This window comes from Eucalyptus grandis, chromosome 11, assembly GCF_016545825.1.
Source record: "Eucalyptus grandis isolate ANBG69807.140 chromosome 11, ASM1654582v1, whole genome shotgun sequence".
Lineage (NCBI taxonomy): Eukaryota > Viridiplantae > Streptophyta > Magnoliopsida > Myrtales > Myrtaceae > Eucalyptus > Eucalyptus grandis.
The window spans coordinates 34,161,839-34,280,126 of NC_052622.1; the positions used below are offsets into that span (position 1 = coordinate 34,161,839).

At 40.2% G+C, this 118,288-nt stretch overlaps 11 protein-coding genes, 1 long non-coding RNA gene and 2 pseudogenes across 13 annotated transcripts; 5 read left to right on the forward strand and 9 right to left on the reverse strand.

Annotated features, from left to right (window-relative positions):
- Positions 1–2,461: 2,461 nt before the first annotated feature.
- LOC104426218 (ethylene-responsive transcription factor ERF110) lies at positions 2,462–3,679 on the reverse strand. Its single transcript, XM_010039198.3, has 2 exons — positions 3,274–3,679; positions 2,462–3,062 (listed from the first exon to the last, which is right to left on the reverse strand). The coding sequence occupies exons 1-2, from the start codon at positions 3,542–3,544 to the stop codon at positions 2,530–2,532; spliced, it is 804 nt and encodes a 267-aa protein (XP_010037500.2). The 5' UTR covers positions 3,545–3,679; the 3' UTR covers positions 2,462–2,529.
- Positions 3,680–9,505: 5,826 nt separating this feature from the next.
- LOC104427807 lies at positions 9,506–11,637 on the reverse strand (annotated as a pseudogene).
- A 9,450-nt stretch (positions 11,638–21,087) lies between these two features.
- Positions 21,088–24,314, forward strand: LOC104427808. Of its 2 annotated transcripts, XM_039304141.1 has the most exons (6): positions 21,088–21,283; positions 21,754–21,797; positions 21,937–21,985; positions 22,063–22,159; positions 22,354–22,389; positions 22,555–24,314. In XM_039304141.1, exons 2-6 carry the CDS (start codon positions 21,765–21,767, stop codon positions 22,670–22,672), a joined length of 333 nt encoding a protein of 110 aa, XP_039160075.1. In that variant the 5' UTR covers positions 21,088–21,283; positions 21,754–21,764; the 3' UTR covers positions 22,673–24,314. The 2 variants fall into 2 exon arrangements, with proteins under 2 accessions (XP_039160075.1, XP_039160076.1); XM_039304142.1 differs by lacking the exon at positions 21,088–21,283 and having other exon boundaries at positions 21,711–21,797.
- Positions 24,315–48,889: 24,575 nt separating this feature from the next.
- LOC104426219 (quinolinate synthase, chloroplastic) lies at positions 48,890–54,210 on the forward strand (the record flags this gene model as incomplete). Its single annotated transcript, XM_010039200.3, has 8 exons — positions 48,890–49,516; positions 50,011–50,358; positions 51,007–51,291; positions 51,536–51,754; positions 51,831–52,010; positions 52,396–52,908; positions 53,718–53,879; positions 53,960–54,210. Coding segments are annotated over 8 exons (2,409 nt in total), but the record flags the coding sequence as incomplete, so codon positions are not given.
- A 5,780-nt stretch (positions 54,211–59,990) lies between these two features.
- LOC104427809 lies at positions 59,991–63,667 on the forward strand. The gene is made up of 8 exons (XM_018864957.2): positions 59,991–60,689; positions 61,215–61,420; positions 61,902–61,982; positions 62,108–62,194; positions 62,280–62,412; positions 62,493–62,564; positions 62,676–62,825; positions 62,970–63,667. Exons 2-8 carry the CDS (start codon positions 61,226–61,228, stop codon positions 63,074–63,076), a joined length of 825 nt encoding a protein of 274 aa, XP_018720502.2. The 5' UTR covers positions 59,991–60,689; positions 61,215–61,225; the 3' UTR covers positions 63,077–63,667.
- A 4,152-nt stretch (positions 63,668–67,819) lies between these two features.
- Positions 67,820–69,773, reverse strand: LOC104427810. The gene is made up of 2 exons (XM_010040840.3): positions 69,423–69,773; positions 67,820–69,294 (listed from the first exon to the last, which is right to left on the reverse strand). Exon 2 carries the CDS (start codon positions 69,223–69,225, stop codon positions 68,269–68,271), a length of 957 nt encoding a protein of 318 aa, XP_010039142.2. The 5' UTR covers positions 69,226–69,294; positions 69,423–69,773; the 3' UTR covers positions 67,820–68,268.
- A 5,779-nt stretch (positions 69,774–75,552) lies between these two features.
- On the forward strand, positions 75,553–77,908 carry LOC104426220 (elongation factor Tu, chloroplastic). Its single transcript, XM_010039201.3, has 2 exons — positions 75,553–76,123; positions 76,661–77,908. Exons 1-2 carry the CDS (start codon positions 75,685–75,687, stop codon positions 77,710–77,712), a joined length of 1,491 nt encoding a protein of 496 aa, XP_010037503.1. The 5' UTR covers positions 75,553–75,684; the 3' UTR covers positions 77,713–77,908.
- Positions 77,909–78,538: 630 nt separating this feature from the next.
- On the reverse strand, positions 78,539–81,985 carry LOC104426221 (protein DEHYDRATION-INDUCED 19 homolog 6). The gene is made up of 5 exons (XM_010039202.2): positions 81,500–81,985; positions 80,446–80,588; positions 80,163–80,240; positions 79,807–80,045; positions 78,539–78,870 (listed from the first exon to the last, which is right to left on the reverse strand). Exons 1-5 carry the CDS (start codon positions 81,579–81,581, stop codon positions 78,777–78,779), a joined length of 636 nt encoding a protein of 211 aa, XP_010037504.1. The 5' UTR covers positions 81,582–81,985; the 3' UTR covers positions 78,539–78,776.
- Positions 81,986–86,676: 4,691 nt separating this feature from the next.
- Positions 86,677–87,747, reverse strand: LOC108956065. The gene is made up of 2 exons (XR_005547911.1): positions 87,596–87,747; positions 86,677–87,442 (listed from the first exon to the last, which is right to left on the reverse strand). It is a non-coding gene; the product is annotated as an uncharacterized LOC108956065 (long non-coding RNA).
- Positions 87,748–93,632: 5,885 nt separating this feature from the next.
- Positions 93,633–95,789, forward strand: LOC104426222 (pentatricopeptide repeat-containing protein At3g48250, chloroplastic; the record flags this gene model as incomplete). Its single annotated transcript, XM_010039203.3, has 1 exon — positions 93,633–95,789. A coding segment is annotated over one exon (1,812 nt), but the record flags the coding sequence as incomplete, so codon positions are not given.
- Positions 95,790–98,049: 2,260 nt separating this feature from the next.
- On the reverse strand, positions 98,050–101,242 carry LOC104427812 (annotated as a pseudogene).
- Positions 101,243–105,683: 4,441 nt separating this feature from the next.
- On the reverse strand, positions 105,684–106,743 carry LOC120289902 (metalloendoproteinase 3-MMP-like). Its single transcript, XM_039305291.1, has 2 exons — positions 106,630–106,743; positions 105,684–105,983 (listed from the first exon to the last, which is right to left on the reverse strand). The coding sequence occupies exons 1-2, from the start codon at positions 106,741–106,743 to the stop codon at positions 105,684–105,686; spliced, it is 414 nt and encodes a 137-aa protein (XP_039161225.1).
- Positions 106,744–110,358: 3,615 nt separating this feature from the next.
- Positions 110,359–111,358, reverse strand: LOC104426223 (metalloendoproteinase 3-MMP; the record flags this gene model as incomplete). The annotated part of the gene is made up of 1 exon (XM_010039204.3): positions 110,359–111,358. A coding segment is annotated over one exon (831 nt), but the record flags the coding sequence as incomplete, so codon positions are not given.
- A 4,779-nt stretch (positions 111,359–116,137) lies between these two features.
- Positions 116,138–117,286, reverse strand: LOC104427813 (metalloendoproteinase 3-MMP-like). Its single transcript, XM_039304237.1, has one exon. The coding sequence runs from the start codon at positions 117,264–117,266 to the stop codon at positions 116,319–116,321; it is 948 nt and encodes a 315-aa protein (XP_039160171.1). The 5' UTR covers positions 117,267–117,286; the 3' UTR covers positions 116,138–116,318.
- Between the last annotated feature and the right edge of the window lie 1,002 nt (positions 117,287–118,288).

Consider the following 118,288-nt stretch of genomic DNA (forward strand, 5'->3'; position numbering starts at 1 on the left):
ATCAAGGTTCGGATCTCCAAAAATTTCTTTTGTGCGTGTTTGGTTCCTTCATAGCCTGCATTCACGTGGAGTTCAGCTCATGATATCCTCTTAGGGGAGTCGAATTGCAAGCATATAAGGGTCACCTTTTGACTTTTAAGGTCATTTTTGCGATTAAAACCTAATAAGAACTAAGAGAGTAAAGGGAATAAAGGAAAAAGAAAATATTAGAAAAGGAAAAAAAAAACTAATCGCGCGCGTCCTCCTCTTTTTGCACTTTCGTTTTGCGCCCATCTCCTTTTAATTTTGCAATCAAAATATTCCCGAGTAATGTTCTAAATCAGACGAAGAGACTCGAATGCGATTGAAACTGCATCAACTTAGCTTTTGATGCATTCTCGCTTGGGGGTTATTGCATTCGTGGGTGTGATATTCATCTTGCTTGGAACTAATCGATGGCCTGCAACTACAAATGTTGACTTTGCGGCATGTAAATTGAAAGGTTGTTCGCAAGCGCAAGCTTTTATTTCGTTTTCCCTATCTCTAAATTCTACCGGAAATATAGAACCAGAAATATTCTAGAAGATCTGCGTGCCACGCAGAACGCAAATCACATGGACGACCCAGCTGCGCAGTACACGCTAAAATACAACAACTCTTGTCGGTTGTTGACCTTTGGTGATACGACTTGCTAGAATTACTTGCTAGAGCAAGTCAGAAAGTTCATGAAAATTCATCAAATAATGACGTGGAAAGTTTGAATTTGTAAATTTTCACGCCAATGGTGGGTTTGCTTGTATGAATATAAAGATATATCTATGCATACATATACATATATGTATAGTTGAGTGGGTGGTTCATTTTAAGAATGTAATTCATCGATCAAAGAGGGGTACTTTCTTGCGGATGAGATATGATCAGAAGAAAACAGTTACATAAAACTATCGGGAACACTGATTTGGGGAGGACAGACAAAGTTGACTTGCGTACCTCCTCAACCAAGATGTGGAAGGGCGGCGATCCAACGAAGCCGAATTCTATGCCGAATTCTATGACCATTTTCTAGAATTCATGTCCTTTAGTTAAGGTAGATATGCGAATGAATGATGTGGGAATGAAGTTGGTAGATGCAAGTGGGACTTGGATCGGCTATAAAAATTCGAATTCCAGTTGGCCGTGTCCCTAGAAACCACCTTGTTCCACCCTAATCGAACTCACGATTCCATTCACAACTACGACAACAACAAAGGCATCTCCATCGTCATTTTTACAGCCGCCTATATTTCGTCCTCAGCATCGTCGTCTAAAACGAGGTCTTCCTCAAACAAGCTATCATTTCGTTCCCTACAAGGTGCTTTTTCGGTGTCAGTTGACTCTCTTTGCGGCCTCTTCGCTTTCGTATTTGTTTTCCTATGGCCGATGCCTACTCTAGCAATCCACCACACAAGGTGATCATGCTTTTCTGAGGGTACGCATTCACACATTCTTGCGCGGATCCCACTTCCCCATGGTTTTTGCTTCTCCTTTCTTTCTATCTGAACAAGTGATGGTAACTTCGATCGTGTTTGAAATCACTCTTCTTCCCATTGTTTTTGCTCATTTTCCATACTCATCCACCGCTTCTTCTTCTCCATTTCTTTTTCTGAACATCTACAATCAACTTCTATAGCAACGACTTCTCACGGTGATTGCACTATCTTTGTGAATGTTCTTCTTGAGTTTCACGTGTTATCTATGTCTAAGAAAACTTTAGATAGACTTTATTCTACTTAAGATGCATTCAACAAAATCAATCATAATGCAAGAAACTTATAGGAACTTGTATATTTCAGTAGGACCGAGTGTGAGTCTTACAAATTCTTCAGATGTGATCAGCTTGATCTAACAAAATGAGTTTATACCATGGTTGCTTCACAACTAGCTAGGAAAATGATTTTGTGGAGCAATAACCAAATCAGGTGCTAACGGCGAAGCCGCAAGGGGCAATCAATGCTCCATTAGTATATCCTAATGAACACTTGTCTGTTGAGCTACCTGGATTTACACATACTCTTTTGCTGGGAGGGTATCATTAAACTTTCCAGTACAATGGAAACCACAAACACGATAGTTTGTATATCCACTGAGGCACCCAATAGATGCACTCTCATGTGTCATTATATGGCAGTAAAGGAGTCTTTGTAAAGTTTCTTAGAGACTTACATCTATAATTGCAAAATTTGGGGGTGACTATGGAGCATTTACCATGCCAATCCAATTTTATATGGTGGTTGTAAGCTAGGATACACCCTTACTATTCCATTTCGTACTAAAAGAACCCTAAAACCCCATCTGACCACTTCTCTTTCACGAGATTATTATTTAACTTAACATTTCACATCTCAAGACAAAGGAAACAAGAATGGATTGGAGGAAGAACGCTGCATAAATGATTTATACGTGAAATCCTTAAATTAAGAGAGAGTTTATAAGGTGATGAAGCTTAATGAAGTAAGTGAGAGCAAACACTTTCTTAAGGTCTGGATGCAACATTTACTGGCTGATGATGTCCTATTCTTGGGAGGATCTCCAAGAAGAAGAAAAGCCATCGAAGCTATGTTGGGGATCGTGTTGATGGAAAGGGGACGGCATGGAAGAAGACGACGACAACGAAGGAGTAGGCTGGAGTGACTGAAAATAATCACTGGCGGAAGCTGAAGAAGTAGGGCCTTGTCCGCGGACATAGCTGGGACGTGGAGGTGGCATGGCACAACCATCCATCAGTTGAGCCCCAACATGATTGTCACATGAGCTGAAAGCTGGAGGGAGCAGCTGAGATTGAGGCTGAGAAGCATTGCAAGCGGGACCATAGGGTGGAGGCAAAGAGTGAACTCTTTCAGGGAAGTTGAGCTTGGCTTTGTTGCCTTTGAACCTGAGGGCGGCCTCATCGTAAGCCAGCGCGGCTCCCTCCGCAGTGTCGAATGTTCCGAGCCACACTCGAGCTGCCTTCTTCGGATCCCGAATCTCAGCTGCATACTTACCCCACGGCCTTTGCCTCACCCCTCTATAGTTCCTACTCACCTCCAGCTTCTTGTTCTTCCCTACTTCCAAACATAATTAAGCATGCCCTCGTCAAAATACACACATACTTCTCTACATCGCTCACTGCTCTTCTACAATATGCGGTGAATGAAACCCTAAGTGTACCTATATAATAGCGGTAGCGTTCGTGTGCTTGTGCAAACGCTTATTAGCAATATAGAAACTGAAGGCATTCAATCCTACTTAGTAGTGCTATTAGCGTTGTAGCTGTACCTTGTGCATCTGGAGCCTGATGATCATGAAACGAACTTTGAGATAAAGATGCGGATGAACTGAGGGATGCATGATGAGATGCGGCGGCAGCAGGGTTTGCAATGACTTGAGCGAGGGCGGATACGATGGCGGATGTGTCTTGTTGAGATCGGGCCGTTTCCATCAAGCTTGAGGGATATGCATAATTGTTTCTCTTCCGATCACCATCCTCTGTCTCCTCCGATACATGGCCTGCCTGGGACTTGGATCTCTTCCAATTTCTCCCCTCCATCAGCAGCTAATCCCCTCTCTCCTCTTTCGGTTAAGATGCCCCCTCTTTATCTACACGGTCTCTCTCTTTCTCTTCCCTCTGTGAGTCCATGTTGTAGATCTATTCTCGATTGACTTGGAATAACGTCAGAGAAGAGGATAAGACTAGACTCCGAAAGAATTGCCGACGCCAAGCGAGGATCATAAATTCATCGGCACTAAACCAAAATATCTTAGGGTTTACTTTATTTGTGGATCTCCCTTTTTTTTTGTCCTTAATTACTATTCAAATGGCATGTCCAATGAATTAACCGAGAGATAAAATATGTATCTTATTTTGTTAATTATAGGAAGTCAACTTATCATTTTCCATATATCACTTACTTTTATGTATAATAAAACCGTTTATACGTACTCTCTTTTCGTATTAGCTCTATCATCAACAAAGCTTTGTGAATGAAGATAGGGAAAACTACAAAAAAATGTCATGAATTTATTCAGTCTTAAACTTTTTAATTGGATTAATTTAGTCTTAAACATTTGTACATTGATATCAATTTAAAAAATTCCTCCAATTTCCAATTTAAGTTGAAAAGCTTTGACAAGGACGCCAATTGTCTTATGTGGCACATCTAGCTAATGTGAACCTTTTTATTATAACTTTTAATTTTTTTTTGAATGTTTTGAATTTTTGATTTTTTTTTTGTTGGTGGCTAGTTGCCGGCCACCAACCATAGGCCATGGCCAGCAAGGGATGGCCTAGGTTACCCGCCACTAGCCACAGGCCATGGTCAATAAGGGATGGCCTTGCTTGGGTGACTAGTCACCCTCGCTGGCCATGGGTGAATGTTGGCTTTGCTGGATTGCACCTAAGCAAGGGCAATTATTGTTGAGGCTTGAAGTCGAGGCCCTCTCACCGAGGGCCTAGGTGAGGGCCGTCACCTCGCCCAATGTCATGCATCCTTAGCGACCCTTGCTTGGGATCACATAACCTCTATCGAGGGTCTTCACTTGGTTCATCTTCTTTGGTGTTGCTATTGCTCAAATTGTTAGATGAGATTTGGAGGTCAAGTGGTGATGATAGTTGAGCGTCATTGGTCTCATTCCTCTCCCCGGCGCCCTCCTTGCTCTACTCATCAACATCTCTGTAGCTGACCCTTGCCCTCACCCAAGTGAGGCTTGGTAAGGCCAACCCTCACTCATGCAAGGCCCAATGGTTACTCATTCATGCAAAAAAATATGATAGATGACTTCGAGTGAGAGGAAAAAATTGTCTAAAAGTCTTAAACTTATTGAATTTTTGTTAATTAAGTTCATTCGGTTAATTTTGATTAGAAATTGTTGATGTGAGCACAACCATCCTACATGACATAACTAACATTGATGTGAACAAGTTTTGATAAGGGAAAAGTAAAGAAGGAAAAGAGAAGAATTTTTTTTTTAATAACAATTCAAAAAATATTAAAAATTATTAAATTGTCCATGTCGGCGTCGGTTTTGCCATGTAGGATGGTCGACGTCCATGTTTTTTAGTCCAAAATTGATAGGATTGACTCAATTGACAAAATATAAAAATATTTAGAACTTAATTGGTATAATTAAAAAGTTTAAGATAAAATAGGCAAAAGTTCAATAGGTTTAAAATTTTTCGGACAATTTTCCCGTGAAAGAGAATAAAAACTGGTATAGGGTGTTACAAATTCTTATTTCTACACGTCTTATTTCACTGTGAGATGAAATAAAGTAATAACTATTCCATTTACTAAATCGAACAAAATAATTGTTATTCCCCCCCTCCATTAATTAAGTTAAAATCGAGTAGTTATGGCATTATAGCCTTATCTTTTCACTGCAAAAAGCGCTCACATAATGTACATTTCAAATAATACTTTGACCAAAAAATCTAGAGACAAACTTCGATATACTAGCTTAAGTTTCTCTTTTTCCCATAGATATTAAATATTTTGGGTTCATCATCATTGAGATTTGAATATAGGCGCAGAAGCCTTTGAAATCATTAACCCGCGTTGGAATTATGCCAAACTCAGCCTCCAATACAACAGGAGAAGACGCCACTTTTGAATCATATGACATAAGTGAACGTACCAAGTGCCAGAGCCCTCAAGTAACAAAACTTAACACTTCGAGAGAACTCAAGTAACAAAACTTAATACGAGTGAATACTTAAATGTCAAAACTTCTAAAATGTATAATTAAGTACTAAAATTGGAGAAAAAATGAACACTTAAATGCCAATAGTGAAACTTTTCGGCTAAATTGCTGGTGTGGTAATTCTTTTAAAAAAATTATCTACGTGGCACTGTTGTAACTAGCTTGTCCCAAAATGAAGTTGGTTTTCCCCCAAAATAGATTTTTAATATAAATATTAATTAAATTAAATTTAAAAAGCTAGATTAAAAAGGGTGTAGCAAGGCCCTCATACTGCTGTTACCTTGTGTTCCTCTCCTAAATCTAGCAAGGGCCAGTGACTCTACCCGACCTTTGCCCCACCATTGCCAATCCTTTTCGGCGATGGTGGGGTGGCGATAGTGGTGCGCCGCTGCATTCATTTTTCTTTTTTATTTAATTTAATTAATATTTATATTAAAAATCAATTTTAGGGGCAAAATGATGCCGTTTTGTGTATTGATTGTTGAGTAGACAACTCCAATGAGTCACATAGACTATATTTATTCTGAAAATAACGTCACATCGGATTTTCGGCTATTTTTGTTTGACACTTAAAAATTCAAATTTTTTTTTTTTAAAGTGGCATCTCAGTATACTTTTTGGAAGTTTTGGCACTTGAACGTCCACTCGTATTTAATTTTGGCACTCGTGATGAACTTTTGCCCGAACATATAAGTTTAATAATAATCAATACCAAATTCTTCTGCATAAATGAGGAGTATAGATAACCTTTAGGATGCACACTGACTAAGGACGGTTACGAAAAATCCGTCTTGATTGTCAAGCTGAACACAAATTGCGGCTAACGTTGATTGTGGAGAATGTTGCAGCGTAAGGAGATGAATTGAGTGCCTAATTTTTTTTTTTTTAAATGACTACATGTTAGTCTTTAATGTATTGCGAGAATAATAGTCTATTTTCGATCATATAAAATTAAATTATAAATAATTTTAAAGTATCGTAGGACTTAATTCTTCAAGAATTTATAATTCATAATAGATTATTATCCTTACGGTATTTCAAAAATTTATTACATTAAAAAAGCCCTTCTTTATTCGCCTTAATACTCACGGCTGAGAAATTTAAATTGTTATCCAAAATGCGAAAAGAGAAGTTTTCAACCCTAGTAGTTGTCATCATCGATGGTGCCCCTGGCAACGCACGTCACCATATAACGTCCAAGCAGTTCCATTCTAGAAATGTCAAAAAGACTTCGTCGTCTAGGAACGGGATCGCATCCCGGCATAGGGTGGCCAGTAAATTCCAATCCCGCATTACGCGTTTCTAGCCCCTATCTTTGAAATCGGAAGAGGAAAAAGAATGAGCTCCGGTCAAAGTCAACCTTTAGGCCTGGCTTTTCTCTATTCCGAACCCAATAGTCAAAACGTCATTATATTGGATCGTGATAGGGACGAGATGTTCTCGAAACTCAATCAATGACAAAAGCAAATGGTTGACTATAAGGGCTCTCCTCCTGGAGTGGTCTTTTGTCTTGTACCTGAGTCGTCGCTCCCGCAGCACAGAGTAGCTAATCACGCCAATCTCAGTCACGCTCATATACCAAAATTCACGATTGTATGCATCGTTTTAGATGAGTTGAGTAATAGTGGGTAAGAAATGAGTACCGATTCAGAGTAGACTCAAGAACTGGACTAAACTAGCACCGTGCGCTCCGTTTCCAAGGTCAAGGTGTTGAAATAAGACAAGCAACCCCAAGCCAAAAACCATTTTAATTGTATTTGTTGTCTATTTTCTTTTCATCTGATAGAATTTAAAGCAATCATTTATGGATGGATGAGTAATGGAGTTTTTATAATTCATGGTTTATATCATGCGTTTTGAACTGCTTATTATTTATTTTATTTTACATATTCATCTTTTATGGGTGATTGCTTTTGGCAAGTGGAAGGGATGAGTTGGATAATTCCATGTTGTTTTAGATTTATTGGTGTCTCGCCGATTTATTGCTAGCTATCACAATTCTAAATATTGCATATTGATGGATATGTACTTTGTAAGAGTAAATTTGTCGTTTAAGGGAATACAACAAAATGAAACAAAAAAGAAAAAAAAAAAAAAAAAAAGGAGTTGGCTAGTTCCCTGGATAGATCTTGTAGTCAGATCAAACCAAAAAGGCTAGTCCAGGTGCCATAATTAGGAACTGATCTTATGTGGATAGGTTCCGGATTCTATGGTTGGACTTGCCCAACCCTAAAACCCTTTACCTCTAATAGTGAGATCTCGGTTAAGTGGACGGTGTCTCAATATCTATCACTTTGAATCCATTAAATATTTAAATGATAATCTAGATGCTTGGGCCAAAAGAAAAAAGAAAGAATGATATGGCAAAATCATACATGAAGTTGGGTATCAATATTTACATTTCATGAAAGTTTCATGCGCTCTAGTACGTAAAAAGGCCAAATTGAGCGACTCACAAGATTATGGTCTAGCAAAAACTTGGAAAAAGAAAAGTTTATTCAAACAGAATTTGATGTTGTATTAAGTTAGCTCTTGAATTGGCCCATTAATTAGATGATGAAAGCCGGTGTGCATAAGATGCTCTGTCCGATTTCTCAAACCACTTAACAAAAATAATCTCGTATTTGAAACAGCCACTTCAATTTAGATTGCGTGGCTTCCTCCCGGATCAATGAGATTAATTTTCATGAAATTGAAGGTTACCATTCTTGTCATTTAAGTAAAAATAATTTGAGTAGTACTCTTCCTTAATTTGTATCCATCTCGTTATATATTGATAATACTTTTCTTGTTTTTCATTTTATATCAAGAAGGTACAAAAATCTACTCAAGAGTCGAGACTTTAAAAACTACCCAACCTTAACGACGCAGTTACATTAAATTACGTCCTAAAATTGACTTAGGGGATGAAAGAAATGACAATATGTATGCTGGTGAGGTGAACACTTCCGGGTCTATTTCTTGAATTACTGAATACAACGATTACATAGTTGACCTACCCACTTTAGTTTAAGATAAGCGTCGTTATCATTTAAGAATAAACGACTTAATGTAAAGTCGTAACATTGCCTGTTTGCATCCATCTCAGTTAAATTGATAATACTAATCTAAGCATCTCCCCAGTGAATGTGCCGTCATAGCATAAACCGAGCCACTTTGTACATAAAACATGCTCCAACATCGTGCTCTTTTTCGAAGTTTTGCTCGACCATCGATGGACTTGCATTTTTGGTGAACTAGGACAGCGAGGTGCGACCAGCATTACCCTTGAGCGTCATTGTCATTACGTACACCAGCTCCTTGCAATCACGGATGGAATGCTTCGATATAATTCATAGCTATAACACCCGCTTGAGTGAGATCGTGACCCCAGCACAACAAGATGCAAGTTCAATTGAAAAGGCTAAGTTATTGACATATTTGCACCCGTGATCAAGGAGGTCCCAATTCACACGAGAGTAAGCCTTAATTGACTTGAAAAACCACCTCGGTGGTACCCTCGACTTGTATGTTTGGGTAATGCTTGGATAAACGAAAGAACCATCCTTATGAGTGAACGAATGGTGTCATCGAAAAAGTAAATGTGAAGAGTCATTAATTTTGAATTTAATAACAAGGTCATATCCATTTGCATGATTTTTCATCACTTCAATGTGAGAAGAGAAACGAAATTGGCTAGAAACAATTGTAACTAACAACGACTGGATTTAGAGTATTAGAGCAGGAACAGAAACTCAGTGAAGAGAACATGATAGTCAGGTCAGGTCAGGTCAGGTCAGCTCAGCTACACTTTGAAATTCAATTAATACTCTCATTGCAGTAGAAATAGACCACAGCACAGTACTTTCATCTCGAGAATGAGGAACAGGCACGAACTAGTAAGAGGGAGCTCGAGATGGTGAGCGGTGGGGGCGAAGGTGGAGGTGGAAGCGGAGGAAGCAGCAGAGGCGGAGGAGTGGCGGTGAGCATGGCAGAGCTGGCGGAGCTTGGTGGGGATGTACCAGATGCAGAGGCGGGGGTGGGCATTGAAGATGGCATCGATGTCCCTGCCGGCCCTGCGGCCGGCGATGGTGACCAGGGGGTGGTAACAGGCTTGCCACCAGGCGCCGATGTTCTCCCCGCGCTCCTTGAAGCTCTTGCGAAGGGCGTTGGAGGCGTGCTCGTCCAGGCAGTGCAGGGCGTAGCAGTGGACGTAGTGCCTCATCTTCGGCTTGTTTATGTAGCTTGCTCCCGCCTTCTTCGCGTAACTGAACACCTGGTTCGTCACCTGCATCGTCTTCTTGTTAATGATCCGTGCTTGGGTACGTTCGAAGAAGTTTGATTGTATCGAAATACTATAAAAAGAAGAGAGGCGGAGGACCTTGGTGGGGCATTTCTCGCCCCGCTCCTTGGCCAGGGATTGGACTTGGAGGAGGAAGTCGCGGCACTGGTCGTAGAGATGGAAGAGGTAGTCCAGGCCGTTCTTCTTCCCACGCGCCACCTCCCCGGGCTCCGTCACTATGAAGGGGTGCTCCCTCTGCCTCCTCATCTCCTCCACTTCCGCCTCGTCCTCCTCCTCCTCTTCAGTGGCCGCTCCTTTCATCGCGGTGATGCGGTGACGATGACGATGCTTCTTTCTCTGTTGTTGGGCGCCCCACGTCGTGCCCGCCGTGTCCCCGCTTCCCGCCCTGCCCAGCTGATCCTTCTCTGAGTGCTGCACCAATTGTTCCTCCGACAGCCCTGCGTGGGAATAATCATAATGACCCAAAACGTCAAAAATCAAAGAGGCCGAGTAAGGTACCTTGGTGGGAGAGAGCATCGAGGAGGGCATGGTTGGTGGAGTGGAGGTGGTGGCGGCGGTCATTGGCTTCGAGGAGGCGTCCGCGCTCGGCGCGGATGGCGGCTTTGATGCCGTAGCACTCACCGATGAGGAGGTCCCAGTGGAAGATGTGGGAGAGGGAGTTCATCATGTCGTCGAGCTCCTCCTCCTTCATGTCGAGGAGGGTGTTGGCCGTAAACCCCATTTCCGCTATCCTGGAGGCCGTGAGGTACCTTATGCCATAAGCCTCGAACAGCTACTCCTGTCCCCCCATCGTTCGCAACCCCACAACCGCTGTCAGAAACTGAAGCAAGAAACGGACGAGGAAAGGAAGAGGAAGACGAATTTTGGGGAGAAGTTTGTTTCTGTGTATTTCTGACTTGTAATCAATGTACAAGACTTTAGCAGTTATATTACAAGATGTACACATAGAAAAGGCAATGTAATATTTTACAAATCAATCTAACATTTGTAAAAGGCAATGTACACATTTAGATTGATTCTCTATAATAAAAAATGGATCAATCAATTTCCCGGTATATTTCCAGGATCTTCTACATATCTTCCAACACTCCTCCTCAAGCTAGTGGCTTGTAAATGTCAAAGACGCCTAGTTTGTTCAGTAGATATGCATGTTGTCTCTGACATAGGACTTTGATGAACACATTTGCAGGTTGTTAGGCAGTTCCAATCCCTCTTGTCTCGATTGTCCCTTCTTAAATCTTCTCTCGAGTGAAATGGCAATCCACTTCTATGTGATTGGTCCTTTCGTGCATTACAGGATTCACCGCAAGCTTCAAAGCCGATTTGTTGTCACAGAATAACTTCATCGGACCTTTCAGCCGTACTCCGAGGTCACCAAGTAAACCTTGTATCCACGCAATCTCACATGTGGTTTTTGCCATGGCCCGATATTCTACTTCAGCTGAGGATAGAGAAATTGTTGCTTGCTTCTTGGTTTTCCATGAAAAAAGAGAATCTCCCAGCTTAATGCAAAAACTAGTTATGGATCTTTGACTCATAGGGCACGTTGCATAATCTGCATCGCAGTATGCTGTCATTTCCATGTTGCATCTTCTAGATAGAAGTATCTCGAGTCCTGGACATCCATTCAAATACTTCATGACCTTTAGAGCGGCATTCATGTGGGATTCCTTCGGTTTGTGCATAAATTGACTGAGGTTCTGCACTGCATATGATATATCGGGTCTGGTCATAGTCAGGTACATAAGTTTTCCAATAAGCTTCTGATAACTCGTCGGATCTTGTAATATAGGATCATCCTGAGATGTTCCTTCAGTATGGTCTATTGTAGTCAATCTGGTATTCTGCTCGATCGGAATGACCGCTGGCTTGCATCCTGATAAACCGGCCTCTGATATAATCTCCAATACAAATTTCCTCTAACTGAGGGAAATTCATTGGTGAGATTAAGCGATCTCAATCCCAAGAAAATATTTTGGTGCTCCCAGATCTTTTATATGAAATGTGGTATGCAAATATTTTTTAAGGCTCTCTATTGCAGCTTCATCATTTCCCATGATAAGAATGTTGTCTACATAAATCATCAAGTAAATAGATGACGTACATTTGGTCTATGTAAACAAGGCATAATCATACTTGGATTGTTTGAAGTTTGCATTGTTGAGAGCGTTAGCAAATTTAACATATCATTGTCTGGAAGCTTGTTTCAGCCCATAAAAGGGATTTGCGGAGACGACATACTTTATTCTCCCCATGTCTCTGTAAGCCCTGATGAATATCCACATAAATTTCTTCATCCAAATCACTATGAAGAAAAGTGTTGTGGACGTCCATTTGGTGTAACGGTCAATCATGGATTGCTGCAACTGATAAGAATGAGCGGACAGTGACATCTTTAGCAACTGGAGAAAAAAGTTTCGTGATAGTCGAAACCTTCTTGTTGTGTATATCCCTTCGCCACCAATTAAGTTTTGTATTGTTCAATGGATCCATCAGCTCTATATTTTACTTATAGACCCATTTGCATCCTATGGATTTCCTATTTGGGGGCAGATGAACTATCTCCCATGTGTGATTATTAGTCAATGTCTGTAATTCTGCTTCCATGGCCTTTTGCCACCGTGGGTCTTTGGATGCCTCATCATAACTAGACGGTTCTTTCTCATCTGATATACAACTAATGCAACATCTATGTTCCGACGAAAGCTTTTCAAAGGAGACATAATAAGATATTGGATAGTTAATACCTGGTCCGTTAAGTGAGGCACAAACATAGTCTTTAGTCCACGTTGGTGGTCTTGTAGCTCACCCCGAACGTCGTGGATGATTCGTTGACGGTGGAGGAGGAGATATCTCCACAGCATTGTTTTATGTCTGTTCACCAGAATCATTCTCAATATTTAATGAACAGCAGGTACACTTTCCAATGTTGTCATCTGAGGTGGCCAATCAAATGAGGAGGATGGAATGACCTGTCTTGGTGATGCCGCGAGAAAATATTCAAGAGATATATTTTCCTCAATTGAGGAGCAATGAGAATTGTTTGAGATATCCAAATTCTCTATAGACTCATGAAAGGGAAAGACAGTTTCGTGAAAAATGACATCCCTACTCATGAAAAATTCTCCTGTTGATGGATTGAGAACATAATAGCCCTTTTGTAGGTTAGGGTAACCCATGAAAATGCACCTCCTGGCACGTGGACTCATTTTGTCTTGAGGTCCCATAATTGCAGTATAACATAGACAACCGAAAACTCGTAGATGATCTACTGCTGGTTTTTTTCCATAAAGTAATTCAAAGGGTGATTTACCAGCTAATATCCGAGTAGGCATGCGGTTGATGAGATAGGCTGCAGTAAGGACACAATCTCCCCAATATATTGCTGGAATGGATCCTTGAAACTTCAAAGCTCGTGCGACTTCCAGCAAGTGACGATGTTTACGTTCCATTACTCCATTTTTTGTGGAGTATATATACATGAGCTTTCATGTAGAATGCCATGAGACAAGAAAAGTGATCTGCAGTCATGACTAAAAAATTACTTCCCATTGTCAATTCGTATTCGTTGGATTGATTTCCCAAACTGATTTTTAGTCAGGGTGATGAATGTTTTAAAATGAAATGGAACTTGAGCTTTTGACTGCATCAGGAATACCCATGTGGCCCGAGAGTGATCATCCACAATTGTGAGAAAATATCGTGAACCATCACGATGTGCTGTATGATACGGTCCCCAGACATCCACATGAATTAAAAAAAGGATAGCAGTGGAACGTTTTGCATTCGAAGGGAAAGGTGTGCTAGACTGTTTGCGAGAGGAAAAATATGACATTTAAAGTATGGAAAGAAGGTACTATGTCCCATTCTTGAATGTAAAAGAAAATCTTTATCATTGGCAATGACATTACACAATGACAACTTATTGAAGGAATTGAATTCAAATCAAAATGACTTGGAGTACTGGTCTAGAAATATAAACCTTCAGAAAAACTATCCAAGTCCATCAGTTTTCCAATCGAAAGAGTCTGAAAAAAAATGTGTCAGCATCGAAGAGTATTTGACAAGAATTTTCCTTGTAGACTTTGGACACGGAAATGAGATTGAACTGAAATTGTGGGACATAAAGGACATTTTGTAGGACAATTTGAGAGCTTAGTTGAACAGTCCCTGTTAATGTGACATGAGAATGTTTCCATTTGGAAGTTGCACAGAAATAGGTTTTTCCAATTTCCTATGCATTTTTGAAAAAAAAAACTTACATCACAAATGATATGATCACTTGCTCTTGAGTCAACTATCCATGCCCCTTTTGAAATAGAATTGATCAGGCAGTGGGATATACCTGAGAAACTTCCTCCTTTATTTCCAATGTCTGCTTTCTGTAGTGCATGCATCAATTGCTGATATTGCCCATAAGTAATTGGTTGGTCACTACTTGGTCCAATAGGTCCAGTCACTTGGTAAGCTGCAGAATACTCTTTCTTTTTTCATTTTTCTCTTGGCTTTCCATGTAATTTCCAGCAATTATCTATGGTATGATGTGAACGTTTGCAATATTCATAGTATAATTTACCTCTCCCCCTTGAATTTTGGCCGAAATTCCTTATTGATGCGGAAAAAATCTGACCGTCGGATGCTTTAATTGTGGAATTATCTCCACCGTTCGATGCAACGGACAGATTGACTCCCTGCGGACCGTCAGATCATTGGAGGAAATCAGGGCCGTCGGATCTCTACAAGAAATCTGAGCCGTCAGATCGCCGGATTAAATCTGGGCCATAGCCTCCTTCCCTTTTTAGGGTTTTGTCGCCTATCGCGAACCCTAGCCCCTGCGATTTTCTCTCTCCCGGGCTAGGGTTTTCGCCCCCGATTCTCTCCCGCAGCGTTCTCCGCAAATAGCGAGAGTGACGGCATCGCCTCCTCGTGTCTGCTCCGGAGTTGTGAGCCACTGGCTCTCTTCTTGGACGACCAGCTGGAAAATTCGGCTGAGGGGCGGCACGGGATCCATCGCTAGGATCTGCGAATGAAATGTTAGGTATGTTTTGTTCAAAATTAAAAGAAATCGAGTGGATTTCTCCCTCTCCTTCATGGATTTGTACTGCCTGAGAGTTTCTAGAGGTCCCTCGAGTTTTTCTTCCTCGGCCTCAAGCTCGTTCCAGAGCGATGAGAGTTTGTTGTAAACCGCTGTGACGGACATATTCCCCTACTTGAGATTTGTGAGTTTCTGCATGAGACAAAAGATTTTTGCTCGGTCTAATTTCCCATACATTTCTTTGATGTTGTCCCACATGATTTTGAATCTTCCGTCAGTGGGAGGCTTGTTGTGACGTCTGGAGAGACGCAATTGCCAATCTAGGTGCGGATCAGGTGATTGCACTTTCTCCAGTGCCTAGCCAGCCTTTCGTCCGACGGAATTGGTACGGTTTCGTCAAGGAAACCATCTTTATCCTTTGTCATGAGAGCCTATCGGAAGTCTTGTGACCATTTGTTTTAGTTTTTCGGCCCGGTCAATTGCAGACTGATCAGTTGCAATTTTGGATTGTCGGCGGTTGACACATGCAAGGGGTCGCCTGGCTTTGGTTGGCCGGTGATGGCCGCAATCGGAAATAGTAAAAATCCGGGTGAAAGGTTCGGGTAGGGGTTCATCCTTATACCCGACCCATTAAACTTGATTCCATGACCCGCATTGAAGAGTCCCGTGTGAGGGTTTGTTCCCGAACCCGCTTCTCCAGACCTGCTTACTTGTTCTGTCTCGGTAGCTAAGCTTGCCTCGCTTGCAGCTAGTAGGCTCCCGTCGGGCTGAACATTACTCTGGTAACTTATTACCCTCGGCAATGATGGATTCAGGCCTTGCTCGACGTACCATGGATAGGGTACCCATTGGTAAGGATGGCCTGGAATTGGCTGCCCCATATTTGCTTGAGTCAGGAATAACTGCCATTGAGTCTAAATTTGTTGCTAGGTTGTGGGAATTGCAGGTATCGTGCCGGTGCTGTGGCCTTGTGTCTCTCCCATCGGTGTGACGTTGCTTGTGGAAGGAACGCCAGCAGTGGTAGGGAGCAAATTCTCTGGATTCATGGTAAAAAAATCCTTTCCGTTTCTTTTTCCTTCTTACAGAATTTGATTCTTTTGTAACAAGACGTTGATCTGTCTTGCAGCTTCAATAACATACGAAAGCAATCAGGTGCGGAAGTTGGAGCTTAGAGCCAAGACTCTGATACCATGTCGGAAACCAAAGCAAGAAATGGACGAGGAAAGGAAGAGGAAGACGGATTTTGGGGAGAAGTTTTTTTCTGTGTATTTCTGACTTATAGTCAATGTACAGGACTTTAGTAGTTATATTACAAGATGTACACATAGAAAAGGCAATGTAATATTTTACAAATCAATCTAATATTTAGATTGGTTCTCTATAATAAAAAACGGATCAATCAATTTCCCAGTATATTTCCAGGATCTTCTGAATATCTTCCAACAACTGCAAATGCTTCTGGATCCATTCTCGCGCTTCAAATGGCTTCAGTGTGTGTATTATCTTTCTATACAAAATCGAATTACGCATGTCTTAACCCTCATACATTACTTATTGTAATATTTCTACAATTGATTATTGAGGAACACCCACAGGCATATATCTTTTGAAAAATGTATCACGTGCAAAAGTGCGTTAGACGTTACAAAGCATGGTGAGCTCGCTATATGACTAACTGAGCAATCTCATGGCTTTGAAAGGCAAACAATTTCAATTAACATTTTAGGTGACTTACATTATTTTAAATCTGATTCACATAAAATTTAAGGCAGCATGAAATTCTATTACGTGTAGTTAAAGTCTAAGCAGAGAGAATATCTACTCTTATATTCGTCATGTCAGAATTTGAAAACCAATATTCAAATCTCTTAAATTATTATGATGTTGTGAAAAGGGGAAAAAACTTTTGAGGGATTGCAAAAGAAGTATCACAGGTTAAAAATCTTCCAGGTGATACAAACTAGGGAGATATCAAGCGGAGATATTCATGTTTTGAATGCTATATCCTAGACAAAACATTTGTGGTGCAATTAGCTGAGGATATTTTGGAAAAGAAAGTGATTATCATCCATAAAAAGTCAATGGACCTTGTTTATGTTATATTATAGTATAGATACATGTCTCAATGCTCCATTTATTTCTCGCGGGAAATGAATTAAATGTCTTTTTCTTGGATAAATGCAACAAGTGTGCATCTTTGTGGCTATATTTTAAAAAACATCGGGAAGCTCACGTTAAGTAAAAATCATTTCATAGATAGAATTATTCAAAAGAAAAAACTGGAAAGACAAAAAAGTAGAAGTCATTTTAAGTATATATAGGTCTAAATTATTAAGGAAAAATATATATATTTTTCTTTTTCTATATCTGTTATCATAATTTATTTATTTATTTTGGTCAGAAGTTATCATAGAATTAACACAATGCTCTTTGAAGTTTCTCAAAGTGTGAGGATCACGCTTAGTCGTTGAATTGAATCTAGGCCAAACCCAATTATTCAAGTACTCTCTCTCTCTCTCTCTCTCTCTCTCTCTCTCTACATCTTCCATTGCTCAGTTGCGTCTGCTAATGATGAAGTATTAAATTCCATCGTTTATCAATCGTCCAATCTTAAATCTTTGGTAAACTCTGGAACAATGTCACTTCATGTTGAAACTTACAATTCATATTCGAAGTGTCTGTGTTAATGGTTAAATTTATCTACTGGGTTTGCTCTTTTTCAGTTTGAAAAATGATTCTTTCAACTCTTTTTGCATAATAGTAGTTAGAATATGTTGGTGACTGAACTATGTGCTTTTGCTATAGCCAATTAAAGGCTTTGAATTTGTGATTGTGATCAGTCACCTAGGAGGTGCTCAATACTTTATAGATTTTTCAATTATGTGTCAGCAAAAATTTCGGACCTTTTCATGTTGATGCTCCCCATTGCAATTGTGTAGATGTTTCTATCTTATTTATTGGTTCGAGCGGTATCAATCAACAATTCCGGTATATGGTGGCTTGAGGACATTTACAGGAATTAAATGATGATTTCGTGGTGGAAATTAGCAAACTGATTACACTTTCCCTTTTTGGGCCAGTCGCTCCTTGGCTAAAAAGAAGCCTCAGTTTGTTCGTGATGTAGGTTGGGCAATGCCATGGCATAAGATAATCCTGGGTCTACTCCCACTAGCACCGTGCTAAGGAGATGGTGACAAGCTTGCTTAAAATGAGCATTAGGCTCATTTTGTAATGGGTGTGGACCTCCTCTAGCAACGCTCCAAGCGTCCACAATTTTATTTGCCCTTTCCATTACTTTTTATGATAAAAAATATTGGAGTTTTGAGCAAGACAATATCAAGGTCATCCATGAATGGAGGGAGAACTTGCCAATTCATCATGTCAATCGTCATGTGTCTTCAATTGTTCTTAAATTTTTATTATGTTTCTTTGCCTCTCGTAATTATTTCATTTTGGTATCTTAATTATAACATTGCTATTTGTATTTGCTTCTTCAGTCATAGTGACTGGTAGTTTTTTATTCTTTTCCATCTCCATTGTCTCAACAACTTTCCACCAAACCTATGTGCTTGCCAGAAACTTCATACACCCTTGGAAATTCATTTTTCTGAATGGCTTAGTGAAGTCCTAGCTTTTAGTATTTGCTTATTGCTTGCAATTTTGGTAATCTTGTGAACAGCACATACCACGATAGAAGGTCTTTATGTGTAATTGTTTGGAATATAAATAAGTCATTAATGAAATGGCTAGACAAGCAGCACACATGTTTGGTAGAGCAAGGGCCGGTACAAACGATAGTTGTTACAAAAAATCTATTAGTTTTTGTGTTTAGTAGAAAAGAAATCAGGGCGATGTTGCAGCACAAGAATGATTTTATTTTGTAACGCAATTAAATCGGAAAATCATTTTAATGTCATTATTTTTTCTTAGTCAAAGAATGTCCACTGAATTTTCACTGATATTAAAATTTTCCTTTTATATTATGTGTTTGATTACAATTTCAAAGCATTGTCAATCTTTGCAATTAATATATTTAGAATAAATAATATAATTTACATATAGTTGGATCCAATTCCAATTTTAAAAACTATTAATAAGGGAAAAGATAAACTCATCTACATTAATAAGGAAAATTCCATATAAGGACCTAAAGTGCCTACATTTTTTCAAATAAGAGTCTAAAGTGCCCACATTTTCTCAAATAAGGGTATAAAGTGAACATTATTTCAAATTATGCTTTGAGAATCAACTTTGAGAGAAATGTTGTTTGGTAGAAAATACATTTGAAAATCCCTTTGGGTGATTAGTATTCATTTTTTAAATTTTATTTATTTAAAATTGAAAAAATAATGTATGCAACTTTTTAAATATATTTTTGACAATAATACTAAAAAAATGAAATACATATATATATTTAAAAAGACCAAACCCTTCATCAGAATTTTTTAAAATTTTTAATTACTTAAAATTGAAAAAAATGATGTATGCAACTTTTAAATATAAATTTTAACAATTTTAAATATAAATTTTAACAATAATACCATAAAAATCAAATCCTTCGTCGAAATTTTTTAATTTTATTTGTTTAAAATTGAAAAAATAATGTATGCAACTTTTTAAATAGAAATTTGAAAATAATGCTAAAAAATCAAATACATATATATATATATATATATATTTTTTTTTTTAAAAAGAAAAAAAGAAGACCAAACCCTTCATCGGATTTTTTTAAAATTTTTATATATTTAAAATTGAAAAAAAATAATATATGCAACTTTTTAAATATAAATTTTGATAATAATGCTAAAAAATAAATACATATATGTAATTTTTTTTTAAAAAAGACCAAATCCTTTTTCAAAAATTTCTAATTTTTATTTTTTTAAATTGAAAAAATAATGTATGTAACTTTTTAAATATAAATTTGAAAATAATTCTAAAAAATCAAATACATATATATAATTTTCTTAAAAAAAAAAGATCTAACCCTTCGTCGGAATTTTTATATTTTTATTTTTTAAAAATTGAAAAAAAAAAAAAATAATACATACTACTTTTTAAACATAAATTTTGACAATAATGCTAAAAAATCAAATATATGTGCTAAAAAATCAAATATATAAATATATTTTAAAAAAATACCAAAATATATTTAATTTATTTTAGCATTTATATATTTGATTTTTTAGCATTATTTTGGCAATTAAAAAAGTAATAACGAGGGCCAAATAAAAAATGTAAAGAATAAATGAGGATAGTTTTGCAAGAAAAAAATAATTTTCAGCATTTAACCAAATCTTTGAAAGCTCAAAGCTAGTTCCTATTAGCATTGGGCTTTCATTCTTTTCAATGTTGACTTTCACTTGAAAATTATTTCAAAATGGTTCTAAACAGTTTAACATTTCCCCAAGGGTCTTTGGAGACTGAAAGTCTCTTGGGAATACTGAACCAAACGCACCCAATGTCCTCTTAGTACATCCCTAATTACTAAGGAAAAAGTGTTGACACCCAAATTTTTGTTGGCATTTTATGTATCAATCCATTTTACAAAAATATATATGAAGAAAAAAAAAAGAAAGAGGATGAAAAGATAAAAACAAAACAAGATATATAAAATAGGAGGAAATAAAAAAAGGCAATAAATTCGGAGCCCAATCTTCCTTAGCAAATTTGGGGCCTGCCAAACCCGCGTAGTCAGCCTATTTCTGTTATTTCGTTTGTCTCTTTTGGCCCATGCGTCCAACCCACTTTCCTTGGGCCCATTTATTTCATTCTTCCTTGATTTTTATTAAGCCCATGAGAGCTTGGACAAGGCCCTGGCCCGACCCCAACTCTTCTCCTGCCCTTTCCCATGCGCTGCCCCCTTCCCATCAAAGCAGGTGGTCTGTCTGTGACGTAAGAAGAGGGAAGGCCGAAGAGGAAAAGCCCGTGAGCGAGAGAGGAGCGACGGGTGGGTGATGGGAGCGAGTCCGCACCTTCTAGAAGGCGTGAGGGATAACGACGCGTAACCGAAAAGATTCGCATGGGGTAGAGAAGCGGATTCTCGCTGAAGAAAAGAGCAGGGCTTGGCGAACAGAGGAACGAGATCACAGAGGGAGAGAAAGAGAGAAAGAGGGATCGCCGGAGTTTGGCTCCGATCCTGGTTGAGTCGCCGTCGGCCGCCTCCTTCACCCGTAGCAGAGTATAGCCCGCTGCTTCGCCGGAGGAAAAGGAGAGCACCGTCCAGGCTTTAGACACGTCCCTTGTGGAATTACGACTATTAGGGAATGTTGGTGAGTCTCTTTTCGTTTTAGACACGTCCAGGTTTTTATTTTATGATGGATTGTGTGGTATCTAGGACTGGTTGCTTGCGGGTCATGTCATTGTTTGAACTGGTAGACTTTGAGTCGAGGAGGCTATATCGGCTGGTTAGCGTCCATGTAGTTGAACCGCCCAGGCTGCGAGACGCCATGACATTCATTGCACTAGAAACTTTGCATTCATCATTAATTCCTTGGTCTTTTCGAAATTTCTATGAGGTTACATGTCAAACCTTTTATCATAATTTCATATCGGAAGCTGCCTATGACCATTGTTGTGAGAGTACTAGGCAATTCGGATTTAATCATTAAGGGCTTGTGGTAGGCATGGTAATTTGCCGCTGGAGAGCCTTTTTACAACTATTTTACTTCAAGGAGTTGTTTTGGTTGTTCTAGCAATAATGTTTTTTGTGTTATGTAGTTTGTCTTCTTCGTTCTTGCAGAAAAGGCATCAATGACAGCGAACGAAGGTGTCAATGGGACCACCGTAAGTGATGCAAGGAGGATTGCTTTCTCTTGCGTAGTCGAACTTTTACATGAGTCTCCTTTCATTCTTTTGGTGTTCAAGTTACTTCTTATGAACTTAATCCATATACACATTTAATATATAGTCATTTCACTTGCAGGTTGGTTTTGAGAACCAAAAGACCAGCACTAGTGAAAATGATGCTTCTGGTACGATTAAACTAGGCTGAGATAGAAAGCTTTCTCGAGACTTTCTATTCATCTGATTATTAATTTGTTTTCTTTAGGTAGAGCAAATATAAGAAGAAAAGCTTTGGGTGATGCTAGCAATGTTCGAAAAAGTGACGTTTCCGATGAAGTTGTATGCATTGGGTCCAAGCCAATGTGAGTATTGCTATATTTTGATAGGGAGTTTTCTTTCTTCCTTTATCTTATTTATGTTTTTACCCTATTCGTTTCCGGTATGTTATGTGAAGATTTCATGGTTCTTGACAATTGACATGTGGAATTTTGTGGTTCTCCTTTAGCTTCCTAATTATGCGAGTAGCTCTAACCACATTAAATACAATGAATTGCAGGAAGTACCAAAGTGAGGGCTTCACATCTTTGCAGCGGTATGCTTAGAGCTCTTTTCCACTTCACATATTTGAGGGGGTTATATCTAGTAGTAAAAGTTGGAAGTTTTTGTTTTGGATGCCTACAGTGAAATGCATTCAGCGCTTCTACTTTTCCTTTGGCTTTGTTTTTGGTAAAGCACTCAACACTTTTCTTTGCCACAGTGTTTTGGTGGATCCAAGGATTAGGAAAGCAGGAGTTGCAAAAGAGAAATCTTTTGTGGTGGTAAGTTGCATTTCTGCTTCCTATTTTTCCCCTTCTTTTGCTCTCGGCTATATCTAATATACAAGTGATAGTATTTTTTCTTGTCCTGCAGCAGCCTAGCATTTTGTTTCTGAACTTATCAGATTAATCGATTCTTAAAATTTGAAATTTGGTGAGTAGCAATAAATAGGTTGGGGGTATGGTTTATTTATGCCTTCGTATATCATATTTCTAAGACTTGGTAAGAGGACGGAAAACTGAAGTGTTTGTTATTGCTGTCCAGACTTTATTGTCATGTTGAAATAGATAGTAATGTCGTCACTCTTGACACAATGAGTAGTTGTATTTAAAGCCCTAGTGATTACCCAGTAATAGCTCAAATGGGAATTCACGAAATAGAGACATAGGAAAGTGGTCACGATTTGATGGTGTTGGTGAAGAAAAGAGCAACTGAAGCACCTAAAGGAGGAATAGATTTTCATCTGAAGCGATAAAACTGGAAAAGAAAAAGGGCAACAGAAAGGAACTTGTATTAAAATCCGAACTCGCTTTTGTCATGTTGAATTGGTCGGGTCTGACAATTCATTTCTAGGATAAAATCTTTTCCGTGTACCACAAAATATGGGGTAATTGAAGTGCCTTGGACCAGTTGAAAAGAGCGACTGAAGCACCTAAAGGAGGAATAGATTTTCATCTGAAGCGATAAAACTGGAAAAGAAAAAGGGCAACAGAAAGGAACTTGTATTAAAATCCGAACTCACTTTTGTCATGTTGAATTGGTCGGGTCTGACAATTCATTTCTAGGATAAAATCTTTTCCGTGTACCACAAAATATGGGGTAATTGAAGTGCCTTGGACCAGTTTTGAACTTCCTTAGACAAGGATAGAATAGCACCTTAAGCTGTACTACACAAGGAGTAGCACTAGTCTTAACTACCAACGAGGCCTTTTGGTAGTAGTTTCTGTTGTGCTAGGGACAAAATTTTTCGAGGGATGGTATTGTGGTTGTGCCTTAGAAAGGACAATATTGGGTCAGGCCGAGGGATGGCAGTGCGGTTGTGCCTGTATCTTAAATAAGCCTTTTCTGGGCAGGTGAGTCCTCAACCTAAAGTGGACAATGTTGTTGACAAGGAGGTTGGCCCTTACAAATAAGATTTGTTATGTGTATGTGTTTTTTCATTGAATTTTGGTAGAATTAGGATTAATGATCGAGATGGCAGCATAGTACCATAAGATAATCAATGACCATGCTTTGAGACCAAATAAATCCGTTCGTCAATTTCATCCCAATCATCAGATTTCCCGGAATTTTCAGCTAACATATTGGTTGTGGCTCGCCCTTTGACGGACTTTTGTGCCATGCTTTGAATGTCAAACTCAGAGTAATATTTGTCATTTAGTGAGCCTTCCAACCAATGCGGACTTCTCCAAAAGATATTTGATTGGGTCATTCTCAGTCACCAGAAGGATGCAGTGATGCAGGGTGTATTGCCTCAATCGGTGTAAAACCTAAATCAAGGCTACACAGGTCTTTTCCACTTCAGGATATCGGATCTCGAAAGTAGTAGACTTCTTACTGAGCTAATATATGGCATGTTCTATTCCATCCTTTGGTTCTAAAGACTCTTCGTGAATGGCGAGATACAAGATTAAAGGCACGCCTATCCACAATTCAAAGACATCATAAAGAAAAAGCTGAATCAAATTCAGCTTTACTTGTTGAGCCATTAATATTCCAATAATATCTTCACTTTAAAAAAGAAGGAATAAAGAAACAATGTTAATAACGGAAACCAAAACCTACATACAAAAACTTATTTGAGAATAGTCAACATATTTGGAAGTCAAGAAAATATTAAGTGATTTGCTAGTTTCACGTCACCAGTTGACGTGGCGTGCATTGATTTGAGTTGTTGCTATAGAAAGTTGACATATACATTGATTAAAAAAAATCGAAAATACATGTTTTCTCTCTCCTCATCTCCATCATAGCCACCGTCTCTCCAGCCACTTAAGAATCCACCGCCCAACTTCGACGAGGGAAACAAAGATGAGAAAAAGCATTGAAATGACACAAGCAGAGAAAAGAAGCACCTGTGAACTCCAGGTGATGCTTTTGATATAATTTGAAAACAGAAGCCCGGGTCGAGAACAAATCCAATATGCATAATTTAAGTTATGAGAAGTTAAAAACTTAGTGTAACATTTGTCAATGACATTCTCCTCTCAACTGTTATAGTCAACTTTCCAAAAACCATGCCAATCATCATTCACATCTTCTGCCTAGACACGGTCGAGCGGTGGAAGTTAGTGTCGGGGGATGATTGCATCTCCTGCCATCTTTAGTACATGTCTCACCGGCATTGACCACAATGGCACGAGCAACACGCAGCCTAAATGGGCAGTAGCCTAATGCATTTCATTGTTGATTTATGTGGCATTGTTCTCAATTGACATAGGTCTAATTGCGTCGGTCTATTGTTTAGAAGTGTTTCCAATCAAGGTTGCATGCCCTTAAAGTCTCTGTGAACCAAGTGCTAAGTGTAATCTCGATGTTATTGTTCATTTCGCTATACAAGGCGATCACCCTCAATGGGGTCATCTTCATGTTCATGGCAACGTCGTGCTTAAGGAGATTTGCGTTGTTATGCCGTAGACAAGGGTAAAACCCTAGAGAAAATGAGGTGGTTCTTCGAGAAATGCTTTGTGTGGAGGTTGAAGGTGAGGGAAACAGAGACAAGAAGGAACATAGGCATCGAGAAAAGCAGCACCTATGGACTCTAGGTGTTGCTTTTGATATCTTTTGAAAATAGTCAATATCCGAATCTCGGGTCAATACCTAGCTCAAGTATAAATCCCATATGCACGATTTAATTAATAAGAAGTTAAAAACTTAGTATGACATCTGCCAATGAAAATCTCCTCTTAACCGTCATAGTCCACTTTGCAAAGACCGTACCTGTTAAAGAAAGTTAACTAGAGAAGCATATGGCCAAAAGTAAAAAAAAAACATAATAAAATAAAAGCAAAACCAAATGATTGCAATGAAAGAAGACATGAGGATGAAAGAAATAGAGAAGGCGAAGAGTTATATGCTATGACATAAAAATAATTATGTCCCTATCCAGAAGAGATGGTTACCGTACAAAGGTGATGGCATTGTGTTGTTTTGATGTTTGTGGAAGCATCACAAGCCTCCATTTCTCCCAACCCAAGCTAAGTTTATTAAATTCTCATAAATTAAATCATGCATATTGGATTTGTTCTCGGCCTCAGGCTTGTTGTGATTGTTAGTATTAGTATAAGATTTGGATATGGATTATTTTCAAAAGATATCAAAAGCAGCACCTCGATGTTGGTATTAGTCCTAGGTGCTGCTTTTCTTGATGCTTATGTAATTTTGATGCTTCTTCCCGACTCTGCTTTCCTCACCCTAACCTCCACAAGAATTCCCTAATGAACTACTACATCTCCTCCAAGGTCTTCCCCCTTGTCTCCAATATAACAATGTAGACGATCACGCTCCTTAAGCACGACATTACCATGGACATGAAAGCAACCCCGCGAAGGGTGATCGCCTTATATATTGAAATGAATAATAATGTCAAGATTACATTCAATACTTAGTTCAGGACGACTCTGATTGCGTCTCCTTGGGAACACAACCTCAATGGGAACACTTTCAAACTATAAACCGATGCGATTAGGCCTTTGCCAATTGCGAATGATGCTACATAAAACAATAAGGGGATATGCATATGGCTACTACCAATTTTGGTTTCGTGTCGCTCATGCCACTCTGGTCGATGCTAGTTAGGCATGTACTGAGGATGGCAAGTGACACAATCATCCGCTGAGGCTAATTAGTAACAACTTTTGTCACCCGACCACGTCTAAGAAGTAGATGAGGACGAGAATTTGCATGATCTTTGCAAAGTGGATTTTGACAATCAAGAGGAGATTTCCATCGGCAAAAGTCACATTGATTTTTTAACTTCGCATCAATTAAATCATGCGGATTTGTTCTCAACTTAGGGCTCGTTCTGATTGTTAGTATTTACCTAAGATTCGGATATAGGTTATTGTCAAATTATATAAAAAGCAGCACACACCTAAAGTCCACAAGTGTTGCTTTTCTCATTGCCTCTGTGATTATAATATTCATTCTCGTTTTTGTTTCCCTCACCTGAACCTCCACACGAAGAACTCTCCGAAGAACTGCCACATCTCCTCCAAGGTCTTCCCTCTTGTTTCCAGCATGACAAAGTAGACAAACATGATCCCTAAACAGGACATTTCCATAAGCACGAAGGCGACCCCGTCAATGGTGATTGCATGTATAGCACAATGAATAATGAATAATAATGTCAAGATTACACTCAGTAATTAATTCGTGATGACTCGATTGTTTTCCCTTGGGCATGTAACATCAATGGGAACACTTCTTAACTATATATTGATGCGATTAGGGCCTATGTCGATTGCGAATGATGGTACATATGACAATAACCGGGGATGTGTAGAATTACTGCTCATTTGGGTTTCATGTTGCTTGGGCTACTGCGGTCGATGCCCGTGAGGCGTGTGCTAAGAATGGCGAGAGATGCAAGCATCTCCCAAGGCTAATTAGTAGTAACTTTCACCGCCCAACCACGTCTAGGCAGAAGAAGGATGAGGATTGGCATGGTCTTTGCAAAGTGGATTATGACGGTCAAGGAAAAAATTCTCATTAGCAAATGTTATACTAAGTTTTTAATTTCTAAGGCCAAGCATGAAAAGCCCAAGCATTAAAATTTTAAAAACTTATTATAACATCTGCCAATGAGAATGTTCTCTTGACTGTCATAGTCCACTTTGCAAAGACCATGCCAATCCTCATTCTTGTCTTCTGCCTAGACATGGTTGTGCGGTGGAAGTTGTTGCTAATCAGCCTCGGGGAGATGCTTGCGTCTCTTGCCGTTCTTAGTACACACCTTATCGGCATCGTCAGTAGTGGCATGAGCAACATGAAACCCAAATGGGTAGTAGCCCTATACACCCCCGGTTATTGTCTTATGTACCATTATTCGCAATCGGCATAGGCCTAATTGCATCAATCTATAGTTAAGAAGTGTTCCCATTGATGCTACATGCCCAAGGGAACACAATTGAAGTCATCACGAATTAATTATTAAGTGTAATCTTGACGTTATTATTCATTTCGCTATACGGACGATCACCCTTGGCGGGGTTGCCTTCGTGCTTATGGCAATGTCTTGTTTAGAGAGCATGTTTGTCTACATTGTTATGCTGGAAACAAGAGGGAAGACCTTGGATGAGATGTGACGGTTTTTTGGAGAATTCTTTGTGTGGAGGTTCAGGTGAGGGAAACAAAGATAAGAAGGAATATCACAATCACATAAGAATCGAGAAAAGCAACACTTGTGGACTCTAGGTGTTGCTTTTTATATAATTTGACAATAATAGGCAAGTACCAACAATAAGAATGAGCCCTAGTTGAGAACAAATCCGCATGATTTAATTGATGTGAAGTTAAAAAATCAATGTGACTTTTGCCAATGAGAATATTCTCTTGACCGTCAAAATCCACTTTGCAAAGATCGTGAAATTCTCATCCCCGTCTACTTCTTAAACGTGGTCGGGCGACGAAAGTTGTTGCTAATTAGCCTCGCGATGATGATTGTGTCACTTGCCAAATCAACCGGAGCGGCATGAGCGATACGAAACCAAAATTGATAGTAGCCATATGCATCCCCTTATTGTTTTATGTAGCATCATTTGCAATTAGCAAATGCATAATTGCATTGGTTTATAATTCGAAAGTGTTCCCATTGAGGTTGTGTTCCAGGGAGACGCAATCGGAGTTGTCGCGATCACCCTTCGCATTGGTTTATAATATTGACATTATTGTTTATTCCAATATACAAGGCGATCACCCTTCCTGGGGTTGCTTTCGTGTTCATGGTAATGTCGTGCTTAAGGAGCATATTCATCTACATTGTTATGCCGAAGACAAGGGGTTGCTTTTGTGTTCATGGTAATGTCATGCTTAAGGAGTGTGTTCATCTACATTGTTATGCCAAAGACAAGGGGGAAGACCTTGGATGAGATGTAGCGGTTCATTGGGGAATTCTTGTGGAGGTCAGGGTGAGGAAAATAGAGACGGGAAGAAGCACCTAGGACTAATACCAACATTGAGGTGCTGCTTTTGATATCTTTTAAAAGTAATCCATATCCGAATCTTGGACTAATAATAACAATCACAACAAGCCTGAAGTTGAGAACAAATCCCATATGCATGATTTAATTGATGAGAAGCAATAAACTTAGAGCTTGGGTTGGGGGAAATGGGAGGCTTGTGGTGCTTTCACAAACAGCAATGTAGTGCAATACCATCACCTTTGTACGATAACCATCTCTTCTAGCTAGGGACAAAATTATTTGTTACGTCATAGCGTATAGCTCTTTGCCTTATCTATTTCTTTCATTCTCTTGTCTTCTTTTCACTACAATCATTTGGTTTTGCTTTTGTTTTATTCTGTTTTTTACTTTTGGCCATATGCTTCTCTAGTTAACTTTTTTAAAGAGGTACGAGAGCTTCTTCAGTGATGTTGTTCTGTTGTGTGATGCTCATACTTTTGTCACTCGGCATTTGGTTCACAAGGACTCCGATTGCCTGCCCTTAGGCACACAATCTCAATGAGAACACTTCGGAACTATAGATCGACACGATTGAGCCTATTTTGATTGCGAACAATGCTATATAAAATAATAAGGGGATGCATAAGGTTGCTGCCCATTTGGGGTTCGTGTTGCTTGTGCCGTTGCAGTTGAGTTAGGTGAGTCATGTACCTAGATGGCAAGCGATGCAATCATCCCTCCAAGGATGATTAGTAGTAACTTTCGCCACTCGACCACGTTTAGGTAGAAGATAGAGATGAGGATTGGCTCGATCTTTACAAAGTAGACCATGATGGTCAAGAGAAGATTCTTATTAGCGAGATCATACTAAGCTTTTAAATTCTCATCAATAAAATCATAATATGGGATTTGTTCTCAGCCAAGGGCTCATTATGATTTGTTGATATTGACTTGAGATTCAAATATTGACTATTTTCAAAGCTAATGTCTACAATTTTGTTGATTTGTTTGAAAATGGTTTGATTAACACTATTGGTGAAGATAAAGAGCCTATAATTCCCACTGTGTAAAGGATGTTTCTAGTTCTTGCATTTCATTTTCAGTCATATTCCATTCATTTCTTCTTGTGAGGGAATTCCATTCATTTCATTCGTTTACGCTTGTAATAATCCGGATCATAAACTCTCTATGGATCCAGGATGATATATGTTGTAATACAATTTTTGCATATCAATAAAATTCACATTTTGTTAATAGACGTGTGAGGTTTCCCAAATCAGTCTTATGATGATGCTTTGAGGCATAAGCATCCACATGGTCTATAGTTTCAAAATATTTTAGTGGAACGAAGATGTCCAATGACATGAGGGCTAGTTCCCAATAAATTTTTTTGAAAACAAAATTTTCATGACATTTACATACATTGCATTCATTTTTTTTTTTTTTGATGACCCAGGGAACCCGCGCACCGTACCAACACGTACAGCCCGACAATCTCGGGGTAACGGGAATAAACCCTGGGGCGACGTTAGCGGATGACCCATCATTCCAACGTCGCACTTAAGATCCCGTGTGGCCAGCGGGATTCAAACTCCTCTCCTCTGGCAAAGGATCATGGGAACACTTATCTAACTGGGCCACTGCAGGCGGTGGTTACATTGCATTCATTTATATGTATATAGGGGTGAGCGAGGTTCCTTACGCGGTTCCAGGTTCCTTACAGGTTCCGCCTGGAACCTGGAACCTACTATCGGGTACAGGTTCTTCAGTTTTTGGAACCGGAACCTACCCATCAGAACCAAGAACCTAGAACCTACCCTGTCACAGGTTCCGGGGCTGGTTCTAGGTTCCAACAGGTTTTTTTTTTTTTTTTTTTTTTTGTAATTTCATTTTTAGTTTTAAAAAACAGAAATGAACGTAACAATAATAAACAAACTTGTCATTCATCAAAGAGTATACAAAATGAAGAGAACTATCAACAAAGGAAAAGCAATTCTTGACAAGGAATTCAACTAGATAAAAGAGAATACTTGCATCAATTGGTTATCTTTCTTGACCTAGAAAAGAAGAATTATGATCTGACGGAACAAATAATCAATCAATGCATTTGAAGTTTCAGCGGACCCACGCTTTTTGGTTGTAAGGATGCCAGGCAAAGTCACAGAGCCACAACCATTCCAATTATTTGACCCTTTCTTCTACACTGCAACATCAGAATTTGAAAACAATCAAGCAACAATCAGGCCTTTTAACACTTTGTCTAGCATGACATGTATAGATTCACGCCTATTCTCATCTACGTACATAATTCTCTTCCCCAGAAGTATCATTAGCTCATTTTCGATGACTCATTCCAGCTTCATGATTGCTAATTTGTTGACAAGACGAATTAGACACGGATCTAAAGCTATGTAACTTTCAGGTCAATTGGCTTGTATTTGCCTGAATCATTTTCATGAAGTATGCCATTTGGAGACAGTAGGCATTGGAGAGCAAGGAAAAACTGAGCCTGACATCATCACATGAATAAGCTGAGTCCCAATAAGGACACATTCCACAATAAAATTCAACCTCCAAGCAAGTGACTAATGTTGGAAAAAGAAGCTAACGACAAATAATTTAGCCATACCCATTGAAATCCAACAAGTGCGCACCAGCAACCTGGTAATCCATACCCTTTACTGCTCAAGAGCTACAAGAAAGGATAACGAACAATGTTAGGGCAATCAGATAGCCAAAAAGTTTGAAGACATCATGCAATTTGATGGTAGGAATGTAAGCTCTAGACCCCTACCAAGAGCAACAAAGCACCCAATGAAAAGCATCCACTCATTGAAAGACTTATGAATTTGAGATTTCATCCAGCCTGCATTGTGCAAACAAACACAGATCTGTCAGGAGCTCAATCTGTGAAGAAGTTAGCTCATTTGATGACAAATAGAGCAATTCAGCATGTAATTGGATATGAGAACTACTTAGTTTCCTTTTCTTTCTCTATCTTTTAATCCTATTGTTTTTTCCTCAAATCTTAGTGGCGTGATATGATATTAATGCACGTAATTTCAGGAGTTTACTAACGTCTGGAAGTAGATGTACAGACGACTAATGCAAAACTAGAGTTGCAAGTGCAACTGCTAATGATCGTAATCCATTCTATATTGTCAGTTATTCAAAAGTATCAGCTCAAATATGGATTTGCCGAGAGTAAGGGGCGATAGAATGTGGAATTAGTAAGTTGGGACTAAAATGAATGTTTAGAAAAGTGAGATATTGTACTTATTTCCCTTTATTTGAGGGAGAAGGACAAACTATAAACGTACATAAAAGCATATGATAATACATGCATCTGCATCCAAAAAAAATCTCTATGATTCGTTGGTGTTCCCACAGAGCCCATCTGAAAAAACAAGGAATAAAAGTGTTTGGACAATGATAAGAGAAGTTTGGATCACTCATAGGTCAAACGTATTATGCTAATAGAACTCACATTAGTTACTGCTTGTACATTTTCAAGAAATAATAACTAAAAATAAATATGATAAGAGAATGTGAGTTGACGAGAATAGAATGCAATACATGCATTCTAGTCTTTGACTATCATACCTTCAACTTCAGGATACAAAAAAAATCATAGAAAGCACCATAAACATCAACCATAGTTCTTGTGCGATCAAAAACTTTAGCAACAAGACCTGAAACGTATAGGTAGACAAATGGAATCACAGAGCAACCATTATGGGAGTACCAGATCTATTCAGTGTCTGCACTCGCATCAACAACACCAACAGACTTCACAAGAGCACATTTTCTCATCTGCAAATCACAACAAGCATTGTAACTGTTTGGTACCAATTTGGCAGCAAATTTTACATCTTCGGCTTGGATTTATCAAGCAAGTTTGATTACTTTTACCAAAACATTCAGTCTATTAAGAGAAGCAATTTATGTAATGCGACAACATAAACACGGGCAAGTATGCTGACTATGCTTTTTACCGGAAGAGGCATCTTTTAATTCTGATCAAGTAAAAAACCCTTCAAGTACTATAGAAACATAAGAGACACGTGAGAACAACGAAAGAACAAAGCAGAAGGCTTACACATACCTTGGACTCAGCAACATCCTGAAACATTTTAATACCTGAAATCACAAAGAAATCAACATTATAGAGATTGGATGATACTTACAAAATAGCATGTTATTTGACAATACTTAAAAATTAGCGAGCGGCGTCAGGGGCGACTGGGCTAGTGGTGAGCGGCGTCGGGGGCGGTTGGGCAAGCGGCGAGCGGCGTCGGGGGCGGCTGGGCTAGCGGCGAGTGGCATCGGGGGCAACTAGGCGAGCGTCGAGCGACGTCCAACGGCGGCATCGAGGGCGAGCGGCGTCCAATGGCGGCATCGAGGGCGAGCGGCGTCCAACGGCGGCATCGAGGGTGAGCGGCGTCCAACGGCGGCATCGAGGGCGAGCGGCGTCCAGCGGCTGAGCAGCGAGGCGAGCAGGGGGCGACGGTGTCGAGGGAGCAAGAGGGGTGTCCAATGGCGAGACGAGCGACGTCCGACGGCGGCGTCGAGGATAAGCGGCGTTCGGCGGTGGCGTCGAGGGCGAGCGGCGTCCGGCATTGGCGTTGAGGGCGAGCGACGTTGGGTACAGGGCAGAAGCAGAGAACGAGTCACGAGAGAGAGGAGAACTGAACTAAGCGTAAGCGAAAAATTGAATTAGGGTTTTTAGGAATAGGTTCCGATTCCGGTTTAACATAGGAACCGGAATCGGAACCGGGAACCGCTGGTTCCTAGAAATAGGGAACCGGGAACCGGAACCGGCCTCTCCAGAACCGGGAACCGAACCGGAACCTCCGGTTCAGTTCTCCGGTTCCCGGTTCTACCCGGGAACCACGCTCACCCCTATATGTATATATACTAACAATTTTTTTATTGCATCTTAGACATGACATTTCACATCATGATAGTTATTTGCATGGCTTAAATTCAAATTTAAAAGAATTTGACGAACCAAATTGTTCCAACTCAAAGAATGAAGATGATCATTGAATTATTGAAAAGGAATGGCTCAGATATGAAGTGTCCAAACCTCCTACCACCTAACAACCAATCACCATGAATTTAGGAGATTCAGATAACCATAAAGAAACCAAAATTGGGGCAGGTCTCTCTCAAGCGGATGCCAATAGATTAATTGGACTTTGGAAAGAGTACCAAGATGTTTTTGCATTCATTTATATGTATATATGGTCTGTTGCTCCCGAATATACAATCCACAAAGGTTTCACTACATGGTATGTTGATGTCCATATGGTGATCCTCTTTGTGATGTTGCTCGTTGGATTGATAAAGGTAGGGTGGACCGATTTGGTTGCTGCCGGACAATTATCTTGGTGCATTCTTCATTTTCTTCTTTGGAGCTCTCTCAATAAAGTTCGTTCCCAACAACTTCTTTGTCTTGTTGGACCAATTCACTGTTCACATAAGAGTCCGCTACACCCTCATGATTCGCTCCACCTATATGATTGAAATCTCCTCTAACTTCTCCTATGGCTTCTTCACTTTCTTATTTGTGGCACTTATCAATTTCTATTTTTAGAAAAATTCCGTAGCATCTTTTCAATTTTTTTATATGTTATAAATTTTCCTTTTTCGTTATGAGGAACGAAAATATAAAAATAAAAATAAAAAATTGCTGACCGTCATAAATCCTTTTTTTTTTCCTTTGGCGTCATAAAAATTCATAATGAAATTAGCTAGAAATATAATAAATATCTTGGTATGTGGCCTCTCATCTCCTATCTCGGGCAAACCCTCCAAAAGTTGGAGCTATCTGCCAGAATAGTATAAAAAGAAGAAAGAAGAAAGCATTCTCTCCGAAAGAGAGGAACCGAAATCGAAGTAGAAGAAAGAGGAATGATTGAATGATTCAGAATGGGCATCCAAAAGTTGTGACTCGTTGTTGGTCCGACGACTTAGATTGAAGCTGTGCAGCTCGAGGGTGGGGTTATTACATAGAAAGGAATTGAGGCGTCGTGTGTAGTATTGGTCTTCTGTTTATTTGATTTTCGTTGTTTTGATATGTAAAATTGATTATCAGCCTTTTCTTGCTATAATTATCCAAGCAATGAGCGTTGTATAGAAGTTGAAGTCATAGTTAGTTGCCGGTTATTCCAACGCTTCAAGTCCTTTCAATGATTCTAACCTCAATGAGAAGTGTAAGTTTTCATTTCTAATTCGAGGACTGTCTTCGAAGTGATTGTCAGTTCAAGCTTAGTAACTTTGAGATAATGCTTTTATTGCGAGTAGAAAATCATGTCCCGATTCCATTTCCATCATTATATCAAACGGGGCAGGAATTATGTGGCTGGTGCTTTTGAAAGTGAATGCTGATTTTGCCCTTTTCAAGAACGGCATGAGCCTTTAATTTCTGGCATTTTAAATAGAGAAAAACATAATTTTTTGATTTATCTTTAGCATTGTTGGGAATTATCTTCACTCTGTGGACAAGAGGAATAGGTTTTAGAGGCATAATTAAGGAAATCCGTTCCCAAGGCCCATGAAACTGGATTTTGCTAGTGAACGATTAACACCCGCACTAATGGCGAGTCAAGGCGAAAATCAATGTAATTGAGGATCCAATTATGGAGAGAGGACCCACTTCTTGACTGTTTAGGGTTTCAAAAGCTTATTGTGAATTGAAAAAAATGTTTGAAAGTGGTTGGCGATCAACTGAAGATTATAAACTTCAGGAATCAAAGCCACTGAAATTGGTGTCGTTAGTCTAAAGACAAACAAGGCTTCGGCTTTCAACCACACACCATACGCATTCTCATTGCTTTTTAATCACCGTTTGGGGAACAAAGTTGATGGGCTTCTGAACACGGAATATCCCATAAGGGCTGTGTGGTTTTATGCAACCGATAAGAAGGGAGAGCTTGAAGATGTTAGCCCACTTTTGATTCGTGAAGACACAGTGGGCCATCTGATCATGACTGAACTGGGCCGAACAATTCTTGTTTTCACCGATCAGAGCTCAAATGTCCCAGGGAGGCTGATTTGCGCCCGACATGTCCTCGAAAAGTGATGAGCTATCAGTTTCAACTGTCAGCTTCAGAACAGTTCGTGGTTGCGGGTAGTTGAGGGACTCCAGTGGCGCCAGGATTTCCACGCAAATTGCAGACGTAGCTCTTTGGGTTCATTTTACGAGGTTCTTGTTCGTGGCAAGGGCCGTGTCGACAATTAGGCTCAACTCTGGTTGTTGGAGCCGAAAGACGAAGGCATTTCGGGCTTTCCAGAAATGCCACAGGATTCCAACGAGCTTGATCAGCGACGGTAAGTCGACGTTTAGGTCATTAAATTGCAGCAATCATTTTATCCGTCTAGTGATTTCCTAGTATGAGATCTAAATATTTCGCCTTAGATTTGACCAAATTTCCTATCTCCCACTAGATAGGAGGAAGAGATGCTCAATAGTTTTTGGAGATTTTTGACACAGAGTAGAGTGGGTCCAGCAAGGCCTTTCTCTTGAACAAATTTTCTCATGTGGACAATGCATTCTGACATATACTCCACATTAAAATACATATTTTTGGACAGGAATTCAGTTTTCCAAATCTTCATCCATAGAGTCCTAGGAGTCCTAGAGGAAGATGATTCTTGATTTGAATTTTGCCGATGGTCTATCATTCGCAATAGATTTTACAACAAGGATTTGGCTTTGTCTTTCACTTAAATCTAACATTTTCCATCCGATTCACCTCGACATAGGAACTCTCAAAATAAGGTCACATGCTAGTTGTATAACTCATGTATCCTCCAGTTCCTTTATGTATGATTTAAGTTTTGACATGATTAAAACGGCAACATAGTGCTACGAATGTCAATAGTTGTTTACAATCCTAAATAGATTGTCATATCAGAAAACGATTCCATCGATGTGAGTTAGAAAATGTCCCTTTGGCTTAGACAAGGACTTATTCCCTTGGACAATTACAATGTCCAATAACATCCGCTAAGAGAGAATAAAATGGATGCCTTTCACAGGAAGTCCACGTGGAAATGCCACTGTATTTTGATTATCCCCACGTGTCACTATCTGGCTAGAGAACAAAATTGGGAGTTGAATTTCGATCTCACTAAGGGTGCTGCATTATCCCCTCCCGCCGCATCCACGACTTTGATGCTTGGAAGCACCATCATCGCAAATTTGAAATCCACAATTCACAATCCACCTTTAAAAGCCAACCATTCTTTCTTTTTTTTTGACGAGAAACAAAGTTGATATTATTAGATACTAGGTAAAGATAATACAGCATGAGCATCAGTACAAAGAAGATCCAAAAGAGCAGAGGGGGACTAGACACCCAGTTGTTAGGAAGGAAATCAAACACCAGGGCTTTAAAGAACGGGGTCAAGAACCCGATTAGAATTCCTATTGCAGTGGGCTAAAGAGAGACCCAAAATAGACTCCAATTTGTGCTTTGCCCGGTCCACAAGGGGTTGCACTGACCAATTAAAAGTAGAGGACGACAATAGACTATCCACTAGCAACCGACAATCAGATAGAATAAGAAATTCTTTTTCTGGGGAATTAGGGATAAGGGTTGAAGAGATAAAATCTAGGGTTTCAACCAAAGCGACGGCCTCCGCTTGCTCAGCCGAACCTACCTCAATATGCTTTGCAAACCCATTTTGAATCCTCCCAAAAGAATCTCTGCAGACACAAGCAATAGCAGCCCGAGGTCTTGCGCTTGGATGGTGAGGACGAAACGGAGCAGATCTGGTCTGCGAAGAGTCGAAGAGAACTGACGTCTTCTCTCTGGTCGTCTCTCTGGGTGAGGCGTGGCCTAATGCCAAAGGTAGAAGTCTGCTAGTAGATTGATGGGTAAGCTGAGGTCCTGGATGTGGGGCTTCACTTGCTTCAACAGCACAGGTGCGTGGGTTATTCGTGCCGTCTTCCTCCTCTTCCGGTTCATACCGCTTTCCATGGTGTGCGTCGGCAATCCGTTATGATTTTTTTTGTGGTGGGTATTCAGATCTGGTAGATCTGAGATTTCCTTCTTCAGATGCAGAGGCAGCAGACATAGCTTCGATTATACCGGTGCCGAGACGCAGAGGAAGGTTTTCTGTTTCTTCTGAACCGCGAGACTTGCCATGGGCGTCATCCCTGGGTCTTCTGAGCTGCGATCTGGGTCTTCCAAGCTGCGATCTTGTTAGATGTGCAGATTCGGTGGCTTTGAGAGGCTGGGCGTCAGTTGCAGGGGTGAGATCGACGGCAGCAATTGTTCCGCCGGGTCGTGGGGAGTGACCGGTGGGGTCCGGGTCCGAGTCGCGGGCGTTCTTCCACAAAGACACGTGGTGAGTTTGTTCAATACTTCTTCTTCCCTTTCATCCGGTTCGTAATGCGAGCCATTTGAGCCGCGACATTCACTCGAGCCGCCGTGGTGATGAATAATCACATCCAAGAAATCGAGGATGATTCCTTGATTGCGAGGCGGCGGGGAACGTCTTTCTACAATCCCGAAGCACGAAGCATGCTATATTGAGCATCTTTCACTGGTCTTTTATCTCGCAATGGTGCTGGTAGTCTGGGTGCTGGTAGTCTGGGTTCTTGATCTTCGGTTATAAACGAGGAACTCTCGAGTGGATGATCTTCGGTTGCAAAGGTGTTGGGTTCGGAAGCGATGATTCCACGGGTCTCTTCCACATCGGGATCAATCAGTATTTCCGCTTCAATTCTATGTCTGCATATCCCGAGAGGGCTGATGTCTTCATGAGGCTGTACAGACGATAAGGGAGCCACTATATTTAGGCTTCTACATAGAGATTGACTATTGTCTTGCATCACTTTGTATCTGTTCTGCATCGTGGGTGCTCCTGCGGGGGTAATACTTGGACGCGGGATGGCCTGATCTGGACTTGTAATTCTGTTCTGAATAGGTGCGCACTGTGTCGAGGCTGGACTTCTTGACTCTGAACAAGATGATATCGGCTGGACTTGTACCTCCGGCGACCTGTTGGTCTCGCCAATGATATTAAATGAGGCATCGATATTAACTATAAGAGTTCCAGGTGGTGGAGGATGCCATTTTTCATATTCCCCTTGGCATTGATTCTTTTTTGGGGCTTTTCTATTCCAAGCAGAGAAACAATCCTTTGATGTGGTGGCGTTGAACAAGGTTCGGTGCGGATTTAAGGTATGATGGTTAAAGATAAATTGGTTGCGATCCTTCCATATGCACCAAAGAACTGTGGCAACCATTTCAAACTTATTTGAGTCACCTTGCCTCACAAAATATCGAGACAACCAATCATCAAATCTTGTTAAGCCAACTCGATCTGTGCATGTTTGTAGGGATGAGTCGTTCCACACTTGGGTCGTCCAGGGGCAGAGCAGTAAAGTGTGCTCAATCGTCTCGGGTTCCGACTTGCATATTGGGCATAACGGTTCAGGTACCATCTTTCTCCTATAAAGATTATCCAAGGTAGGAAGCGCATTCGGCATGCACTCCATAGAAAGAATTTAATTTTCGGTTGTACCACAGAGTTCCAAATAAGCTTCCAAATGAGTGGGTCAAAATGGTGTGATGATGTTGGTATATATTTGCTAGAAATGTCTGGCTTCCTATTTGAAAAGTAGTCTCTTTACTGTATAGGTTCCTGATTTATTATTTGGCCAAACCAACTTGTCTTCGGTAGTTGGGAGTCCGAAGGGTGTTTCCTTAATTGTTGTTGCTAGGGGTTCATCAAATAAGGATAGCAAAAGTAGATCTTCCTTCCAAATTCCAGCTTCAAAATCTATCAAATCAGCAACTTTGGGCGGTTCATTCGGGCTTGCCATTCCTCCAATTCTTCCTAATTTCAGCCACTGATCCTCTCTAATGGAGATTTTCTGTCCATTACCCACAGCCCAAATAAGTTGGGGAGCAATTGCATTTCTTCCAGCCAATAAACTCGCCATCCCCACGACGGATAAGAGTCTTTTCCGCTTGCCAAAAGTTACAATTTGGGAAATAAAGGCCTTTCATGAATTGGGATAATAGTGTATTCGGACTCTGAGACATCCTCCAGGCTTGTTTCCCTAACATGGCCGTGTTAAAAGCTTGTAGATCCTTAAAGCCAAGGCCGCCTTCATCCTTTCGTAGTTTTAGAGTCTCCCATTTACGCCAATGTGGAGCAGAATTCTTGTTAGAGCTTTGCCACCAGAAATTAGAGATTTTCCTCTCAATTGCTTTGATAATGGAAGTTGGGATTCTGAAAATTGACATAGCATATTGAGGTATCGCCTGAACCACTGCTTTGAGAAGAATCTCCTTTCCAGCTCTTGAAAGTAAGTTATCCTTCCAACTTTCCAATTTCGAGTTGACCCTGGCCAATATCCATGTGAACATATCTTTTTTTGAGGATCCCCATTCTGAAGGAATTCCTAAGTATTTCCCAGTTTTTGTAATTTCGGAATCTGCAGACCGATACCATGTTACTTCTAAGGCTATCTGGACACCCTTTGCTGAAAAACATTCATGATTTGTTGAGGTTTATGGCTTGACCAGATGCGTAACAGTAGTGGTGGAGTACAGTTGACAAGTTCTGACATTCCCGTATTGTGCCATCTAGGAAGAAAATAGAGTCATCAGCAAATAATAGGTGGGACAAGGTTGGACAAGTCCGGTTTAGCTTGATGCCATGAATATTATCCTCTGCTATTGCTTTCTTCATCATATAAGATAGGACGTTAGCAACAATAATGAACAGGTATGGTGATAACGGATCCCCCTGTCGAATACCTCTAGATGGCTTGAAATAGGGTAAAGATTCACCATTGAGATTGATGCTATATGATACAGTGGTAACGCATTGCATAACCCACTTCACCCAATCAGCACTAAATCCCATTTTATGTAAGCATGCCTGCAGGAAGTCCCATTCGATTCTATCATAAGCTTTCTACATGTCGAGTTTAAGAATAGCCTGAAATTTTTTCCTCCTGTCTCGAGTTCGTAACCAGTGGATAACTTCTTGAACAATTAGGATGTTGTCTTGAATTTGCCGACTCCCGACGAAAGCGCTCTGCTCCTCAGCAATGATATCTGGTAAGAAAGGTTGGTTTGAGTCTATTTGCGAGTTATTTAGAAATGATTTTGTAGATAAAGTTACACAGACTTATGGGCCGAAATTGATCTAACCTTTCTGGGTTTGAATTTTTAGGAATAAGAGTAATTCGGGTTCTATTGATGTCTGGGTTTATGATTCCAGACTTAAAGAAACGTTGTACCTCTCTGAAAACCGCACCTATGTCTTGCCAATGGTGATGGAAAAATAGGCCATTCAGACCATTCAGTCCAGGAGCTTTGGAAGCCCCCATTTGGTGAGTAGCTGCATATACTTCTTCCATTGTCACTGCTTCTTTTAGTTTCGAGTTCATAGTCAAAGAATCGGTGTTGGGATATGGTCAAGAATAGGCTGGAAATTTCACGGTCCGACCGAAGTATATAAGTTATTGAAATACTCCACCATCATATTTGTAAGGTTCTCAGAATTTCTCACCCAATCTCCTTCAGCATTCAGTAGCATCGAGATACGGTTCTTGTTTCTTCGTTGTATAGTGGCCGCATGAAAAAATTTGCTATTCCGATCCCCCCATTTCAGCCACTTAACCCGAGATCTGATACCCCAAAACATTTCTTCCTGACGCCATAGTGAGTCAATTTCTTTATGAATATGCCGAATTCTGCTCTGATCATACTCCAAATTAGGGTTATTCATGTGGAACATAAGTTCATTTTTCAGCCCCTCAATTTGTTTGGAAGCATTAGGAAAACGCTTTTTGCTCCAGGCCGTTAGACGCATCGCTACATTAGATAATTTGACAACCATGTTCTTCCTATGGGACGCCTCCCATGTCTGCTTTACAATTTCCTTACATTCGTCATCCTCCGCCCAAAATGGTTCGTATCTAAACTGTCGCTTCTTGCGTGTTAGGGCAGGTAGAGTTGACAAGATAAGAGGACTGTGGTCTGAACTAATGGCTGGTAAAGCTGTAACTTCAGCATTCGGGTAAGTTATTCTCCATTCCATGGTACATAATGCTCTGTCCAGCCTTTCTTTGACATTTTCTTCACCCTCTCTTCTGTTCGTCCAGGTAAAAGCGCACCCTTTGGCTTCCAAGTCCATCAGTGAACATGCATATAAGAAGTCCCTGAATGCGGTAAGTCGACAATGTTCACCTCTTTCCTACCTTTTCCCAATGGTATAATATTTCATTAAAGTCCCCAATGCATATCCAAGGACAGTGATTGGAGAGACTGATTCTTTGTAGATCATCCCATAGGATAAGGCGTTCATGAAATACATTAGGAGCATGGAGGAAGGTAATTTGCATATTCTGGTTATTTTCATGCAGAAAACAGTGCACATGTATATAGAAGTTAGAGTGAGATTCGATTGAAAGAGAAACCTGGTCATCCCAAAAGAGAGCCAAACCCCCCGATAAACCTTCTGGATTCACAATAAAGTTGTGTGTAGTCTTAAGCTTTCTTTTCAAACGCTGAACTTTCTACTCTTGATTATTTGTTTCCATAAGAAAAATAATGCTTGGTCTTTCTTAAGTCGCAAGGACTCTAAGAGCTTGAATTGTCAGGGGAGACCCCAATCCCTGACAATTCCAACTCAGGAGTTTCATGGCTGCACCGGTGGCTTATTAGGGCCAGCCACCAAAGCCCATTGAATAGATTTCTCTTCCTCCGTGATCGGGATTTTTATGAGTTGTGAGTTGTCGCATCAATTGATTTTGTGGACCGAGCACCATAGGGCAGAATCTTTTTCCTTTCTTGGATGTAGGACGTTTAGTAGATTTTGCTTTACCTTTCGCCGAGTTTCTTATTGTTGGTAAAATGGCTGCTTCTCTCTTTTAGCTTCTTTGAGGTTTTCATCATGAAGGGTGAGCATAGATTCAGCATCCAAGCAGCTGCTATCACGTTTTTGAGGAGATTTGCCTTCCATAATAGTCAAGGCTCGGGAAGATACAAGTTGTGCAGCTTGCTGTTCTTCCTCATAAGAGTGCTGTGATCGGGGAGGCAAAAGGGCTTGCTTTCCTGCATTTGATGGTTCTTGAGTTTCATGGATTTCCGCTTGAAGAGGAGTCTCCGGCACCATTTCTTCTTCTTCAATGAGCTGGGATTGTTTTCCATAGAAGATTTTGCCATATGGGCTTAGTATCCGTGCTTCCGCTCGCAACCAATTCCCAAAATTACCCGGTATGTCTTCTTCCAATCTTGTAGATTCATAAGGAATTTCCTTGCAAGCCGAGGCATAGTGGCCAATTCTACCACAAGAGTAGCAATAGTGTGGTAGCCTCTCGTACTTGAACTCGATCCACAGCTTTTTGCATCCTAAATTAACCACTATCCCCGTCTTGAGAGGAGTAGCTAGGTTGAGCTTAATCCTAGCCTTCCCAATCTTATATATGCCGTTTCCTTTTGCTTCTAGCTTCACCTCAAGAACTTCGTCGATCCTTGAAGCAATTTCTCTAACTACCTCCGATGTAACTCTGCCAAAAGGGAGGCCAAATAGATGCACCCAAAATGGGCATTGGGAGAAATCATAGCAAATATCAGGAATATCCGGGTCACACTGTTGAAGCACAAGGAGGTTACTGGAAAAAGACCAAGGGACAGCATCAAGGATTCTCTGTTTTTCAGCTTCCGATTTAAATGTGAATGAGAAAAATCCAGGTTCTAAAGTGGTACAGGAAACATTATCTGTCTTCCAAGCCCATGTCATAGTCTTAATAAATGCCGGGAAATTAACATTTGGACGGGAATAAAGCTTTCCAAATAAGGTACGTCTACCTTCCGCAAGTTTTTCAGCCGATATTCCTTGTGTAATATTTATCACATCATCCTCAGACCATAAGTTACCAAGGCTTTGACAGAGCGCCTCTAATCGGCTTGATTCTGTACTAGAATCAACCATCTGCTCGACTATAATAGCACAAGGAGACCTGGGGAAAGCTTAAGAAGCGACAGGGACCTCCAAGAGAACCTGTGCATACTTAACTTATCTGTTCGGGGTGCAAGCGAACATCTTCCAGCCTTTGACCAGCAACTAAACAACAGAGGAAGCCCACTTCCGAGCAAGACATGGAAAGCATCCGTCGCAAGGGAGATAGTGGGGTTGAGGCTTGGGTAAATGGGCGATGGTGCTAGGCCGAAGGAAATGGAAGGGAAGGGAAATGAAAAGCGAAGGGAAACCCGAGAAAAGAGAAATGAGGAAACCCAGAAGAAAAACGGACGGAGAGACCAAATTAGGGTTCCCGAATGGAGGATCGGAAACCAGAGGACATATTGGGCGGACGGTGGATGTCGATCATAGAAATAAAAGATGGAGGACTTCACCGCGAAGGAGCTGGGTCAATTAAACGGAATAAACTCAATCGAAGACCTCCATGCGGGGAGATTGAAGCTACCGGACGGTAGAGGAAAACCCAGATATTTTGGGAGCTTTTTGGGGTGTTCAACAGTGGCTATACTGTAAGGTGCTATTAACTCCTCCCAAGCCAACCATTCTTTCATAGACACCTTTTTTGTTCTTGTTCTTTTCTTCTTCCGTTTTCTCTTTTTTTGGTGCGGCAATGATTTAAAATGAAGAATTGCCAACGTCCAACTCTTCTTTAGTGTGAAATCATTGGTATTCCTTGATTAATAGGAAAGAAAAATATTTACAACTAATTGAGGTGTGTGAGGTGTGCAGGCACCGGCATGTTAAAATAATAAATGCAGTTGTATTGGACGTCCCATTAGGAGAGGGGATAGCTCTCACAGGCAACTTGCTACCCCTTGGATGCATCTCACGAGAAGTCCATATGGAAATGCCATTGTTTATTATCCCCACGTTTCACTGTCTAGCTAGAGAACAAAATTGGCAGTTGAATTTCGATCTTGTCGAGGGTGATGGATTATCCCTTCTCGCCACATCCACGACTTTGATGCTTGGAAGCACCATTATTGCAAATTTGAAGTCCACACTTTGCATTCCACCATTAAAAACCAACCATTCTTTCATAAACTCTCTTTTGTTCTTGTTTACTAGCTATGCTATACCAGTCATAAACTCTTCCATATTATAATTTTCACCTAAGAAACATGCATGTTCGATCCCTAAATTCACACAATATTCTCAGCATAATTTTGAATTTGTGAGTTTTTTCAATCAAGTTTAGTCCTTAAACTAATAGGGATTTTTGCCAATCAAAGTCCTAAGTCAAAATTTATTTCTAGATCGTCGACTCCGGACGGTGTTTTCTCTTTTTTGAAAAATCAAGTCAGAAGGGGAACTTGATTGGAAAAATTCTTTGAATTCAAGGACCAGTTGGAGAATTCCAAGTTTATGATCTAATATTGATGTGATGTTTATAAATTTATTTATGATCAAGGTTAAATAAGCCTGTTGGCCATCCAAGAAAAGAATGGCCCCTCTCTCTCTTATCTCTGTTCCATATCTTTTTCTTTGCATCCTTTTCTCTTACGTGATGCCTTTTATTTTGTCATTGATAAAATGGGTTTAGCCACCTCATTAGAATCTTTGCCCCGGGAGCAACGTGCTACAATTGTCATTTCCTTTTCGTCAGAGCAACATGCTACAATCATATAGGCCAAATCTTTTTCTTCTCTCATATTATATTATATTATATGGTGACCAATGCCAACTTGCACTATCCGACCCGAGAGGTCAAAAGCAAGACACCTAAATTTTTTTATTGGCAACTAGGCGCATTCCGTCTCCAGCAGCCAATAAAAAGCAACATAATTGGCCTTTTTGATAAATAAAAAAAAAGTTTGGCCGTGGAGAGAGAGAGAAAGTGAGAGAGAGAGAGAAGATTTTGTGACCATTTATTGGCTCATTGGCCTCCATTCATATTGCTCCTAATCATTGGAAAGCGTAAAGCGTCAAGATGTGCGGATCCGCTCGATCTTCCTACTTTGCAGTTTGTAGACCCAAAAGATCAAATAATCATACCTTCATCTTCGCATGACCCGCCAATAAGTTTGCCCATTATGTCTAGACTCTACACACATATACACACATATATATGTCAAAACTAAACATGGTAAAACAACGGGAGAATTACCAAAAAAGTCCTAAACCTATTGTAATTGTGCCAATTCAGTTCTAAACTTTTTTTTTGGCTAATTTAGTCCTAAACCTTTTACAATTGTGCCAATTTAGTCCATCCGGCCAAAATTGGCCAACCGGCGAATGATTTTTTAATAATTTTTTTTTATTTTTTTCGATTTTTAAAATTTTTTAAATTTTAAAAAAAAAAATTTCTTCTTTTTTTTTTCTTCCTATCTTCTTCTTCCTCGGCCGCCGCTGGTCGGCCGGCCGGCGAGGCGAGGGCCGGCGAGGTCGGCCTCGCTGCCACCGGCGAAGGCGAGCCTCGCCCGGCCGACGGCGAGGCCACCGTCGCCAGATCCGGCGAGGCTCGACTCGCCATGGCCGGGTGAGGCCTCGCCGTCGCCGGGCGAGCCTCGCTTCGCCTGTGGTCTGGCGGGCGAGCCTCGCCGGCCCTCACCTCAGCCGGCCGGCCGGCGCCGCCGCCGCAGGAAGAAGAAGATAGGAAGAAAAAAAAAAAGAAGAAAAAAATTTTAAAAATTTAAAAATCAAAAAAATTATTAAAAAATCGTTCGCGGCCAGCCGGCGTCCACATGGCGCCGGCCGGCCAATTTTGGCCGGATGGACTGAATTGGCACAATTGTAAAAGGTTTAAGACTAAGTTGGCCAAAAAAAAAGTTTATGACTAAATTAGCACAATTGCAATAGGTTTAGAACTTTTTTGGTAATTCTCCCGTAAAACAACATCAATTCATTTTTCACATTTGCCAGGACAAACTTGGGACGTTGTGGTTCCTAACACCAATATAAAAAGGCCACAATGTTACATACGAAAAATGAAATGTAGATATGCTTCTCCCATGAAGGTTAGCAAATATATCGATATGTTAATATAACAAAAAAGAAGAAGAAGAAGAAGAATTAGGAAGTCCTAATATGTACTAAACTAGATGGATGATTCCGTTCCTTGGAAATTAAAGAAAAAAGGGATGTAACAAGAAATAAAATTGAGTGTTCTTTCCTTCGTATGGAACATTACTTTTAGCATAAATTTGAACTAAAGTTACGATACATGCACAAAAGTATGATTGAAACCATGATTAAAGAGAGATTCGAAATAAATGTTAAGATAACATTTAGATGAAGTGAAAATCCACCTATATAATGTTATGAATGCTAAAGGAATATTTAATTGAAATGTGTAAAGATAAGCTAAAATTACAGCTAATTTAAATTGGAAATCCTGTGTAGTGTACTTAATATGTGGGGAAATCGTTTTAAAGAAATGAGAAGCTCCATCACATTCTTAATAACTTGCAAAACCAAATGTAATTTGATACATCAATGTTAACATTGACTTGCTTTGGTCGCTTTCGATTCCTCAACATGATCCATGAGGTTAGATTAAGACTTCTGATTTCTCTTGATGACTGATGAGGATTGATTAAAACGTGTGCGGTTTCAAAAAAAAAAAAAAAAAAAACGATTGTAGGCTTATCGTCATCGGTTACGTTCTATAAAAAGAAAGCCTTATAAAAGAAACACGCACACGCATGCATTTGGAGGTCATAGAGATGGGAGCCTGCATGAGCTGTGAATCGATAAAGTCAGTAGTTATAACCCTTGTTTGGACCACACTAATCACTAAATTAAGTAGCCAAAAAACTGTTAATTGTAATAAGTTGGACAACTCTATCAGGAGCTATGTTTCTTGTTTCTTTGTTTTTATTTTTATTTTTAGTGATATTTCGTCCAATTTCACAAGAATACTAAAGAGAAACATCGTAATGTAACTATAAACAAAGGCCAATCCCAAATAATTTCAAAACAAAACAAGTTTCAAATAACAAGATAAATTATCTAAACAAGATTAGGAGTCATCTGCTTAAAGAGCAAATAAACTAACATTGGTGGTCGACCATTGAATCCATTTTTAGTGATGAGCATATATTGAAATTTTCATATATTATTATGGCTTTATCTTTCGGTGGGGTGCACCTAAGTTTGGGGCTCTCATTATCATTGCCGTCTAGAGAAACAAGTTGAATGAGCACATATTCAATACTGTGAGAGTGGGACATTCACAAAACTCTTTTGATGTTCTTTAAAATTGGATCTATACACCAATGAAACACGAGGTAGTGAAAGTCCAAAATCATAGACGCAAAAATCTCCACATCTAGACTGTGAGAGTTGGACCTTCACGAAACTCTTTTGATGTTCTTTAAAATTGGATCTATACACCAATGAAACACGAGGTAGTGAAAGTCCAAAATCATAGACGCAAAAATCTCCACATCTAGACTGTGAGAGTTGGACCTTCACGGAACTCTTTTGATATTCTTTAAAATTGGATCTATACACCAACAAACACGAGGTAGTGAAAGTCCAAAATCATAGACGCCAAAATCTCCACATCTAGACTGTGAGAGTTGGACCTTCACGAAACTCTTTTGATATTCTTTAAAATTGGATCTATACACCAACGAAACACGAGGTAGTGAAAGTCCAAAATCATAGATGCAAAAATCTTCACATCTAGACTAGAACGGGATATAAATCTCTCCGAAATGAGAGAGAAGTTTTCATATTTTGACTGGATGAGAAGAGAAAAGCTTCACAAAGCGGGAGGAAATTAAGAGAAAAGAGAAAAGAGAATCGAATCAACCAAAGAAAAAGGAAAAATAAAAGGGAGGAAAGGGAGGAAAGGGAGGAATCTACCCCAAATCACCTCTCTTAAGTTTTTGATTTTTTTGGGTCTATGTCTCTAGAGAGTTGGAAGAACAAAGTCATGTGGAAATTAAAGGTGGAGGAGCCTATGTTTCTTGTTCTTGGGTCAACAAAGTCACGTGGAAAAGAGGAGCCATGTTTCCTGTGTCCTTGGGCGTAAGTCATGGGAAAAATCATGGGAAAAATCGAGCTGTTTCGCGCGTAGTTTCGTTGGGGGGGCAGTTGGGGGGAACTAAACTTGCATTTTCTCTCTCTCTCTCTCTCTCTCTCTCTCTCTCTGTCTGCTGCTGTCTTTCTTGGCCTCTCCCTTAATTAAAGGCTCCGCTTCCTCTTCTCTTCCTCTCCTGCATCACCCACCACCTCTCCCCCCTCTCTCTCTCTCTCTCTCTCTCTCTGCCCTTCCCACACTTCAATCTCAATTCCTCACTTCTCTCCCTCTCCCTCTCCCTCTGCCCAGTTCCTCACTTCTCTCTCTCTCTCTCTCTCTCTGTTTCTCTCTCTGTGTGTGCATCCCTCTGCCTCTGCAAATGGACTCTGCCGCCGCCATGGCCACCGGAATGGCTTCCTCCTCCTACGTGTCCTTCCCTCCCCACCCCAGCCCTAACCCTAGCGCCAAATCCCTCCCCCAACGCCTTCTCCCTCGCGTCCCGCAAAATCAAGAGGCGCCTCGTCTCCAGACCCCCCCTTTGCGTCCAGTCCCTGAATCCCGACGCCGACAGGACCCCCGCTTCCTCCTTCTCCTGCTCCGCCGTCGCCTTCTCGCCCTCGCACACCGCCGACCTCGTGCCCTGCAAGCTCCAGTCCCTGGTCTCCGAGTTCCGGTCCCTGTCGGAGCCGATTGATAGAGTGAAGCGGTTGCTGCACTACGCCACCCTCCTTCCGAAGCTCCCCGACACGGCCCGGGTGGACTCCAACCGAGTCATGGGCTGTACCGCTCAGGTTTGGTTCATTGGCCTTTTCCCTTCACGTCCTATTTCTGTCGTGATGCCTTCTTGAACCCGTCGCCGAGAGATTACGCAGAAGGACTCAGTTTTCTGTTATCTACCTGACTCTGCGATCTATCTATGGAATTAATTTTGGCTGATTGTCGCGGTTCGTTGGAAATTCATCTGTAGCTTGGCGACTGCAAGGAGGCATGCCAATTTGTTGTCAAAATTGAAATGAAGATAGGATGTTCGCGACTTTTAGCATAGACATACTGCAGAGTTTAGCTGGGTGGTCTGTGATATTGTAAAAAGTTGGGTTATGGAAGTTGGAGGATGACAAGAGAAAAGGGTCTTCTTTTTCTTTTTTTTCGGTAGGTTTTCTGTTACTAAGCCTAAAAAATATTGAGGGGGATGCCCAGTTTTTGCATCATCGTATATATCAAGAGTTATTGTTTTCTAATCCGATTTTCCCTATACCATTTACATCATACCATAATAACTGCGCAGGTGTGGTTGGAGGTGAATATGGAAGAAGACGGTAGAATGAGATTTGCGGCTGATAGTGATTCCGAGATCACGAGAGGATTTTGCTCGTGTTTGATCTCATTATTAGATGGGGCAGCAGCTGAGGAGGTTTTGAAGGTGAAAACGGAGGATTTGGCAGCACTGAATGTAGGGATCATAGGGGCTGGACGCTCCCGTGTTAATACGTGGCATAATGTGCTGATTAGCATGCACAAGAGGACTAAGGCCTTAATTGCAGAGCGGGAGGGGAAGGCACCATTCGATCCATTCCCATCTTTGGTCGTGAATGCAGACGGTATTCAAGCAAAGGGAAGCTATGCTGAAGCTCAGGTTAGCAATATGCTTGGTGGACAGTCTCGTGTTTATTCGGAGCTTTTATTTGAAAAATTAACAATCACAATTCCCATGTTATTGTATGAGCTTTGGCTTGCCTCAATATCTTCCACTGCTGCTAAGCTAGGAGATTCCATCTGATGCTTGCGGAGTCGAGCTGAGCTTTTTGGATTGTCTGTAAACCTAGCTGGTTAAGGGATTTGTGTTGGGCATATATGAAAAGCAGAGTGTTTTCTTTTCATGTTTCCTTTCTTATCTTTAATATGTTGAGAATTTAAAGAAAATGTTGAAATGCCTAGGCCCCTTGTTTGCTAGACAAGTCTTTGCACTTAGGAAAATATTTCCTTGAGCCTTTTATTCTATCTCCAACACGAATTTTGGAGTGAACTCATTGATTTGGTGACTACTCCATCAAACTTGTTCAGTAAATCAAGGAAAGCACCTTATGCATATGGTTTTTTGAATGGAGCATGTAAAAGCAAGGATAAAATGGGTTTGTTCCGCGTGTATTCTTCTATTGTTCTACTTATTACCTTCATGAAGGTCATGTAATCCCATCTAAAAGTCTATGCTGGTGGTGTTGGCATGATATGTTACCTGGCAGCGACGAATAACAACCTAAGCTTCCTAATAGTTTAATTGCAGGCAAGATATTTGTCTCCTGATGAGTTTAAGGTGAAAGAACTTGTCAATGTGCTTAAGGAGAAGAAAATTGGTGTTGTTGCACATTTTTACATGGACCCTGAAGTCCAAGGCATCCTAACAGCTGCACAGAAGCAGTGGCCTCATATCCATATATCTGATTCCTTGGTGATGGCAGATTCTGCAGTGAAGATGGCAAATTCTGGATGCCAGTTCATAACTGTTCTGGGAGTAGATTTCATGTCAGAAAATGTTCGTGCCATACTTGATCAAGCTGGTTTTGCAGAGGTAAACTCTAAGCATAAACAATTGTTTTTTGTTTATCATGTCAGAATTATACTCGATCAAGCCAGCTTTGCGGAGGTAACTCGATCAAGCAGGTCTAAGGATGGCTTATCAGAAGGAAAAGTTAAAAGTCAGAAGTGCAAACTTTTTGTCTGAATCAATCAAGTGAATGAACTTATGATTAAATTTTTCAAAGTTTACCTGACAGATGATTCATGCATTTTTCTTTTTATATATAAATATGCAGGTCGGTGTGTACAGGATGTCAGATGAACGTATCGGCTGTTCATTAGCAGATGCTGCTTCCTCTCCTGCTTACACAAATTATTTGGAGGGAGCTTCTCAGTCTCCACCATCTTTGCATGTTGTCTACATCAATACTTCCCTGGAAACAAAAGCTTTTGCCCATGAGCTTGTGCCCACAATTACATGTACTTCCTCAAATGTTGTTCAAACTATTCTGCAGGTTTGTTGCAAAAGGAGTTTTCTGCATTTAGCCTCACTGGACTCTGCATTTTCTCATTCCAAACTTTTTCTCCCAGGCTTTTGCTCAAGTGCCAGATTTGACTGTTTGGTATGGACCCGATTCTTATATGGGTGCAAATATTAAGGAGTTGTTCCAGCAGATGACTATGATGACTGATGAGGAAATTCATGAAATCCACCCTGGACACAGTAGATCATCAATTAGGTCGTTGCTGCCTCGCCTGCACTATTTCCAGGTCCTCTTCCTTATGAATCTTATAACTCGTCCAACTCTATGAATTTTTCAGCCTATATTAGTGCCATGCCTTGCTGTGGGGCATAAACTTTTCATCTCTTTTTGGTTTTCCTCATGTGAATAAAAGTTTTAAGTGCCCACAGAACCCAGTTTTCACTTGGTACTGGCACGTACTTTTTGCAAGTTTTCTCTTTGATCAAAGGTTAATTTACTTGTGGTCTGGATGGATGGTATGATTGGGAACAATATTTTGAAAGCACTTGATTTACTGAAGAATATGTCTATTGTAGTAAAGATTTTGGTTAGTATCTGCATTAATACATCTCGATGGTCATGGTCTCTATGCATATATATATATGTAACTCTTCAAGTCTTTTCCCTAACAGGAGGGAACATGCATTGTACATCACCTTTTTGGGCATGAAGTTGTTGAGAAGATAAATGAAATGTATTGTGATGCTTTCCTGACTGCTCATTTTGAGGTCCCTGGGGAAATGTTCTCTCTTGCAATGGAAGCTAAGAGAAGAGGAATGGGGGTAGTTGGTTCCACCCAAAATATATTGGATTTCATTAAACAGAGGGTTCAAGAGGCCTTGGATAGAAAGGTCAATGACCACCTTCAATTTGTCTTGGGAACAGAATCGGGAATGGTGACTTCAATTGTTGCAGCTGTTCGGAATCTCTTGGCTTCTGTAGAGTCTTCTGCAGGTGGACCAAAGATTAACGTGGAGATTGTTTTTCCAGTATCTTCAGAATCAATCACTGGAACATCAACAAATGGATCCCCTCCCATGAGTTCAGTCAAAATGGGTGATGTCGTGTTACCTGTCATTCCTGGAGTTGCAAGTGGTGAAGGCTGTTCTATACATGGTGGCTGTGCATCTTGTCCGTATATGAAGGTCCGTTTTATCTTCTATGGTAATTGTCATAGTTTTTATGATGAAGTCCTCCCCGATTTACTATTGTGAGCAGCTTGTTGGCCTGTGCATGCTGTGCATTGTATTGAAAACTAGGTTCATGCAGATCTGAGATGTTACCTGCAACACCATGTCCATATAGGACCCGCAATAGAATTATAGATGGAGGAGAAAATAATGATTCAGTTTGTTCTAAGGGTCCAAAATGGAGCTTTTTGGGAGGGATCACCGATTTTTATGTGATAAGCTAGTGATTTAAGGAAACACTTGATTGTGAGTGGGTAATTTATGTTACGTGCTAGATTTAGTTTAGTGACAGTCTCTCAGTTTGCATCCACTTTTCTATTAGGGTAATCTTTAACTTTGTCGCTATTTTCATTGCTTGGGCATTCGCATGTGCGTGATTTTTCCTTCCCATGCCAGTATACTATATCATTTCTACATGCTTATTAGAGTCACTGGGCTTTTGATGATCCTTTCTGTTATTTTGGTTATCGAGTTGGGCCTGTATTTTGGTCATACTGGGGAGCACTGGAGCTGCCATCATCTAGAGTTATCCTTTTTAGATATGAACATAGTTTGATATGGACGAGCAATTAGCTTAGTGGCTTAGATGCCCGGAATTTAGTTATGTACATGTATTCTGCTCACCTTGACTTGACTTTAATTTTTATTGTACTCACTTTGATAAATTAGTAAGTTGTTTGTTTGATTTGGTGCTTCAATAGGTTCAGAGCTGATGTTCTGCAAGATTTATGACTGGAATTTGCATGACTTGTTTTGTCCTGCAGATGAATTCTCTGACCTCACTTTTGAATGTTTGCCACAACTTGCCCGATGATAAGAATGCCCTTTCAGCCTTTAGGGCTGAGCGATTCAAGTCACGAACACCTAATGGGAAGGCCATTGCAGAAGTTGGATGCGAGCCGATTTTGCACATGAGACATTTCCAGGTTAATATTCTGTCCGGGTAGATCAACCTTTCGGTTTAGCTGTCTCAAAACATACTGACTCGAGTACTCTCGATACACAGGCTACAAAGAAACTGCCCGAGGAGCTTGTCCATCAAATACTTGATCCTGAGAGTAATGGGATGGTAGCATCGTGAGATTAGGGAAGGCCATGATTGGAGAATTCTGGTGTCCCTGCCCAGTGGATGTCTCGGAACGGGATGGTATCTTGAAAAGCGGTTAGAAATGGGTACTGGATTAGAGCCGGTGGCTTTTTCAGTTGGAAGTTTTGTCTAATCTCTATGCTGGGGAAGATCCTGCTAGAATTTTGGTATCTCTTGAACCACAGAAAGCTCTCTCTCAGTCTGTCTCTCTCTCTCTCTCTCTCTCTCTCGCCCTTGTGCGTTCTCGACACAGTATAGGTTAGGGTGTTAGGATTAGTGACGGCCGTGATTAATTGTCACGCGATTCGTGAATTATTACAGTTTGTAACAAAACAGGATAATAAAATAGAGAAAACGGCCTTTGCTTCAAGCTGTGGGCTTTGGGCCTTTTGACGTCTGTCTGTTCCCTCATCTAAAAATAAACGAAATAGAATAACATCAGGTAGCGCTCAAAATTGACATAATCCATTTCACGCACGTGGAGTTTTTATTAAAAAAGTTTCGAGTCTTCACATCACTATTATTCTGTTACCATTGCATTGATTGTTATCATTAGTTAATGATCGTCGAAAGTTCTTATACCCGTGCTGTTTGTTGTCTGGCTATATGATTCGTAGAATGGATTTATATGATACTTGAATTCTTGGTGAAATTTTTTTCCTGGTTTATTTGGTTCGAAAGCTTGATGTAGGCTTCATAAAATACTAAGACTGTGCTTAGTTCGGGGAAGATAAATAATCTGGGAAACATATTTTCAAAAAAGATGCGCTTGAAATAATTAGTTAATGAAAAATATTTTCATCATCCACGAAAATATTTTGTTGTTAATAATGAAAATATTCCCATTGACTAATTATTTTAAGTGATATAAGTGATCATTTTTTAGAGAATATTTTCCAAGTCACACATCTTCAATGAAATAAATGGAGCTTAATGCTACATTTGATAGTTTGGATTTGAGTTGTCATATGTGGTGTTTAGCAACGTCCTCTAGACCAAATATACCTCGATAAAATGTTGGATAAAAAATTTGGGCTAGAGGGTGGTATAAACTTGGATTGAATAATTTATTTAAAAAAAATAACTTAATGATGAAGTGATGAAGCGGTGCATATGGCTTCGCTGGCCACTGTGCAAGGATCACCTCCATGATAGCCGATCATTGTCACTTCCGACCACTGAGCAATTGTGATCTCATTCGATCACCATTCATCATCATTCCAGTTCCATGCTCTGATGACTAAGAGTGAAAATGAGTAATTATAAGTCACATGGTTATCACTATTGAATAATTCAAATCCTTTAGTGAGTGCATCTGATCTTTTGAGGTCGCTGTCCACAGTAGCAGTATGTTTGCCCTTGTCACTCGTTGTCCCAATGCCGTCCACTGGTGGATCTTCGTCCACCTCCTCTCCGTCCCTCACCACCCCCAAATCATTGCTTCGACGTCAAGTGGCACCTGAGCTTTGCTGCGCGCCATGTCCACCACTTCGTCACCACCCTTCATCTCTACATTGATGGTTGCCGCCTCGTCTACTAGATCACCATGGCGACTACCTATCCCGGTCACTTTGTGATGCCGTTGGCGACGCGAGGCTCATCTTCGCTAGTGTCTAAATCGTCTTTGATACGGGGAAGTTGAGCAAACATTACGATTTTAAGGTAGAGATGACGACGGATTTGGCTAAACTAGCAATGAAAGTGACAAACTGCAAGAAGCTGAAGAGAGCATATTTGAGATGCTGGTGAGGGAGCTCAAGTGGCGAGATCTGGATATCATGGGAAATTGTGCTGGCCAGTGAGATTGTCAAATGTTTGTCTTTTATCTTGGAATGCATCAATCATGTGATGGGATTTTGTATGATTTGGAAGATATTTGGAGGAATTCTAATCTCATCTTATTTTATCCGATCCCGTCATAATTCAAATCTAGATGACCAAATGCAAACTAAGAAAAAGGTAAATTGAAAGCAGATTATTTAAAATGTAGGTAGATTATGGAAGAGTTATTGAAAGGGAAAGTGACTTAACAAGGAAACAAAACATGCATAAAAATGGAAAGCATCTGCACAATAATTTGTAAATCCATATAATAGTTAGCAAATTTAGGGTGTTTGTAAAATAGGTAAACAAAAGTTGGCTAAAAATAAATAAAATAGTGTTTTTTTATCAGAGATAGGAGAATTTTTTTTAAGTTGAAAAAAACACCAAATTAGAATTAGTAATAAACTCGAACAGGAGTTCATAACAAAAAATTAATAGGTAACTTAAATGTAAGAAAATGATTGGTAAGTAGGTGAGCGACACAAATGAATTTCATGAATAAGAAATAGCTAGCAAGTAACATAATCGAAGAAAAATTACTTAGTCATACGATAAAGGTTGTTAATTTCAAAAAATAATTGGTAATATTAGGCATCAATAGAAAACGATAACTAGAAGTTGGTAAGATAATATAAGTTTCTTTGTTAGAGAGAAAACAAAGTTGGTTATTAAAAAGAAAAGGATGATTAGACGTCAACAACAAACTCAATAGGAGTTGGTGATGCAAAAATGGTTATCAACTTAATCGGAATTTTTCTTGATAATTACTTTGATTGAAGTTGGTAATTTTCAATAATAGTTGGTAAATTAATAAAGCTGATAACAAGTAAGGCAAATAAAAAATGGTAAATCAATTAAAAGTTAGTAAGTTTAACAACAAGAAAAAAGTTTGATAATTAACTGAAATGAGACTTGGTAACCCTTCACTAGTATATAACTTAATTGGAGAAAAATTGATAGGTCACGTAGATAAAGGTTGGTAATTTCCTATAAGAGTTGGATAAATTAAGCCACGTTAAGTTGGTAACTAGAATGTAATGAATGATAAAAGAAGGTTTTTTTTTTTCTTTTTTTGGCCATAGATAAAGGAGTTGATGGTTTGAAAAAAATAACCAAATGAACATTGATAATCAACTCAAATAAGAGTTGACAACGCAAAACTAGTTGGTAATTAAATCAAAAGAAATGTTGGTAATCACCATAATCAAGACCAGTAAACTTTTATGGAGAAAAATAGGTGATTAAACAATGATATAGATAGTTTCTCACTGAGAAATAGATTACCATGTTAGACACACATGCATAATTTGCAATTAGAATAAGTCTACATGTTAAATGTTACTGTAAATTGCTGCAACAAAGCAGCTTATATCTACTATACAAAACTGAAGAATAGTACAAGTGCCTTCCGAGTACATCCGCAGAGAAGACGCCGTCCCTAAATCTAAAATGAGCCGGCCATTATCGCCTTTCATCACGCGGTCTCTTTCTTCTGCTCTGTCCCTTGCTTGATATTACCAATGTTCCGTGCCCCTTTAACCCCATTACCTCTCGTATCCTCAGCCAAAACACAATGCCTCTCTCTCCTTCTCTGTGGGTTTGTGTTTGTCTGTGAAGTCCTTTTCTTGATCATGATGGAGAGAAAAGTAACGAGCAGAGAAATTGCAAGAGATCAGAACAAACTAAGCTCGTCCATGAGCCTGCAAAAGAAACTAACAGAGAGCAGGCGACCAGCTGCAATCGCCAAGCCTGAGCCAGCCCCCGACCTCACGGACTTCATGAACGACATGTTCTTCGGCACTGTCAGTGCAGAGACGAAGGCGTATAATTTGACGGGGAGCCTGGCGAAGGTTCGAGATTACAAGGAGGATGATTTTGACAGCAGCACCAGGAGCAACAGCAGCAGGTTGACTCAGGCATGGCTAGAAGAGGCCAAGCAGATGGTGGCCACTTCGCCAGGGAGGTGCGACTCTCCCTCTCGGCTTGTGGGGTCGCCGAGGTTCGCGGTGGCAGCTCAGGGCAGGCTCTCTTTGCCTTCCAAAATTGATGGAAGAGATCCCCTCTCTAGATCTGCTAGGAGGTACGTGTGTCTGAAACTTTGAAAAATGATAAGCCCTCCTTGTTATGGTTTTCGTGCAAGGCTATACTGAAACCATGAACTTTATATCATCTACGAGCCTATAAAGTTCGCATTATTAATGCTATATGTAGGAGTCAATGCTCTCGAGGCCATTTTGATCAAGCATCGTTAGGTATATATTAAGATTTTCTGTCGAAATCTAATGAATTATTTTCAATGCGATCAGTGTCCATTTGGCATGAGAATATGTGATACCACTACACTTGTAATTCATGTAACTGTATATCCAAGGGTCAATTAAAAATTGGAAAATTCAATTGTTCCACGAACCAAATGAGAAGCATGACAACTCCTGGGTAAAAATAAGTAAATGAAAGTATACCATGAGATAGCCAGGTTAAAATTCAGTAAAAATGTAATAAAAATCTATAAAACGATTGAACGGACCTTTGTTCAACGTTTTGGATGTTATAAATTACTTTGCCTGATTCTACTCATATATTAGGGTGGTAATTTTACATTTTAAAAAGAGCAATGTTATCGGTATATAAAATTAGTTTGCACGTTCTTATGATAAATCTCAAAAGAAAAAAAGAAGAAAAAAAGTGGGCAAGCTCATTTTTAATGTCTATCAATTTGGAAATCGATTTCATAAAATCCATTTTAGAATTTTATATAGGGACAATGGCACTAACAATCCCTAAATGTTGGTCAAATGTGAAATATGATCCTTAAATTTTTAATTCCTTCAATGTGATCATTGATCTATATATAAATATTCAATGTAATCCTTATCAATCCATAGAGAAAGTCATCACAAACCGTTAATCTATTGTGAGATGTACAATATAATCTCTAAATTATTGTTAAATGTGTAATCTTGCTCCTAAATTATTGTGAAGTTGGTGGTGAGAATCCCAACATAATCAACATGAACATTCTTAGCCCTAAAAATTCAACATTTTTTTTATATTATTGGTTCTTTAATCTTTCTAAATGTCACACTTCAATTTTTTATTCTTAATAAATGATTATGATTACCATTTAGTAAAGAAGATGCGATGATAAGACACCACCAATCCAATGATAATGAGTTAAATGTACTTTGAGCGTCACCTCGTTGTTTTACATGATTCATACAGATTAATCTCTAAATACCAAAGTTTGCAAAATAGATTGTCTTTGAAATTCACCTACGCCAAATGTGATTTCATTGAATGTGATTTCATTGGATGGATAATTGAAGGCAATAATTTAATGGTAAGAGACTACATATGAAAATATGAAAATATTATTAGTTAAAAAAATTCATTCTCTTAAAGAATGTACACTAAATTGACATTTTCAAGTATTATAGATCGAATGTGCTACCATAAAAATGAAACTTCTTTTCATATTGTGATAATTCATATGGTTTATGATTTTTTTTTAAAATGTAATAAAGGAGCAATAAAATGGTCATACAATGTCAATATGATATAGAGATCTATTTTTCTTATTTTAGCTAATCTGGTAATCATTGAAATTTGAATTATGTAATTTTCATATAAAGAGTGTATACCATATATATTTGTCACCGTAATATGTGAAAAGAGAAAGGATATAAAAGGATAAAGTTGTGTGATTTTCATATAAAGAGTATATACCATATATATTTGTCATTGTAATATGTGAAAAAAGAAAGGATATAAAAGGATAAAGTTGCCACAAAGAAATCATTATAGCTCTTCTTTCTCATTAAATCAAATCGCGTGATAACCATGTACTCTTCCCTTGTGGTAAAATTGTTCATTTAGTTTGGAAAATCATATTTTTGACAAAATTATGTTGAACTTAATCTTCGCATACAGAGTGTTGCTAAGCCTGAATATAAGTAAACAGAATTTGACGTAACAGTAAGAAGTAAACTCTATTTGGATGTTAGAATAATCTTTATTAAATTTTCACGAGGTCACGCGTTTCAGTATTTCTTACATAACTGTGGGGTTAAGTCAACTGTCAACTGTCAACTGTCAAGTCCGGACACTACGAACAGCGAGTCCGACTGATCCTCGCTGTCCTCTGCGAGCAGGCACAGAGCCGTGGACAGCTTCAGCGGCGAAATTCTCTCCAAATCCGTCAGGCACGGCCGTAACCGATCGGAAACCCTCGATACTCCGCCGGACTCCCCGACGGAGCCATCCTCTCCTGCCGAATCCGTCCACAGGTGGTTCTCCAACATTCTCAAACCCCCCAACGCGGACGACTCTCCTCAATCGCCACACTCCATCAGCACCGACCAACCGCCTCAGCTTCTTCTGCCAAGACAGTTGGCGCACCGGCGGTCCAGATTCCAGAATGGTGCCTCCGCGGCCCAGGCACAGGCGATTCCCGCCCCTCCTCGGCGCTTCCGAACAGCAGTGCCTTCGCAGGATGAGCAGCTGCTGTCTCCGCCAAAGAACTTGGTCGAGTCTGCTCACCGAAGGTCGATTTCTTCCTCGACGTGCTCAGTGCCAGATAATCAGGTCCTGTCGCCTCCAAGGAGCCTCGTGGAGTCGGCCCACAGGAGGTCGGTGTCGTCATCCACCTGTTCCCTCGATAAGATCACGTCAAAGGCGATCGGTAATGGGGGGTTGAAGGAAGGCGATGGCGCAAGGGAAGTTGGTGTCAATGGATTTCTCAAGAAGCAGAGAAGCAAGATTGGAAAGATCTTCAGTGGTGAGATCAATGCCAGGGCGAAGATTGTTCTCTCGGGACCTTCAAACAGTTGAGTATCGTTCTCTGATTTTTTTTTTTTTTTTTTTTTTTTTGGCCTTTTTCCCCTATAGTTCCATGACCGATAGCTTTCGTGGATGATGATTTTTCTTGTGTAGCGTTTTCTTGGCAATACTCTTGCTTAATCCGATTGTAGAACACCCTGACCTACAAGGAAGTTCCATTTACTGATGCGAGATCACAATGCTAATTCTTTGTCTAACACTAATGTTAACAGTCCACTTGAGAGGAGCTGGAGGTTAACTTACATTGTATTACACTAAGCCCTTGGGTGATGCGATACTACTTATTACTGCAGATGTTATTTATTGGAAGATGGGTGCTTAATTCTGTTAACAATGATTGAAGACAAGCATAAATTTTACAGGACAACTCGAAAGAATCAATGGACTTGTGTGAGCATGACAAGATTAATTGATGGCCTTTGGTTCTTTCACTCCAGGCCTGACTAGGCTTTTCATTTTAGAACTTTGCTTAGATTCGAATTATGTTTATCCGAATTGCTTGGGGCTGCAGGTACTAGTTCTATGATAGCTGCGATATGTTATGCATGGCTTTTGGAGAATAGGATGAACAAGAGCAAGGGAGAAGGCAATGGAGGAGGGTCCATTGCAGTGCCCATGATGAATTTTAGGAGAGCGAAGATGTGGAAGCAACGTCAGGCTGCTTGGCTCTTTCACTATGTTGGTCTTGATGCCACCTCCTTGCTTTTTGCCGATGAGGTCCTTGCTTTTCTATCGCACTACATGTTTGCTCCACAGGGGAAAAAATGATCTAATTACCAGAGGAACGTTAGTGTTTACAGTAAATCCTTCCCTGTAGATTTGTGCTTGCTCAGATGCTTTCTTGGGGGGAAACTCTTCTGTTTCCTGCGGCACCCAAGCACATTGCTAGATAGACAAAATGTAGAACAAGTAGATAATGAAAAACTTTTACTAGCCCAATGCGAGCAATGTGGTTGGAGAAAATATAAACTCTTTTTCAAATGAAGAAGTTGGTTACTGTGTTAAAGCGGTTCTGGTTGTTGCCAAGTTTTTTTATTATTGTCTTCAAATAGGACGACTTTGCTTGGAATTTCGACACAGTCAATTATGATAAATTCTGCATCAGAACCTGTATGCTTGATAACCATCATATACCATGTCCATCTGCTATGTGAATTGCTTAGACAAAGTAAGATATTGTTTCTTCTACTTGGATTAGGTGGATTTGGAAAGTCTAGTGATGGCTGGAAAATTAAGCATCCTTGTGGTCGGGCAAGATGTCCTCAAAACGACTGGTGAGGTCAGTGCATATCAATCACTGTAAATCATCTTTAGGCACTGAATAAACTGCCATTTCATTCAATGCACTGAAAAGATGAAGATACCTGTATTTTACTCTCTCTCTCTAAGTCATTGAATGTCTAGGTTGGATCTCAATGCACGGTTCTAACAGATAATTACTGTGAAGAAGCCTACGATCTGCTCGAAACTGAAGTGCTCAAGAAACTTTTGGTGAGTACACTTGTGCCCGCTTCTGTAGAAAGCTGAGAAATCATTGTACAAAAGTCAGAATTCTTACCATCTTCCCTTGTTACAGCTGGCAGGAATACTGCTAGACACTCGAAACCTAAATGCAACCGGTAAATTGTCTACTACAAGAGATGCTGAAGCAGTACAGCTGCTACTTGTTGGCTCAGCCCCCACTTACAGAAATACTCTCTTTGATCAACGTAAGCCAAATGTACCATCAGATCTTTTGAGCGTGTCTGTGAAATGTGTTCACATGGTTGATTTCATGGCCCTTCATCAGTGATGCAGGATCCACAAGACAGCACCTTTACTGAGTCCTTGCAGCAAAACTACGGGAAGCCTCCTAGTGAGAGTAAGGAATATATGCGCATAGAAAATCTCTGTACTGATATATGGTGGTAAATCCACTTTCCCAAGAAATTAGCTCCAAAATGTTCTTTGCTTTCATGGTAAAACACCACAGGTAGTTCCATTGCTGGATCTAGGAAGGACCACAGGGTTCCTGAAAGAAAGTCTACCACTGTCCATTCCCAAGAAGGCATTAAGAAAGGTCCCGAAAAAAATCACCATGATGCTAAAACTGCAAAAACTGACAGGGTTTCCCCAAAACCAGGTGAGACTTTACATAATGTTTGTTTCATGTAATGAGAAAGCGAAATCTCTGTTGGCATCTCATAATTTTCGGCTGTTTCTGGTCCTCATGTAGTATCAGTCCATTGTTCCAAAATTTGTAATAGGTGTTGTCTGATTCGTGCAGATAAACAAAACCCAAATCCTGTACAACCTTCAGAAAAAGAATCCGATGCTGGTCGACGAAAGAATACGTTCTTTCTGGCCAGGTGGTTTGGTTTCGGTCCAAAATGAAGACTGAATTCTAGAATGGCCTGTGAAGTATGATTGTTTCAAGGAACTCTCACTGAATTGGAAGCCATGTTTGGTCTCCCAGATTGCTGATGAGCAAAATGGTGAAAAAAGTTGGTCCCTCCAAAATATTCCATTATTCTTGCTTTAGGTGTCATTATGGCATGAAAGCGTACTTACATAAGAGACTGAAGCAGTGGTAAAGGAGCTTTTTCGAAGACAAAAGACCACTGTGGATGCCATCATCTGTATGAGCAGTTATTCCTCCTGTTGTAGCAGTCTTCAGTTTGTCATTGGAAACACCACTTTTTCCTTTGTTGCTGTTGCTTTATCATTACTTTTTGAGTAGCTTCTGTTGATCTCAGCTCATTGTCATGTTCTTGTCCGTGGAAGAGGAGATCATGCCAGATGAACTTTTGTTTGCAAATCAACTGCCATAATTCCCGAGAAATATGTTGAAAAATCCGGTGCATCGCTTTGCTGTCTGTTGCTCCAGAAGGGGAAGATGTATATTTACAGAGAATACTTTATCAATTTTGTTAGAACACTTGAAGATTCATTCCTGTAGTTCTTATTATTATTATTTTTTTTAAAACTGAGAGTGTGCATTTCATTTCCAACAGTGTTTCTCATTTTTTTTTCTCATGTCATCGGGAAAATATTGCCCCTTTCCAGCCTTCTTCAATTATATTTATCCTCCTCGTCTTGGCAGGTTATAGAAAACTTATCATCGACATTTGTATTTTACACACACACACACACACACACACACGAAAGAGGGTTAAAAGCTGAATACAAAATTTTAACGTTGTAGATCTACTATTCATATATTATCACCTAATAGAACATAAAATAATTCTATAGGAGGTAATGAAAAGAAATTAATATCCTAGCACTTTTTCTGATATCTTTGAGTAAAGAAGGACTAGCATTATCAATCATAAGCTCCAAACTAAGAAGAACAATAATGGCTTTAGAGTCAATTTCGCTGACTAAAAATCTCAAGGATGATCTTATAAAATCTAAGTTATTTTACAAAGTTTAGTCCCACCACAAAACCCAAAGTTCTAGTTGTGTTGACTAACATATTTCTACGAATGTGGCAAAACTACCAATACGATCACCCCATTTGTTTCTAAATAAACCCCCTACACCAGTAAGTCCTAGGTTGCCTTTAGAGGTCCATGAGTATTTAGTTTAATGTATCCATAAGGTGGAGGATCCCATTAATCAAAATTGGACAAGTCCATGATACACTTAACGTTGAGTTATTCACGTACAAAGTTTTAATGATTTGCTTTGTGTATGAACGAATTACTTGTATCGGATTCAAAGGGAAAACAAAGTTTTTACGAAAAAGTGACTTGTTTCTCTATTGTCAAAAAAGCCACACTTGCTCCAAAAACTATACTCCAGTCATGATGAAAATTCTATCGTCCCTTAATAGCAAGATTTGAATTCAACTATTGCGACAAATTCACTGAGAAGAATTCTCCCAAATAGTATTACTGTAGGACAAACTTAAACCATATCCTATGGACAATTGGACAATCCTTTAAAACATGCAAAGTTATTTCCACATGAAACTCCCATCTCAAGCAAGTTGCAAGACATTTTCAATTTATTAGATAACAGTTTCTTATGAGTAACTAGCTAGAGGAAAATTCTAATACATTGAGGTCCCTTCCACTTCCAAATCATGGATCACATACTATCGGATTCTTAATTGTCTACCTCATTGATTATTGTCCCTATCAAAAGCTGAAAGAGGTTTGACAGCTCTAATGTGAAAGATTGTATCTTCTAGTATAATTCCTCGAAATATATGAAAATTCCAACTTCCATTTAGCCCGTAATCGCAAATCTGTCCAACTTAAAAGGGACAGAATTGGGTATTAACAATATTATAGAGCGGCTCCATACATGGTATCCTTCCATATATCCAAACCTAACATGTTAGTCATTTCCCAAACTCCATGAAACTCATATTTGTAAAGCCGATCATACGTTGACAATCGCTTTCCATAATTTCGAGTCACCAGGTTTAGCATGAAATGTGAACAATATTTAGCAATCAAAAGCCCAAAGATTATTAGGTTGAATCTTGAGGCCTCACACTAGTTTAATTATAAATCCTTGATTGGTTAGCTCAAGAGGGAAAATTGTTAAAAAAGTCTTAAACCTTTTGTATTTGTGCCAATTTAGTCCCAAACATTTTTTTTGTGCCAATTTAGTCCTAAATATTTTTACTTAGTGCCGATTCAGTTTTTTCTGACCAATTTTGGCTGGATTTTGCTGACTGAACGCCGATCGACTAACGGCCTGATTGGTGCTGACGTGGACAACTTTTAATAATACTTTAATATTTTGAATTATTATTTTTCTTTTATTTCTTCTCCTCCTCCAACCGATCGTGGGACCTTGGCGACCGACTAGAGGTGACGGCGGCGAGGTCAACCTCGCCGGACCTCGCCGGCCACCTCGCTAGTGGCCGCAAGGGCGCCTTGCGCCGGGCCGTGAGGCTCGCCCTCGCCGACCCCCTCGCTAGTGGCCGCAAGGGCAGTCTCGGGCTGGGCGGCGAGGCTCACCTTTGTCGGATCTGGAGAGGCTCGAGCCTCGCCAGCCCGGTGCTAGGTCGCCCTTGCGGCCTAGGCGGCGCTGGCAAGGTCAAGCCTCCCGGCCATGGGCAAGGTCAACCTCACCGGCAGTCACCTTTGGCCGGTCGCCGAGGTCTGGTTACTAGCTGGAGGAGGGGAAGGAAAAAAGAAAAAGGAAAAATTTAAAAATTTAAAAATATTAAAATATTATCAAAAGTTGTCTACATCAGCACCGATCATGCCATGTCAGCCGATCGGCGTCTAGTCAGCAAAATCCGGTCAAAATTGGCTGGAAATGACTTAATCGGCACTAAGTAAAAAAGTTTAGGACTAAATTGGCACTAAGAAAAGGGTTATGACTTTTTTCAACACTTTCCCCCCTCAAGAGATCTAAAATCGAGACGGACACATTCCTTAGGCTTGCGGATGGACTCCCAATTCAGGAGGTGAATTTCACGTCCGTCGCTTGTGCTTCCTCATATGAAAGCACAAGAATTATTTTCAATCTCTCGACAAACTTGAGTTGGAACTTTAATGCATCGCGTGTGATAGATTGGGTTAGACATAACTACAGACGGATAAAGTAATTCTAATAGTCATTGACCAGCTTTCAGATTTCCATCCACTAAACCTTTTATTCGTCCTCTTTAATACAGATTGAAAATGTCTTGAAGAAGTTCTTCCATGAATTAAAGGCACTCCTAGTTATTTGCCTAGCTCCACATACACCGAAACCAGATGTCTCACTCAAATTACATTTCAACGTCAGAGAAATATTCTGTGAATAGAAAATTTTAGTTTTATCCCCGCTCGCAATCACCTAAACATTCCATCATGACATCCATTTGATCTCTCAAAGGCCTGCCATTAACATGAGATCATCCGCAAACATTAGATGAGAAATTTATGATCCACTCCTTTGAAAGCAAGAGAGTTATCGATTGATTTTGGTTGTTTCACTTTTGGGATCAGTACCAAGATAGTTTTATTAATCTCAATCCAGTTAAAATTCCCAGACCATGTCTTAACAATAAAATTAACAACTGAATTACTAACCAGATTCCACTAATGTTGAAAGAAAACTATTTCAAAACCATTCGGCCCCGGCGGTTCGTAAGATCCCATATTAAACAGTGCTCTGCGGACCTCTTCTTTATCGACCAGCTTAGCCAAATTCGAATCTTGCAAAGAACTCAGGACTTGAAATCTGTTTGGCTACAGAATCGTCGTTAGAATTGGGTCATCTTTAGTGAAAAGGTTCTTGTAGCAATCTACCACAATGCCTTTCAACTCCTCTTTGGTCAGACACCCATTCTCCACCGTCATTCTTTAGAACATCAATTGTATTTTATTGATGACGTTTATAAATATCTACATATTTAAATCGTAACTCCGTCTAGGCATTCTTATTCTTTGACTCTATACATCCTCCCTTTCCGCCAATAAAATGGGCAGCTGCCTGGATAAGGCAGCGACTCCTCTTTTTTAATTCTGATTTAGGAGAAGACTAGCCTTTGAGGTGATGCCGGTCAAAAAGTGTAAGCCTAGATCATTACAAGTATCAATCATTATGGCGGTCCATGTTGTGTGCAAGTCTTCGCCAATTGAATTGGCCCCTTTGACGGAGCCAAAGGAAATTCAACAAAAAGATTAAGAAAAAATAAAAGACAACAGTTAACTTTTTTTAGCATGAAAATGGTGTACAATTTGTGCTGGCCGTGGGGTGGTTTGCTCTGTTAAAAGTCATATTCTCCTATTGCTTCTAATTATGATTTTTCAGACTGGCAAGGACTTAGATTCCGTTTGGAGTAGATTTCTCCACATGTTCTGTCCTTGGATGCGTATCTGATTTTCCAACTTCCATTGTTGTTAATTAACCGAAGAAAGCAGAAGTAGTTTTAACTTTATATGCTGAAAAGACCTAACCAAGAAATTAGACAGATCTTATACAGATGCGGGCAGACGGCCTCAGCAGAGTGCAAGAACAGGGAACGAAATGAGAAACGCAACACATCATAGGAAGAGCACATGTGCATGCTCTCGGCAACGTTTTAGGCTTTTTCGTCATCATCTAGAGGAGAGGAACAGCTTGCTTTGCCCAGTCACATGCATTAGCATTGTTTTCCAGATACAGACATTCAGTAAGTTATTGAACTATTCCAAATCTTGTGTATAAAAAAAAATAATATATATATGGTTACAGAAGGGCATACATATATTGGGAGACAGAATCTTTTTGGAACCCAAAAAGAAAAAGAAAATATTTGCTCACTTATCAAGATCAGATCGAGAGAGAGATGGAGATAGGCTCGTCTAGATGGGGCATTATTGGGCATGTAATTGATCCAATCTTTCTTGTCCAATTATGCCCACTTGTTCCTTCCCAGCTGTAAGTAACCTCCAAGCTCTCTTCTCTTGGCCCCCCCACATCTAATCCTCTCTCTCTCTCTCTCTCTCTCTCTCAATCCAATCTGTATTCTCACCACTTCATGTTGTTGGCCCTTTACATTCCTGAAGACCCATACAAATTCTTGGCAAATCTAGCTTTTTTTCTGGGGATCTTGACAATATACTCAAGTTTGGCCTAATATGATTCATCTACTCAACCTTCCAAGCATAAAGAAACAAGCAAAATTCTGCAGACCCACTTGCAGAAATCCCATCCACAGAACCTGAGCTCTCCGTCTGCGATGACAATGGTGTTGACGCATATGGTGAAGATGCCGAGGATGCAGATATTGATGACACGATGGGCTTGAATATGAACAATGCGTGCCTTAGACCTGGGCTAAAGAGCCAGTCATGGACATCCCAATAGACCTCCACTCTAAGCTTGTTAACATAGATGGACTCATTACCTCTGAATTTCCACTGGAGGTGTTTCACATGGATTGCCAATTGCCCGTCGATTCTGATCTCCATTTCTGGTTCGATCCCATTTAGTGAACCGCCATTGCCGATGCTCCCTCTGCTGGAATTCCTGTTCTTACATTCGATCGATATCTCGTGGCATCCGTCCTTCTCATAAAACTTAGCCCTTGTGGAGAACTTCTTTTTACCGAATATATGCTCTTTCTTCGAAACTAAAATCGGATCGATAAGAGCCGGCCTACAACCAGTCTTCCTATAAGCATCCTTCTTCAGATCACCAACAAGCAGAACAACTTCCTCGTCGCAGACTACAGCGACATAGTACTCAGAGTTTGGTTCAGTTTCACCATTAAATTTCGCTGCTTTGAGGTCCCAGAAAATATCGACCACTTTTCCCTCAACCGTGAAGTGCTTAGATCCTTGTTTCCTCCAGAAGTACCACGGTTTGAGCTCCACTTTGCAGGTGTACTGGTTTTCTCCTTCGGGGTCTTCGACCGATACAGAGAGGCCATGAAGCATCAAATTCTTGCACCATGTGATGGTGATGAATCTGCACTGATCGGCAATCTTTGTACGGTAGACGGACATGAAAACGCTCTGGCCAGACCTCGTCACAGCAGCCTGATCATCACTCAGCTTCTCACCGGATGAAAAGCAAGCGGGAATCCCAAGTTGGTCTTGCATTTTTTTTTTTTTTTTTTTTTTTTTTTGCTTGAATCTTGATCGATCAACTTGATTATGGACAAAGTTCGGCTAAAATCGAGAAGCAGCGGCTCAAGAGATGAGAAAATATGGGTGCAACAGGCAAGATGAAAGGCCTATGAATATCAGCATAGAGGGAGGGAGGGAGGGAGAGAGAGAGAGAGAGAGAGAGATCTTACTTGCTAAATGAATTCAATCAGAGATGCTGCCAGAGGTGTTCTTCTTGGCAGCATTTACTTACAAAGAAAAAAAAGGTTATTGTTCTCCAAACTGTCATAGAGATGGCAGTGACTGAGAGCTAGTGAAGACTGCTCTTTTTATATGCTTCAATGATTTGTTGCCGTGCCTGAGTCCTCTTAACTGGACTTCGCATCTCTCCGATTGTATCTTCTTATTTAATTGATTTTCTTTCTCTAACTAATGAAGCTAGGGACAGCTTTTGTGAAACCAAGGTGTTTTCTTTTGCTTCTGTTGCACTTAAATTACTCTTTCCCATGCATGGTGAAAAAGCAGAGACGCCATTTTTTCACTGGATTTAGAGTACAGTTCATTACGTTTAGAAAAAACCAATACAACTCTGCTAAACATGCCGGGCACATGATATGTTTAGAAAAAAAAATTAATCAATATGACCAGTCAACAACTATTTAAATAAATAAATAATAAGTTAGAGGGAAAGGCAGAGAGAGAAACTTAGTCACTTCAACGTGGGTCTTCATAATTTTCTATGATTTGAGTTGAACACCAACTACAACAACGTGGAAATGCACTTTTAACCTTTTTTTTCCTTCGAAGATGTTGTCTGTGAGAGGAATCTAGGCACTAGATAATGGTGGTAGTAGTAGTTGCAGAAAGTGAGAAGTCAGGCTTCTATGGTTCTGCAGGTTTTAGATTGGGCCCAAATCTCGGCTTTCTCTGCGCCCTCACAGCTCAGAGATAAAGATGGGGCAAGTGATTAGAAGATGAAGTCGCCAATTCATCTTGAATAATGCAGCTTGTGAAGGTCCCATCAGTCAAATTATTTACAAAGTTCCATGGTGGGACTGAACAGAAAAGATGGCATCTTTAAAGAGCCTGTGCTTTCTTTTTTGTATCAGCCAGTTTTAAATTTGTAATTCCTGAGTAAGTATTTCCCAGATTACTCGATCGAGAGCATCTTCCACACGGAAATTGCACGCCCCTTCTCAATACAAGAATAGACTTTGCAATCAGAAGCCAATGATTGCTGCTCCAAGACAAGGCACTTCATGCAAATCTTTAACAATGATGAAGAAAGAGGAATCATGCCCAGTGTGGTATCAAGAAAAAGAGAGAAACTGAGGTTATATACAATGCTAAAATGATACTTGATATTATGAGAGAGGGGAGGAGGAGAAGGGGGCATGTTGGATCTATTAACCAGTTGTCTTAGATTACACCAACTAAGAAACAGTTGTACTAAGATTAGGTGAGAGAAAAGGTGATTTCTTTCACCTTATTCGATTAGTTTTGACATGGAAAGATTTGACTTCATTTATTGCCAAGGTAGAATCCTATGCGACTTTTCTTGGACTTCGGTTGTTACGTGTGAGTCCTATCATGACATTATTTTAAAAAAAAAAGGCAGCAACTTTAATTATCTTTCTATAATAACAATTGTTTAGGAAAGACCTTTTCCCTTCTTTATCAAGAAAATCAAGATATCGCAAAGAAGAAATTAGTCGCATACCCAAAGGAAAGATAACCTTTTCTTTACGAGACGATACAGAGCAGGTGTTTTCTTGGGTCTCTGAACGTGATGTGCTTTTACGACCTCTGAGGAATAAAGAAGAAAAAAAGAACTTTGATGTAATTCCATTTGAGTTGTCAGTTGTCTGAAATCCTTTTTTGCGGGAACTCTCAACTGTCGTAGAAGAATTTGAGTAGATCAAAAACCACAATGAAATCGTCACTCATTCTTGAGCTTGCCACCGTCGTTGATCCAAAAAGTTCCTAACTTTGCAAAGTCCCATTCTCACTGGTAGTTCAAAGAGTTGAAGTGTTGCAACTTCGAGTTCAAGTTGGAGCCATTATGTCATCAAGAGTAGTTTATCTCTCTTCAATTGGAGCAACAGCCAACGGTTTTTGCATGCTTTTTATGAAGTCTTTGGGAAGTGTTGTCGTCGAAAGCCACGCATGATGTTTTCAGCTTTCTGGTCTAATCTGAGCAACAATACTGCCCGGAAACACTGAAAAGAAAGGAAACTAGCAACTTGTACTGAAAAGAGCAAAAAAAGCTGCATTTTGTTATCAGTTTTGATTGGACAACATAGTCTTGCTCGTGTGGTTGATTAGCTGATGTTAATATCGTCATGCATCTCGATGAAAAATTAAACATCCCAGTGATTAAGTTCATCTCCATGGGGATTTATGTCTGTCCCTTAGTAGATAGAGATTGTCAGTTGACTGGCCGAATTGGGATATATTGCTCGACCAGTTGGAGACTCTTTCCCCATTTGTGTAATTTGCAAAAGATTATTACCGACTTCTTTTTCATGAATTGGCTGATCAATTCTGCAAATCATTCTTTGGATGAGAGGACCATATGGGATGGGAAACTCACCCTCAGGCTCTAGCTGCAGTAATGCAATTCCTGCATCGAACTTAGGAAGCCCAAACAAAGTGCATAGCTTATAATGCTACGCAAAAAATGTTGGTGATTTTACTTAAAAGGATCTTGTAAGGCATTAATACACAGAATGAAAGGCACCGAGATAAGTTAAACGCCAGAACACTATGGCTGTTCTTCTGAGTTAATGCTACTTATGATCAACTCCATAAAGTTGCCTGTTTTTGTACCCTGAGCAGGAAATGCCCCCGGAGAGAAGATAAAATGTGATTCAGCCTAAATGGTCGCTGACTCGCTATAGCACCTAACATGGTGATCTGAAAGAAATTTTGCAAGTAAAGAGGATAGTGGCAGACATGGTCGTTAGTTAGGTATGTCCTTCAGAAGTAAGGCATGAAGATCTATCTTGATTCCTTGGATTCTCTCTCCATGTCATTGGTAGGCTCTGCTTATAATTAGGAGAAGCAAGCTATACATAAATTCACAACCTTTCCAAGTCACAGAGCAATGCAAGGTGGAAAATCGATAGCATGTGCAGACAATGCTGGTTGCTAGTGAAGTTTCCGAGGGAATCCTTTGTGACACCAATGTCATCTCAGTGCGTTCTTGCGACCGGTTATAAACATTGGTGTTATCTATTATGCGACCCCTAGCCATGGCTCATAATTCTTGGTCAACGTAAGCATTAAGATTACTGCCCTGCAAAAAGGGAAATGGTTTAAAACTCTTTTTCTCATGATCGGTGATTGCATCATCTACTGATTTTGATTATGCATTGCACATGTTCCTCCCTTTTGTGGTTCCTTTCTGATGGATTCAGGCTCATGTTGGAGTTTCTCCGAACACCATATTAAGCTAGATTCACTGTACGATGCTCCTCTTCCGGAGGACTCATCAAAGCTGACTTCCAGATAAACTAGCAAAGATTTTTACCTGAACCAGTGAATGAAGGATTTGACACTTCCTAGGGCATAAAGGAATTTTAATGCTGTCAACATCATGTATCTGATTGTTATTGCTAACTGCGAATTGGCTCTAGCAATTTCTGTTCTTTGCGATGCCCTTCGAAGCATGGAAAGAAAAGATGAATTCCCCAGCTATGCATTCACAGCCATCTTACAAACTGAAGTTGATTTTGTAGTGCCCACGTCCAAGATTTAGAAAGCGTTCTACTTACAAATCTGCTGATCCTTACCAGTGTGCTACACAATTTCTATTTTTGGTAGTTGATTAGAGGGAAAGACACTCTGAGACTCAGTTTAAGCTAGATATTGGGATGTTTTTCTCAATCTCCTTCTGAAATTTGAAGGGGAGATTAATTGAAGTGCTAGTCAGGGTTTTGTTTCTGATTGTCTGATGATAACTCTGCTTAAAGAAAAGCTAATCTTACATGATCATGCTCATGGATTTACTATCTCTAGTATTCTGCAAGCTGGGAGCGAAATGCCCCATGTGGAGGTAATGCAAAGAACTAGAATAAGCTCTTGAATAATGCACAGGCATGGACATTCCAACTTCGGTCTCTGTCGCAAAATTCTACTACTTGTCACAGAGAATTCTGATCAGCACGATTCTCTTAGTGTACTGATGAAGCAGTTGCATCATATTAAACTGAACGACTTGCTTTTTTCCGGTGCAAAACTATTCAAAAGGCCACATTAGCCTTTTTGGAGGTTCTTTTTCTAGTTTTTGGTGGGTGTTGGGGGGTGGAAGTAGTGTTGGGATGCTTCTCATCTGCAAATATGGTATTGATTCAAGACATTTACAATATCACTCTTCGAATTTTGATTATATTATACTCCAAGTAAGGATGCTATCATGAGCCTCGCGCACATTGTTGTAACCACGAGAACAAAAACACCACTTCGCCGAGAGGCATATTACACCATTATGGAGACAAATTCGCCTACACACATTGTTCTAACCACAAGAACATAAACATCAGATTACACCATTCTAGAGACCTAAGGTATGTAAATTCATGACATGAGGCATATTTTTTTCATCCTTAATTAATTATAAAGCTGAAAAGACGAAGTGTTCAATACCTAGCAAAGGTAGAAGGTAGGGGTAGCGCAAGACAGAGTGAGACATCGTTCGGCATGGTTTCGTCGAACAATCGGATGAGGCAGATGTGGACACATTCATCACGCGACGAGGGCGAGGAAAAATAAAAACCTTGAATCAAAAGAAAATGCTAAATTTACGAATCAATGGAAAAAAAAAAAAAAAAAAAGCAATATTGGAGAAAATGTAAAAAAAAGCGGAGTGGTTCATCCGTCAGTCGAAGGCAGCATGTTTTCTTGGGAAGGAGGCGGCATTGGCGGATGCAGAGGAAGCATGTCAAACGGAACGAAAAAATAGAGAGAGAGAGAGAGACCCACCTCCCTTCTTTATTTTCCAAAGGAAACTTGATTTCAGCATGGCATCGGGCGACACGTGTCACCCAGTGAGTAAATTCTGATTATGCCATGCTGCGGGTAATATCCTCTCGTCGGCAATTTCTGATGCTAACGTACAGTTCAACAGCACTTCAAGCTAGTATGACACAGCTAAGGTGGGCTTCAAGCCCAACAATCCATCTTAGGCTTCACAAAGTAGGCTTCCTTATGCTTGCCGTCATCGAGGACACGACGTCCCTCTTTATTCAGCAGAGTCGTGTAAGTATCTCAATCCATATCAGGTGAATTTTGACCTAGGCATGTTTTGCGGCAGCAATTTTTGGGTTGCTGAGGTCACACAGAGACCCTTCTTGTTGCTTGTTATTGGCTGTGTTGCCAAGGAAATCTCGCGGCCATCCAGGGCTTTGCTAACATTCTTATTGACATGTCATCATCTTAAGTCTGCACTGAAAGTCACTCGCTGTTGCTTAGCGATGCTTGAGAAGCATCTGTTTCACCATCTGAGCACGCCCTTCTCCCAGAATCTGCAGAATTCTAATGGCAAATCTTGGTTTTTAAGCTATAGAATCATCTACCACCATGGCTAATCATAAAGGCAATTCCCCGAGTGGAACTTGGTGTACCCTCAACGAGATCGTGAAGCAGCAAATGTGTGTGCCAGAGTTGAATTACGTGGCGCCAACGGGGGCTCCAATCGGTTCGGGTTTGTGGGGTACCAGGAGAACCATCATCAGTCATTTCACTCACTCCCCATGAACCACGAAAAGCAGCAGATGGTGATCTGCCGCACAATACCAGCCTCAAAAGCGAGCGTTCCATTCTCTAAGCCGGAGAAATCAACATAAAAAAGACCAGGTTTTAACAAAATTATCTTTGGCTAGAATTCTTGGGCACCTATGTATGGAAATGAGGTCCAAGATTAGCTGTAATGGTTTCTCAATGATCTAAAAATAAGAAGAAAATTCTTACTGATTTCATTATTTGGTATGATTCATTTCAGTAAATCATTGATAATTAAAAGGTGAGTCGAATTGAATTGATATAAATCAAACCAAACCGATGAGAACTTTTATCGAGTAAATTTATTACCTCTCCAACTAGAAAAGGATTTAATTACCTTAATGAGTCAAGGGTGCAGTCTAATCCCAAATCTAAATATTTCTTGGGTTAAAAACGATATGCAGCCCCAAATCGAGAGATGTACACGTGTCGCATTTCCAGCCGAGTTACACAGAAATCGGGTGCAACTCGTTCGCGAGGGGGGAATGGAATGGATAAAACCCAGCCCTCAATCGAGAGGCCCTCTTTGATTTTGCAGAAGAGATAACCCCCGTCTCTCTCTCTCTCTCCTCTATCCTCTCTCTCACTCTCTCCTCTCTTCTTCTTCTTCAACCCATTCTCAAGCTCTCTTTCTCTCTCTACCGAAGGGGCTTCCAATTCGCAGAGCCAGCAATGGCGCTTTCCACCGCGGCCTCCTCGAAGCTCATCTACCCTTGCCCCGCCTCCTCCTCCCCCGCCTCCTCCGCCGCCGCCCCCGCCGCGGCCCCCGCCGCCCGCGCCCTCCCCTCCACCGTCGCCGCCGCCGCCGTGTTCCGCACCAGGCTCGCCCCGGCCCAGCTTTCCTCCTCCTTCATCGCCCCCTTCGCCCCTACTTCCGGCGCCTCCACGGGTGTTGTCCCCGCGCGGCGCGGCCGCGGCGCCTTCACGGTGCGCGCGGCCCGCGGGAAGTTCGAGCGGAAGAAGCCCCACGTCAACATCGGCACCATCGGGCACGTCGACCACGGGAAGACCACGCTCACCGCCGCCCTGACCATGGCCCTGGCGGCCATGGGGAACAGCGCCCCCAAGAAGTACGACGAAATCGACGCCGCTCCTGAGGAGCGCGCCCGAGGTATCCATCTTTCGTCCTCGCTGTTCCTGTGGTGGTCGCTTTCGTTGATGGAAATTATCGGTTGTTGCCGGTCTTTGGATTTTTACCGAAAGACTTTTTTCTTTCTTGCGAATTGCTTCTGTGAGGTTATGAAATTGTGCGGACTTGTCTTCAGCAGTCAAACATTGTGATTGCGGTTTAGTAATTATCTTGCGTTTTGTGTATAAGAGCTGCTGTAGTACAGAATTGAGCTGGATTGTAACCTGGGACATGGTTTTGAAGAGCTAAATAATCAGTGAAACTTTCAGTTAGAGGTTTAGTTTTGAGGGGCACAATTGTAAGTGAAGTTGCTTAAGAAAGCTAGGTAAAAATGATTGGGGTCATTGTGTACATGGTGGTCAGGCAATGTCAAGACTGTGTTTAAAAGTGCGTTAAGATTGTTTCTTGTTGAATAGAGAAAGTAATCTTACGAATCTTCTCTGAACATGCCTACGTTACTTGATTATTGAGTTTAATCTTCGAGAGGATGAAAAGGTTGAAACTTTGTTTGTGGAATAGGTATCACCATCAACACTGCCACTGTGGAATACGAGACTGAGAACCGCCACTACGCCCACGTCGACTGCCCTGGACATGCTGACTATGTGAAGAACATGATCACTGGTGCTGCCCAGATGGACGGTGCTATTCTTGTCGTTTCAGGTGCCGATGGCCCAATGCCACAGACCAAGGAGCACATACTATTGGCTAAGCAAGTTGGTGTGCCCAACATGGTGGTTTTCCTGAACAAGCAGGACCAGGTTGATGATGAGGAGCTTTTGCAGCTTGTAGAGTTGGAAGTCAGGGAGTTGCTTTCTTCGTATGAATTTCCTGGTGATGACATCCCCATTCACTCTGGTTCTGCCTTGTTAGCTTTGGAGGCTTTGATGGCAAATCCCAGCATCAAACGTGGGGAGAATGAATGGGTCGACAAAATCTATGAACTGATGGATTCTGTGGATAGTTACATCCCCATTCCACAAAGGCAAACTGATCTCCCCTTTTTGCTGGCTATTGAAGACGTGTTCTCGATCACTGGTCGTGGTACTGTGGCTACTGGCCGTGTTGAGAGAGGAACAGTCAGAGTTGGAGAAACACTGGACCTTGTTGGTTTGAGAGAGACGAGGAATACAACAGTTACTGGAGTAGAAATGTTTCAGAAGACGCTTGATGAGGCAATGGCTGGGGATAATGTGGGTTTGTTGCTCAGAGGTATTCAGAAGATCGATATCCAAAGAGGGATGGTTTTGGCCAAGCCTGGAACTATTACCCCACACACGAAGTTTGAGGCCATAGTGTACGTATTGAAGAAGGAGGAGGGTGGTAGGCACTCGCCTTTCTTCGCCGGCTACCGGCCTCAATTCTACATGAGGACTACTGATGTCACCGGGAGGGTGACTTCAATCATGAACGATAAAGATGAGGAGTCCAAGATGGTTATGCCTGGGGACCGTGTTAAGATGGTGGTTGAGCTAATTATGCCCGTGGCTTGTGAGCAGGGAATGAGGTTTGCTATCAGAGAAGGTGGAAAGACAGTGGGAGCGGGTGTTATTCAGTCCATCGTCGAGTGACACTGGAGTATGCTTTGGCTTCAGTGCTTAGTTCTTGACTCTTTGAGTTGATTCAATCATTATACCATCAAGTTGTGGAACTAATGAGAATTTGAATGTCATATATTTTGCGGTTTTGCCTCATCTTTGCTTTGTGAGAAGTTGTAGTTGGACGATTAGTTTTATGATAATCCAGAACTTATTGCTTTCTGCTGTATCTGTCATCTTAGCTGCCACTGAGTTTCTTTGGCCATTCCGTAAATATTCCTTGTTTACGGATTAGACCCTTATCGTTTCAGCTCAGCCCATTCTTGTTTTCAGTTGCTACTGTCCTCTCCTTTTTAGCGGAAGAAACCTGTTGACGATTGTTCACCATACATTTGAATGCCTATGTTCATTGGTTCTGGTGCGTCATGCATTTTGATGGGGACGTATGGATCCCTTTTCTATTATCTTAGCAACTGCAAACTCTTATAAAATTAGTGCCCCGAATCCTTGGTTTTATGTGTTCGGGATTGGGAATTCTCAATGTTGCTGTCACGAAGGTGTGGTCTTGCCACGAGGAATATATTGAGCTTAAGCTCTTGCATAGCATTCGATGTTCAACGAAGAACCCACCGTCCCTTTGTATTTGCCTAACTTTTGCTTAATCCTTTGGAAGCAAATGATACCCATACTTCAATCACGGATTTTTATGTGGACAAGTGACTAATCCAATATTTGGTTAGAGCTTATACCTGGCATTGGAGAAATTTCCTCCATAGCACAAAGTTCAAATTTTAACTGGAGAAGGGAATTTACTTTAGAATAGTTTTGGAGCTGGAAAAAAATTTCAAGAGGCTTTTTATGCGAATGAAATCTATGTACTCTTTTTTTGCTGAAGAAATAAGTTACACTGGCTAATTAAAATTCAATAACGTGGGCCATTTCCAATCAGCACAAGTAGTTGTCGCGTGATACATAATTCATAAGCTACTTTCAACTATCAAGCGCCCAGGATCGGCAACCAAGGTCGTCGCTTGGTAAGGGATGCGCAATTGCTTGCACCCGACAATGAGGGGAGGAAAACAAGAGAAGTGGAAATCCTAGAAAATGATCGAGGCCATCAACTCTTGAACAAATGCTGCTCTCTGCCTTCTTGTTCCATGGTCTTGTCCCTCACCTTCGTCCGATGAAGGGCTGCACGGAGAGCATCAGTTAGTAACTTTGGTTTTGTTTCTGGGGAATACAGATGGAAATACAAAATCTTTAACAGCTCTATTGTCAGTCTCAGCTCAAATTATCCTTGTCAGGCAATGACCTCTTACTAAAGATTAAGTGAAAACAAGATGTCTCAGTTCACTGGAGAAATTCTTTATTTATGCCGAGGCAAGTTTCAGTTAACCATAAAAAAAGGAAAGGATGCATCAGATTGTGTAAGGCACTGATGGTGATGAAAATAATCGGATTTGAAGCATTTTAGTTAAGTAAAATTTGGAAGGCATGCGAGCTAACAGTGAAGGGAGATGAAGGCCGTCTCCACCATCAAGGAGGTCAAAGTACTTGTCATAATAAGACGGACTAAAGGCTATACACGTGGAATGGAATATCTTCCCTTATCGAATTAGTAAGTGTACCCTAGTCATAAGATTCTGCAGCACTAGCCAAGCAAATAATTTCTTCAAATATCCTACATACCATAAGCCCGAGGCAAATGTTCAAAAGCCCTTGGTTCCTTCGGCAATTTAGCATTAATAGCCTTTGTATAGTTAGAAGGGGGAAGAGAAATAGGCATAATTCCAGAAAGCAAATCTAAATTACCAATTCACAAGAACTTTGGTTCATATGCTTATTTCAAAGCCCCAGGCTTCTTATTTAGATGCATCTTACAATCATCACGCAAAAATACGTTCAGCATGTCCAATCAATTGTCGTACACCAAAACAGATAGCCAAGCACTATTTCTGCATTTTGTTAATATGAGATTATTGATTCTAAGGTATCAATTTTGATCATGAAGAGAGACTTCGACAAACCTTTTAACTCCATGATTAGGTTCTTTTACTCCGTCACAGGTGTTTTTATCATGTCCCTATGCAGAACAGACAACTCACTGTATTTGGTGGAAAACCGTACCTTTTTGCATCAGAAGTAGCTGGTGAATCCACAGAGGAAGCATCCTCTTGCTGAGCTTGATTGGGATTTGAGAATGGTAAATTATGTAGAAAAGGTGTGAGGAGCGGATCAGGTGTCGCCTCAGATACATTTCCCTTGACATGGTCATGCGCTGAAGACCCAAGAAACGAGCTAAGCTCCCTGCTGAGAGACGCTGAGCTAAAAGGCGAGAATCCAGACCTATTGGATCGTCTCCTCCTCTGCAGAGTCCACATCAATACATTACTAGATAAAATTTAAGAGGAACAGAGCACTTGATTACCAATTGCATGCACCGAATACCATGATAAGAAGATGTGCAGAAGATAAGATGTTACCTTTAATGAACTAGTATGGTGTTCTATAAAATGTCTGGTGGCATCTTTTCCTAAATTTGCCGCACAGAGAGGGCAGACCTGAAATAGCAGGCATTGATGCAATGTATCAAAATGCAAAATTAATTACACTAGGACTGCATGAAGCACCATGACATGATGAATTTCTGTGTAGCTACTTTGGAACTGCCAAGTTTGCATATATGTATCATTTAGAGCGCAGGTAAGATGGAGAATGCATATGGCAGGCCTGCAAATTCAGAGTAGCAAAAGAAAGAGGAAGTACCGCATCATTCAAATTGAAGCAGTGTTCATTCTGCAAGTGTCTGCAGAGATTATTAACATCAATTTCCTCGTAACAGAAGGGGCAGGGAAAGAGAGCCTTGAAGTCGTCATCTCCTTCTGAATCATCGAATACTATGTGATTATCTGTCACAAAAAGATGAACAGAAAAACAAGAAAAGAATGTTATACGAATGAAGTATAGATGGCAAACACCAATGTATCAACAAAACAAAAGAATTCATCAGGATGGTGAAGGACAGGATAAGGAGAAATCATAACTTGGAACAGGACTGCTGTATTTAGAGCAAATGAGGGGCAAATTGATTCCTCATTGATGCTTTATCATAAGATACATTCTCATGTTTTTCATCCGTAACCCATGATTCGGAACAAGATTTTAAAGAGGGTGCCTAACCTAGTAATTTTAGGAGCTTTCAAGAATTCCAACAACCTCAGATAAAGACCTTGCTTTACAAGGACTAATCATAGTCAATAACGACCTTGCTTTACAAGAATGAGATAAACAGGTACCCAGAAACCTTTTAAAGACTCTCAAGTACCCATGAGAAAGAATTACTATTAGACTTCCAATCAACGGCAATTAATGCAAAGTTAAAGCATACAAGAGCACTAATTAGACCAAGCCTACTGGACTCAAAACCAACAGTTGAGCAGGCCAATCGAGAACACGTTCCTTATCCTAAAACGGTAAAAATCATCCTATTGAAGAAATATCTCCACTAATCCAATCTTTCTCAACATTGCAACCCAAAGCAAAAAAAAAAAAAAAAAAAAAAAGAAGTTCTAGATTCCCCATCTTGAAGGAGCTCGCTATCTGGAAATTAAATGCATCCAAACAAATCGCAAGAGCTCTAGCTTCACCAAACTACTAAACTACAAAAACAAAGTAAACCCACTTGAAGAAGCAAAAATAAATGGAACCAAAGTAAACCCATAAGTCTCTGGCTTTTTCCTTTCTTTTTCCTTCCTCCTGTTTTTCAGAACATGGGAAGGAAACCCAGAAGGCAGAAAATCGAGTTCAGCAAAGTAAGTACCATAATAAAGCCCAGAAGCGTGGACGGCAGAGAAGTGCCTGGAGGAGCGGAAGACGCGGGAAGACCAGAAGTCAACGTCCATATCTTCAGCTCTCCGGCGAATGCTGTCGGGCCTCGTCTCGCCGGGACACGTCGGGTTCCGGAGGAGCGGGGAAATGGGTCGTCGGTGATTCGGGGAGAGAAGGGACGAGAGAAGAGAAAGGCGCTACCTTTCGATTATCGATCAGCTGAGGAGGAACGAGCGTGTGTGGTGGTATTGAATTTGATATCACTCTCCTCCTTTTATTGCTAACTTCCCTCTTAAGAAGACGAGGGGAGGCTTCTTCTCTGAACCTCACCAGCTGAATAGAAAGCCGACACGTGGCGCGGTGGCGAAATGCCTTTTTTTTATTCCTTTTTTTCCCCTGTAAGTCTTGACCCGTTGATCGATGGAGGTCTGCTCTGCTTATCCTACCAACTTTGTCTCCTTCTTCTCCACGGCGAGGTCAAGCAGATGTCCCGTCGATTGCTTAAAGATCATATGCACATATATTTTTAAAAGGTAGGTTTTATAATGGTTCGGAGGAAAAGAAGACGGCCGAAAGCTTTGTGATTACTGTATGTATGCAGATGGTGATTTCTTTTTTAAAATTCGAAAGCGTTTGGAAAGGTGGGTTCTGCTGATTCTGATTTGCATTTTTGACCGATGGGAACTTTGGCCAGTGGACGTGAATCAGCAGCAGCTGGCCCTCGCTCGTGCAGCTTTTTGACGCGGGAGAGAGAGAGAGAGAGAGAGAGAGAGGGATGCCTTCTCCGCGAAGTTTCTCCGTCGGGCCCATCTGTCCATGTTGATGATGGCGATCTCTTTTCACCAAAGTTGTGCCTTGAGAGGAAAGGCAGAAAACAGGAAGAGCCTCGTCCACACTGGAGATGAAGGGGGTCACTTTTTTAGTCACATGGGCGTTGCGGGGTAGTTTCCATCCGTTTGAGGGAGGTTTAGCAGAGGAAGGCTGCATGGAATTACACTCCTAGTTGCTTCGTTTGAGTGCCGTTCTAGTGAAATTCATGCTTGGCCATGACGATAAATACGATAAGTTTGATTTACTAAATTGATTTATCAAATGACGTCACAAGGATATTTATTAATGAACTATTTATGGATCTCGATGATAATTTTTCATGTCAACTAATTGACCGACTTTGTAAATCGGGTTTTATAAATTTAGGATTTCTCATTGACCAAAAAAAAAAAGAAAAAAAACACTTGCCATTTCTCGAAATTTTGACAACCATGTAGGCTATCAGACTAGACAGTGGTTTGAGAGTTTAAATTTTAATCCTCCTTAGGTTGATAACTTAGATACATGGAGTGCAAAGATACCATGCATCTAATATGATGGATTTGTGGAGATGATAATAATGTATCTGTATGAGAAGATATTCTATGAGTCCTCTAGCATGAGTGAAAACGACGTGAAATGGATTTGGTACCAGAGAGAAATTTATTTGGAACTTTAGCATAGTGAAGCGATTTTTCTCAGTTTTTTTCTTTTTTATTTTTTGGTCAAAAGTTTTAAGCGATTGGAACTTGGTGAAGGACCTAAGTCCTAATCTTATGCTTGGTTCACATTTAGAAAAATGGAACGGCCATTCATTCTATTAATACACAATGACAACAATGAATTATAACTAACCTTTAATTATTTAAATTATTGTATTATGTATTTAAAAAATCAAAATTTTCGTCAATGTAACCTAAATAATTAATTTTTGAATTAAAGCATGCTTATAGTTGTGGTTACTATTGGTCATTTTTTATATGATCTTCTATTTTAAATTTATCTCACAAACTATAATTAGTAAGATAACTGACATTCTATAATCATTCTATTGTATTTTAGAATCATGTTTCGCAAATTATGATGTAGTAATTTGATAAAATTGTGGCTATACAGTTTAGATTGATTGAAACTTCCATTTCATTTCATACCTTTCATTTTTATAATTAAAACGAAAGACTCACTATTCTATTTCATCCCTACTTAAATTAAACAAAAACAAAAAAATTAAGATTCGCATTTCGTTCCACGTCATTCTATTCTTTTTCCCTTCCATGTTCTCAAACCGTTTTAATAGTGGACTAAGAAGTCAAGATCAGGAAGGTCGAGACAAACATCTTTCACGTAATTGTCGGACACGAAACTTTTTTAGGAGTATTTTTCTTTTGCCATATAATATAATTTTTTTTTTTTTTTTTTTTTGAGGTTGCTGGGCAGGAGCCACCATTACCCACCACTAAAATTCCGTACTGAAAAAGGCCGTAAAAAGGTCGAGGGGGCGTTGATAAAGGAGTTGGATTATTAAATGAAGAAAACAAAAGAAGGGAAGGAAGGAAGGAAATAAAGAGATTGACAAAAGAGACGACCCAACCGAGAGAGAAAAGAATACGGTTGACACGTGGGACAACAAGTTGCTTCATATATATATATATATATATAATTGATTGTGCATGACACCTATTATTAATTGGTGCTTTACACCTAGTAAAGTACCAAAGAAACCTAAAAATGGAAACTTATTAATAGTTGTATCTAGGAAAGCCCAAATAAGAAAAGATGATGATAGGTTTGCTGCAAAGATACATCTAGTATATTAAGCAAAACGAGTTAAATGAGCCATGTTGAGGTGGCCTTATGAAAGGGAAAGATTTTTGTATTGGAGACAATACGAATATGACATACTTTATGTAACTTTCGGCTAGAAATAGACATGTCGATTTTTCTAGATCGATAAGAAAGACAGCTGCGATCCACCCTAACGTATTATAAGTTTGTCCACTATAATGTCAATCCCAGTTGTTTAGATTGTTTGAAAATCAAGTGGGCCTCTGTAAAATAGATTGGGCCTAGAGATTGGATAAGCCTGAAAAGGCCCATTTTGAGGAGGGACGGGCTTAGTTCCATCACTTAAGGAAGCCTTTCCTTTCATCGATCAAGGCAACACAGAGAATGTAGATCACAAGAATACAGCCCTCTGGAGACCGGGCCCAAAACCAAGGCCCCAGCCTTTAGAAAGGAGTGACCCCAAATTAGCTTATGCCCTTAAAACTTAACCCATAAAATAAAGGGAGTCGCCCGCATAACAACTATGATTTCTTTTTCAAAGGAATGGGAAACCGCTCAAAAAGGTAGACAAATCTGCTGGAAGTGCCGAAGCATGAATTGGAGTCCTCCCATGACTATGACTATCTCAATCATGTTAAAGCGATGAGTATGAGTTCTGTTTTTCAGGCTGCTTTTAACGGCAAGAATTGTCTTAACAATTTGAAGTACCTTAGCCATTGTATGAAATTTATTATAGTTAATTGATCACTTTTTGTTTGGCTTTTCATAACTCAATTAAAGATTAATTTTGTTGGGTGGTTCTTTCTAGACCTAGTTTCTTAATGAAGACTACGATCGATAGTCTTATTAGGTGCACACCATGAAACTAAAAACTAATATTGATGAGGGTCTATTTGGGTGATTTCTCTTTTTTACTTTTTGTAAATTTTTACAACAATTTCACTTTGACTTGTATTTATCACAAAATACTTGAAAATTAAAAAAAAAAATTCAAATGTCAAATACTTAAGTGTGAAATGGTATGTGATCTTTCATAATTTTTTGGAACATCAATACTTCTTTTCGTTTTAAGAACATAGAGAAGAAGTGTAAGTAATAGTATAAATTATAAATAGAAAAGTTATATCCCCAACCACTATATATACTACTACTACTACTATTATTATTACTATTTCTCATTTTCTTGACCTTGTTTCTTAGTTTGCATCTAAAACTAACAAGTAATATTACAGGAACTGAACAAACAAAGCAAATGGTTTCAAGCGTAAATTTTGTGGTCAATAATGGTCCATTACCGCTTTATAGGCATTATCCTAAAATCAACTGATAGAATGTCCAATGAGTTCATCAATCATAAAAATTATAATAGTATGATTGGTCCATGAAGCCCGTCAATGGAATGTGTGAAAAGCACATGGATTATGAGTTTTCAATGGATAGAACTTAGGTAAAGTTCATGACACGTGGCAATATTCAACAAGTTTGAGTCAAGAAGGATCCACCTAACAAAGCATACCTGCAGCAAAAGGTCAACAGTAGGTAAGAATCATCCCTAGAGTAGTGCATGATTCAAGAGACGATTAGAGATTCTTGTAGAGGAAGATCGGGATGCATAATGGAACGATCCATTAAAGTTACAAAAGGAATTAAAGCAAAGGACATCCAACAGGTCACTCAGCACATTCAAAACAGAAACATACTAAGAGCAAGAATCACACAGAATCAAGAGACATGAAGAGCTCCGTGGCACCTAATTTTTTACCAGGGATCGACCAAAATTCAACCTCCTCGGAATTTCGATCAAAGGTCACAATTGCATTGGTGTTTTCATGGCGTTAAATGATGTGAAGGAGTAGAGTTTGCTACTTCAAAGATATTGCAAAGCACGTCAGAGAGTTCTTTGGCCAATCAGGACGCAGCATCATACGTACGAAACGATGTTACATAGTCAAGAACTCGGTGGCCGGAAAAAGGTCTTCGGTGACGCAACATACTCAATGGAACAATATTATGATGCAAGTGTTTCTCTGTGAAGAGATTGGCGGGCCGGCTGATATTGTTAACGTTAGTTGCGTTAACTTCTCTCTGTCGAAAGCTGTTCGAGTCGATCTTTTAAAATCTAATAATACCTATTAAAATAGTGGCCTCTGCCAAGGAATTTACAGTTCTCGCTATCAGTAAAAGTTGTGTGTATGGTTAGGAGCCAGCTCAAATTTGTGTCCAGGATAGAGGAAACAGCGTCAGTTTAAGTATGACAACTCTTTCCTTGATATAAAGCAAAGAACGAAGATTTTCCACTTTCCACGAGGTTCTTTGATGTATATAATAAATAAAACAGCAGCTTTTCTTGAAATTATTGTCCAATTTGCTTTTTAACTAATGTGGTGTCAGAGAGAGATAAACTTGTATTCCGCTCTCTGGAATTGTATAGCAAGATGCATACAATATCAAATCTTTCGATGCATACAATATCAAATCTTTCTTAGTCTTTCTTGATCGTATTAGAGAGATATTGCACTGTAATAACATAATTTCACCTTTTGTATTGAAAGGTGTGGTCTTTATACATCACAGTCAGAAGAATCAGAAACTTGCAATTATATAACAATACAATCTTGATTATCGAAATTCAGGAAAGAGAAATGCAACGACCTAAAGGAGATCGGCAACATCACACAAGCAAAAAACAGAAGTTTATTATGGATATAGTTTACCTTTTTATCTGCTAAAGATCGATCCTTTAAATTCTGCTGATCATTCATTGGCACAAACTAAGAGCTCATAAAATTCCGCTTCACCCTCTACATATCACTATTTATCGAGAATTCAGCGGTTGCAAGTGCAAAGCATTATTTGCATAACATAACTTTCAATCCTCACGCAGCTCCTGAATTTCCATAATTTCTTGCATGCTCACTATCTTCTATCAAATCACTACGGTGCTGGAGTAACTACCCTACCCAGAAGTCATTCTTCATCCCTCTTCAAGGTAATCCTACCAACATAAGGTAAAAAAGTAAAAGAAAACAGAAAACAAAAGGGGAAAAAAAGGAAACAAAGTGCAAACTACAAGAACGAACACATTGTAGTACTAGAGTTTCGGACCAGGAAAGCTCAATTCCCCTTTGCATGGATTGATTATTATCTCCAAGCACACTTCACGACAATTCTCTGAGTGTCGGGATAGCTACCGTCTCTGAGATCATCGAACGATAGCTCCAACCTCCGTTTGCCTCAAGCAGGCGACCCCTGGTGGCCAAAGCTGCACCGGTAACAGCAACAGAAGGAACGTCATTGTCATGATTGTCGTCCACCTTAATCTCCATATGTGAAGTCGTTTCTACTGGGGCAAGAACAGAAGATGCAAGTAAGCATATTTATAGAGGAAGGTAGACACAGAAAGTTCCGATGTGGGGAAGGAGTTAACTGTTGCATTGTAGTGCACGCATACTGTACAAGTAAAGAGACTTATGTGTGGGAGAGAGAGAGAGACCGGATCTTGATTCCCGCATGCAAAATTTTTACCTCTTTTAACGGAGGTGGCGCGTTTTTAAAGGAGGAAAAGAAGTTTGGAAGGAGGAAAGTGGTGCCGGTGTGTTTGTTTTCTTTGAAGGCAAAAGCACGTTTTCTCTAAAGCTGAGCCTTCCCTTTTCAAAGGCTACTCCAACTTCTTTCAAAAGGCTCCTCTTACATATGTTCATATGGTGTGCGTTTGTTTGAATGTGTCTCGCTTTCTTGATTCGATTTATCTTTTGGTCGGTTTTTCTTGCCAAAGTAACTTTGATCTCAATATAATAGGGTTTCTTTTGCTAATTTTAAAAGTTTCTTCCTTTCTTTTAGGGATTGTGTTTTTGCTCTTTCAAAAAAAGGTATGTTTTTCTAGTACCTCGTGATAATAGTTCAAAAAAATGTATGTTTTTTCTAATATCTCGTGACGACAGTAATATATTCTCAATTCGGCGGAAATTATCATAATGTATGCAACAATTATTAAGTGTCGGTAGCTTCCATTATTAAGGCACTATCATTTCAAAATAAATACTGCAATGGTCATAATCATGATCATAAATAAAGTTTTCAAGATCGAATGATATCTTAAACATTTATTATCAACCATTTATCCATATCTCCATATGCTTGTAAGCATGTGCACCAAAGACATGTGAACTATATGAAATAAAGTGGATGTCATCCTAACATTGTCCATAGGGTTTTTGAAAGTAAGTACAAAATTCAAATCATAGTATTTTTTATATGAAATACGGTTCTCCACCCGATATTTTTTTAACATAACTAATTTTTAATACCTGAGATGTTTGAGTAATGGTGCCATGCTTGTCATTATTTCATATATTAAAAATAAAAAAAAAATTGTTATCTCATCACAAATCACATTTAATTATACGAAATGAGCCTGTATAGAAACTCCAATGAATTTATATAGGGTCTAACCTAGGACAACTCACCAGTTTAGGCGTTGTTTTATATCCGAAAAGTTCACTAGTATTTTACGTTTATATGTATTGAATATAACGAGTCCTTATCAGCGTAATCATGCTAAATTTTTTCATTGAACGATGGGTTGGAGTTTATATAATTGTCAAATGATGGCGCCTTTTGTGTCAAAAAAGAGGGACGACACCCTTCGGCCAGCGGTGGGACCTACGGGTGGGCCCGAGCAGACAGCGAGAAAAACATCGACATCTTTTGTCCTTTACCGCCACGGTTTTTTCTGAGAGAGGGTCGTGGGGGCCCACCGGAAGCATATGGACCGTTGGATGATGGGGACGGAGGACCGACGCACCGCTTCGCTAAGTGACACGTGGGATATGAAGAGCATGCAGACGCTGTCGACCACGCCGGTCGAGGGGGCAGGCCGTTCGTGTGGGACCCTCTCCCAAATCGGGTGTCCCCCCAACCCTCCTTTTTTAACGGTGGAAAACTGAGACTTCGCGTGGACGACAATCAAGGACTGGGGCCCACATCTTACTTTTGAAAGGACGACAAGGATCGCAAAACCGAAAAATACATCGAATTAGGATATGGATTGGACATGACTTGCCTTGGTGAGTCCAATGATTTCAATTTCATGTAAAAAATTCTACTACTTTTACCTCGTGACTCTTTCCTTTTTCACAAACAGAAGAATGTCGTCCCATTTTGTTTTTACAAACTCTCGATCAAGCTCCGTCGACCATAATGATAACCCGTCGCCGCAAATAATGAATTCCTAATCCAACACATAAATCCAAACTTGTAACACGAGTGCCGAGTAGTATGGAATGTATGAGTCGAGATAATTCAAGCTCGAACTTAATGAATGCTTTAACAGTACCCTTTTGTTGTGTGCACACGCGGGATCTTCTTTTTATTCTCGTTTAAAATAAGTTGTACAGCACGAGGCTATCTATAATTCTAACTAAGATGAGGAAGTATGGATAGGGAAGCGTGCATCACTTCTTGGGACGCCATTAGGGTTTAGAATATCGTGTCAAGATTGAAAGGGACGGGGATGGATTTTGGGTGCGCATGGGCTCGGTGCATGCAGCAATAACTTGCGTTGGTGGCGACTGGTGATCGTGAGTGGGGGTGGCTCAGTGCTCTCTCTTTTTCGACCGGCAGTGAAGGCTGAAAGCACAGGAAGGACCAGTACGAGCGATGATGCCCCTCGCTTTTTCCGCTTGTTGCTCGGGATATCGAAATCTCACTGCAACACCACTCGCCAGAAGTGAGCCCGCTCTCATCTCCTGACGCGTGCAATCAGAATTGTCTCTAAGTCAAAGACCTATCCGGATGCCATTGATCGCTAGACCATGCTTTTCGTCCTGCCATACCCGGTTCAGGTCGTACTTTGCATTGGCCGAGCCCTTTGATGGTTTGGACTGTGTTGCGCGTCTGTGCTCTCAATTTGTGCCATTGGAGGTGATCGGTTCCAAAATGATTAGGTTTCAAAGCTAGAACCCGAAAGCTACCATATTTGCGTTGAACCAATTCTAAAACCTATCTTGTTTTCCGGGTCCAATTCCAAGGTTTACACAATAACATGTTTTCTTTTTTTGTTCCTTTCTTTGGTTCATTTTTATAGCGAATTCATATGAGATTATGAACAATAAAACTATTCAAAGTAAAAAGATGAATAATATAGAAATCCCTATTTGCCAAAAACAAAAATCCATAAGATGAATATGTAATCACATACAATTATAAACGATAAAAAAATTCAAATATATAATATAAAACATAAATTATAAAACTCCAATTCACATTTATCCATAAAAATTTAAAAGAAAAGAAAAGGCTGGCAAGGAAGTTCGAAGATAAATAAAGAACAAATGAGTGTTGAGGTTAGAATTTAAGGGAAAAAGAAATTAAATTTTTGACTTCTTAGCTTATAAAATAGTTTCAAAATAAGGCAGTCTAGTCTAGTTCTTATGTGGTCATTTAATCGAAACCTATACCTCGACCGATTCCAAAAATTTGGAACCTATTCCCAAACTAATTTCAAGTTTCGACGAGAAACAGTTCTCAAGTAGAACCATTTGATAGCACACGCCTATGTGCCACCGTCTTGCTCACACAGGATTCGCCTACCAATGGAAATTCATCGAAATGAAAAGTACATCATTTGCGACATCTCCATTGATTGGTTTATACATGAATATCAAATTCTTCCGAGTCCCCAGTTCAAGAAAAAAGGGCCAGATGGGTCGCCCACGGAACGATTGGGTCGGGCCATTCTGGCCTTGCGCTCGCAGGCCTTATGGTTGCCACGAGCCATGCCTACGCTGCTTCCCTTGGGCCATCGTCATCATCATCATCATCATCATTTTGGGCTCACCTCACGGGTCGGCTCACATCCTTGGGCGGATCCGGCCCAACAAAAATTAGCCTCGTTGCCCTTCGGCTCAGACGCGATGCTTAAACCCTCACCATCGTCGCTAGCTTCCGTTGCAGAGCGGTGAGTGAGCAGGCGAAGGCGGCGATGGCGACATCTCGAGGTAGGGCGGTGCTCGCATCCATCTGGCTCGCTAATTCGCTACTGTCGTCTCGAGGGGGTGCGGCGCGGGCGCACCTGGCTCCGGCCGGTCGGTTGTCTCCGTCCATCTCTCTTGAACTAGATCCTCTCACCAGAAGACCTTGAAGCACTTGAACAAAAATATGATGAACATTTTCTAGTAATAATGCATAGCTCAGATGACTCGGACTATGATTACAACGCTCGTGACTGATGAGACTGCTGAATAAGACAACTGTTCATACAAGTTTACTGTAACAAGTTATTGTTCACTTTTACTGTAACAGTAGGCTAGGGAAATCATTATTCACTGTCACCGTTCATATCGTGCAAATAATTCTCTACCGAGATTTTCAAAAGCCTTTGTTTGTTTAAGGACCCATGAGCTTGGTCCTTGTTTGTGTGTAACCTGTTAAGTTGTGTTTGGTTCAGCATTTGCAATGGGCTTTGAGTCCAATGCAAATGCTGAAAGCCCAAAGCTACTTGGAGAAAATACAATTGTGTTTGGTAAAAAAAATTTGTAAATGGACTTTGAGTTGAATGTGCGTTTGGTAAAGAAAACTTTCGCAAGGGGTTTTGATGGGTATAATATGTATATATATATATTTTTATTTTTATTTTTTTTTTTTTTTTTTTTTTGAAAATTTAGCTAAACCCTTCGCCGGATTGGCGAAGGGTTGCGGCCGCCGACGGCCTTCAGCTGAGGTTGCCCAAGGTTGGGTGACCTCCGACGAGGGTCGCACGACCCAGCCGAGGGCCGCCGGAGGTTGGTCGCTCAACCCAGGGGCCGTGAGACCTAGGCGGCAGTTGCCTGGGTTGCACGGCCCTTGGGTCGAGTGACCCTCGCCGGAGGTTGCTTGACCTCGGGCGACCTCAGCCAACGGCTACCGGTGCCAGATCTAGCTCGCCGGCGGCCGTCACCCCTTCCTTGGTCGGCGAAGGGCTACTCCTTTTTCAATTAAAAAATAAATAAATACATGGGCAATAACAAAAATATGAAAAATTAATGAGGGTAGTTTAGGAAGAGAAAAAATGTTTTCAGCATTCTCAAGGGCTGGCTTTCATTTGAAAGCTCCTTGAGATTGGTTGCCAAACACCCATATTTGGGCTGAAGGGGCTTTGGGAGTTGAATGGGCTTTCTAAATGCCCATCCAAACGCACCCTTATTACTTATAAAATGTAAGGATGATGTAATGTATTGGGTAGAGTCTCTTGAAATAAAGTGAGTGTTTTGTGAAATTCTCTCTATGGCTTTCTAAACTCTTCCTTCTTCTTTAGCCTAGTAAGATCCTCTGAGCAATGCAACTCGGATAGTTAGAAATGTTATCATCCTGGTCCTATTTGGGAGTCTCTAGGCTCTGAATTAAAAATTCGAGTGGTTTATTGCTCAAAGGTTGTCCCTTAAGAGCTTGAACAAGAAGTTCGCCTACTATGGGAAGGCATGCCTGCAGGAAACTAACTCCGTCCTCCCTGGTTCTAAGCTTAGATCCATTCAATGGTATTCAAATATATAACAAAAACATAAATTATAGAACTCCAATTTGCATTTATCCATAAAAATTTAAAAGAAAAGAAAAGGCTGGTGAGGAGTTTTGAGGATAAATAAAGAACGAATGAGTGTTGAGGTTCTGGCTCAAGCTCTCTCCCCCTCATGAAGGAGAGAAGTTCGAATCCTAGGCGTCGTTAGGGATTCTTACCTGGAATACTATGGTTGTGGGTTCTGCAGTCACTCCTCTAGGATTTGCTCGCCGGCTATCGGCTTACGGGATTCCTTGGGTTACCAAAAAAAAAAAAAAAAAAAAAAAAAAAAAGAGCGCGAGGTTAGAATTTAAGGAAAAAAGAAATTAAAGTTTTGACTTTTTAGCTTATAAAACTAGTTTCAAAATGAGGCAATCTAGTCTAGTTCTTATGTGAGCATTTACTCAAAACCTATACCTAGATTGATTCCAAAAATTTGGAATATGTTCCCGAACTAATTTCAAGTTTCAACGAGAACCGGTTCCCAAGTAGAACCGTTTGGTAGCACACACCTATGTGCCACCGTCGTGCTCATGCGGTTTTCACCTTCCAATAGAAATCTATCGAAATGAAATTACATCATTTGCGACATCTCTATTGATTGGTTTATACATGACTACGAAATTCTCCCGAGTCCCCCAATACAAGAGAAAAGGGCCAGATGGGTCGCCCCCGGAACGATTGTGTCGGGCCGTTCTGGCCTTTCTCTCGCGGGCATTACGCATCACGGCCTTATGGTTGCCACGAGCGATGCCTACGCTGCTCACCTTGAGCCATCATCATCATCACTTCGGGCTCACACCGAAACGGGTTGGCCCACATCCTTGGGCCGATCCGGCCCAACGAAAATTAGCCCCGTCGCCCTTCGGCGCAGGCGCGATGCTTAAACCCTCACCACCGTCGCGAGCTTCCGTTGCAGAGCGGCGAGCGAGCAGGCGAAGGCGGCGATGGCGACGTCTCGAGGCAGGGCGGTGCTCGCATCCATCCGGCTCGCTAATTCGCTGCCGTCGTCCCGACGGGGCGCGGCGCGGGCGCACCTGGCTCCGGCCGGTCGGTCGTCTCCGCCCCCATCTCTCCCGTCCACCCATCCTCACGCTCTCCTCTCAAATCTCTGCCAAGATTTCGCTTCTCGACCAAACCCGACTCAGTCTTGGATCTGGTCGCGGCCGACCGGTGGTCTGCTGAGCTGGAGAGCCAGCTCGGAGACATCAACCCGGCGTTGAACCACGAGGCGGTCGTGTACGTTCTGAAGAAGCTGGACAGAGACCCGGTGAAGGCTTCAGGTTTCTTCCACTGGGCTAGTGGGCGAGATGGATTCTGTCCGAGCTCTTCTCTTTATAGCATGTTGCTGAGGATTCTGGGCAAGAAGGAGTCGATGAAGCAGTTTTGGTTCACCCTGAAGAAAATGAAGGAGCAGGGGTTTTACCTCGATGAGGAAACGTACGTGACCATTTTGGGGGCGTTCAAGAAAGAGAAGATGGCCAGCGACGCGATGGGTTTGACCCATTTCTATAAGAGGATGATCGAAGAGAACGGTAAGGACAGCGTCGTCAAGAAATTGGTCGAGCTTGTTCTGGGGAAGGAGTGGAGTAGTGAAGCTGAGAAAGCGTTGGCAGATATGAACGTGGCTTTCTCGGATACCATGGTCATAAGGGTCTTGAAGGAGTTGAGGAATTACCCGGCGAAAGCTCGGAATTTTTTCGATTGGGTCGGAAGATGCCCCGATTATAAGCACAATGCCGTCACGTATAATGCGATCGCAAGAGTCCTCGGACGGGAGGATTCCATCGAGGAGTTTTGGAGCGTTGTCGAGGAGATGAAGAGTCTAGGTCATGAAATGGACCTTGACACGTACATAAAAGTTTCGCGGCAATTTCAGAAGAGTAAGATGATGCACGCCGCGGTTAAGCTGTACGAGTTCATGATGGATGGTCCTTACAGGCCCTCGTCTCAGGACTGCAGCACGCTATTGAGAAGCATCTCTGCAACTGAGAAGCCGGATTTAGACTTGGTGTTTAGAGTTGCGAGAAAATATGAATCCACGGGGAATTGCCTCTCCAAAGCTGCCTACGACGGGATTCATCGGTCTTTGACGAGCGTTGGGAGATTTGATGAGGCAGAAAAGATTGTTCAAGTCATGAGAAATGCAGGGTACGAGCCTGACAATATCACACATAGTCAATTAGTTTTTGGACTCTGCAAGGCGAAGAGATTGGAAGAAGCATGTGAGGTGCTCGATAAAATGGAAGAACACGGATGTATTCCGGATATCAAAACATGGACCATCTTGATTCAAGGTCACTGTGTGGCTAATGAAGTCGATAAAGCGCTATTCTTGTTTGCTAAAATGATGGAGAGAGGGATTAATGCCGATGCCGATCTACTTGACATTTTGATCAATGGTTTCATCAGTAAGAGCAGGATTGATGGTGCCTACCAATTGTTCGTTGAATTGATCAAGAAGGCTCATATAAGACCATGGCAGGCTGCGTACAAGAATTTAATTGACAAGCTTTTGGGAGTAAGAAAGCTTGATGAAGCAATGGAGCTTCTTCGGCTGATGAAGAAACATAATTACCCAGCATATCCAGAGCCTTTTGTTCAACATATTTCAAGGTTTGGAACTGTGCATGATGCTTCTGAGTTCTTGAAAGCTTTGAGTGTCAAGGACTACCCATCGATATCGGCTTATGTTTACGTTTTGGAGTCTTTCTTTAAGGAAGGCAGACATTCTGAAGCTAAAGACTTGCTTTACAAGTGCCCTCATCATATTCGTCAACATCCTAAAGTCAGTGTTCTTTTCGGTTGAGCAGAGCTTCGTGGTCATATCATGAAAAACTAATTTGTATTCATATCCGACAAATCCATTTTGGCAGCTTTGGATTGATTTTTTTGGTCAGGGTATTATGAAAAATGCTGTCATAGTTTATCATACCATGTCCTCAAAATGACTCTCAACTCGTAAGGCTTTGTTACCATCTGGTCGATGCGGCCATGTGAACCATATGGAAGCAACTTGTCTGGTGGTTTTGGTACATGTCGCTTGATTTATATCTCTTCCTTATTCGGAAAGGATGGACTCTTAAGGTCATTTGTTCTTCTGTCAGTTGCATCCTGTAAATTTATAGTTTGGTCAGACCGCCCGGTTCCTGTACTGAGATGCTTCATCCGGTTTCTCTACTTTAATTCTTTAGTTTACTATATTTGCTATTCCCTTGCAGGTCGATCCGTTTAAGCTCCAATATATAACTTCCCCCGAGTTTGTAGGAAGTTCAATTTGTGATGAATCAGACGTTTATCTTTCCTTAGAACATAAATTCATTTATGTAGTGTGTGTACCTAGACATGAAAGTCTCCTTTTGCTATCAAGCAGAGGGACAGTACCCAAAGCCTTGTTACTGAGCAACTATAAACTACTGTGTAACAAACTATAACACTCACCTTAACACTGTAAATTACTACTATATGCCATGACCAAATTTATTCCTGCATGAACAACGCTGGGGCATTTGGATGCCGGTTAGAACTGTCTGGTCTTCCATTTGCCCAGCTGAAGCCTCGTCGGCTTTTGCCATATAGAGCCATCAGCATCAGCTTCTAACTCAGCAGATCCTCCGCGGCCTTCATTCTTTTTACGGTCCCGCTCCGACACTGGCTCGACCTGCTGCCGAGGAAGATTATTCTGGTACTGGCCGAGCGGAGCCCTGTTTCGGACTTCGTTGGAGGCCGGCTCATTCTTGAAGGCTCCGTACACGTTCGGGTATTGAGGGATGTCGGGATTGACGCTGAGCGTCTTTACAATTAGCGAGATGTGCTCGAGGTAATCATCGGAGGTGGTGTTCCAGCCAGGGATAGACCTGGAACTATTTTCTAAGCTTCGACGCATGTTTTCGCCTTTGCAGTGGTATACCGAAGGAAGTTCCATTTATACGTGAAGGTGGGGGAGATGCTAGTGCTATATTCTTGAAGTGACACTGACGACGGCATCTGATTCCCTTATCTATATTTGAACCACAGAACAAGAACAAGTGTGGAACGTACCAGATATCGGGCGGCATCCAAGGCTTCTTGGAGATTTATTCCTTGACCGATACGTCATAAACTTGACACCTAATCGTGTCATGATGCGCCAGATATTTTTTTTTTTCCTTTTTTGTCTCTAGAAGATGCATCACTTGGTTTTAATATCCTTTTAAAAGTACCAGATATATATTTAAGAGATGGTAGGAGATTCTGTATATTTCCCTATTATCCTGTAAAGCTTATAGATAGACCGTGTACTCTTCATTCGATAATGAACGGAATATTATATCTTTTTATCATCACAATCCTCAACTTCGATATCGTATGCGTATAACCAATATGGATAGATTTTATCCATTGCAACAGAAAGTAAAGATAAACGATATGGATAGATTTTATCCATCGCAACAAAAAGTAAAGATAAACGATACGATTAATCGAAGACAATTTTGACCAAATAGTAAATATTCCCCTTGCTCAAAACCCACAAGAGATTCAATCTAATCCACTAGTCAAAAGTCTTATAAAGGTTGACCCCTTGATATGTAGGATCTCTGAAAGAGTACGTGACGGACCCTCCAACACCGCTGTGCCCTAGCCCGACGAGGTGACCGATTCCGTGGAAAGTCACGGCCTCCAAGTCCAAAGCGGGTGAACCGGAGGGTGGATTCACACCCCGCCTCTCGTCCGCGTCGTAGGGGAATGGCCTGCTAGTTGGTGGGAAATCATGGGCAATATTTCCTCCGAGCCCTTTGAATCTGTTCTCCATGCCACAGGTGAGATGGTAATTAGAAGCCGGCCACCTAGCGATTCCCTACAGTTATCAATGAGGGCATGATTAGAAGAAAAGATAGAATCATTAAATCCCACGATAGCATATCCAAAATGCTAGTGCTGGTATTTCTCTAAAGTGGTCCATAAAAAATTCATGAAACAATTTAACTTTTGCTCTGAAATCCCTCGAAAAAGTTGTTCCAAACGAATTCTTAGTAACTTCGCGAATGTGCTTTTTGCCTTATTCAAGCAAGGGTAGGGAGGGGGTTAGGAGTTTTTCATGTTGTCTTAGAATGTTTCTCACCATTGTAAATCCGATCATTTAGAGGGTTAACAATGTCTTGAAAGACTAATTACGACCCCATGCCATCTGCAAAACAAGGGACTGATTCCAGAGGCTGAAGCGACATCAGCCCGAGCATTAGGCTTCTTCTAACGTTTTCAACTTACTACGTTCTTGACTTCTTAATAGAAATAATAATTACAAAAAGAAGAAGAAGAAGAAAAAGACAATCCTTCTACATATACGCCACATTTCTGAAAATTGCAAAATAATTCCTATTTGTAAGAATAATTATGACGAGTTAATGTTTCGGTAACTTGACTACACTGACACTTTAGATTTGGTACTGTGAGATTGGCCATTTAGGGTTTCCCTCAAAAGAATTTGTAGTGGGACACCGCATGGAATGAGCCGAGACCACTGGCTTTTCTTGTTGGGCTCCGTCCAAGTGGTCCCATTGACGATATCCGACACGCCACACCGCAGCATCATCATTTTCAAAACCGTCTTGAGGATCCAAGGTTCTAGTAGCATTTAGATGATGATTGAACTGATAGACCTTGATGGCATGCTCTAGCAAATCGTTGAAGTCGTCATCACCGGTGTGGACCGAATGTTCAGATTGGTTGTAGTTCAAGCAGTGTTTAGATGATGATTGAGTTTATACATCTTGACCACGTGCTCTAGCAAATCTTCAAAGCTGTCATTGCTAGTGCGGATCGAATTAGGGGTATCAATGTTATAGATGAAGCCAAACATTTATTTTTAGGGGTCTTTTTGTCTTTTCTATCATATTTACTTTTAGGTTAAAAGTGATACATTTATATTAATAATGACAAGACCCTAGCCGTCAAGACAAAAAGAAAAAGAAACAGAGAGGCAAGAAAAAAGAAGAAAAAAGTGGGTTTTTTTTTTCTTGTTTAGGGTTCTCAATCTCTTTGTGCCATGATATTGAGAAGATCATCGTTGTATTCCAACTTTTTTTCGAAATCTAGTGGATTTGTAGAGTGCCAACACGGAGAAGCCGGGTTTGGATGATTTTCGATAACAAATTTTCCGTGTTTGAGTGAACTATATTCTTTGGTGAATTGTTTGTGAGCGTTATTTTTAGAATCGACATGCGATTTCGTAACAGTCAATGGGTTGGGTCGAGTTGGGTTTTGTTGTTACCGACCCGAACTGACCTGAAACACATTAGACCATCTATTGTGTTTCGGGTCGGTTTAGGTCGGGTCAAGTCGGGTTGCTGGGGTTTTTTTTTTCTTCTTCTTTCTGGGGTTGGTTAAACCCTTTTAAAAGCTAGAGAATTTACAACTGGTATTCTATTCGCTCGTACATTAACCACAGAGCCTGAAATAGTTACTGATGTCGGAATGAGCTCCATGAAATGAAACCAGAGAGCAATGGACTTCTGTGAGCACATATTTCAATCGACCCACGTCCTTGGATCCATATTCTCTTGGTTCTTCTTACATAATATCTCAAGAAGCAAACAGTCATAAGAAAGGTCAAGCAACTAAACCAGCCAAGTTGAGCATGCTCTACACCATAAGATGCCATCAGGAGTAGCCAAAAGAATAATGACCTTGTACAGAGCGACCAAGTTAAGAAGATCCAGCTGCCAAACCCCATTTTTGGAAATAATTGCAAAAAAATCAAGTTGTTTAATCTTTAATCCTAGAAGAACATGAATGGTGATGGTAAAACATTCAGTTATGCAATAAAGATATACAAAAATACAAATATTAAAACAATGTCCCCTGCAATATATTGAAAGAGAAAGCAACTTCTAAATTGTCTCTCCTCTGTCCTCTCCCTTTAGTTTGCATTCAAATGGGTTGGCTCCACAAACACTTTCACTCCTAAGACATACTTCTCCACACCAGAACCCACAACACCATCCCTCCGAAATTTTCTACTAGAACAAAATTCCGTGCTACACATCATCCTCATACACCACATAATCAAAGATAAGCAAGTGCAATAACTGGTATGGCTAGAGCTCATTCAAAAGATTCAAGATCTTTTTTTGAGCTAGAATCATTTGCCATTAACTATTAATCGAGGTGAGCATTGAATTTACAAAGAAAATGCATCTAACTGATAATCCAATAGAATGTACTTCATTCTCAGCCCAAATTTTGTAATGAACTCGCAATAAATCTACTTAAAAAGAATGGATAGCAGCACAAAACAGAGCAAATCGAACATGGATACATGAAAGTGGCTAGCGTTGCATAACTGATCTCTACACCATTCTACAAAAATTCAACACCCATCTACTGAATTTAGTGGCACTTGAACAAAACACTGAGTAACCTTAGCTTTTTTCTTCAAACAAAACACTTCCATAAGTAGTTATTGAATTTTGGTATCAAGACCAGCGTGAAAAGAAAACACAAGAATGCATTTCCTTCCCCAGAACGAGATTTTCCCACCAATCCTCCTCGCCGTTCGTCCCGTCCATTCCAACCCCCACCCCGAACAAAACCCAGAAAATATTTTCTCCGAAAGACGAAGCATTTGGAACGAAGAAGGGAGAAAGGCCAAGAAGAAAAAGAACAAAGAAAAGACAGAGAGACAGAGAGAGAAAAAGGGAGGGAGGGACAGGGAGAGAGAAAGAACCGCAAGAAAAACTCAAAGCTTTAATCATCATCGGTATGTATGACGTACCTGGCCCATAGTCTCCAACCTGAGCGATGAATCTCCCCCCTCCCTCCCTCTCTCTCTCCCCCGCTCTCTGTGAAAAGAGAGTGCAACGAATGGAGACAAAAAGCCAATTCAAAGGAGAGGCGCTAAAACTTAAGAGCAATAGAGAGAGAGAGAGAATAGACGTGGGTGTGAAGTGAAGAGCTTGAGGGACCGAAGTTGAAGGGATTTGGGAAGGGGAAGGGTTTTGGCGATGGACGACAACGATCGACTGATTCGGCAGCGGCTAGGGTTCCGGCGTTGGGACGAGGGGTGGCGACGGCGATGGCGAGGCGGAGGTGTGTCGACGGACGGCAACGATCGACTAATTCAGCGGCGGCTAGGGTTCCGGCAGTCGTGAGCGAAGGCACAGTCACGTCATCGGAGAAGAAAGCAGAGCTAAGGAAGATGAGAACGTGTTTACTGTTCATGTTTGTTTGCTTGTTTGGATTTGGAGTTATCGTAATTCGGGTCGAACAATGTTCCGACCCTACTCGACCCTAAACATATATTCATTGCTTGTTTTGTCTATCTCTCAAACAGTATAAAGACCATACTTGTTTCATGTTCGGATTGTGTTCGGGTCGGGTCGGGTTGGGTCAAGTCGGACTTTTTTGACACCCCTAGATCGAATGGTCAGATTGGTTGTCGTTCAAGTAATCGAATTTCTCGAGTTATTGCTTGAGCTCGCAGATACCTAGGGCGTGGTTGCCCTCGTGGCATCCCTCGAGGTGCTTGAGGAAATCAAAGGCTGATTTGGTTTGGACATGGGAATGTGCTAAAATGGCATGGACGGTGAGAAGGAGGAGGAGCAAGTGGGAGAAGGTGGAATGGGGTTTATTAGGCCATGTTTAGTGACGTTTCTATTCCCCTATTTTTCTATTTTTTGTTTTGTTTTTGAAACAATAAAAAAATAGAAATTCATTTGGGAAAGTCAACTAATTTTTATATTTCCCAAAACAGATTAATGGTCAATGAATAGATTTAGAACATAAATTAAAAAAAAAAAATAGAAAAAAATTACTTCTTTCTTCCTAGGAATAAAAAAGAGGAAATAAGTTCATTTCCGAAAAACAAACTCGATGTAACCCTTGTCCTTCCAAAATCGACACAAAGTTCAATCTCCTAACCTAATCCAAGTCTCCATTTTTCATAATAAAATAAGAAAAAAACAGAAATTTAGCCAAAATTTTAGAAATTAGATTTTGAGTTGTTTTACTAGATTTTAGTGTTAATTCTAGTTTAGCATAAAAAAGTGAAAGTACTTTGATGAAAATGAAAATTGGATTCAAAATTAAATAAGCTTTTAGAGTTTTAATATATGAATTTTTGAATGCCGTTTTCTTTTAGCTAAAAAAACTGAAAAGGTTTATGTACCTGTTTATTGTAATGTCCAAAAATTTATTATCAACTTCCTTTATATTGTGAGTTATTGTGAGTTATAAATTAGTGGGACTCTCTGCTACCATTTTGGGCCATCCATCTTTGATTAACTATTACGTTGGATTTTCTTAGGCCATCTTAGAATATCTTGATCAATTAAATCATTACAAAAGTCCCGTTTTATTCAAAAATGAAATGCCAAGTCTCCACTGATATTTTTATAATCAAATGAAAAAAATTGGAAATAGAAATTTTTAGGGTTGCGTCAGATGCATTCTTGTTTTTTTTTTAATTAGGAATATAAATTTTATATAGTTACCAAATGCGTTTTTCTACTCATAAACTCATCCAAGGAATAGACATGGAAAAAACTATTTATGAATAAAAATTATTTCCGAAAAAATATAAATGTTGCCAAATGCATTCTTAGGCTCCATTTGATAAAGTTTCAATTTTTATTTGGGATAAGTGCATTAGAATTTCTAAAAACTTATCATGAAAATACAATTGAGTTCTAAAACTTTTAAAAAGTGCAATTAAGTCCTAAAACTTTCAAAAGGTTTAATAAGTTCTAAAACTTATCTCGAAAGTGCAACCGGGTCTTAAAACATTTAAAAAGTGCAATCAATTGAAAGACTTAGATTGAACTACTTTGATAAGTTTAAGGACTTGATTACATTTTTTGAAATTTTTAGGACTTAATTACACTTTATGACAAGTTTTAGGACTTAATTGCACTTTTTAAAAGTTTTAGGACTTAATTGCACTTTCATGATAAATTTTAGGACTTCCAATGCACTTATCCCTTTTTATTTTTATTATTTTGGTTCTTTTGTTCCTTGGAATAGAAAAATAACAAAAATTCATTTTGTAAAATTAGTTAATTTTTCTATTCTCTGAAATAAAAAAAAAAGTCCCTAGGGAATATATTTAGAACAAAAGAAAAAAGTATAAAAAAAGTTGGTTCTTATTCTTGAAAACAATTTCCAAAATAAGTCATTTTCTTTCTTTTCTTCTTCTTCCTCTTCTAATTGGTCATCACCATTGCCGCCAGCTATTGGTCGTCGGTTGCTGGTTGCGAAAAACAAAATCACATCTTGCCTTCCAGATAAATCACACTTGCAACCATCTTAAAGGAAGGTGAATGCTCAGTTCTCACTCTAAATTGCTGTATCCAAACATCAATTCTTGACAGCACTTACCTTAAGATTATAATTTGTAATGTAGGGTAACTCCATATCCGTGAAGTCCAGGAACATAGCAAGAATAGGTGCTCTACCGTCTCGGCTTCTTGTTCACGGAATGAACATGTGGGTCTTCTGAATTAGTTTTCTCTGGTAGGTATAGCGTTTTGACAAATACTCCGTGTGAATATTCTGACTTTGGGAGGGCTTTTCATGTGCCAAATTTTGTTCTGATGCTCACGAGGTGGCTGAGTAGATGTTGATGCTTGCTTTTTTGTGCTCTGAATGGTGGCTGTTCTATCCATATTATACACGCTCTTCACTATGAACCGGCCTGTTTCTGTACCAATCCATACAAACTCGTCTTGTGTGCTCTGGCTTCTCAGTAGGATTGTTAATATTTCGTTAACTATTTGGACATCAAACAGACGGTGAAGGGTCTGTTCGTCCCATCGAATTTCTTCTTTCTAAATCCGCAACTTTTGTTGGTTCTCCACAATTTGTTGCCCCCAGTGATTCCTCTTTTGAGCCATCTATCTTCTTGAATACTCATACTTTCACTGGTTCTTATTGACCACATCACCCACGCTAAATAGTTTCACAACCCATTAAAATGCTCTACCAATCCCATGAGGGTCGTGAGCCTTTCCTTGCGTTCCAAAAGAAACAATGAGGGAAATACATTTCTTTCAAGATCTGGCATCATAAAATGATGAATTTTGAGCTAACCTCCAAGCTTGTTTCCCTAGTAAGGCTTTGTTAAAGGAGATCAAATCTCGGTATCCCATTCCTCTTGAATCTTTCCTCATTTTTAACACATCCTGCTTCTTCCAGTATTGTCCATCTTCTGATTCACTATTCCTCCACCAAAAAGCAGCAACTTTTTCCTCAATGGTTTGGCACGATAAAATAGGAATTTTAAAAATAGATATAGCAAATTGTGGCAAGCTTGTACCACAGCCTTAATTAATATTTCCTTCCCCGCTTTTGACAACAAGTTCTCCTTCCACCCCTCAAGCTTTGTATTAACTCTGGCTAGAATCCAAGCAAACATATGCATTTTAGAAACTCCCCAATCAGACGGGATCCCCAAGTACTTCCTTTCTTTTCTACTTTAGGCACTCTCCACTCATTGCTCATAACTCTCCTCAAATTCTGTGGACAGCCCACACTAAAAGAAATACTAAACTTGTTTTAGTTAATTGCTTGCACAGAAGCATAGCAATATTAATTCAGAATCCAAGCTAAGTTCTGGCACTTTTTCACCTTTCCATCTAAGAAAAAAATCAAGTCGTTAGCAAATAAGAGGTATGAAAGAACAGGACAATACTTGTTAAGTTCGATCCCTTTGATTGTGAAAGACCACCCGGTTCCTGTACTGAGATGCTTCATCCAGTGTCTCTACGTCAATTATTTAGTTTACTATATTTGCCATTCCTTTGCAGGTCGATCCGTTTAAGCTCCAATCCATAACTTCCCTCCAGTTTGTAGGAAGTTTAATTTGTGATGAATAAGATGTTTGTCTTTCCTCAACATAAATTCATTTATATAGTGTGTATCCCGAGACATGAAAATCTCTTTTTGCTATCAAGCAGAGTGACAGTGCCCAAAGCCTTGTTACATAGCAACTGTAAACTACTGTGTAAGAAACTACAACACTCACTTTAACACTGTAAAGTACGACTACATGCCATGACCAAATTTATTCCTGCATGAACAATACTAGTGCATTTAGATGCCGGTTAGAACTGTCTGAAGGTCTTCCATTTGCTCAGCTGAAGCTTCGCCGGCTTTTGCCTAGCAGAGCCATCAGCATTAGCTTCTAACTCAGCAGATCCTCCACGGCCTTCATTCTTTTTATGGTCCCGCTCCGACACTGCCTCGACCTTCTGCCGAGGAAGATCATTCTGGTACTGACCAAGCAGAGCCCCGTTTTGGACTTCGTTGGTGGCCGGCTCATTCTTGAAGGCTCTGTACACGTTCGGGTATTGAGGGATATCGGGATTGACGCTAAGCGTCTTTGACATTCTCGAGATGTGTTCGAGGTAATCATCGGAGGTGGTGGTCCAGCCAGGGATGGAACTGGGAGTATTTCCTAAGCTTCGACGCATGTTTTCGCCTTTGCAGTGGTATAGCGAAGGAACTTCCATTTATACGTGAAGGGGTGAGATGCTTGTGCTATATTCTTGAAGTGACATTGACAGCATCTGATTCCCTTTTCTATATTTGAAACACAGAACAAGAACATGTGCCGAACGTACCCAGATATAGGGCAGCGTCCAAGGCTTCTCGGAGATTTATTCCTTGACCGATACGTCATAAACTAGACACTTTAATCGTGTCATAATGCGCCAGATATTTTTTTTTCCTTTTTTGTCTCTAGAAGCTGCATCACTTGGTTTTAATATCCTTTTAAAAATACCGGAAATATATTTGAGAGATGATAGGGTATTCTGCGTATTTCCTTATTATCCTGTAAAGCTCGTGTACTCTTCATTTGATAATGAACAGAATATTATATTTTTCTATCATTACAATCCTCAACTCCAATGTTGTATGCGATAGATTTTATCTATTGCAACAAAAAGTAAAGATAAACAATATGGATAATCGAAAAAAAAAAAAACAATATGGATAATCGAAGACAATTTTGACCAAATAGTAAATATTCCCCTTGCTCAAAACCCACAAGAGATTCAATCTAATCCACTAGTCAAAAGTCGTATAAAGCTTGCCCTTGATATGTAGGATCTCTGAAAGAGTACGTGACGGACCCTCCAACACCGCTGTGCCCTAGCCCAACGAGGTGACCGATCCCGCGGAAAGTCACGGCCTCCAAGTCCAAAGCGGGCGAACCGGAGGGTGGATTCACAGACCACCTCACGTCCGCGTCGTAGCGGAATGGCCTGCTAGTTGGTGGGGAATCATGGGCAATAGTTCCTCCGGGCCCTTTGAATCTGTTCTCCATGCCACAGGTGAGATGGTAATTAGAAGCCGGCCACCTAGCGATTCCCTACAATTATCAATGAGGGCATGATTAGAAGAAAAAAATAGAATCATTAAATCCCACAATAGCATACCGAAAATGCTAGTACTAGTATTTCTCTAAAGTGGTCCATAAAAAACTCACGAAACGATTTAACTTTTTCTCTAAAGTCCCTCGAAAAAGTTGTTCCAAAAGAATTCTTAGTAACTTCTTGAATGTGCTTTTTGCCTTATTCAAGCAAGGGCAGGGAGGAGGTTAGGAGTTTTTCATGTTGTCTTAGAATGTTTCTCACCATTGTAAATCCGATCATTTAGAGGATTAATAATGTCTTGAAAGACTAATTACGACCCCATGCCATCCGAAAAACAAGGGACTGATTCCAGAGGCTGAAGCGACATCAGCCTGAGCATTAGGCTTCTCCTAACGTTTTCAACTTATTGACTTCTTAATTAGAAATAATAATTATAAAAGAAAGAAAGAAGACAATCCTTATACATGTACGCCACATTTCTGAAAATTGCAAAATGATTCCTATTTGTAAGAATAATTATGACGAGTTAATGTTTCGGTATCTTGACTACACCGACACTTTAGATTTGGTACTGTGAGATTGGTCATTTAGGGTTTCCCTCAAAGAATTTGTAGTGAGACACCGCATAGAAGGAGCCGAGACCACGGAGGTTCTGGCCTCACGGAGGTTCTGGCCTTTCTTGTTGGGCTCCATCCAAGTGGTCCCATTGACGATATCCGACACGCCACACCGCGGCATCATCATTTTCAAAACCATCTGAGGATCCAAGGTTCTCGTAACATTTAGATGATGATTGAACTGATATACCTTGATGGCATGCTCTAGCAAATCGTTGAAGTCGTCATCACCGGTGTGGACCGAATGTTCAGATTGGTTGTAGTTCAAGCAGTGTTTAGATGACGATTGAGTTGATACATCTTGACCACGTGCTCTAGCATATCGTCAAAGCCGTCATTGCCAGTGTGGATCAAATGGTCAAATTGGTTGTCGTTCAAGTAATCGAATTTCTCGAGTTATTGCTTGAGCTCGCAAATACCTAGGGCGTGGTCGCCCTCGTGGCATCCCTCAAGGTGCTTGAGGAAATCAAAGGCTGATTTGATTTGGACATGGGAATGTGCTAAAACGGCATGGATGGTGAGAAGGAGGAGCAAGTGGGAGAAGGTGGAATGGGGAAGTCAACTAATTTTTCTATTTTTTGTTTTGTTTTTGAAACAATAAAAAAATAAAAATCCATTTGGGAAAGTCAACTAATTTTTCTATTTCCCGATCAGTGGTCAATGAATAGATTTAGAATATAAATAAAAAAATAGAAAAAACTTACTTCTCTCTTCCTAGGAATAAAGAAGAGGAAATAAGTTCATTTTCGAAAAACAAACTCAACATAACCCAATGCTTGTCCTTCCAAAATCGACACAAAGTTCAATCTCCTAACCTAATCCAAGTCTCCATTTTTCATAATAAAATAAGAAAAAAACAGAAATTTGGCAAAAATTTTAGAAATTAGATTTTGAGTTGTTTTACTAGATTTTAGTGTTAATTCTAGTTTAGCATAAAAAAGTGAAAATATTTTGATGAAAATGAAAATTGGATTCAAAATTAAATAAGCTTTTAGAGTTTTAATATATGAATTTTTGAATGCCGTTTTCTTTTAGAAACAAGACTATGTCGTGAAAGTTCGGCAATTCCAAGCAACACTTGCTTGTAGCTAAAAAAACTCAAAGGTTTATGTACTTGTTTATTGTAATGTCCAAAAATTTATTATCAACTTCCTTTATATTGTGAGTTATAAATTAGTGAGACTCTCTACTACCATTTTGGGCCAACCATCTTTGACTAACTATTATGTTGGATTTTCTTAGGACATCTTAGAATATCTTGATCAATTAAATCATTACAAAAGTCCCATTTTATTCAAAATTGAAATGCCAAGTCTCCACTGATATTTTTATAATTAAATGAAAAAAAATTGGAAATAGAAATTTTTAGGGTTGCGCTAGACGTATTCTGTTTTTTTTTTTTTATTAAGAATAAAATTTTTATATAATTACCAAATGCGTTCTTTTACTCATAAACTCATCCAAGGAATATACATAGAAAAACTATTTCTGAATAAAAATTATTTCCGAAAAAATATAAATGTTGCTAAATGCATTCTTAGGCTCCATTTGATAAAGTTTCAAATTTTTTTTTTTTATTTTTTATTTTTTTGGTTCTTTTGTTCCTTCGAATAGAAAATGAACAAAATTTTATTTGGTAAAATTAGTTAATTTTTCTATTTTCTGAAATAAAAAAGTCACTAGGGAATATATTTAGAACAGAAAAAAGAAGTATAAAAAAGTTGGTTCTTATTCTTGAAAACAATTTCTGAAATAAGTCATTTTCTTTATTTTCTTCTTCTTCCTCTTCTAATTGGTCATCACCATTGCCGCCAGCTATCGGTCATTGGTTGCCGAGTTGCGCTCACCAGCCACACATCACCGATCGCCATCGGAAGAAGAGAGGAAAAAAGAAAAATCTAAAAAAATTATTAAAAAATTAAAAGAAATTTTACATCATAGAAAAATTTGTGGGTTGTTTAAAATGCATTCCTATTCTTTCTTTTTAAAAGTTTTGTGCAGTTATCAAATATATCATTTTACTCAAAAACTATTCTAGGGAATAAAAAAAAATTATTTATGATTAGAAATTGTTTTCGAAAATAGAAATATTATTAAATGCCGTTTGATTAACACACTATTCTCAGCTAGACAAATTAATTCGATGAATGTTGTTTCTGTAGTTACATATCTCTCAAGTGCGTCCACCTAATACATGAGACTTGAGAGGGTCGAAAAGTTGAAAGGTTCATGGGGCAAGAAAAAGGTACAACGTGACAACGATTATAAATAGGTCATCAAAGCAGACGTGTAAGGACTAGGAAGTGGAAAATTTTATTATAGTAAACTCGTTCGTTATCGTGGTGTGTACATCTTCGTAAGACTTAGAAAAATTGACCTAATTATAAGTTGAAAGCAAGCAATGTGTGAAGGAGAAGTTGTGGGTAGTTCCAGAAGAGGTGTGTAAGGCATTCTTAAAAGATTTTTTATGACCTTCATGATAGGACAAAAGTAGGATATAAATGGTGGAAAAAGAAAATGCGTTGTTATCATCATTGATTCAAAAGTATTATGGATTGCGTTAGGTAAAATTGGGGAAGCGTGGAACAAACTCAAACAATCGAGCAAGAAAAATAAATGATGAAATTAAACCAACCACGAAGGAGCTACATGATTGGACCGGCGTGCGTACTCTCACAGGAAGAGGATAAGGAAGAGAATGTTCGACTATAATCAAGATTAAGACAATGCAATTGCTAGAATTATACCCTTAATAAAGTGTTTCCCAACCCAAATTACACCTCGATATTTTAACAACGATGAACATTAGATAAGAGATCTACAGGTGTTTGCTCAAACACTCTCAATCCTTGGCACTTCCTAGATCTTCTCTCGAGTCAGGCTTGTCGGACTGATTAATAAATTTGGTCAAAAACACTTATTTAAAAATCAATCCCTTGCGGCTTCGGGCATCGACCTAAAGAGGCACGGACGTTGAATTTCGATAAAGTTGCGGCCCCTATTGGACGTCTGGAAAGAGATATGGCTGGACATCTGAAGTCCAATGATGCTTCGAGGCGCGTCCTGGTGGTCGGACGTCCGAAAAGCAATTTCAGACCTAGGGTAGTCGATCCAAAATCCTCCACTTATTCCAAAAGTCCATCCCTTTACTTGGAACGTGCGACTTACATCCTCGCACACACGTAACATCTTTTGCTCACTCCGGGTGCCCTTGAACTCCACTTCGAGTCGGTTCCAATCTAAACTAGGTCCAATTTTTTAGCCCCATTCAATTGACTTAAAAGATTATTCTTTGAGAAGACCCAGAAGAGAGTAAATTTACGATAGAGAATTCAAGAACAAAAAATAGGTGGACGTGAGTTTTTTGTTTGTACAGAATAAAAGCGAATGTATATTATTGCATACGACAGACATGGCACTCCGTTCTGTGAATGCTTATTATATATGTGCTTATTTAACTCGTAATTGGTTATTTTCACTCAAAATACACCTTTTGAAATAAGATAGAAGCACAAGAGGGGGACAAAGTCTGAGTGTATTGTTATGGCCCGATTTGGGTATAGACACAAAATGAATGTTCATACACTAGTATAAATAAAGCATAGACACCGAATGAATGTTTAACAGTGAACTTTTCTTTTAGTCCAATTCGAACGACCCGAAAGCAGAAAACGTGTTGATGTAAACTTGTCATGAAAGCAAGATGTGAACATTTGACATTATTCTTTTACTAGTGAACTCGAAGACAAATGTCTTGATGTAATGATTGACGACATTATGATTAATTGTTGAGTTTACACCCTCGTAATGGCCTAAAAAACACGCGTGACTTAGCCAAGTCAATTATTTTAGTAACGTTCAGAGCCTAAACATCCTCCACTTAATATGCTCAAGTGAAAGATAGAATATATACTGTAACCTAGTCAAACGCCGTACAAGGTTTTGATTCCCTGAACATCATCGCCATGCAAGCCCTTGCTGACTCCGGGACTTATGCTGGGATACATTATGGCACCCGCGACTGAGCTATGCCCTAACCCAAGAAGATGGCCGATCTCATGCAAAGCCACGGTCTCCAAGTCGTAGGAAGGAACCACGGACCACGGCTCGTCCCCGTCGTAGTGGAACACACCGATGGTCGGTTGAAACGCGTGGGCTATGACTCCACTGGGGCCGTCGAATGGGGCGCCGTCGCCATGGTCCCTCCTCGCAAACGCAATCTTGATGTCCGCGGACTCATAGTTTTGGGATTGGGAGAATGTGAAGTGCGTTGCAGAAGCCCACGTCTTGAAAGCCCGCGAGACGGGGCCTAACACGTCGTCCTGGGTCCCAGGATCTAAGGCATAGGTGAGGTGGTACTTTGAGGATGGCCATTTGGGACTTCCATCGAAGAAAGTGAAGTGGCCAACGGTGTGGAATTTATTCGAGCCGTGGTGGGTCGTTCTCTTGCCGGACCGCATCCGCGAGGTGCCGTTGACGATGTCCGCCACGCCACACCGAGGCGTCGTCATCATAGCCACCGTTTGGGAATCTAAGTTCCCGGTGACCTTCATGTGGTAGTTTAGTTGGTAGGTCTTGACGGCGGACTCCAAAAGCTCATCAAAGTCCTCATCGTCGGCGTGGCCTTGGAGGTTGGATTGGTTATAGTTTAAGTACCCAAATTTTTCGAGGTATTGCTTGAGCTCCTGGAGGCCCTTGACCTTGTCCCCTTTGTGACATCCTTGGAGATGCTTGATGAACTCAAAGGGGTTTTTTTTTGGTCATCGGAGTGGGCTAAGACCGATTGGAAGAAGAGAGAAGAAACAAGAAGCAGGCATGAGATTGTGGACAAGAACTTAGGATATGCCATTGCGGAAATTCTCGAGAGATTGCACTTTGCTTTGGATGGTACTCTGTGTGCATTTTCCATCCCTTGCGAGATTCTATTTATAGGCTTTTTCCAGTTGTGGAAACATAAGAAAGTTCTTGGCATCGTGTCGCTCGCGGCCATAACAGGGTCGTGACTCGTGAGGAGAGAGAGAACGAGTCAACTTTGTGAAATGTTCAAGGTTATTCACCACTTTTCAGGTCTTCGTAAAATGACAATCTAGAAAACGTGGTTACCGATCTTCTGGATGGTCTGGATGCTAATGAGAAGCTTCTGAGGGGTCGAGCAGACCCCTGCCTAACAAAAGACCTTCACAGTCTTCTCCTCTATAGCTATTATCTATTTAATCCTTTCATTATATTCCTAGCAATGTTTATAGTATTGTCATATTGTTATTTAGGAAAATGGGCACCAGCAGCAAATTCCATGAACCAACATAAACGCGTCGTTTAGATTATACATTCGCTGGCTTTGATTATTCTATTCACAGTGGACGGAATAGAATTGCTTTTTGTTTTTCACCCCATTTGCTTTTTGTAAAATTGTGCTAAAAGATATACAGTCAAAGCAAGCCGGTCTTGGAAACTTTGACTTTGACTTTGACTTTGCTCCTCGGAGAAGTTAATGTTGGCTTACTAAGCATGCTAAGAGCATTTTTGGTAACAATTCTGTTTTCGAAAATAAATTCTGATTAGAAATTATTCTTTTTTAATCTATTCCTATGAATAATTTCTAAGTATTTTAAGCCGTTTGGTAACTATTCAAAATTTCTAATATTAGAATAAAATTGCGTTTGGTATCGTGCTCAAGATTTCTACTCCAAATCATTTTCTTTTAATTTTTAAATATTTTTTTTTCTTTTCTTTTTTCCCTTTCTCTCTACCAAACGAGAGCAACGACCTCACCAAAGCGTCACTGGCCCTCAGTGAGGCCGGCCCTCGTCGGTCAAGCCTCGCTGGGGCTAGGCGAGCCTCACCGAGGCTGGGCAAGGCCTGCTTGGCCATTGGTGAGGCTCGGCCATATTGCGAGCCTCGCCAATGGTTGGGCTTGCCTTCGACGAGCTTGCCGGATCGGTTGCCGGCAACCGACGACGGTGAGCGGCAAACAACAACCGTGGAATGGCGGTAGATGAAGAAGAAGAAAAAGGAAGAAGAAGAAAATGGAAGAAGAAGAGAAATATGGTCTTGATTCTTAGATTTGTTCCCGGGAATAAGAATCAATATTTTTTTTTTATTATTCTTGATTCTATTCTAAATCTACTTCTGAGAACAAAAAAATAAAAATTTGTTCCCAGGAATAAAAATTTTATCAAACACGATTCTGTTTCCAAACTGCTCCCGAGAACAAAAAATCAGAATCAAGTACTATTTTGATGGTTAACAAACAGGCCCTAAGAAGCTTCCTAGGAGCCTATGAGCGATTGAAGTGATTCGTGGCTTGCAATCTTGTTCCATTTAATTAATAATTAACCTTGATTTTAAGAAAAAAAAAGAAAATGGGGATGATAATCGTGAGAATACTAATTAACGATCCTGTTCAATTCCCCTTGTACAATTCCTCCCTTGCAACTGCTAACGAAGAAAAATTCGGCTCCTTTCATGTATGAACGTGTTGACACGAAAAAATGCCAAGTCTTTGACCATTGACTTGGACTAGAAGAGAATGAACACAATTCGACCGAAGAAAAATTGGCTGAGCGTTGACAGCTTTTAGTTGGCAAATTTAGTTAGTCGACAAGAAAACTAGTTTTAACTGACAGAAAATACGATTTAAAATAATTAAGTTTAGGAGTACACTGGCGACAAGCAAGGTTGACTCCGTGACAAAAGGCCACGAATGATGTAGCTGTTGACAGAGTGATGATGGAGTAACCATTTAAGTGTTGGAGCCAACAGTTTTGAATGTAACTTGTCATGAAGATAACCGCAAAAGGGGGGACTTAATGCAACCATCGAGTAGTGGAGTTAAGAAGTTCGTGAGAAACTGATTGTGACAATTGTAGAGAAGTAGAGGAGAGTCATAACTGTCGAAGTAGTGGGGATGACACAACTGTTAATGTAGTGAAGACATAGCTGTCAAAATGACAGAGTGGATTCCTTTTGTAAATGAAGATTGCTGAATTGTAAGAGTCATGTGAGGTGTGTTCTTTCCTTCTTCTTTTTTACTGTTGTTAACTATCATCAGTAGGTAGAGACACTTGTACTGTAGTTTGTAGAAGAAAATGTTGATCAATTAAAAAAAACCAGCTGTTCAATTTTATTTTCCTGTTTATATTTAAATTTCCAGCACCTTTACATTATTGGACATGATTGTCTTCACTCTTAGTACTTTTAACTTTCTTGTTGTTTGTGTTGCCTATCCAAGAATTAAGAAAGGACCTTTCATGTGGCATGGTTTATATCTTTTTGCTATTCGGAAAGGATGGACTCATACCTTCAAGTGGAAGAGGACTCAGGACATTTGGCATATGTTCGTCTGGAACAATGAAATTATACCACGGTATCAAGTAAACCTTTGGCTTATAGCTAAGCGCAAGTTGCCCACCCAGACTCGTTTATTGTCGCATGGTAGAATAGATAGCGGTGCTTGTGCCTTCTGCAACAATGTACCTGATTCTATTGACCATCTATTTTTTGGGTGTCGTGTCACGGCCGAGGTTGCCTTCTTTTGGATGGCCAAATGCAATCTGCATGGCGTAACAGGGCATGGGAGGATAATCTCCGTTGGGCCACCATCATGCTTATGGGAAAGGAGTTTTATAAGTGCATAGCTTGAGCTGTGTCATATTATTTGAAACAACAGGAACATCATTCTCTTCAGAGAACAGCCTCTTTTTGTCCTGGCTATGAAGAACCATCTCTTTAAAGTGGTCAAAGATAATGCGATCACTGTTAGAAATGTTGAGGATAACATCAGGAATAGAAGGCTACAATGGAGCTGGGGCATTGACCTGGTCATCTTTTCTAGGGAGCGTTAATTCCCTTCCTTTCATCTTGAGGATGGTTCTCTCCCTATCGGAGGGCGTTTTGTATATGTTCACCAGTTGTTCATGCTGTGCTTTTCCTTTCTAGTTGTTAGTGGGTTGCCGTGACTGTGGCTTTTATATCCCGGCATCCTTCCACTCATTATGATCTGGTGTTTTGAGTGTGGGTTTTGATGCCGTGATCTTTTTGTTCAGTTGATCTTTCATCAATATATTTATTACCTTTCAAAAAAAAAAGAAAGAAAGGATGGACTCATAAAAATACTTTTTCTTTTGCCAATTGTTTCCTATAAGTTACAATTTAGTAAGATCACTCTATTCCTGTACTTAGTTGCCTCATCTGGTGTCTCTACTTCAATTCTTTTGTTGACTACATTCGCCCTTCCATTGCAGGTCGATCCGCTTGAGCTCCAACTCAGTACTTTTAATTTTCTCGTCGTTTGTGTTGCCTATCCAAGAATTAAGAAAGGACCTTTCATGTGGCATGGTTTATATCTTTTTGCTATTCGGAAAGGATGGACTCATAAAAATACTTTGTTCTTTTGCCAATTGTTTCCTATAAGTTACAATTTAGTAAGATCACTCGATTCCTGTACTTAGTTGCCTCATCCGGTGTCTCTACTTCAGTTCTTTTGTTTACTACATTCGCCCTTCCATTGCAGGTCGATCCGCTTGAGCTCCAATTCATTACCCCCCCCAACTCCTATCACCAAAAAAGAAAAAGAAACGAATCATTTATTAAGTCTTCTTAGACAAGAAAAATCTCCATTACTAGTACTAGCCAAAATTTGCTATGAAGCCGGGGGATAGTACTCAAAGCCTTGTTACAGAGCAAGTATAATACTATAACACAATAAAGTACTACTATATGCCATGACCAAATTCATAATTCTTGCATGAACATTAGCGGATCTGGATGCCGGTTAGAACCGTTTGTGGATCTTCCATTTGCTCGGGCGAAATTTCCCCTTCTTTTGCTTAACAAAGCCATCGTTATAAGCTTCAAACTCAGCCAATCTTCCACGGGCTTTGTTCTTTTTATAATCCCTCTCCGACACTGTTTCGACCTTCTGCTGAGGAAGATCATCCAGACAGTGGCCGAGCGGAGCCCCGTTTCAGGCTCTGTAGATCGGCACCGACACTGCTTCAACCTTCTGCCGAGGAAGATTGTTCTGGTTCTGGCCAAGCAGAGCCCACTTCCGGATTCGTTAAAGGCCCGCCCATTCTTAAAAGTAATCATCGGAGGTGGTGTTCCCGCCAGTTATACGCCTGGGAGTATTGTCGAATTTTGATGCATGATTCTCAGTTGAGGTGGTACAGTGAAGGAAGTTCCATTTATAGATGAAGGGTGAGATACTTCTGCTATGTTCTTGAGGTGACATTAGTGGCATCTGATTCCGATACCATAAAGTAGAACAGCAAAGCAAGAACATGCGTGGATGGAACCCAGAAATACGGGGATATGGAAGGCGTCTTGGAGATTGACGTTTTGAAGTTGATGATTAATTGGGTTGACATGCGTTAGAAGAAGCATCGCTCGGCTTTCAATAGTATCTTTGCGAAAACTAGGATTGAGCTATAAAGGACCCTTCGAGATCAATCGGGTGGCTTTACTTATACATTGTGTAGAGTGTCAAGATTCTGATAATAGCTTGTGATGGTACGGTTGCGACTAGTTCAAACTTCACAAGCAAAATCCCATCCTCCATATTGTAGAAGGGAGTCAAAGTTGTATAAGATACATTATATGGATTGTAGCGGACCTTAAAAATAAATGATACGTATAAATCGAAGGAAATTATGACCAAATAGTAAATGCTTCCCTTGCTCAAAACCCACAAAGAGAATCAATTCAAACCCCTGATCAAAAGTTGTATAACGCCTTGATTCCTTGAATATCATCCGCATGGAGACCTTTGGTAGTCCCAGGAGCTATGGAGGAGTACATGATGGCCCCTTCAACATCGCTGTGCCCTAGCCCAAGGAGGTGACCGATCTCGTGTAAAGCCACCGTCTCCACGTTAAAAGCGGCCGAGCCGGAGGGTGGATCAACAGCCCACTTCTCATCCGCGTCGTAGTGGAACAGCCCGCTTGTTGGCGGAAACGCGTGCGCAAGAGTTCCTCCGGGGCCATCGAAGCTGTTGTGTGCACCGTCTCCATGGTCTCCTCTTGCAAACCCTATCTGTATGTTGGCAAATTGATGGTCCTGGACGTACGAGAAAGTGAAGCGTGTCACCGAGGTCCACTTGGCAAAAGCCCGGGCAACTGGGGCCGTGGCAGCCTCTGGGGTCCCTGGGAGGAAGCCATAGGTGAGATGGTAATTAGAGGCCGGCCATCTAGGGCTTCCCTCCAAGAACGCATAGTGAGACACGGTATGGAAAGATCCGATCCCACGGAGGTTCCGCCCTTTCTTTCCGAACCCCATGCGGGTGGTACCATTAATGATGTCCGCCACGCCGCATCGCGGTCTCATCATTTTGGACGTAGTCTGGGGATCTAAGGTTCCCGTGACATTCAGATGATAATTGAGTTGGTACGTCTTAACAGCAAATTCTAACAAGTCATCAAAATCGTCGTCGTCGGCATGGATTGTCGGATGACCGGATTGGTTGTAATTCAAATAACCAAATTTCTCGAGGTATCTCTTGAGCTCGCGAATGCCTCCGGTATGATCGCCCTTGTGACATCCCTGAAGGTGCTGGAGGAACTCAAAGGGCGATTTCATTTGGTCATCTGAATGTGCTGAAGCGGCGTGAAAGAGGGAAGTGAGGAGGAGCAAGTATGAGCAGGTGGAAAAGAACATAGCATCCATGGCTGAACTGATGAACGCGCACTCTTCTAGCAGAGAATGAATGTTATGTGCGTTGTTGCCGTATCGAAGGAGGCCTATTTATGGATACATGCCCCTTTTGAGGTGTAGCAGTAGCTAGGTCATAAGGTCCCGTTGAAATTGAAATGTTCAAGCATGGAAGAAACCGCAAGTACGTACTAACAGACAACGACCGCATCGATCTTCGAGAAAAACGCGTATAAGACTGGGAATTCGAGGAAAGAAACCCTGAGTACGGTACTAAAAACGACCTTTACTAGGTCTTTGAGAAGAAGACGTGTAAGACTGGGAACCGAAGAAGTAATATTGTTAGAACTCAATTGTTAATTTTATGTATTTCATAGAGACAGCCTCGCAGACATTGACCTAGTCTTTGATCCCCACTTAAGTATCGCGAGCCAAACACAATGCTGAATAATTCAAAAGAATCGGCACGTGGGATTCCTATATTGCGTGTGAAAAGCCACAAATGCTGTATAGGTGCATTCTATTTTAATTAAACGCAAGTAGTCCCTGAACTTTCTAATATGTAATATAATTCCCAAACATTAGTATAATGTACAATGTCATTTTTAAACTTTTAATTTGTTCAATATAGTTCTTAAACTATAAGTAAATGTTCAACATAATCCTTTTGTTTGCATGATTTTCATGGAATTTAGGAACTAAATTGAATATTTACCAATAGTTTAAGGACCATATTGAACTAAAAGCTTAAGGATGATATTATACATTGGACCAAAATTTAAAGACTACATCGAACAAATTAAAAGTTCAAATATGACATTGGACATTTAATCAATTTTCAAGAATCATTTATGTAATCATCCCTTCCATTAAAGATGCGGTGTACTACCGATGATAGTGCAAATCAATCTATAAGAAAATTTGTGTTTTTAGTGGGACCCTCTATGAATTCTATATCTCCTTATGCGATTAACTTGATTGAGGATAAGGCAATGTTGAGATAACTAATTAATCATCAGTCTACCATCATATGGAGC

Coding starts and splice junctions, on each gene's coding strand:
- LOC104426218 (XM_010039198.3), bottom strand. CDS start 3,544: ATGGAGGGGAGAAATTGGAAGAGATCCAAGTCCCAGGCAGGCCATGTA. Junction 3,063..3,273: donor TCAGGCTCCAGATGCACAAG/GTACAGCTACAA, acceptor TATGTTTGGAAG/TAGGGAAGAACAAGAAGCTG.
- LOC104427810 (XM_010040840.3), bottom strand. CDS start 69,225: ATGCAAGACCAACTTGGGATTCCCGCTTGCTTTTCATCCGGTGAGAAG.
- LOC104426221 (XM_010039202.2), bottom strand. CDS start 81,581: ATGGACGTTGACTTCTGGTCTTCCCGCGTCTTCCGCTCCTCCAGGCAC. Junction 80,589..81,499: donor CGCTTCTGGGCTTTATTATG/GTACTTACTTTG, acceptor TTTTTGTGACAG/ATAATCACATAGTATTCGAT. Junction 80,241..80,445: donor GCTTCAATTTGAATGATGCG/GTACTTCCTCTT, acceptor CTGCTATTTCAG/GTCTGCCCTCTCTGTGCGGC.
- LOC104427808 (XM_039304141.1), top strand. CDS start 21,765: ATGACAGCGAACGAAGGTGTCAATGGGACCACC. Junction 21,798..21,936: donor AAGGTGTCAATGGGACCACC/GTAAGTGATGCA, acceptor TTTCACTTGCAG/GTTGGTTTTGAGAACCAAAA. Junction 21,986..22,062: donor TAGTGAAAATGATGCTTCTG/GTACGATTAAAC, acceptor TGTTTTCTTTAG/GTAGAGCAAATATAAGAAGA.
- LOC104427809 (XM_018864957.2), top strand. CDS start 61,226: ATGATAGCTGCGATATGTTATGCATGGCTTTTGGAGAATAGGATGAAC. Junction 61,983..62,107: donor TCCTCAAAACGACTGGTGAG/GTCAGTGCATAT, acceptor TTGAATGTCTAG/GTTGGATCTCAATGCACGGT. Junction 62,565..62,675: donor CGGGAAGCCTCCTAGTGAGA/GTAAGGAATATA, acceptor AAAACACCACAG/GTAGTTCCATTGCTGGATCT.
- LOC104427813 (XM_039304237.1), bottom strand. CDS start 117,266: ATGGATGCTATGTTCTTTTCCACCTGCTCATACTTGCTCCTCCTCACT.
- LOC104426220 (XM_010039201.3), top strand. CDS start 75,685: ATGGCGCTTTCCACCGCGGCCTCCTCGAAGCTCATCTACCCTTGCCCC. Junction 76,124..76,660: donor TCCTGAGGAGCGCGCCCGAG/GTATCCATCTTT, acceptor TTTGTGGAATAG/GTATCACCATCAACACTGCC.
- LOC120289902 (XM_039305291.1), bottom strand. CDS start 106,743: ATGGTTTTGAAAATGATGATGCCGCGGTGTGGCGTGTCGGATATCGTC. Junction 105,984..106,629: donor GTGAGGCCAGAACCTCCGTG/GTCTCGGCTCCT, acceptor TGATAATTGTAG/GGAATCGCTAGGTGGCCGGC.